Below are 138,763 nucleotides of genomic sequence, written 5' to 3'. Positions count from 1 at the left end.
TCATTTTCACTTTCTACAACCAAAGGCATTTTCTGAGGTCTGCTCACTACAAGAGGACCAAGACCGTAACAATAAACATTGCTAAAAAACCATTTTTGAAATAGTGGGGACCAAAACTGTGAGAAAATCTGTTTAAAACAACGTTCTCAAAACAAGACAAAGAGTCTACAGCCATGCTAATTTCCCTCAAGGCTGGACTTAGGCTCAATAGTGCGGCACAGCATTGTTGAAATATTTCACTACAATCCACGTCTATCAACTTCATGGTGGTGCAAGAAAAAAAGTCAGAGGATCAACAAATTCAGTAAGATTCATCCTCCGTGCACCATGGGAACCTGTACAAAACAAAAAATAAAAAGACGTGCCTTACTTTTGAAAATTTCACGCATATCTGGCCAGTAGCGCTTGTTATGGCCCAGTGTTGCTCAAGGCAGAATGGGCTGATGGTGGCTTTAGAGAAAACGTCACGGGGTCACCAAAATCATTTGGAGTCACCCTGTGGGAACCAGGAACATCCACGGAAAATTTGGTCGAAACCTTTTGATGTGGGACAAAAAGTCAAACTGATCCAGCTGAGTTTAGAAACAAAACAAGACAAAACTTCAAACCAAATGCTAAATAGCTCTAAGGCATTTTATAGGATTGTAAGAAGAGACCCGGTTCAGAGTGAGTAGACGTCGTCCCCTCCAGGAAAAACATCAGCTCAGCGTCGGTCTGTTGATTTTGAATCCAGTCAACCTTTCAGATCCTTATCCTACATTAACACGACCACTCAGTGAAGCTCCTAGAGGGCCGTAAAATGCAGACTTAGGTTGGTGGGCAAAGATGGCATCGGAAACAATAATATGACTGCTGGGGAAAACTGGCAACCCTGCAACAAAACACGCTGCCTGTGAAATTCACTGACATATGCGAGAGAAACCTCGAGACTGTACAAGAGGTTACTGGACTCCTGCAGATCGCTGGGCCATCACGTGTGTTTAAAACGTGATCGTAACTGCAGACAGTAGACTGAGCTTCAGTCTCTGGAGGCCAAAGGTCAGAGCCACAGCGGACTCTGTGATGAAAGAAGTTTAATTCATTTCCTCCTATGCGATGGTCTGATAAAAAACATCAGAGATACCAGAGAGAAGAGGTACGATGTTGTTGTTTTAGACAGGAAACGGTAATTCTGCTTTACTGTAAACTTAGTTACGTAACTCTTCATAGGAGATAACACTTCTTTTACTCTGTATGGGGGGAGCCTTCGCCCGCCTGAGTCCCACACTAACAGAAAAAGTCTACCACCAAGAATCTGTCAGTACAATCATGACAAGTCATCCAAATAAACAGTAGGTCCTCTTTAACTGCTCTCCAGAACAACAAATATCTGTTTTCGGATCTTATGCCCCTATCTTTCCTAACTTGTTAGAAACCTTTGTTACAAAAATGAAACTGTTTCTGGTCTGTCACCTCTATGGTTAAGTTTTGGTTAGGTTAGCCTTGGCCTGGATCGGATAGCTATATGATCTCAAGGCAGCTCAGTGTAAATGCATCCAAAAAGCATCCAGGACGGACTGAAATCCGACCGTTAAAACCACCTCCTGAGGATGTTCCAGGTGTTGAATGGCGTGAATGCATCCGTCTCTCCAAGACACGCGTGTAATCTTTACTCCAGCCGTAATGTATGTCTGTCAGTGATCAGGATGTGGAAGCGGCGACTCGCTGTCTGATTTTCATTTACGCATCAAAAGCAACGAGGAAAAATGGCTCCAGTGATCTCTACACACACGAGGTGCGCTGATTCCTGCTGCCCAAAAAAATGAACCAAACGCGAGTCTGGTACAAATCGAGTTTACGCTGGTACGTACTGTCTCCGGGAACTAGCCGTGTGACAGCGCTACAAGACCGACGCTGGCATAAGCTTTTACCTTCTCCCACCCACCTACCCGCCCTTGATATGTTACCAGACGAACTGTCAGCCGTATAAAATGAAAGCATGACAACCTTAAATAGCGTTACAGACTCACTTGAGTACCGTGTGACGAAGTTTAGCTTTAGGCAGTGCAGGTGGTGTCAGTGACAGACTGCGGCTGTCTGCCCTCGCTGCTCACACAGTTCGGTACTACACACCCCGTACGCGCCGCTCAACTCCACTTCGGCTGCTGATACCGGCTCAGCAGCCGATACCTCGCGCAGACTGGCTGCCCTCAACGCTGCCCGTACAAGCTGAACTGCAGCCCGCTGGAGGGGGGGTGCTTCGGGCGTGGCTAGATTTTCGTTCATGTACCAGAGTTGCTGTGGATTCAGCTTGTTAGCCTAGTAGCCTGAGGGGACATTGCTCCTGATTCCTGCTGCCTGTGACTTTGGAGAAACGCAGTGCTGCTCTTCGGTTAATTTTCACTTTTGGTGCCTGTCAGTGTTAATAAGTGTTTTGCATTTTGATTTAAATCCTTCTACTGTCTCCAGCTTATTTTTTCGCCTGTGCTGCACCTCTTGATTTCATAAATTGTCAGCTTAATATTCTGGGAGGTTAATGAAGCATTTTGTTTCACCTCCACTGGACACTGGCATACCCTGTTCATTTGTCAAGCAGTCGTGTCGCCTGAAAGGTGCGAAACACCAAATACTGGAAAACACAAAGTACTCGATAGATTTAGAGGTCGGCACCCGGTGGATCCCAAGGGAAAATAACACTCGATCGTCCCCGCACTAGCACCAAGCGGCTGAAGCAATCGTCCAATCCCCTGATCAGTTTAACCACTGAATGATCTGTACGGGTGAGGGAACGGCCTGAGTTAGAGCCTTCAGAAGACAGTAAAACGTTTGTGTCGCCTGTAGTTAATAACTCCTGTTCATCCAGGAGTCTTTGTTTTAAGTTATGTTTAGCTGTGAGCTAACGCTAGCGGAACCGTTACTGCAACTAATCTGCTAAAGTCCGGAAGTTCTTCCTCTTCTGGTGTTTTTGTCAGTTACCAAACGGCTTCAGGTGCATTTCCACCTACGTCTGGACGGGAATAGTGGACCCGGATTTTCACGTAGCCTGGTAAAACGAAGACAGATTGCAACCAGATTCATAATCTGACCAACAGAGATGCATACAAGGGGCTAAGTGTAAACTACGAAAAGTGTCTTAAATGCATAAATGGGCCAGAGTTTTTTCTGATCTTGAGATCAAGCAAATTAAACCCATACAGGACGATGATTTGGTTGGAGGCGCAATTTTAACCTAATTCAGATCGACTGTAGCTTCCACCAGTTACAAGGCTGGTAAAGCTTTCCACAAAGGTTTTTGGATCCTTTTAATTTTGCCAAAAAAGGAAAAAAGGTTGACAAAACACTGACAAATTTTAAGTCCCTGCAAGAAGATTTTCATTGAAATTCAAAGAAACCAATGGAAGGAAGGAACTTTAAAAACTTAAGGAGTGATTTGGAAAAATTTCCAGCAGGAGTTTAAAATATATCTAAACTGTTTTGGATGGGCTAAAACATGTGTGTTTGATTAAAACTAGAGGAAATGGGAGTGAGAGGGAACCAACAGCTAAAACAATTCAATATGGTGAAGGGATGATGACCTTATTCTGCAGCAGCAGGCACAGAAATCAGTTTTTGCCATGCACGGCTCATTTTCTCCTAAAAATCCTCCATATCATACGGTAGGTACTGAACGTAGACCGACCCTAAACCATCACTTCCTCGCTGGGCAACTCGATGCCTCATTACAGCTGAGGCCGTTAAAGCAGCGGGAGGGCCCGTCCTGTCTGAGCCCGGATATTTTCACAACACAGTCCATATGTTGGTGAGGTGGCTCCGACCACCACAGACGGGGACACTGAAGGGTTTTTGAGTGGTGGGTTAGGGGGGCGAGGGTGAGGAGGTGAGGTGGGTTGAATGGGTTCAGGGTTGGCCTTTCGTGCTCAGAGGTGGTGGAAACCAGCCCCCCAGAAAATGTGGTTTTGAGGAGTTGAGGTATTACGAAATCAGTCTGTGTGTTTTTCGGAATTTTTCATTCATTTGAACATTTCTGTGAGTTAGCACAAAGTGTGTGTGTGTGTGTATGTGTGTGCTTACAGTTCAGTTTTTGTCCTTCAGTGCTTGCGTGCGTACGTACCTTATTCATTGGAGCTGTCCGCCTTGAGAAAGAGGACACCTTTGGAAAGTGCAGACAGGTTTGGGAAGGTGAGGACATTTCTGGAAAAGTGAAGACATGCACACACCTCCCGCTTTTCTTTATATCATTGTAGATTAAAGGTCTCTGGGTCTTAAGACTGGCTGGGTGGTTATTTGAAGAAGTCACCTTTGGCTCTGGGAAATTACAGAGGCCATTTTTCAATATTATCTGACGTTTTATAAACTAAACAATTAATGCCAAAAAAAAAAAAAAAGACACATGAATCTACACTAAAAAAGTAGCCCCTATTCCATTTCTCTGTCTTGTGGCCTGCACCAAGGTTTTAGGTGCTTCTTGCCCCTGCCAAGTCAGGAGCCTCTGTCCTCTCACTGTCTTTTCCTTGACCACCCCTTCCTCCTCTCTGCTCTCTGCTCATCACACGCACCGTAAACAAAGACGTAGCAGTGAAGTCAGTCTGGTTTTTTGATGCGTTTAAGGTGCGTCAAGATGCTGCCAGTGTGCGGGTGTTCAACGCAACACGCCGCTTTGAGCAGGTTGCAGCTGCCGCTGCCGCCAGACAAAGCTAAAGTTGGCTCACTTTGGACAAGTTAATGCTACTGTAAACTCGGTCAGACAGCAAAAGCAACCGGAAGCAGTTGCCATTACAATCATCACGTTGAGGCACACATGTGATTTGACCAGGTGGAGTGTGGACATGTCAAAGAATCAGTCGTTCAAAACAGCCAATTTTTTCAGCTATGCGAAGACACTTTAAGGTAATAGCAAGGTAGTAAGGAAGCTTTTGGAAAGTGGGGACACGTCTGGAAATGTCAGAATATTTTGGATATTGTGGACATTTTTTGAAAAGTAGGGACGTTTAGGAAAGTCAGGACATTTTTCTTTAAAATCGGTAACACTTTAAAAACCTTCTCCAATATTAGGGGGCTTTTTATTGGGTCATCATTTGGTTCAATAATCATTTAGCCTGAAGATCAAAATGCTATTATGTTTTAAGACCACTACTCGATATATGTAATGCTTAAAGAAAATAAGTAAAGGAAAGGAAGAAGATAGCAGATCATCAGGAAACTGTCACCGTGCTGTTTGTTCCGTTATCACCACTGTCATCAGTCTTCAGTTAGTTTTCTGATTCGCAACATTGGCTTGGAAGTCAAACTAATCACAACGTGACGTTCATCAAAATCCCATTCACGTAACAAATGAAAGAAAATAATGAAAAACAAAGCCACAGCTCCAACTTTGGCTCCTCTGGCTGTTTTTATGGAAAACACCTTTCAGGGATTTAGGGAAAGTTAGCCAACAGCAAATTTTCCCTGGATGAAAAGTGTGTGTTTTCGCAATCTAAACTTCAGTAGTTGAGCTGTTGCTGCATAGCATCATAAAACGCAGATGACTTCACCAAACAGCCTCAACAAACTGCAGAGCAGAGCATGTAATTACAACCCACAGTCCGTCACAGCTGATGGAGACTCACACTGGCTTTCAAAACGTCCCAGTCTGCAGATTCGACCTTCGGACTGCACCGCCACTGAAACACACACTGTTTGTGTGTGTGCTTGTGTTTAAAGAAAGACTGAATCAGACGGTGTGCTCAGGGGGCCAGTTGGAGAAAACTGCACCTGATGAGTTGGAGGGGAAGATCCGAGGGACTCACTGATGACTGATTATCCGGGAGACAGGAAAAACAACCGAGGTTGGCTCACAGCAGCTGGTGATTTAGGGGAAACACACGTAAACACACACATGCATGCACTCGTTCTGATGCCTTATCTTAGAGCAACCAGAGCGCATTTAGGTAAACCGTCTTGTTCTCTGTCTTCTGCAGAACCACGTGAGAAGATTGAAATCAGTTTCACCTCTGTGTGTCCAGAGCAAAGGTAGGACGAGGATGCGTTTAGCCTAGCTTAGCACAAAGGCAGGGAGCAGGGGGAAACTGCTGGCCTAGCTTGCCACGGTGTCTCCAACATGATCTTCCTCTCCACCTTCTTCAGCCTTATGACCCCTTTAGGACAGAACAGAATAGTCCCATGAATTAGTCTGGATTGAGGATTAATAAAATTTGACCGATAACGGGTTAAAGAGGAGCGGCCTCGTTTCATAGCATTCTAATGCAGAGCTGTTTCAAGTCTCAAGTCTCAAGTCTCCGTTCGAATGTAAAATCAGCGATGGCAAGGGAAGTCCGAATTCACGAAGGAGCGCGCAAGAGTAAGTTTACATCCACATAGCAACCGGCGCTGTGTGTAGGTTCTGGTGTGTCACATAAAGACGACGAACCGATCCGTTCTTAAGGGGCACGTACAAGCGATTTAAGGGAACCTGTGGCACTCACAAATGATCTCCTGAAGGGAAATTCACCACAGATCCAGACCTGCCGTACCAGTCACTCACAGGTGGGCCGCCGTTCTTCACAGGGGAAGACACACTTGTTTGCCTTATTGAGGCTTAATATGAATGAATTCGGAGTTAAACTCTGATCCCAAAATGTATTTAATTCAAAAAATATCTCTGACAAGATTAATGTAAAATGAACGTCCCGGTGGCCATATCGTCATCGTCATCGTGGCTGCCAGCTTTGTCGATGTGGTTTTGGGTTTGAGTTTTTTATTGGCAGCTTCTACCATTCAGGAACTCGGTGCAGGTCTCTGTCCAGTATCTTCCTCTGTTATAACACCTGACAGCGCAACGTCACCTGCTCTCGGCTGTAATATTCTCCAGTCTAATACCTAAGTGACTGTCATCCCCTTGGCCTCCTCGCATAGTAGTCGTGGACCGCGTCACTTCAGAAAGACGTCTTTTAGCGTCCAACACGATGAAGCCTCAACCATCACTGACAGATGTACCATTACTAGCCTATTTTCTAATTGTTTTGGCCCGTTAACATGTTGATTTATGCTCATCAAATATTATATTACACCTGAAATGTGAGCCAGGCCACTGGCCACAGAAATATACCTGTCCCGGTAACATCGCGCTGTCCCGCCCCGATCTTGCTGCCTGTTTGCAGACTGACGACCGGTTTTTGACCCAAGCTCTAAATCTTTAACAGCCTCCTAAGACGACGTGACGAGTGCAGTCCAGTTAGCTCTGAACCCTACCAGGAACCAGATTAAAAGTCTGTAGAAAGACTGGAGTTTGTAAAGCTCATTACACAAAAAAGAAAACCCCCGAAGAGGCAAGTTTCCCGTTTCTAGATCCGCACGGCTGGAAGCGTCTTAGCATGAAAACATGCTCTCTGATGCTCAGAGCTCAGAGTGAACGAACACAGAGGATCTGAGACGTTAATATTTTAACCATAGGCAACGCGAGCTTTACTGGTGCAGTGAGCGAGTCGGGTTTCTACCATAATAATATGCTCTCTCACGAGCTGACACGGTCATGTACAATTAAAAACACAAACTACGGCGTGTTTCTTCCTGCAGATGGAAATCTCTGCGAATGCTGTTTAGCCGGGTGAACGTTTACTCGCTATGAAAAGGCACAGTTAAAATGCGCATATTAAACAGAGGGACTTGCAGGGATCGGGTTCACTGCGCCTTTTGTCTTCTGGTTGTAAATATGTGTGGTTGACCGCTGGAATCTCAGCTCGGGCTGGGTTAAAGTGCTGGGCCCACATGTAATGTCATTTAATCAGCTCAGTGGCAGACGGCTGCGCCGAGGAGCGAGAACACAAGTCAAGAAAGACGCGCAGATGAAGATACTAGTTAATTCTGCCGTCTATTTATTTTGGAAATAAAAATGAATAGAGGCATGTTGTCATGTGACACTTCTGAGACCCCCGGTGACTTCCTGTTCTTTCTGCCGCACAGACTGTCTGAGGGTTGTCGGGTTTATGTGTTTTGTCTTTTTAGGCTGGTTTGAAGGGGACAGAGCGGCACGAGCTCCCCCACCTTAGTGTTCAGCTAAATCAGAGAGGAAGCACTGGTACACAGAAGGGCACAGGATAATGCAGTATCCGCTGTACGTTTCAGGATGACTCCCTTTGCCGCCGCCTCCCGATGCTTTATTTGGTCAGTCGTAGCGGCTCCGAATCCAGAAACCCCCTCTGAAATCAGGTGATTTACCTTGAACCTTTTCTGACAAAAATATGGATTCCTGACCATAATTTGTGGATTTGTGCTGTTGCTCACCAAAATACAGAGTTTTCATCCTCGTGGCCTGATAAACATTTGGCAACAGCTGTGACATTTAGGTTTATAAACTTACCTTCTTCTTCTGGCCTGCCTTTTGCTGTTGCGTCAGTACGTCGTTCGGCATAACCGCCGACTGTAGAACGAGGGAATGGTGTGGAGCCGCCGGCGGGATTGTGCGTTGCATCATCTGTGCGAACCGGGGACGTCGCTCCGTGGCGTGGGTACCTTTAGAACCCAGGCTGAATGCTATTCTAACCTCCGTGCTAGTACCCCAGTAGCTATTATGTGAAAAAAGAAGGTAAAAAAATGAAATAAAATAAAAAAACCCACATATTTCTATTCAGGAGAAAAAGAAACACAAGGATTACAAATGGGCGAGATGATAAACTGGTAGCTATGATGAGCTGACTGCACGTGGGATACACCTTCCACCAACCCCACCCAAACAGACTGAGAGGACGAGCTTACGTCAACTTCACAGACCGATCATCTATCCAGACTCACCAAAACAGTCTCCGTCTCTTTGAACGGGAAAACCAGCGCCGTCCGCTCCCTCAGTCCGAACGTTAAAATGATACAGAGCGGTGTTTCTTTCTTGTTTCTGCAGTAAATTCATAAAGACCCGGACTAAGGGCGAACTTCAGCCCAATTGGAAACATTTTCAACTCGTGCTTCACCCCAGTTTGCACATCCTTGAGAAAAGTCAGATCCCTCGTGTCTTTGCTTTCTGTCTGAACACTTGTTGATACAGTGATGATCTTTACTGAGTTGCAGATCTAGAGATTTAAAAAGTGTTCCCGGTTACCTGCCCCTACTTTATGGTTGCCTAGAAATGAATGAAATAGAGAAATAAAATTGCTTTTCCCGGAAGAAATATGAAGTTTTATATTTAACATCCATTAGTACAACACACAGACACACACAGATACACACAGACACTCACACACACACACACACACACACACACACACACACACACACACACACACACACACATGTACATGGACAGTTATTGTTGACAACCATGTGTTTATGTCTGCCTCCCTGTCTGATGCTGATTGAAGTGGATGAGTTGAGACTTTTCCTCCAGAGAGGCTCAGACCTCAGAGGAGCTCAGAAACCTCGCAGGGATTTAACCCCCTCTCTCTCTCACTCTCTCACTTGCTTTACTGTGTGTCTCTACCCCCCCCAACCCCAACCCTCCCTCGCTGCTCTCTAATCGCTGTGTTGTGGTGGTGACGCTTTCTCCTCCCTCTCCTCTCCTCTCCGGGCTGTATATAAGTGTGGATGGCTGGCCTGTGTTTTCCGACTGACGGAATAAATGCGGGCCTGATGGACGTACGGCGCTGAGGGCAACCTTGACCCCTGCAGCGGCCCCCGAAGAAGAGACCCCCACCTTCCCCTGGACTTCCGATCATTGGTCGATAAGCAGCTACGGGTAAGCTGTTAAAATCAGGTACCAACTTTTCGCCAGCTATCTGTTAAAAAAAAAAAAAAAATCAGGTTTCTTTTCTGCAGCTTTTCTTTCGCCGCACAAAGAGGAAGACGAGGTGTATTTTGTTTTATTTCCTGAGGGAGGAAGCGACCGTGGGTGTTACAGCATGGCTCGAGCGTATGTTTTGGGTGATGCGGGGAGGGGAGGGAGGGGGGAGCGCCCTGTCATGCCAGGAATGTTGGCTCACCCTTAACAACCCTCTCGCAGTGGAGAAAAAAGTTTTTCTCATTTAGAAATCAGACGCACAGCAGCACATTTTTTAGATCTCTCAGTGGCTTTTTTTCACTCATCCGGCATTAAGGTTCTGCGAAGGAGCTGCACATTGTTCGTCTCGGGAACAACGCGGGTCCCTTTTAGGTAGAGCCTCAGTCATTAAGCAGATGCTCCGACTCGTGACAACTCGCAGCAAACAGCCCGAAAAGCCAGCGACACAGGAGGTCACGGTTTTCGAGGAATGTCGGTGAGAGCACGAGAATTGAAGCTCATCACGGCCGGCTATAAAAAAGTTTGTGGGTTTATGGGAGCACGTTGTTGTTCAGTCTTCCCTCCACAGAGTGTCTTGGGTTAAAGATCAAAAAGCTGAGTCTGGGAGTCTCGATTAGCTTACAGGATTTCGGGATTGCGCGTTAAGCTCTGCAGGGAAATGAGATGAGAAAAGAAGACTTGATCCGAAGGATGCTCTGCCCCCGGGAGGTTCATCGTTGAATTCTGGTGACTGATGATAACCAGAGAAACGTGTAATGATTGACATCTTATGAGATATATTGATGTCGGAAATTTTTTAGTCCGTCATCTTTTTAAATGATGAGGCAAAGTCAAACTGAAACGCCGCGGTTGTTGAGCTCCATGGAGGAACTTCACATTTTGCAGCAGAACAAAATGTATTTTATAAATTATTATTTTACACATAACATAAGAGCTCCTGAATTTAGCTTTTTCTCATGTGTGTTCTTATCATTGTAGTTGATAATTGTTTAAAAAAGTTTCTCAATCCATTCAATAAGACACGGATTCACAGTGGAGCCAGATCAATAAATCAGCAAGGCTGATTCCAGCGGCTCCCCAAGGTCCTGAAAGATTTTTTTTTTTTTTTAAATCTTTTGTGCACAAGGTAAAGCACACAAGTGCAACAAAAACATTTTTTTTTATGGTTTACACTGTGAAATGCTTCAGTCAGCACGTGTTTGTTTTAAGAATGAACTTGTCATAAATGTCTGTGTATGTTACAGCATGAGAAAACAAATATCGGACAACATGATGTTAATACATTTTCTAAGTCTCGTATATCGATGTTGGCATCTGCCTCAAAAATCCGGCGTCAGCCCAGCTCCAGTTCACTTTTATTTATGGACATTACCAGCGGTGGAAAATTTCGTAGGTGAAATTCTTTTTAACATTAGCTGTATCTTGAGGTGTGCCAGTCTCGTGTGAAGATCTTCAAATAACACCAAGAAAAGCTTGAACGTTCTCGCTAAAAAAGCTTCACATCTTCCATCGCCCCTGCCGGTAAAGCGTGTTTATCTCCCTCCTTGGTCGACAGTTTGCATTGACGTCACTTTGCCTCGACCCTCCCATCCTCGAAGCGGCCAAACGAGCCAACAGGAAGTTGCTATGGACGGGAAGAGCTCTGATTTCGATATCTTGGAAAAAGTACAGAATAAACAAAGGTCCGCTGGCAGTCAAGATGCTCATCGTGTAGCTCTTTTGAAAAATATCAGATTCTGAGTATAAACATTTTTTTTTGTTTGTTTCCATATCCGCTAGCTTTGTCTTCTCTCTTCCCCTGAGGTCGTCTGTGTGTGTGCGCCGGATGAGCTTTGGCTCAGCCGAGTGGAAAGAGTTCAGCCTTGGTGGCTCCTGTTCTCCAGCTTTTGTTGTCCGGCTCTTGTGTGAGGAACATGAATCATGACCACGTTGAGTCACCGGGAGCATTTGTTAAAATGCTTCTCTGCGCTCTGGTTAATATGGTTCAACCATCTTTGTGTGTGATTCATGGAAAGTCCTGATGCGGACTCAGGTTTGGAGCATTTTCATGGTTCCCTTTCAGCCGAAGCATCACATGAGCCCCTCCGTGTGTTGAGGCCACCCCCGGCCTGATGAAACACTTGAATGAATCTGTTGGATAAAGTTATCGGGCTCAACGTTTCACTCAGGCTACATTCCCATCACAAAGTCACATTTTTGTAAATGCTACCAGAGGATTCCGATGAGGATGAAGTCAGGATCGGTCAGGCGGTCCATCCGAGACTTGGGTCCAGAGCGAGGCATCGCCACCACGGCTGGCCAGGTTACTGTGCCACGGTTACAGCCTCTGTCTACACGGTGCGTACGTTGTATGCCACGCGCTTTAACTGACGTAAATCTTGTTTTTTGGAAATGAGCTCCGTGGAGCCGCAGTCGCAACGACATATCCGGGTCAGCCTCTGATTTCTAAAACTCACTGTTTCTCATCTAGCATTTCTTTCATCTGTCTGTCTGAAAAAAAAGAGAAGCTTGTTCCTGGGTTTTACTCTCAATACTCCAAGAGAAATCGCCTCCGCTACAGAGCCTGCTATTAGAAATGTCTGAAAACTTCTACACCATTCGGTCTCCTCTGTGCTGTCTGAACTCACCGTGACCTCTCGACCCACTCATGGACTTTTCTGCTGAGCCGTGACATTTAGCCCATGATGGTCTAGGACTTACGATCAATCCTGTTTGTTGAAGGCTGCTGAAAAAAAAAAAACAAATACTGAAGAAACCATAGGTTTATTTAAAAAAAAAAAAAAAAATTACCATTCTTATTTAAACAAAAGGAGCGAACAGCATAACGGACTGTTGAGTAATGTTATGTTCTAAGGCTTGATTCTTAGGTACTTACATTATTACATTTTTTGATTGAGGTGCTCTTGCTCCTGGAACAGAACCCGGAAGTGTGAGGGGAATGTAAGTCGGCGTCACTTTGGCTGAGAACGCTTTCACGCTCGCCAGAACTTTACTAGACAGCCATCTTAATAATCAGTTGCTTTGTTTATTTAGCATCAACACACCAACCATTTTCTGGTCACAGCCTCTCCAACGTGAGGATTTTCTGCCTTTTTCCATGTTATGTGTTTCTGTTGTAAAGGGATTGACTGTCGGTCGGACGAAACAAAACGTGAAGGCCTAACCTTGAACTCTGCATGACATTTTGTGGACTAAATTAATCAAATAATAATCTGTAGAGCAAACAAAAAACCACTGCTCCCATGAAAATTCACCAGTCCGTCTGCGTGTCGTCGTACCGTGGTTTCATCCACATCCGTAACACAAAGAACTGGTGTGTGTATGATTAGTTGCAGCCCTAGCTGTTTTGCCCGTCATGCGTACTACATGTCCCGTATGAAGTCTGAGTCTTGTCCATGCAGCTCGTATAACGTGCCCGTGTGGTTTAAAGTAGAAAAGATCTGATGCTCTGCTTTGTGCAGTGATGTAAAGCAATATTTGAACAAACAGCACCTTTGTCCTATGATGCTTTCTTTGAGCACCCACCTCTTTATGATCATTTAATTGGAGCCTGAGGTGAGTGGCTTTTTTTGACGAAGCGAGGAACTTCGACCAGCTTGATCCGGGAGTGCCACGGGGAATTCTCTGTTATTGACTGAGAAAATAAATAACAACCATACTTTACAACAAATATGGTAGGTTTCAATGCTGCTGAGCTTTTTTCCAAATCATACCACCAGTTTTCAGGTAGAGTTCCCTCCTTCCAGGACGACTTTCCAGTTCAACTTGCAGAACCTGAACATCACGCAGGTATCTATTTGTGATCCGTGTATACCGGCCTGTTAAACTATCGTACAGCAGTGTGAAATGTCCACTGCTTTCATGGCGTTTAAAGCGTCCACACAGTCAGAACTAGACGGTGTGAGTAGAAATGTGACTCGGTGACGTCCGGTCGGAGTTGGAACGTATTTACATGACAGATGGCGCATGTGAGAAAATCTGTTATTTTTGCTTCCGGCCTTCAGACCTTCCATCAGGGGTCCGGCTCAATTCCCAACCATCAAACCCAGGACGTGCTTCCTCCTCTCCTGGCATCTCTGAATGTACTCAGTGTTCTCGTCTTTCTATCCTCTTAGAAATGCCTCCATCAAACCGTCAGACTTCATTCACTCCTGAGTTCAAAATGCCCTCTTTGGGCAGAAATTCCCTCGTGTCCCAGGAGGAGCTGGTGTGAAACGAGCCCCTTAGAGGTCACTGAGGTTGTTGAGGTCGTACGGCAAAGCACTGAACCGTGCACCAGTAATAAAAACTGGCTTTCTTTCAGTCCTCGCATGAACACACAGATAGGAGATCTGAAGTTGATCTTTTATCAGCCGTGCAGAGGGACACAAAACTGCCAGGTGGTGTGCCAACATTCCTGTCTTGTATCTTCCTCTTGACCTTTGCCCTGCATCGTCGTCTGGTTCAGAGATGCTGCTGAGAGACCGAGGAACCGTCCAAACTTCAGACACTGTCAGCTGTGGCTCACACTCACCCCAATTTTCCAACAGACACACTGGAAACTAGATGTTCTCTCTCTTTCTTGTATTTGCTGAATGAGTGGAGCCATTCCACAAGAACCACATACATCAACAAACTCTTATCTTAATCGATGCCAGACCGGCCCGAGGCTCCAAGCTGCTCTGGATAAATAATTCACTTTGACACAAAGCCAAAGTTTAAATATGAGAAGAACCATCAACCGGCGCACGTGAAGACTCAGTCGAGTTCAGCCCTTCGAGGGGGACCCAGACTCTGGTTGCATGACAGTTTTTCTTTTGTTTCGTGCCTATGATTAGCAAATTAAAGTTGCACCACATTGGGACCATCTAAAGTTCTAGGCTCGTTTCTGAACGCCACTAAACCGTCCTTGCCCGAAACACGACAGCCGCGTGTTCAAGCGCTTTGGACGACATGTTTTTTTCCTCGCAAGCCACCTCTTGTGCTTCGAGGTGAAACACTTAGTCGTTTCCTCAGTTAGTCAACCGACAGAAGATGATTCTGCAACTACTTGAGGTTGGATTAATAAAGTCTCAGTCCTTCCTGGTTGTTGGTCTTTCAGCCAGATCAATCAGTCAGATCAATCTGTTTGATGTCTCTTTGAGCAGGAGGAAATTATCATGGGCATTTTCTTTTCAATATTTTCTGACATTCTATAGACAAAACGATGAATTGACTAACAGACAAAATGATTTGCAGATGAACAGATAATGAAAATAATCGTTAGTTGCAGCCCCACTCGTGGTTGTGAAAGTCCTCTTTGGAAACACAGATTAATTCAAACCTCTGTGTGCTGCACTTAACAGAACAGACAAGCTTCCATTTAATCCCTAAAGGTATCTGTGCTTTCTGCCCACGGGCTTATGCTTCATTCGCACTTTACACGAAGATTCGTGACCCAGCAGTCTTTACATACCACTCTGGACTTAAAACTAAAAATATGTATGTGTTGATCAAAAATCAAGTACATCTGTTCTGTGAACAGACGTCCGTGGGACGGACTTTATTACAAGACTGCAGCCGAAATGACATCTTACTGGGTGCGACACAGAACAGCCGAGTGAATTCACACAACATTTGCAAACACTACAAGATTTTAATGACGCCATACGGACAGAAGCAGTCAAAATACGAAAGCCAGGATGTGCTGATTCCGGGACCAAATTTGATTTGCTTTTCTAGAGATTAACGCACCGCGATTATTGGAAATCGATTTGAAATCGTTGATGTGCAACAAAACACGGGAGTTTTTGCATCTTGTCTTGGACCAACATGACCACAATCTTTCCTTAACCTTAAAAAAGTAGTTTTAGTTGATTAGACTTCACTAAACCAGAGAGGCGACTGCAGTAAACTTACGCCTTCATGAATTGTTTTTGTAAAGGTCCTGAGTTGCTTTGGAAGAACCTGACCAGCAAGTCCATTGAAAAGGCAGATAACAACATTAAAGCACATATAGTTCAGTATTATCGGAGCCTTGAAATCCTGCAGAGTGATGGGTACTTATCAGTAAACAGTGAGCCGTGATGGTATCCATAGAGCCAGCATAGTGTCACACATTGATAGTTGAGTTTACCGATTTCAAGCTCAAACAGAGAAAATCATCAGGAATCAAACTACAAAGAGGAATAAGAGGAGAAAACGGGAAAAGAGTTGTGTTAGAGATGTAAAGCAGGCAAAAATCAAGTAAAAACACATTGGTCGTAACTAGAAACATTCCTATCATCAAATCACGCCTGCTCCGCTCTCTGCCAGGCTTCGGAGGGAAGTGGTTTCAGCTCGAGACAGAGGGCCCTGCATCCATACATTTATTGCAGCACGGGCCGCTTTGAAAAATGATCCGTTCTCATGCAGCAGGCAAATTATTCCCAAACCTACAGGGAGAAACTGGCAGGAACATAAAGAAAGGAAAAGACTTTGACTCCAGACCTACATAACTTAGAGAGGAAAGAAAAACAAAAAAAAACAACAAGTCTCATAAAATTACAAGGACAAAATGAAAATGCTGTGGAGATGCTCCAAGAACGCCACCACAGAACGCCGTGTTTACGTGAACGTGACACAATGCCCTCGCTTCTGTCACGCCGAAATAAAAATCATACCCTACTGCGAGTTTCAGACTGAACTGATGAGGTCGTATCTTCAACATGGGAGGTGTTTAAATGGTTTAAGCTGTCACCAAACAAAACAGCCTGGTTACCTTTCAAAGACGGTTCGACTTCAGGCAATTTCCCGTCCTTCGTAGGAACAATAACTGTAACTTATATCGTATAATTACATGTCGTGTAAGGTGAACTTGAAATCTTGAACCCTTAGATGGGTGGTTGTCGGAACGGACTGTTCCTGTTAACACTGTCGACGCGTCGCCGCTTGAGGCTCATCAGGTGCGTTACGGTAGACACACTGCGATCCCTCAGTTTCAGCGTGACACACAATGCACACACGCAGTATGTTTATACAGGTTTAGAGGTTGGAAACATTTCGAAGTTGTCAAAGTCCAAATAATGTCCCGAGTAAGTGAGATGGTCACCTCTGTCAAGTCGAAACTCGGTGATCGGATAATAGCACACGGCTGGTGGGGTCATGAGTAGACTCCTGAATTTCACTCAGAAGGAAACGAGGCTGAAAAGATTCGGTGCAGAATTCAGACTTCTGATTGGTGTGTCTGTGTCTGCTCCTCTGGCTGGACGTTTGGTTCAACCAGCTGCATATAAGATGCAGAGACCAAGCAAACGCCGAACCTTACTGAGACATTGCGCGGGAAAGCCTGTTATTGTGGCCTGAGGCTTCGGGTCCTCAGACGAAGACTAGATGTGGACAGGAAAGCAAGAATCTGTACAGCTCAAGTCCTCGCTCCAGTCCCCGGGTGTCAACTGATTTCCTCTCTGCGACCTCTGACCCCCTGGGTGCCGTGGAAATGAGCAAAGAACTATTTGTGTCTCTGAGATCAGCAGTGGTCAGGGGATGAAATTCAGACGTTTAAGTTCATGCGAGATCCGATGAAAGTGATCCTGCGGAGGGAAACAGTTGAATTTGAATTAAAAAAGAACCGATGGAGGCTAAATAAACACTGAAATAATACAATTAATACAGAAACGAGTTGGGCAGAAATGTATGAACTAAAAACCAGATATGAATGAATCACGTTGTTTTAAACTCATTCAAAAAAACATCAGAAATTACCAAGTAAAATATCTACCAGCCTAAATTCTCGCTAGTAGAGGCCACAGTGCCATCTGTCTATCTGTCTGTCGTACTGTAGCATTGTGTATCTCTGGAGTCTCTCAATATTGGCGTCTCAAACTACCTTTGAATACAATTTCACCAGCTGGAAAACGAACAAGGTTTCAGTGTCTTACAATACGAGGTTGTGCAGAATGTCAGCGCGCTGAATACGTCCCGGATGTTTTCACGAACTTACAGATGGAAAAGCAGCTCGGCTCGTCACACGTAGGAGCTGGTGCTCAAGCCCTCGCGATCCGCTACTGTGCTGTAACGCTCACAGACCGGATAGAACAGTTCGTTTACATGGCAGATGTTGTGGATGACCAGTTTGAGGTACATTTCGGGGGGGGGGGGCCGTTGAGATCATCACGTTGCGCCTTCCATAAAGTCACGGAACGGGAACAATATCAAGACAGTCAGAGGGGTCGAATGAAGCGGAAGAGACTTCTGGAGATGGGCTCAGACATTTCACACTGATACCTCAGGTGTAAGGTTCTTATTTTCTACCGATGGCGGCGCTAAAAGAAACATCCAGCAGTCCGAAATGCTAAAAAAACGAAACACAGTTACGCTGAACTCGACCCTAATGCTAATCCTATACCGTACGCTACCCATAAATAAATAAATTCCAGACATGGAGAGAGAGAAGCCACAGGATAAAGACGGTAAAAAGTCAAGGTTTACATAAAACCTGCTCAACTGCAGTGGCCATGAGAATTTTAGGAGCTAAAAACAGTCACGTAGGAAAAAGCTGAAAAACCCGGTTATACCAATTAGATGTCAAAATATTTCATGTTTTTTTTTTTCCTTCTGCTGTCCTCCCTCTCCCGCTCTTCAGTATGACTGACTGCCGCTCGTCCTGAACCCCAGGATGCCTGCGGGGCCAGTGGGCGGGGCATCCTCCTCCCACCACCACCTCGTGCCCGTTGCCCTCACCTGCTCCTGGCTGCTTCTGCTCTTCCACGCCGCCTTCGGTCAGAAACCTGCCAGGCTGCCCCTGATCGGCCGGAAGCCCTTCATCGCAGCCTGGAACGCCCCGCTGGACATGTGCGTCATGAGGTACAACGTCACTACCAACCTCGACAAGCTCTTCCACATCCGCGGTAGCCCACGCGCCGATTGGACAGGCCAGAACGTCACCATCTTCTATGCCAACCGGCTGGGCTACTACCCTTACTACACCCCGCAGGGCGCTGCCGTGCATGGCGGCCTGCCGCAGAACTGCAGCCTGGACCTGCACCTGTTCAAGGCCTACCAGGACATCAACCACTTCATCCCGGCAGAGGACTTCCGCGGCCTGGCCGTCATTGACTGGGAGTTCTGGCGGCCGCAGTGGAGCCGCAACTGGCACAAGAAGGACATCTACCGGCAAAAGTCGAGGGAGCTGACCGCCAAGGCGTACGTGAACGTGACGGCGGCGCAGGTGGAGGAGCTGGCCCGGCGGCGGTTTGAGAAAAGCGCCAGGGCGTTCATGCAGAGGACTATTCAGCTGGGGACGCGCCTTCGCCCCAACGGCCTCTGGGGTTTCTACCTCTACCCCGACTGCCATAACTACAACCTGCACGATCAGAACTACACGGGCTTTTGCCCCCTGCTGGAGGGGCTGAGGAACGACGAGCTGCTGTGGCTGTGGAACAGCAGCACGGCGCTCTTTCCCTCTGTGGCCATCAGGAAAAGTCACACCAACAGCATCAGCAACCTGCACTTTGCCCAGCACAGGATCAGGGAGTCGCTCCGCGTTGCCTCACTGACCTCGAAGGAGTACGACCTCCCCACCTACGTGTACCTGAGGCTGGGATACCGAGACGAGGCCCTGGCCTTCCTCACCTCAGTAAGATACAAAGTGTAGAACAGCAATGTATTCGTTTTACTTTGTCTTCAGTATTAACCGCAAAAATTACTGAGCTCCGGTTGGACAGTTACTTTCTCCCACTGCCACTGGACTGGTGCACAACAAAGTAGATAATTTCCCGAGGGATGTGTTTCTCTGCATTGGGCCTGTAGCTCATTACAGTCAGATTATATTAAATGTGGAAGTTGTTCACAGCGACAATCTGCTCTTGATCTGGGGAAGGTCAACATGAAAAGTTGTTTTCGTGTCCAGTGCTGCACAAGTTGTGAGAGCAATGAGCGGATCCCACCAATGAAACCTGCCAGAGAACTGGTCTGGATTTTAAAAGGTGCAGGGAGATCTGGTCTGGATTTTAAAAGGTGCAGGGAGTAGTTTCAGTGCTAAATTCTGGGTTTCACTTGTCATCATTCAATCATTTGAACGCTTTCCTGTTTTTAAATAAACAAAGAACTGCTCATACCTATAAACGCAACTAATATTTAAAATAACATTTTAAATGTTTTGAGGAATACTTGTTTATCCAAAATGATTTACTTATCTATTTGTCTCCACAAATTAAATGTTAGAATGGGCTGAAACAATTAATCATAAACAACGATCTCTGGAACCAACCGTGATTTTGTTGGTTCTTGGCTGAGGTCCTAAGTCCTGAGGGGGAAGTCAAAACCTGTAATAAAGTCCGTTACACAGAAAAATGAATAAATCAAGTACCCAAACCTTCAGTCACTCCCTGCTCTGCAAGTTGAAATATTACGGGGTATTACAGGAATCTTACAGGAACTGTTGTGACCAACTCCAGAGATTTGAACCTATCTTTAGGTTTGGAGATGATTATACAGGGGAGAAGCTTCATAAGCCACAAGCAAACTAATGCTGTTTGTGCAGAGGTGCTTATGAAAGACACAGCAGCACTGGCTGGTGTCTGACATGAAGATGTGCTTCGTATCCTAACGGTGCCCGTTTGCACCGACAGAGCGCACCTCCTGAATTTATTGGCTACTGCCATCTCCTGGAGAGCCACAGAAAAGCAGCTCAGTCACAAAGACAAACTTTGGGTTTGCTATGGTTTCCTCTCTATACCTAAACTTCACCACTTTTTTTTTTTTTTTTTTTTACTTGAACGGTGGTCGGCGGATGGAGTGAGGGGTTTTAGAAATGCGCTTTGAGCTGTAACCGTGTGGATACATTTTAGTGGACCAGGTAGTCAAATGCGGGACAGAAAACCAAAAACGAAGGCTTATGTGAGAAATACTGAAGTTCTTTGTCACTTGGTTGTGAACAGAATGAGCAGCACCACCTTGGGGCCGTTTGCTCCACGTGATTATTATCACCGGTCGCATAAAATGCATCTATTTCTCTGTTTTTCTGTGCAGATTTTAGATGGTTACATCTTTATATAGTCATTACATTCAATAAAAAAAAAATCTGGAGTATGTGATGTGCTATATGTGATAGTAGAGATGCGTTTCTAACAGCACTATGTCATTTTTGTTTTGTTTCGTATGAAACTCCAGATCTTTTTGGTCCATTGAAATCCTTCCTTGTACTTGCACCGGTCACTTTCTAAAACCCCTGAACGAGTTCATTAAGCAAATATCTGCCTCTCTCAAAAGCTCTGAATGTTCGCTGTGCCTGTGTTGTTTGATATTTAATGTGTGTCAGCGTTTACGCGTGACGTCTGTACCCGTGTGCGTTTCCTGCAGAAGGACTTGATCCACACCATCGGGGAGAGCGCTGCTCTGGGAGCTGCGGGATTCGTCATCTGGGGCGACCTGAACTTGACCGCATCCAGGGTAGGTTTTCCTCTAATCAGGGAAAAAACAAACAAACAAAAAAAATAATGTTTAGCCTCTTTTACTTTCTGTAAACTCGATCTACAGGCTCACAGAGGGAGACCATCCTCCAAGTCTCTGTCTCAGCGGATGATTCACTGACACGCAGGGTATTTAAATACAGGTCGTGGGTGTTTTTTGGCCAATTATGTGCAGTCAAACTTTTCTTTTTTTGTGTTCTAATTTGTGCTGTTGAACCAGACCAAGTCTGACTGAATGCTTTCATTTGAAAAACCATTGTGTCGTCAAGCTCCTCGATTTGTTTTTGTTTTACTGCAGACGAACCAGCCCCGTAAATAGGCAGACAATAGAAAGCTGACGTCATGCGGTGGCCGTGGTGTGGAACCACTGTGAGAAGTATAATGCACGTGTTTTATCGCCTGCTGTGATCCTGCCCGACAGTCAGCATCTGACAGTCGGGCCCAGCAGCATCTCAGGGAGCGTTCGCACATGGAACTGCAGCTGCTTCTTCAAAAAAAAATGTGCACAGTTGTCATCCCTCCACCTTGACCACTCTTAAAACTGTATCAGTGTAGTTCTCTAGCAAACCTGATGTCAACCACCATAATCTCGGCGCTAACACTGGATCTTTTACGGTCAGTCAGTCACGGGGGCAGCAGGTGCGGGGATTTTGGCCACTAAGGGGGCAGACAAACGCCACAACAAGCTGACGGACACGCAGCAGTCACGTATCATCACCTTGTGGTGAACCGGTACTAAACAGCTGCCTGTCGTGACCGCCTGGTGTTGTTTTGTTTCCACAGTCTAACTGCACCAAGGTGAAATCCTTCCTGAGCCGCCGCCTAGGGCAGTACATCATCAACGTGACGCGAGCCGCCGAGGTCTGCAGCGACTTCCTGTGCCGGGGGAACGGCCGCTGCGTCCGCCGCGACCCCCGCGCCCGCCATTACCTCCACCTGAGCGCCGAGAGCTACAGCATCCGGCCCTCCGGCAGTGGCGACTTCGCCGTCAGCGGGTGGCACTCTCAGCACGAACTGCAGCTGCTGGCCGAGAGGTTCCGTTGCCACTGCTACGAAGGCCACGAGGGCCAAAGCTGCGACAGCATCAACGAGGTGAAGGAGGACGACGGGCCGCGGAGGCCGGCGGAGGAGGACGAGCAGGAGAGGAAGAGGACGGAGTGGGAGGACGAGCAGGGCGGAGGACAGGAGGAAGGGGAGAGCGCGGCGCCCCCAACAGGCTGCAGCCTTCACACGATGCTGCTGATGCTCCTCTTGAACTTCTCGTTAGTAAAGACAGTCGTATGATGCACTCTGACAGAAGGAGGAGTCATTTTTCAACACAGCTGTGCAGATGTTACTTTTCCACACACAGTCAGTATAATGTTTGTGATTTAAGATGGAGGCAGACTTCACCCCATGTACCACCAGCATCCCCCTCTTTAAAACACTAACCAAATGCAGTTCAGGGCAGCAACTAATTATTGTTTTATGATCAGTGACTCTGTTGATTCCAGATAATCCTTTTAGCCTGGTTCCGGGCCACTCCATCGCTGATTATGTCTCCAGACGCAGGTCTGGTGTTGCCCTCATTGACGTCTGTTTCCCCCGTCAGGTGAAATGTTTGCAGCCGCACCGGTTGTTGCGAGACGCCTCACAGAGATAGAAATTCAAAAGATGGGTACGTTACTTCAACCGATGCGACAGACGGCGAGTTAGCCGCTCCTAGTAACTGCCACCACAGTCGTCACAGTTAATTAATTGGCCCCAAAAGGGAACCCCTCTTATTTCTTCCTGGGGTCTGGTTGCCTGTCAACGGGTTTTTACACAGGACAGGGCCTGTCTAGCTGTTTCCCCCCCGTTTCCAGCCTTCGTGCTAAGCTAAGCCAACGGGATGCCAACCGTAGCTTCGTGTCGACCGTCAGGACAGTGACCGGGACTGTCTCAGTGAAAAAGAAATAAGTGTAGCTCCCGACACGTCAGAGGCAATCCCTTAATGCGCCGCTGGGGCTGCCGCTGAGTGGAGGAGAAACTTTCAAAATGAATGGTGGTCAGTGTGAACGGAAAACAAACAGCTGACAGCTGCTGTGTTGAAACTAACAACAACAAAGAAAAAAGAAACAAAAGACTTGACGCTTCCTTTTTAAGGAGAGTGATGGCACTTTACATGACACAGAGGTTGGGCATGTTGACAGATGTGGTTGATTGTGAGACAGGTGAGCTGTATTTGACTTCTGCAGCAATCTGCACCGCCTCTTTGACCAACAGCTTCATCAGTTCTTCCAGGAACGCTCATGAGTACATGTAGATACTGTTTGTTAAAGAGAACGTCCGATAGGACGATCGCCCGGCGTGTCTGCAGAGCCGAGGATTGGATTTTTGGTATGTTTTTTTTTCAACTTTTAAAAGCTTCACAGTGAACTCTGGCTAACCGCAGGACGATCCGCCAGTTTGTTTCGTGGAGACGCAACAGCTAAGACTTTCAGTGGAAACCAAAGGGTGCTAAAACTACCACAAAGCTGTACGTAGAAAAATAATCACTAAGATCTGATGCTTGGTTCGTGCTATTTTTGATGATATCCTTAAAGAATTACTGTTTATTTCTCCTGGTATGAAACCCATTGGTTTTCTCAACAATAAGCTCTTATTTCACTTGTTATTATATATAAATTGTGTATTTTCTGTACTGTTGCTTACATTATACTCTTGAAGTACAGCTTGTCAGGAAACGTCACATATTTGAGCCTGTTGGGACGCGGCTTGCACATGTTGTGGGTGCTATTGATTTCAAAATATTACATATCTGTATATTTTCTTTCATTTTTGTTGGGTTCATTACCCTAAAATCTCCTAAGTGTAGAGGATCGGGTCTGTTTTTCCATGGTCATGTAGAGGTTAATGTTACTATAGCTCAGTATGGAAGAATGAGATCAACAGACTGGGTCTAGTTTTTTGGATTTTATTTCATCTCAACGTGGCTGACAGACAGCTACTGTCTCTGAAGCTGATGTACAGTACTGTAGTTATGACGAAACACTGAACAGGATGTAAAATATGGCACATATTGTATCTGAACACGTGACTGAGTGGCTCTCTATGGTTTTATGGTTCTTGACCGTCTACTTCTTGGCGTAGAGAAGTAAATAAAGTGCCAAAGGTCTCATCTCATGTAAAAAGAAAAAAGAAAAAAGGGTCATGTTAAAATCTTTATGAGTTGGAAATTTTGTACCAGAGAAGCCATGGCGGCCTTTTTAACCCGTCAAGGACCAAACCCAAACGCGTCTGTGTCCAGGAAAAGTGCTCTTACAGGTTTGTTGGTCCCTCCAGTTAGTTTCAAGCTCTTGGTCTGTCTCCTTCTCCATCGCTGAAACAGCTTCTCTGATTAGCACCGGTCGAAACTTCCGCTGGCCGGTTTCGCTTCACTGTCACAGTTCTCCGAGGGGCTGCAGGGTGCGTTGCCCCGTGGCAACCAGCACACAAAGAAGCGCAGCAGCCTGCGGAAAACTGAAAGACCGCCCTCACCATGTGTTGTTTGTTCAAGTGCTGAAGGGACTGCTAAGTTTACATGATGAGGACCTTTGCGCGGACGTGTGAGTTATGACTCGTGTGCGTCGGGAACAAAAGGAGGAAGTAAAGCGGTGTGAAGGTACGGTGCCACAAAACCTCTAACACCAAACACTCAAGAGCGTCCAGTTTGAGTGAGGTGGAGAATAACACGGATCAGGACACAAAAAGTGTTGTTGTTCACATCTCTCTTTTGACCGTGGCTACAGTCCTTTATTAACCTTAACCAAGTAGTTTGAGGGACCTAAACCTTAAGCATAGCGGTTAAAACAGTCATAAGAATCACATGTGACGGTTTTGGAGACGATGTCCTGCTGATGGGAGGCTCAGAAGAGATCACATGGGTCGTTTTGAAAGGAAAAAACAAATGACGTGTTTTTGTCGTTTAGTGTGGAGGACTTGTTGAATTCAGGATCGACACAAATTTTCCTTAGCTCAAGTTGAGATATTTTCAAGTAGCGCAAATGTGTCCTCGACTCGGTTCGTGCCTCGTAAAGCAGTCTGTGTCCACTCGGGCCTTTCAATTAACCGTCTATGCAGTCCACTCATAGGATTCACTCTGGGCTCAGTCTGAATGGACCGTCATGTTTCTCTGAGTGAACAACACCATTGATTTTTCTTTGGCAGCAGGACACAACGAGCTACGTCGTCCGCAGAAAAAGGCCTGCAGTGAAACTACGTCAGAACCAAATCCAGAATGGAGGTTGGACCTGAAACCTGGTCTGGGTGGCGTCATCCCAAACATGTCCAATGAAGGTGTCTGTAACTTTCTGGTCTTTAAAGTTAAACATGTGGCATCTGTCATGAGTCTCTGCAACACTGATCCTGGTTTAAACTGAATCAGTACTTTCATCTCAAACCAGCCTTCAGGTGACGCTCGGGTCTGAAGGTTCTTCTTCACTTCTCTCATCATGATGCAGCAACTGTCTCCTGCACTTGTTGTGTTTTTTTCTTTTCTTTAGATTTTAAACCAAATATGCAACGAGGACTATGCAACACATGAAAGATGTTACCTGAATGTAAATGCACTGCAAATAAAGACTTTTCTTCAGTACACCTGAGTTTCTCTAAGTTTTTCATCTGTGCACATAAAGAGGGGATTTCAGGGGAGCTATTGCCGGCCCTGTTGGATCATCGGAGAAAAAACCTCCACTTTGTGCGACATGTGCAGGCCACGTGTTCGGCTGCAGACGTTTAGTCTTCTTTGTAAAACATGTCCTGAGGTGGAAACAGAGATGAACCTCAAATAAACCTCAAACACCCTCCGCTCCTTTTAAATCCAAAGCAACAAACCTGGAAACATGAATCGTGTACCGGCTGGTTTCTCTCCAGATACTGAAGACAGAAAAGAGGAAGAGGAAGATCATAGTCTCTGCTTACTCAACAGCGATGACACATGACAAAATACCACACATCCAAAAACCTGAGTGTTTCATCTGAAGAAAACTACAGGTGAAATGCAGATACTGCTCCGCACTATGGCCACTCCTCGCCATTATTTGTCCCTGAGCTGTGTTAAAGGTTCAGAAATCTCATGACCTGGTCAAATACTGAGGTCAGCCGTTAAAACCGAAACAAAAATGATTGTGTGGATCAAAGACTCTGATGACAAAATTTGACACCACTGGTGAACAGATATAGCAGTTGTGAAAATACAGCTATCTTCAGAAAAAAACCACAAAAGTGGACAAAACAATTACGAAAAAATGACGTTGGACCAAAAAAGGCTCTGAACACCACAGCACGTGCAATAGATAAATAAATACATGAATCAAATATGACGAAACCCTTTTTATACAGTCAACAGCAGAATAAAGTGGGATCGAGGTGGGAAGAGGGTCCAACCGAGTCCTGACAGGGTTTCAAGCGAAAGGTCTACGAGGAGCCAGAGACGTGAATCAAATCAGGATCATTTGTTAGTATTGGAATATCAAATATTTAAAATACAAGCGTATTCAACTAAATGAAGCCAAATAAAATATCCATTGAACTAATGAACAACTTAAAGGTGACGTCTGAATAAGTAAGGATAGCTAACAAAACTTGATGGCCTGCAGGCTGAAAGGCCTTCCACTCAACCCGCCCCACTGCAATGCGATGCGACAGGAGACGCACTGATGGTGATGGCGTGCAAAAGGCTGAAGGACCACTGCTCTGCGGTCCCGTCCACACACCGCAAGGGGACAAAAATGCCCTTACAAAAAGCAGCGGTCACCACTGTTATTCCATCAGTTCGCCCAAGGTTGCGTGGAACTCCGTAGCCCTGAACTCAATACAGATGAATGGCACAAAATCTAAGAGGTATCTTTAATTTAATAAATGACGGCTTTTGTGCATCAACATCCAAATGCATCTTTTTTTTTTCTGTAAACTACAAATGCAAATGAGAAAGCAAAAAAGACCAAACAAACAATGCATATATGATGCCAACTATTTAGCCAGGATCGAGCTCTAGCTGCGTAAATGCATAATGAAGCGGCTGCCATTTAACATGAATAACTCAAATATGAATTGAACTTTTCTGCATCTTTCTTCACTTTTCTGTACCTCAGCAACATTTTTAAATGTAGTTCTGGTCATTTGGTCTAAAGTTGTTTTCATCTGCCTCGTGTGTCTTTCCGCAATCTCATTATGGAAATTGACCCCGAATTGAAAACTGTCCTCCCAGCACACAGTTGTTCTTTTAAGGTTTGAGTTCAACTACGGTAACAGCATCATGTCTGCTGTGCTGTATGAATACTGACTGCATTGATGAGATGATGTTTCAAATTCTACGTGTAAATGAAACCACAGCAAAGACCCAATAAAATACTTGAATCCCAAAAATGGTTTCAACACCACAAGCTGTCAGTGTACACCTGAGCCAGGCGCCGAGCCCTGAATCCTGAACCACGGCCAGCTGCCGACTGAAAAATGGGTCCGGGTCAGACGTCAGGAAATCGACAAGATAACAATCTATCAGAGTGCACAAACAGTTTCCTCTGACACATGAGGCAGCAGAAAACGGAGACACACAGAAGTTTAGAAAAACAGCGAACAGTCCTTCACCGGTCCCTGAAGAGAGCAGCAGGTAGGAACTGACAGCTTGTTGCAAAAAATATGGAAAGTCTGCAAAACTATTTGAAATTGGGACATCACCTGCCCGTTAGGATAAAGGAGATTACTGGATACATGTACTGCAAATAATGTAGAATCAATCAGCTGAACAGTTTAAGAGTTTTTGCTAATTATGTAGCAACGGTCAACTGTTAGATTGATTTTGTATTTATCTTTGATTAGACTGATTTAAAATCTTTGAGCAAATTTATGATCTGGATTCTGATGATGAGGTGAGAATCCTGTTTCTACAAGATGTTAAGTCTTTGGAAACGAAGAAATAGCCTCCTCAGTTTATACTTACATTTTATACATTTGATGCATTTTTTTTTTCTTTATTCAGTGGAGTTTTGTTTTTGCGTCACACAGTTGTAAAATTATTCAAATCCATTACTTTATTTAATTTGCTCACTTATTTTGTTTGACTGTTTTAGTGGCCGGGAAGTCGCCCGAGATACATGAACTGATTTTACGAGACAGACCTGTCCAAAATGGCGGAGTAGCGTAGTTAACACACAGTCACATCACACCAAATGAATTACTCACGTACAGCACGATAACATGGCGGCAGGGGAAGTATGGAGAACAGTTACAATCCTCAAGAAACATGTTTTGAGGGTGGTGTTTGAATGCCCGTCGAGACGTCCGTGAATTATTCCAAACCCAGAGAATAAAAAGGCAGTTTTGCATGTAAAGCTCCGTATGTGGCCGTTATCATCCGCCAACAGACCTTCTCCGGGAAGCGCTCAAGGACCAATTGAAAAAAGAAAAAAAACGGTACATGAGGTAGCCGAGAGGGCTGGTTCTCATCTGTTGTCTCGGGTTGTTTTTTGAGAAAGGCACACTACACTAGAACAAAGCAATAGTCTTGTAATTTATTTTTAATATAATACAAACAATTTAACAGGGAAATTAATAAAAGACCAGGGCAGAACCTAAAGACTTGGTAATGCTTTGTTTTATAGGTCCTACATTTTATTAGACACCACACCAGTGTGTATCCGTGGTGAAAAACATTTTTCAGTGAAGTTAGATGGACGGTACCCGCACCGTGGCCATAGCTCGTTTTTTTTTTGCAGATGATGCAGGTTGATGATCTGTCTCTACCTGAATTTTGTTTTTGTTTTTTTTTCTCCTGTTTCCATTTTAGTAGTCGTAGTGTTTCCAGCACTACAACTCACTAGTAGGCCTTAAAACCAGCATGTAGCACAGTCTGGCACAGACTGAGATCAGGATTTTATTAGACCCGTCTCACAAAGTGTGACATGACGTGAACCTGTAAGGGCCATTTGGACAAATCAAATAAATTTATTGGGACACAGTCTTGGTTTCCAGCAAATTCTGTGACTTCCAATCCACCACGAAAAGGCTCCATCAGGAAGTTTATACGTTTCCTGCATTTGCTGTGTTTGCATGTGAGTTAACAGGAAGTGGGAAAGGACAAGTTTGCACCAGCGTAGACTTGCTCTCAGAGGATTTCAACGTTCACTTCTTCTCCTAACAGTTTTGAGATGGCTCTTAATATGGTGGACCCTCCATGTGAACATGGAGGCAGAGTGGATAGTGTGAGGGTATCATGGATTAAATTGGGACTGAGCCTTATTCGTCTGTCTTTCTTCTATTTGTCCAGACCCATCACGATGGCCTCACCCTTCCTGTCCTACGTCGCCGTCTGTATCATCAGGTCTATCACCACTGTTCTGGCCCTGCCAGCCACGGAGCCGCCGCTGGTCGGCGACCACCCCTTCGTGGCCATATGGAACGCCCCCACCGACCACTGTCAACGACTCCGCATCCCACTGGACACCGCAGCCTTCCAGGCGGTGACCACGCCCTCCGCCGTGACCGGTCAGTTCGTCACCATCTTCTACGAGGACCGCTTCGGCTTCTACCCTAAAGTCGATACCATCAAGCACAAGCTCTACAGAGGTGGAGTCCCCCAAAACGGCAACCTGACGGAGCATCTGGCCAAGGTCCAGAGTCAGATAGATCACAGCATCTCCCAGGATTCCTCTCCTGGGCTGGCTGTCATCGACTGGGAGTCCTGGCGCCCCCTGTGGGACCAGAACTGGGGATCAAAATGTATTTATCAGAAGCTGTCCATCACTCACGCCCTGCAGATGGCCCCATTTTTATCATCAAAGCAAGTTTCCGAACTGGCCAAGAGCCAGTTCCAGCATGCGGGCCGGCGCTTCATGGAGAGGACCATCAGCCTCGGTATTGGCAAGCGTCCGAGTCGCCGCTGGGGCTTCTACCTGTTCCCCGACTGCCACAACTACAGCTGGGAAAAGCCCGGCTACTCGGGGAAGTGCTCCGCGAAGACCCAGAAGCAGAATAACCAGCTGCTGTGGCTGTGGGAACGCAGCACCGCCCTCTTCCCCTCCATCTACCTCCACCTGAGTCTGAGGAACTCCTCCCGGGCTGCACTTTTTGTCCGCAACCGTGTACAGGAGGCACTGAGGGTGGCGGCGCTGCCCAAACGTCCGTATACAGTGCCAATATACGTCTACTCCAGGCCGCTGTACCGGCAACAGACCCAGAAGTTCCAGAGCCTGGTGAGACACTCTGATTACCTAACATTTGCTTAAGTTACTTGTAAACAAACCTTTGGTCCTTACTGCAGTGGGCAGCAGGAAACGTTTGGGTCTTCAGTTTTTATGTGTTCAGGTTCTTCTGAGATTTCGTGAGTGGGCTACATGGACGCCATTAGCCTGATATGAAAGCTTGTGTTGTTTCTCTTCATTCTTCCGTGTGACGTGGCGTTCATGTTAGCCGTTTTCTGTTTGGGGGAGTCATTTTCGCTCAGCAGTGACTGATGTGTCTGCCCCAACGTTTTATCAAATCGCTGAAGAAATATGCCAAGTGGTTATTCCTGTGGGCAAATCCGACCGGCTGCGAACATCGCACGCACGCTCAGTTTTGTGGCCTATGTAGGAAGATGACATTCCCGTTCTTTAACCCGCCCACAACACTGTGATTGGCTCACAAACTATTTTAATCACAGAGAGAAATCACGATGCAGGCACTGATAAAAGGTTCCTCGTTGGCACTGACTCTTAAATCTTGTATACGTTGTGTTTCAGCATAAAGAGAGGACCTATATGATGATTAACACCTGTATGGCTGCCATTATCTCATAAACGCCATGACCAGGCACGATCATTTTGTGTATGTCAACATATATTTATATGTGAAAATGACATAATGATTGTGCAGGTTGCCATATTTGCAAATGTGCGGAATGAGTATGCTATTCTAGAAATTCCTGTTTTCCGATGTAATGATGCTGAACGAGTTGCGATAAGAAAAGACTTAACAAAAAAAAAATAAACTAACAAAATGAGTCATTCAAGTTATATGAAGTGCTCACATGAGTTTTGTCTGTTATACTGAATAACCACGGAACTCATTTCATTGCTATGAGCATCAGTTTGACATGTGATTCTGCATTCATTTGCCACATTGATAGTCATATGTTGACATCAGAAAACGTCCTCGTTAGTAATGTGATGATAATTTCAACAATAGGGCACAGCCGAGTGGGTCAATGTGACATATATGCCCACAAACGTGTCAATGACATGTGAGACTTGTATCACATACTCAATATATGTTAAACACATACAAGTCCTTACACCGTATAAGTTGCATTATAGTCCATGTACAATATATCCGTCTATTGTTATATACATATAATATTCTGGGATTCCAGCTTCTAAGAACCAGCCTGGAAAGTTTTTCAAAACACCCCCTCTGCTCTTATCCTCATCACCACGCGGCGCAAAATGAGCGATGAAACGACGGATTCCCTATCAGCGGCAAGTGTGACGTCTGTATAAGCCGAATGACCTGTCACAGAAGATCGAAGAAGAAGCCTGAAGGAAGGAAATCCGTCTTTAGAAAAAAAATGCTGATCTGGCGTATTTGTGTTGGTGTGTTTCGTCTTCCTCCAGACGGACCTGGTGAGCACCGTCGGAGAGTCGGCAGCCCTCGGGGCTTCGGGGGTCGTGATGTGGGGGGGAGTCAAAGACTACAACAGTGAGGTAACCACAGCTTTCTGCAGTTTAATCACTGGTTGGACTGGTCTGCTCCCAGTCATCAAAGGACACTCTTTTCGAGTCTACTTTTCCACTTTCTCTGTTTTTTTCGCCGACACTTCCCTGCGGAAGCAGAGGGAAACTGGAAATCATCACACTGACTTGAAGACCTGTCACTTTTAAAGTTTCTGTATTGTGAGTTTGCAGCCACGGTAAAACTCGTCAGAGATCTGAAAACAGGAACGCAGATGACCAGGCGTTAATTAGCAAATAATTAAAGTGACCTTGTTTCCTCTTTTAGGTGGAACTGGCAGCTGTGACACTGAAGTGTTTGTTACCTCTGCCGAGAGACGTTCCAAAGAACTGTTTCAGTCCTGTAGGACTTTTCTTCACGCGTTATCTTAATTGACTGTTAGATGCTGTTAGCCTTAGCCCACTATTTGTGGTAAGAGCCATTTTCAGATCATTGAAAGGAAGAAAAACTACATCAGAAATATCCTTTATTTATTGAATTTTAACCTTAACTTTTCTGTGGTGTCAGGACTAAAAATAGTTCATATCATCACTTTTTTTCCGACAGCCATGGGGGGGTGTTAATGTTGTTGGCCGCTGCTTCGTCCATCCCCGATTTCAACACTCCCTATGGTACCTCGTATGTTGCTCCGTGCTCTTTATCCTATTTTATATTTAAATTTCTTCCCACACAGCGTAAGGAGGACTTAAATTTCAGTTGGATTATAATGTACGGAGAGAACAGGACATTTACAGAGCAGATATAAAGAGCAGGGTCGTCGTTTTTGCATCTTCTCTCCTTATGATTCATTTATCATTTTTAGACTAAACTATTACCGACCTTTTCTTTCTGTCCTAATATACCTGGGTCCGACTTCTAATCCCCACCTCCTCCCTGCAGGCTGCCTGTCAGTCCCTGTCCGATTACCTGAAGTCCACCTTCGGCCCCTACATCGCTAACGTGACGGCGGCCGCCATGCTCTGCAGCGAGGTCCTGTGCCAAAGGAGGGGCCGCTGTGTCAGGAAGAACTACGACTCCTCCCAGTACCTGCACCTGAACCCCAGCCACTTCAGGATCCTGCGGGCCAACAGGAAGTACGTGGCGATTGGTCAACCCTCCGCCGCCGACCTCGAAGCCTGGGCTGCAAGCTTCACCTGTCAGTGCTACTGGGGTTGGAGCTGTTCACCAAAACTGGTGCAGCCGACCAAAAACAAACTCATCTGGGTTTAATCTGTGAGGAGAGTAAAGTGTGTCCGGAACAGTGTCCCCAGCCGTCCCACAGATTTGATTAGGTTGTCATTATAATTCCATTTGTATCCTATCATTTGATTAAATTCTTTCTAAATTACATCAGCAATGTGTGTTTATTGGAAAAACAGAAGACTTTAGTGTGGACAAAAAAGAAAATCATGATATAATCATTTTGCAGGTTAAATCATCAAATGTGACGTCAGTCTTTCTAAAACCAGACAAAATAACGATTTATTGGAATTGAAAACAATAATTAATTAATAAATGCTCTGCAGAAAACACTTCTTTGCATTTTCTTTGGTTTAACCGACGAACTGCACTGAACAGAAGGATTAGGACTGAAGAACAGATCAATAAAATCTGATTAAAATAAATCTCTAATCAAACACCACTTCATCAAGTCGCAACACGTTCTAGTAGCTGAAAGATTTTTTTCAAGAGGGAGACCAAGACAACCCAAGATGCCTGAATGTTTATTTGCAAAGATTGTCATTTCAGCTCTAGGAAGAAAACTGAATCCTATAAGAGAGGAAGTCTGATATTATTCAAAACAGCCATTATCTGTACCCTAGAGCAGAACTGTGATGATATTAAATGGTTCTGCGTGATAAGTCAGAGTAAAAACGCCCTAGGGACAGGAACCAATTTCGAAATCAAAATGCCCCACGTGTCCTGGGCGCTGACGAGTCCGAAGCAAGTCCGAGTCAAACCCTCTGTGACGAGAGACAAGTCTGTGGTCGAAGAAGACGAGCATCTCTAGACCCGACTCAAATACTACAGCCCTGATTTCAGGTCAGTTAAACGTTACGTTCAGACGCTGGTCACGGTAAATCCTTCAACTGTTAACACTGTAATAAAAACGAAGGATTAAACTGAGGAATGATTTCTGGGGATTGTTGCGCAGATTGCATTTGCCTGATCGACATTAGCCTGTCACACTTTTGAATTCTCCAGTGAGAGCAACAGACCTTTCTCACTGCAGACATTTTGACTTGTGTCAACAAGAAAGGTTCAGGGATAATTATCAACGGATGTTAATAATTACACCTGATCCTTTCTTTTCTTGAACTAATTATTCCCATTTAGGTGTGTCAGTATTACCACATGTAAACTGTCAGGTTCACCTGAAAACCGTGCCGTCGTTACGATGCTATTTTTTCTGTCTCAATGTGGGAGGGAGAAAACACCTGTTCCCTAGGTTCCTTTGGAGCCCTTGGGCGGGGACGGGGTCTAGGATCGGTCAGGGTACTTCATGGAGAATAGTGAACAAGGGAACGTGTGAATGAGCGCGTAATCATTTCAAAGACGCTACGGCTTTCAGTTTATGAATGAGAGCCGGAATAGTGGGCCACAAGGCCGAGTGGGCTTTACCAAACAATACTACTGAGGCTGGACAGGCTTTATGAACGCCACAGCCTGAATGAACCCCTGGCAAGTTATTAAAGGTGAAATATGCACAAATAAAACATGCTGGCGGGACAATCTGCTCTCCGTTCCCTCCGTCAAACGTAACTATAGCGGCACTGTTAGCAATAAGTGTAAGATAGTGCAAAATGACCGGGCTTAAAGGAAGCCATGCAGTTAATGTGGCAAATTACGACATTATAGAGACCTGTGATATTTTTGGGTTCTGGAAAACCCTCCAGTTTTTACGCCTCCTAAATGTCGTTCTCTAATGGAAATATTTCTTTCCTGGCTATGACATATCAGCAAAAAACAAAAAACAAAACAGCATTCAAACACGTCTCGTGATTCTCAGTTCTAAGGTTCTGCCGCATTCATGTCGTTAGGGAATGGAATCGAGAACCGGTCCCAGATTGCCGCATGTCTCCGAGCTTATCATTTCCTTTTACTGATGCCGGCGTGTTTTTCTGAAAGTTGCGCTTTGCAAAACAATGACGTCCAACTCATGCATCTTCGCTGCTGGAAACTTGCAGCGAGAGAGAGCGTCGCGGCGGAGAGGAAGGAACGAAGCGTGCCTCCCTTTCACAAAGAATGATGGTGACAGCGCCAGTTGTAACGTCTGTAAAAAAAACACATCTTTCTACGTAACCTGGGCTTTAAATTCCAGGAATACCACGTATTAAACACTCTAAAACACTCTGTTTCTACGCTGCGCTCAGACCCAGAGATGATAAAACAGTTGCGCTGACGATGAAAACCAGTGTCGGCCTAACTTTTTTTCCCCACACAGAAAAAAAACGATCGGGGAATCGATAAAGAAATCGGACGGATAAGCAGAAACGATAATAGCAGTGGTATCAATAAAATCTCAGCGCCTCCGATCCCAAGTTTCCGACGTGGGGGTGTTTCAAGATGAAATTACGAGCAGCTGAGGGATAAAAACTGTTCAGGTTGTGGCCACACATTTGTGACTTTGAGTCGGAGATGTCAGGAATTTCGGAAAGCTACAACATGTGTCAACAGACCTGTAGCAAAATGGCCGACACTGTCCCTGGCAGTTACAGGTAAATAAAGTCCCGTATTAATATCTCCACAAGCGATCGGCTACTTCACAGCTAATTTAAAAGTAGCGTAAGACTTTTTTACTTGTGTCCGGTTCCACTGTTTTCAACCAGCTGCTCCTAACCCTCAACTCAGCCGATTTTTAATTTCACATGGTTGACGGGAGGCTTTCCGCTTCTCCCCGTTCCCGCCGGCATTGTGTGAGCGCCCCGACGACACGCAGCCCGAGGTGCTGACCTGGCTCTTCTGTAGCCGGTTCTGAGTCAGTGAGCAGTCTACCGCAAAGATGATAAAATCAATATAACCAGTGGCCGCGCCACACATATCCGTGCAGGACCGATGCCAGGGGGCGAAAAAAAAACACACACACACCCACACACCCACATTGACGGAGGAGACAGCATGACCACGGCTTGGGACAAGCTATTATCCACAATAGCAGGAAGTCTGCTACTTTATGACACATCACCTCTAATTTCCGATCACATGAACCTAAGTACACAAGCCAAGATTCAAGAGATTACACAATTTTGATCTGAATTTGATGTGTTTGCCACCCATTTAGACAATCTTAACAGAAAAGTAAAGTCCCTCCCTACAGTGACTTGTGTTTAGCAGAATCAGTGACTTTGTGTAAAACTGACTCAACCTCTTTTCCCTTTGTCAGACCCTTCTTTATCAAACCGGTCGAACTGAGTCTTTTCATCTTCAGCAGAGGTTGATGATCTGCGAGGGAACCGGCCGGGCTTCCTCTTCGGCGTGATTCATCGCTCTCACGATGTAACCAGGTGGATTTCCCTCAGCTCAGTACATTTCCAACCGACCGGCTGACCAAGTTCAAACTCTCACTGCATTCCTTGCGTGTCCGGACGCATGCCTCAATTATGAGTGGCGGTGAGTCCACACATTGTCCTCATCCCGCAGCTTCCTCGGATATCATCCTCCGGGCAGGAAGGAGGGAGCTCGTCCTCAGCATTAAAAACAACAGGACATCCCAGTAAAAAACCAGAACAGGTCGGGGCTGCAGATCTCTCAGCTCTGACAAGTTCCCACAAGTTACCTGCCTGTAATTTAAACTCTTGTAACAGCTCATTTAAAGAGGAGCTGCTTTGACTCCCAGAGGAGAGGGAGGGTAGCGTTTATGAGAAACAGGTAATAATTTCAGGAGTCACTGAGCGTGCAGTTTGGACGGCGGGAAGTTGGACCCCAAAGCAGGTTGGTGCTCCGTTAATGATGTCTCACCGAAATGTCCCACGTGGGTTCAGACGTCTATTGATGTTTTTCCGAGAGCTCAACGAGGACCCGCAGCCGCCACACAGCTGAACCTTGGATATAACCCGGCAAGAGCGTAATTTGACTTGTTAACTCTGAAATTCTGTGAACTCAGAAATCATAAAACTGTCAGACCGAGTGGCTGCTCGTAACCTGCCTGGAGACAAAGATACTGTGGTTACACATCAGAGCCCGTGACCTCATAAAGATACTCAAGTTAACAAAGAGTGTAAAGCTGTCTGTCGATCACTGTCTTTACACCGTCTTATACTGTGAGTCCATGCTGTTGGCTGGGCAGCAGAGCAGGTGGATGAAAATCTAGTAAATCGATCAATAGGCAAAGAAGGCTGAACAGCATTAATTGTAAAAATGCTCAAAGGTGCAGCTGCGACACTGTTTTCTAAAAGGCCAAAGATGTGACTGTGGGACACTGTGGACCGCGAACTATAATTAGAACCGATTGTATCTGTAGCATCTGTAAAGTGTCCGGTTTCAATTTGCTCTTTGTGTTTTCACTTGAACCTGCTCTCATGCACCGGACAGCTGATTTCATCTGTGTGTTCTGCCGGCCGTCCAGCAGCAGGGCGTACACACGGTCACTCGGTCGAGCAGGTCGGTCGATTTACAGACAACATTTAGCAACAAATGTGAAACTGTCACCTCTGAATCTATTTAGCGACGTCTGGAACCGTCTCTGATGCTGTGTGTCTGTGCCGTTGTCATGTCTGGCTACGTTTGCTCTTCTTTCTCTCGGCCGTGCTCGGGTTTTGTCTTGCAAAACAGATCTTGATCCCAATCAGATCGGCCTGATCAAGTAAAGCTTATATATGAATGCTGACCAATGTGCTCTCCAGAAAAAAACATTTATATGTATTTAAATAGATAACATGAAAAATAGATTTTTTTAGGTATGATTTGGATCTGACCCAAAATGTAGTGGGTTCCTCCCCGGCCCAAGCCCCGTCCCTCCACCGAGCTCGGTGCGAATCGGTTCAGTAGTTCTTGCGTGATCCTGCTGTCAAATAAACAGACACGGGCGAAAAATGTAACCTCCTTGTCGGAGGTAAAAAAAAATATTAAAATTAGCCACGTGGTCGTGTTAATATTAGAGGAGACAGAAGATGGGTCTGTTGCTCTAATTTGATATTTTCTTTTTTATTAACGAAGGGTACTGTAATTAAACGATAGCGCAGAGCTCACGTGGGTGGGGACAAGCTGGGGGAAGGATAACAGCTGCGCGCAAACAAAGGTTGCAAAGTGCATGGCGAACACAACTCCAATGGGACGGCTGTGAACATGGGCAGCTCACACCGTGCTAACATGTTAGCCACAACTACCTGATATGGTGCTGATGCGTTGCATGTTATGTTTTTGGCCAAGAGAATCAACAAAGACCTTATGTCTTCAGTGGGAACCATTGGACATGTTGGGCTCTCACTTTCTTGTTCAACAGGTCCGCTTCCTCACTCGACGAGGGAGGGAAAAGTGTTCCCATTCGCATTACACCCTTTGATTATCAGAGGAAATTTTTTAACTGCTCGTTTTGCTGCTGCCAAGACATGAGAACAGCCGAGCTACTAACTGAAGCTAATAACATGTCATATTTCATCTCTTTTATGCAACGGAGGAAAATCCAAACAATTACTGACTCAGCTTTGTCTTCAGGATATTAAAAACACATAAATCTTCCCTGAAGTCAGGACACTTGTTTCCGTATCACTGATGTCGTCTGAGAAAATCTTCCAACTCCATTTTGTAACTTGAACTGAAGGCCCTCTGATCTGCTGGGCTCAAAATAAGGAATAAAAAAACAAACAAACACTGGCAAAACTAAGAAATAACTGGTGGTTAAATAAATACGTTTTATGGTCCATACTGTTGGTACTGTGGGAAATTTAAAAATGAGAGAAAACACTTAATTTCAGTAAATATAATTAACTAAAAATTTTAGTAAAAGGTTAAAAAGTGAAAAATATAAAAATAAATACACAACAATAGATAATACAGGTCATTAAATAATTGAAATCGACTTACCTAAAAACTTGCATTGACACGCCAATCTCATTATCAACGTCATATCATCATCCTATAATATAAACACGGGGAAACTGGAAATGTGGTGAGGAAACGGAAATGTTGGGGAAAATAGAGCGAAGGGAAATGATTAAATGTGTGCCGAGAACAAAACAAACAAACAAACAAACAAAAAAAATGTTGTTATTAAAATAATATACGTAAAAAAGTGTTTTTTTCCTGCACGGTAATCGGCACTGATGAGGCTATTGTTAAAAGTAACAGTTCCGATAGAATCCTAATGGTACCCACCTTTAAAGACCATGAAATAACAAAAAAAACCCAAAAAATCTGCGGCAGCTTTAAGTCACCGTTTGATGGGCCACAGAATTTGGTGCAACGTCGGTTCAGCAGGTCGACATCTCCTGGCTTTGGCCGACCTGCTGCCGAAGACATTTTGACATGTGGCAGTGGGAAAAGCACAGGTGTAAACAACAAAATTAATGATTACTGAATCCCAGTCGGCTGCTTTGGCCTCAGCGTCAGATCAACCACTGCGTAGACATCTCCTACAGAATTTGAGGGTTTAGTTACGCTTCGAATGTCCCTTCATATTCCCCTTTTTCTGACATAAATCTGAAAGGAGTACGAGTTTTTAAAAAAAAGCAGAAAAACAAAAAAATTCTTGCTTTGACGACGTCAGAATGCGACATTAAATTCAAATTTGTGAGAGTAAATCTAACAGTGTCAGTCATTCGGAGGCCCGCTGCTTTCCTTCTCTGCCAGCACTCGGAACATCTGCTCTCTCGTGGAACCAGGTAAGCTGAAGAACGGGTGCTAGGCCATCGCCCTCTCCAAACTGTTAGCCTTACAACCAACGCTTCGATCCCGCACGTCTGAAAAGATCCCCAGAAGTAGCTTCAATCTGGGAACGAGACCGAGAGTCTACAACCGTGCTAGCGGCTCTGTGAGGCTGCACTTAGGCAAAGTCTGGGCTGGCCGTCAGCGTGGCAACACCCTCACAATGACCGATGTTTAGCCGGACCAAACCGACACTGCCATCCACACAGCTGCTAGATAGCATGGCTAAAACTAATGTCCCGCTGAGTTTGAACAAATCTCGGATATACAACATGAGACCGTATTGGCTGAGGCTTAGCTAAATTAAGCTTTATATCTGCAAAAGTTAAATGCTTAATGTATGTAGAGGGAAACGGTTCTTTAACTAAGTAACTTTGCTACTGTCTGTCAACTGATGAATTTGTCGGATTTCTTTGTGTGAACACCAACTGGTGAAAATTGGTTTGTTGTTTTATTTTTGTCACTTTTTCAGGCAGAACTTTGATGGAAAAACACAATAAAAGTAGAGTGCGAGCTACGAGGAACTCAATCTGACCTCCTAATTTTTTTCCGACTACTGTTTGCGTTTCCTTTTCCGCACAGATCAGATTCCTGATTCAGAATGAACCCAGTCAAACTGCTTCGTGACAAACAGCATTTCTCCGTCGTCATCGCCATGTTGGCCCTGCTGAGCTCCGGCCAGGCCTTACCGAGGACGGACCCTCCCATCCGTCCTGGTCACCCCTTCCTGTTCATGTGGAACGCCCCAACTGAGCTGTGCGACATCCGCTTTGGCATGCCCCTCGACCTCTCCCACTTCCACTTTGTCAGCAGCACGCTGAAGACGGCGACCAACCAGAGCATCTCCATATTCTACATCGACCGCTTCGGCATCTTCCCCTACGTGGACGAAGACACCGGTGAGATGTACGATGAGGGTCTGCCGCAGCTGATTGACCTGCAGGACCACCACAAGCAGGCCGAGGACGACATCGAGTACTACATTCCCACTGACCATCCGGGCCTTGCTGTGCTTGACTTTGAGGAGTGGAGGCCACAGTGGGTTAGAAACTGGGGCAGCAAAGACATCTACCGACAGATTTCCATCGAAATGGTGAAGAAGAAAGACGCGTCATTGTCTGACGATAAGGCGGAGGACTGGGCGAAGATCGTGTTCGAACGCGCAGCCAAGAAGTACTTCCTCCGCTCCATCCGCATTGGGAAGAGGCTGAGGCCCAACAGACTCTGGGGTTACTACCTGTACCCCGACTGCTACAACTACGACTACAACCAGGACATGGCAGGCTTCACCGGAGAGTGTCCCGCCATCGAGAAGGAGAGGAACGAGGAGCTGCTGTGGCTCTGGAGAGAGTCCACAGCGCTCTTTCCGTCCATCTATCTGGAGCTGGTGCTCAGAGACTCCCAGCAGGCCCGGCTGTTCGTCCGCCATCGAATCCAGGAGGCCATTAGGGTGTCAATGCTGCCCAACAGCTCCTACTCAGTCCCCGTCTACGCCTACATCCGCCCCGTGTACAAGGACAGCACCGCCGAATACATGTCAGAGGTCAGACACACCTGTGCTCGCTTAAAAAGACAGGTTTTTCTCACTTTTAGGCACAATGTATGTTAATGTGTCGTCGTAGCGCGGAAAATACTCATTTCTGATTGGCTGGCAAGTGTTTTGGATCGTTATTTAAAGCTTAAGGTACAATAAACAGCGGGTAACCATGGCAATACTCTTCCGGATTGGTTTAAACACAGTTGACCTTCGTTCCTTTTGTCCATGGTGTAAGCCTGATCATTCACTGTGGGGGGGGTTTCAGAGTCAACATAAGTGGACGGAGGAAACGCCGCTCTTCACATAGTGTCATTCTTCATCTCCCCACTGTCTATAATTGTTTTACATCAGGACACCCCATCGTGCATTTTCATGCACTTTAATCAGAACCATTTTTACAATAAGTAGTTTTAGTGGGTTTCTAATCGTTTGACATTTGCAAATTGAAATCCTGTTGGTGTATCAGGACTCAGGACACAGTTCGGGTATTTATTTGTATTTAATTAGTAAATTTATTGGTTTTTTAAGAGAAAACGATCTTCTAAAATTGCCATTGTCAGTGCGAACACTAGCCACCGGGGGGGGGGCCCCGTTTACCGCAAAACTGCGGTGACCGGCATCGCCCTACACGAGAGAAGCAAACAACGTTTTGAAAGTGTGGGGACACAGAATCTATGTGAAAACACGATAGTTAAATCCACCTTACCAACCTTATTTACTTCAAGAAGTGTTCCCCAGAAAGCACCATCATTGTGTTTAGAATGAGCTCCCACTGACGGGAGCACTGGCTGCATACTAAGCTGCACGTTCATACTGAACAGCTGCAAATGCACGAAGCATTTCTAATATGTCCTTTACAATGTTTATGCCGCGGGATTTATTGTATTTGTAAGCTATGGCATACCTCACAGACAGTCAGAAATGCTCATTTGTGTGCGAATTGCATTCAGCCGACACACCACCGACGTTAAGACGTTCATAATCCAGAGCGCGAGCTCTCGCCCTGAAGACGGGAAACGAATGTAAAAATCTTTATCGTTCGAAGGAAAAACTTTTTGATCCATTGTTAACAGGAAATGGTGCCATTACTGTTAAAAAAAAAAGTGGCTATTTTTTAGTTCCGTTTCGTCTTGAGATTTTACATTTTTCATACGTTGGTTACTTTTGATCTTTAGCTTATTTTAGAGTTGAACCTCAACGGTGAGTGTTGCTATTTATCAATCAACATGACTGTGTGGGAGGCCATTTCCTGCTCCTTTCTGATTGGCTGGCTGTCATTTTTTTTTTTTTTTTTTGCAGTTTGATCTGGTTAACACCATCGGAGAAGCTGCTGCTCTCGGCGCCGCCGGCATCGTTTCCTGGGGAGACATGAACGTCACAGATTCAGAGGTAGGACGTGGTAGAGGTAGTTTTCTGGGGCGGTTTCAAAATTATCCGACAGCTAACTGACTCAACATCCCACAATCCCTCCCACAATCATGCAGGACTCCTGCTTTGACGCTCGACGCCACCTGGAGCAGGTCATGAACCCCTACATCCTGAACGTCTCCAAAGCGACGCAGCTCTGCAGCGAGGCGCTCTGCCAGGGCCGAGGTCGCTGCGTGAGGAAGCGCTGGGACGACGACGTCTTCCTCCACCTTGACCCGCGCCGTTACCGGATCCAGCGGCAGCGACGCGGCGGCCCGCTCACTGTGAGCGGCGACCTCTCGCAGGACGACGTCAACTGGTTCGACCGCAGCTTCGACTGCATGTGCTACAGCGAGGAGCCGTGCAGATCGGTGTTGACGGTCAACGTCATCCACGAGGCCTTCATCGTTGGGTGGAGTCGAGGAGCTGACGGGCCCCGTCCCCTGCTGCTGGTGATGATACTGCTCTGTCTGAAGTACGTCGTGATGTGAATATAAATTATTAGCACCAACCTGATACATGTAATACGGGATGTGAGGCTGTGGACACTTAAAGGACAATTACACTGTTATTTGAGCTTGTCGTTTGTTTTTTCTTGTTACTTCCGACTGCTTTTACCTGCGTTTTTCATGTTTTTAATTAAGTTTAGTCTTGTCTCGCAGTTTCATTCGCTCAGTTACATTCATGGCTGGATTAACCTGTTAGAGGACCCTTGGGCAAAAATCTATAGCTAATGTGAATAAAGAGTAACTTAACACACCCTGAAATGTTGCCCAGTGGCTCAATGTCTCAACTTGCCGCAGCGATCCAGGTCCCTGCGACATGACTGTTGGATGCGGTCGCAGGTACATAGCAGACTTGGTTTATGCTTAAAAAGCTGCAAAACTAATGACGTTCCCATCAGCCATCAGCTGTAGTTTGTGTTTAGTGCTGATTAGCGAATGTTAGCATGCTAACACGCTAAACTAAGATGATTTAACATGGTAAACAACACACCTGTCTTGAGCGATGTGAGGGACAGAAGGCAGCAAAGCACGAGCCGTTTGAAACCTGAGCGTTTCCTATGGTTCAAGTGTCTGAAATAAATATGGTTTTTTTTTGGACAACAATAAAAGTAAATACAAGACTGCGGCCACCCGGTTGTCCGATACGATTAAACTGTTCAGGATACAAACACAATAAAGCTAAAAGCTCAAATTTTCCGTCGTGGTTGTCTCAAGGAGAATGGTGGGCAGATGTTCGAGTCAGGCAAAGAACATAACAGCCAAACGAGACTGAGTTACAGAGACGAGCGAAAGAAGTTTGCGAGGGCGGACAAAAAAACAGATTCAGCCAGTAGTCACCCACCCTTCCTGGAGCCCCGTTCCAGAGAACTGCAGCGGTGTATGAAATGTAGTTTTGCCCGTGGAAGTCTTGAAGCTAAAAGGAATGACGTTAATTAAACTACCTCTTGTTCCATAATGGTGTTAATCTCTGGTGAAACTGAAATGGTTAAGTAACCATTCGTTACAACTTTGTGAGTGAGACCTCACTTAATTAGAGTAACTCTTTCCTATACAAAGAAATTTGAGGTTTTAGAAAGTTCAGATTTGACCCGAACAAGATTATTTTGAGCAGTTTGCAGCTGGCACAGACACACACACACACACACACACACACACACACACACACACAGTATCATCAATCATGTTCAGTGGTGACATCGGCAGTGACAACCGTCATGAGTTAAGAAATATGGGTGTAGTTAGGGATCTGATCATCTTCCCTGGGGGTGCATGTGGTTACGCTAAAAAAAACTGCTTCTGGATGTTTTCTGCTCCACCGTCAAACGGATGAAAGATGGCCAAAAGCCAAAAAAAGTGCCATTTGGTTCCAGTTTATTTGAAGCAGGACTGTAACTTCCTTTCTTTGTCCAGAGTTTGTCCTGAGGGGAAGAAAAATGAAGTCTTTCCCACAATCCAAACGCATTAAGTGCAACAGGGTACGAAAGCCAAAATTCATGAAGGACAAATCTGAGTTGAATTTAAACTTGGAAAAACAAAAGTTAAATTGCTGTTGAGAGGCTGAATTTTTCTATTGCTGTCGACTCTTCTTGTAGACTGTGAGGGCTGTTGAATTTTTATCCTCAGCTCATCTCTTGTTCTTTAGCGGAGGACCAGACGGACTAGGGTCCTTGAGATCAAAAATCTGGTCCGAGGCGCACTGACGGAAGCCAGTGCGTTAAAGCGCAACTGAATGTATCCTGCATGTGTGTGTGTGTGTGTGTGTCAGTTTCCTCCTGCTGCAGTAGACACCCTCGGCATGGTGGAGGTGTAGTACAGACAGACAACCACCGGGTGGCAGAACAGCACGACCAGAGGCAGAGAAAGTGAGGGTGGACAGGGAGGAGGAGGAGCAGCTGGAGAGGAGACCAGAGGCCTTTGTAGGAGTCCAGTCTTTCTAGTATGAAATTTCCACTTTGTGTTACTATTCAGCAAGGAAGCACAGCAGAGGGACCGTGGTGTCCTGGAGGATCCCTGCCTACGGTTTGTGTAACCGCCGGCCAGCGTCCAGGGGGTTCCAGGTGCGTCCATTCCGGCCGGTCTGGTCGGGTCCATCGTCCTTGTGACTGGAGAGTCCGCCGTGTGGGTCTTTTCCTTGCTCAGCTTTCTCCGTGTGCAGGGAGACGTGCAGCTGGTGGCGTGACGTCCGCTTGCCAATGTACACAAACGCGTATATTTACTGGCGGTTGACTTTAAAATTAACAGTGAATGATGCATTTTGTTTGTTACGGAGAGGAAGCAGTGGTGGCAAGTAACTAGGGACATTTACTCGAGTACTGTACTTAAATAAGAGTTTGAGGTTCTTTAGTTGAGTAATTCCATTTTATGCATCGATTCTGATTCGGGGCCTTTCTGCACAATGTGTATTTTGAGTATATCTTGATACTGATACTTGAGGTATCGCTACTTTTACTTCGGTAAATGGTCTCAGGACTTCTCCTCGTAGCTTAACTACAGCAACTGTACGGTTTTTATCAGCTCTACTGACATTTAAGATGAACGATTACAGGAGGCGACAGGAGGCTGTAATGCCGCTCGCGGAGCAGGTCAAATGTTTTGCAAAAGCTCGGTCTTACGGGTGAGAAAAACTCTGGCCTAGTGAGGACAGAAGGCTGAAACTGAAAAATATGTGGCCCGTAGGCGTTAGGGACACTGAGATAAAGGACGGCGTGGGTGTAGCACAGCGATCAAACTAAGTTTAGCCGCAGAGCCTCCGTTTCCACATCCAAACGAGCGAGGACTCGCTGCCTCTGGAACGACGCCCGCGGACGCTGAGACCGCGACGGAGCTGCAGCTCAACCGGAAGGAGACACAGCTGGATCCAGTGGACGCGCGGCGTCCGACGGCCGCAGCCTCGTGCTACCTGCGGCTGGACCTCGCAGCCGGTACGGAGAGGAGGAATGGCTACACATGCCAGCAACTCTTCACATGTACATATGGACATGTGAACGGGCTACGGGATCCAGACAGCAGGAGACACTCCTTAGTTTACAATCAGATCAGCAGGTGAGTTCATGTTGTTAACCTCAGCTGTAATAAAATAACTGTCATAGTGAAAACACACACGGGCGGCGTCAGCGTCCTGACCTCTGACACTCGGCCAGCTCGTCGACGAGTTTGAAGAGAAACCCCGTCCCAACATCACTTCACATCACTTCCTGCAATCACAGGAAGTTGGGGGCAACTCCAGGATCACAAGCGGGAAAAACACACAGACCAGAGCCATACACAAACAGAGTTACTCCGTTCAGACCAGACCAAGACACGGACCGCAAGAGTCATACACAGAGAGGGTTACTTCAATGAGATCAGAGCCATTCAAAGACAGATTCAGAGAATTCAAATATGTATCGCTCGTAAGAGGTGGGGGTTTAGAGGAAGTGACAGGACGCCCCAACGCGTAGTCATTTCTTACTCCAGCACGACCGTGATGCGGTGCTGCAGCTGAGGTGACTCTGATGGTGTGTTCAGGCGCGACTGGAGGCCGGAGGACTGCGTCTGACACGCACCCGACAGAGACTGGAGGCCCGATCAAAGTGTCCCATCGTTCTGCGGCAGCAGCGACAGTCCCGGTCGTGATGCACCCCGTCGTCCACCAGGGGGAGCCAGAGCTCTTCCCCTGTACACGCTGCGGCCTCGCTGGTTTTGTGATCATGTGTCGACTGGCCCACAGACACTTAACACGCTAAAGGACCAGCCCGTCCACAGACTCACTTATTTACTCCTTTGTGGTCCTCAGGTCCCTAAATAGACCTTTGACCTTGTTCCATATTTAATCCCGATTCCAACGATCCACATGAACCACATCGACCGCGAACCATGCAACTGCATGCAACACACACACAATACAGCTGTCCTGGCTCCAGTAATACAAACTGTTCTTAGGCCAACGAGAGACACACACACACACTAATGCAGCTCATAACAAGTAAAGTCGGCGGGGGCCCGAGCGGTGTGTCTGTTAGCAGAGGACCGATCCGGGTCAGCCACTTGTGTTCTTCTCTCCTGCAGTGATGTGAAGTGCTGTGTGAACAAAAACCAGTGGAAGTGAAACCGGTTTCGGCTCGAGGGGTAAGAAAACCCACTTCAAAATGACCTGGGGTTCTCTCCAAAAAAAACAACAACCTGACATGTCTGTTGAGTCTGTATTTCTGGTTCTGGAAGCCTTTCACAAACACCACTTCCCATAAGCCCTAGACCTCCGTGGGTGAGATGGCAGCGGCTTGGTCAGACGTGCCTGTGGCGACCGCAGGGCAGTTTTACTGCTTTGTCCCCTCGTTGGGTTCACTCCCCTCCTTCACCCTCAGCAGCTACTGAGGCGTCGTTCACATCTGGAGCGACAACTACCAACACACGCACAGACCGGTCCACTGTAGTGGTCCAGTGTCACGTGGAATGAACGGACAATGCCCCCGAGGGTCTTTTTGCCCCGAGCTCGGTCTCGGAGGCACGGCTCGCTCTCAGGGCGTGTGCTAAACCCTCCTCCCGCCGCGAGACTGGCTGACATTGGCCCCGCTCGGCTCACCCTTAAAACTAAGAGAGATAAACTTTTGTGGTGGGCTGAGTCATTTCAAAACCCTCTACAGGGACCCGGACATTTTTGACAGTGCTGTGGTCCGGTCTGTGTTTTAACCCAGGTCATTTTTAAGACACTTGGGGAAAAAAAAAAAAGGGTCAACATCAAACTGAAGATGAACTCAGAGACTGAGGGATGGCCGGACGAGGTGAAACACCTCCAGCGAAAAGCGTCAGGATAAGATGCTGAGTGACTCTGAGTGTGTCGCTGACAGTCCTGACTGTGCTCCTGCTTGTGTCTTCACACTCCGGCTCTCCGTCTTCAATTCTGCGGTCAGAAACATTTTCCTCCTCCGGCGTCTCCTACTGCAGACAAGACATCTGAATTTGTTAAAAAAAAAAACAAAAACAGCAAAAGAGCCAAATGAAGCGTGGTGGCTCGGCAAAACAGGAGCCGACAGGGTAAAAGTATTTGAGGTCTACAGCAAGAGGTTGAGGCCGATGCTCATTACTCACCTGAAAACCAAATTAACTGAGTAACACTTTTTTTTTTCAGGTTTGTAATTAAAACAAAACAAAACAGAAGAATAGAGCAAGAAGTAATTTGATACTAAGAACAGGAAAAATAAAGCCAAACTTTTGAGAGAGTTATTTGAGTGTTGAGTTTTTAAAAGACGCTGATTTCAAGCTGAAGCTGAATTTCAACCTGCTGAAATCTCAAACGAATGCCAAGACATTTTGGGTGATACAGCGATAAAAGAGAAGGTTGACACAGCTCTGATTTTCGTTCGACAAACACAAAGCTGCGGTCGGGCTGCCGATTAGTTCAGCTCGGTTCCACTGGTACTGGGTCGCGGCATCCTAAGAGAGCAACATCCGGCAACACAGGAAAGACGGGACGAGACGGAGAGACGGGGCTCGCCTCGGCTGAAGTTATTGATTCACATACAGTAACTCGTGGCCCTTTATAAGATTTTCGGCATTCACTATTTCATTCACCGTCTCTCTAGACACATTTCCCATGTTCATTAAACAGGAACAAATAAAATATCAAACCCGAAACCAGGACATTTTGTCTCTGAGTCCAGTTTTTACGTCTCCACATTCCACTTTCCAAAGGTGTTTTGGCTACAGCTGCATCACAACTACTTTAACACACAGATGCTATCGCTTGGACTTGCACTCCAAAGAAATGAAGAGACAGGGAGATTGGAAACAGCCATCCTGGCTCTGTCCTCAGGGTAAAAAAAAAAAAAAGAAATGCGCCTGCCAACACTGAGTAAAATTTCATACGACTTCATTGTGCGTGTCTGGAATGTGCAGAGCTCAGTGCAGAAACACACACTCATTGTTTAGTCGTGTGAATGAGTGAATTCCAGGGCACAGTGAGATTTTATGTCGGGGCGCATGTTTGACTTCGCCTCGCGTCCCCTCATCCATATTCAGGACTCGTCAGCATCAGCTGGTCTCTCAGAAGAATCCGGTGTCCGCGTGATCCCATGAATCTTTCATGGGATCTGGGATCTGTTCCCGGTTTCTGCCGGTTTCCGATCCCTGCCACAGGCAGCGTGGGCTGCCCTGAGTGGGAGTCGCGGTGGCAGAGGTGTGGGCGGTGCGTACGCCCGTCCCCCGGGGGGCAGGGGCATTCACCGTATTGCTGCACATTATGCAGAAGGCCTCCTCCCAGGCAACGTATGTGCGTATAAGTATGTGCGGATTCATTCTCCACTCCATGAATGTTTTAACTCTGAAACTCACGTCTCTCCACGTATGTACAGTGTATTTAAATACGTAAAGTCCAACCTACCTTTACATCGGATTGGCAGTGAAGTTCGATTTATTGTTTGGCCTCTTAAGACTCTTATTCGTGGCGTTCGCGTTCCAGCTGGTGACGCTACGCCCACCGCTTTCAACCGGATGGTCCTACAGATGTTTCGTGGCAGGCAATTTCCACATCACTGAAGTCTTTACTGGCTACGACATTTCTCAGGTTTCATCGTTGCAACGCGATTAGTTTGAAACGGGCCGGAAGTTACCATGAACCTAGGAAGGACTTCACCTGCGAACTCCCACATGCATAGAACTCTTTGTGGACTCGCGACTAAAACTGTGTTCAGGCCCGAAGACAGAAATGTGCTTCCCCATTCTGTGCGTCAGATTTATAAAGCCGTGCATACGCGTTGTTCCGCTTTAGAAATCTCAGTCGCTCGCTTCCGACTCCCACGGTTTTTCCACACATGGACGGAGACACGCCCTTTAAACACCTGACGTTCGTCAACCATTAGACCAGCAAAAGGCCAAGAGGGAGTGCGGTTTTTACCGACCGCGTCCCATCGGGGACAGCGGCTGTCCCATAGCAGCTGTCCCGCAGGTGTATCACCTGTACCTGTAAACCGTCACTGGCGCTGATATCTCAGTCATCATTATTGAACATCGGCAGGATGATCACTGATTGATTAGTGGTGCTCATACTGACGAGGATTTTACAAAGTGCTTCACAATACAATGAAACGATCATTAACAAGGGGAAGTAACGGCTTGAACATCTGTGAAAAGAATGACAAAAATTCTTTCAAAATCCTAAATGTGATTTTGATTAAAATTTCTCTGCTGTGCGGACTGTGAAAGTAACGACACAAACAACCGGAGCAAACTTTTAGATTACATCCCTGTCGGGGGTATGTGTGAGGTGCATCCATTCTCACCGCACATTCTTGTCTTATAAATACCGGATTGTGTGTAGGAAATGGCGTATGTTTCTGTGCGTACGCGTCCTTTCATGCATCTGGCCCCAGGAGACTAGGAATGTAATTGAGCGTAAAGCTGACATTTGGGTGTAATGGTGGCATCGGAGGAAAGGTCAGGGTGTTAGCAGCAACGTTTTGATTCATTCTGAACGCCGACAGAAAGCGTCCGCTTAGCTTTCCAGTTAACCTCTTCGGCCAAAGTGGAGTTTACGGGCCGATGGTGACCCAACAGGAAAGGTCGGGGGGTCGACAAAATCGCCACAGCGGGACCGAGCTGCATTGCCACCCTGAGGATTCGCAGGAGGAAAATAAACTGTTGAGTAGGAACAACTCCCCAGCAGCTGATTGCTGACTGAACCACAGTCTCCTCCTGGTGGAGCCGTCGCCCTCTGTGCCCCGGCGGCCCGGTCCGACCCGGCCCAGCTTGGCTCGGCTCGGCCGTCGTCCTGCCTGTATAATCTGCTCTGTCAGATGGAAGCCGTTGTCCGGGGAAAGTGTGGGGGTGGGGGGTGGGATAAGAGCTTTATTGTCCCGATTCTTCTCCTTTGTTGGGCTTTGCAGCAACATTTCTAGGTCACCGGCTGTGACTGAACGCCCCGCTGCCCAAACCGATGCTTCACTGAGGGAATGCACCGCCTCCGTGTGTCCCCCCTCCCCTTCCCCGTATTTCACCCGGTACTGTCAGGGGGGAACACAATTAGAAATCTGCTCCCAGCAACAACAGCCGGGCCGCGATCTATCAAACGATTCCGGCCTCTGTTTTCCGTCAGAGAAGATACATTATGGATGCTGACTCAAACTGTTTGTGAGAAAGCTCTTTCATGGGGATAATTGGGCGGACGGGCTTTCAGATCCTTTCCCCATTCACATTTCTCCCCATAATTATCTTCAACCTTTCACCCCGATCTCTCTCAGAGGGGTCAAGCACACGTGAATGTTCTTGCCCGAGGTTTGGATGCTGCTATCAGAAGCTAATGTGTTTGTGTCAGCCGCCCTCATTGAGACTACAACAGGTTTGGATATTTACGACTGGGATCTGGACCTCCAACATCATGTAGCAGGAGAAACAATGAATAGAACCGTGCGCAAACAGTAATACGTCATGCTGAGAGTGAGATGTACCGTGTTAAACAATCCAATTTCAGGTCAGAGGTCGCTGTCCTTGTCTCTCCACCTACCCTCTGTTGTGGTTTTTTCTGAATTTTTATCCTTTCCATGCAAACTGCAGAATGTACATGCAGGACAAACGATGATTTGCGGCAGGAACGTGAAGGAATCTGTGTCCCCATGGGATTTCAGAAATGTCTGCATCATTCAAAACACGCTGCTCCTCCTAACAGGCCCATAGTCACTTTAACGGCTCCGAGACACAGCACTGCTTTGAGCTAAATGCTAATGCCATCATGCTAACATGCTCAGAACAACAATGCTAAAGTGATGACGATTAGTGGGTTTACCATGTTCACCATCCCGGGTAAGTGTATTAGCGAGCTAACGTTTACCAATTAGCACCAAACACAAAGTACAGCTGAGGCTGATGGGAATGTCAGTTCTGCAGGCATTTGGCCATAAACCAAACTACCGGACGAGTTAGAAGTTTGACGCCAACGTTGGGGCCTGACGGAGAGTCGGAGTATCACCAAGGTGATTACAATTCATCCCGAAGGGGACGTGAACGTGTCTACAAACTTTCATGGCAAAATCAACTTACACCACTCAAGGAATTTCGCCGTGAGCCACGTTCAGTTTTCAGTCGCTGCTGAAGCTTTTTAGCTTTTATCAAATTAACTTTGGCGGCGCTAAATCGCCACTAAAACCTCTGCAGCAGGAGTGGGTCACATTAGGTTTGATGCCACGCCGCAGTGTTTATCAACCCCTGTATGGACAGTATGTATTATCCCCTTGGTGGTTAGTTTTCCTTTCGTCACGATTCTCCAGAGTTAAAGCTGAGTGTTTCTGCAGCTTTGTAACAAAAACACAAACACAACGTCTCAGTTTGAGCAGACATCCGGAAACAACAGTCCTCCGGCAGCGCAGCAGGAACTTCACAGACCGCCTGAAGTTCCTTTTCTGAATGTGATGCTCAGCAGCAGACTGCGCGAGGAGGTAACACCTCGGTCTGCAGAGTTTCAGTTTGTTATGTGCGGAAACAGATTGGATGTGAAGAGTTTGTGGGGGGAGCTGCGGGAGACGTCTTGGGGGAATCTTTAGAGTGAATCAGATCACTGCAGCTCTCTGACAGCAGCTGCCGTGGCCGACCTTCGGTAAAAAAAACAAAAAACAAAAAAAACCCCTTCACCCGAGGGCACGAAGAGCTGCTGCAGAGTCACGGCCGGTTAGCGGCAGAAACACTGGCAACTGGAGAGAATAATGGGTCCGCAGTCAGAGATGAACACATCTTGAGGGATCAACCGAATGGCTCATAGAGTCGGTGGCTCCAGTTCTTCCCGGACTTCCATAAAGTGTGATGTAGATGAGTCTGTAAAGATTAGCTGAAACCCACGGACACTAGAGATCGTTCGCACCAGCTTGCACCGCTGTACCCAGCTTTTCCAGAAACCTCACAACTGAGTAAATACATTAAACAACACAATTAACCACTGCTCAATAACCAGTGGAGTTCTGGAGGCCGACGGCCCAGCAGGTCCTGCGAGGGACGCCAAAACAGACATGGATGGCAACCAGCAGCAGCCACTGTCTATATGCGGAGAGACATTTGTGCGGTTTGGCTGATGTCCTGGACGGAGCGGCGTGCAGGACCTTGTCGCTGATGTCAGTCGCTGATGTCAAACGTGTTTGAAAACAAGCCTTTATGAGAACGACTGGCAGCGACTGGAACGGAAGACTTCCGATTAGAGTCTGTACATATCACACACTCACACACATTTTACCCGTCGACTGTCAACGCCAGCCGACCCAGACTGGGACAGACCCGCTGCAACTTGTTCCCATCAGATCTGGCGCCCAAATCATGTTAATCATTGGCTCGACAGTCGTAACGCGTGTCCCGGCCAAGATGAAAAGGTGAAGTTACCGCCGGCATGTTTACCCCTTGCAGTGTTTTTGCAGCCCGTCTTTATTTTTTTGCCACAAACAGCTGGATAATTCATGGCGAGGACGTTCGTTCAGCTCCTCCGCTGCGGTGATTGGACCCTGGTCGGTCCAGATGTATCACTGGCAGATCTCTTGTCAAATGGGAACCAGTCGTAGTTTCGCTTAAATGTTAATCACCTTGTGTCTCGTGCCTCGTCACTGTGGACAATGTGTCCGTCACTGTGAGAGGATGTTGTGCTGCAACACTAGTTATTTTGGTGGGAAACATTTTGCTGATACATTCAGCATCAGCATTTCTGTGACTTTCCAGACACGTTAATTAACAACGTTTTCCTGGTGATGTTAATTGAAAACAACAATTATTCTTCAAAATGTATTTGTGGATGCACAGTATTAGTATATAAACGTAGTTTCCAGGAGACAGGGTTGCTAATCGAAATTCTTCCATAATTTGAATAATTTTAACTGAACTAAATGTTTCACCAGGCAAACCGACGCTCATTGCGTCCTTTATTTATTTTAGCCAAGTGATCACGGCACACTGTTGATTGTTGTTCACCAGCAGGGTAACTAAGAGTATTAGCGTGCGAGACTAGCGACTGGTTGTCGAGTTGACCCTTGGATGGATCAAAAGGTACCGGAGGAAACCAGCAGCATTCTCCTCAAACACAACGAATCCTAAAACAGTTTCAACAAAACCCGAACGTTAAAACACTCATGAAGTGAGAATTTATTGCAGGGCTGTTGTTCTAGACTGCATGAGTTGTAGTTAGTTGAACTGACTAAACGGGGGCCTGATTGAATGTATAATCATGAAAGGTACAATCATCTGGTTTGTCGTCTAAATTCTGTCTTTTAATGTGACCAATAACAGAAACAAGCAAAAACCCAGAAACAGCTGCTTGACAGCAGGTTTTGTTGCATGGATGCTCATAACTTTTTAAATCGAGGACTTTTTTTTATGGCTGTTTTGATGCAGAAGCGGGTTACCTGAATCTGCACCATCCGGGACGAGTGGTTTGGTTGCCCCGGAAACCTGGCTCCCGTCCACCAATCGGGGGCAGCAATTCTTTCCCTCCCGGGACGTCCATCTCATCCCAGAAAACAGCCCTGGGAGCAGTTGAGAGAAGGTCAGCGAGCAGCTTGTTCAGCAGCAGAGCCTCAGTGTACCCGCCGCCCCATTGTTTCTGAATGAATGGGGCTGTCTAATTACTGGAGCAGCGGCTGGGGCCGCCAGCCTTGTTTACAAAAGACTCGAGCGGGCAAGTTCGGTGCCAGAGAGCAAATCCAAGCCAAACGGCTGATTAGAGATGAATGTGGGTTTACATACAAAGAGTCCTCTCTGGGTGATTCTGTGATGAATACACTTAGACAAGAATGTTATGTCATCATCCAAAGGCACGGATGCTATAAATCCAAGTTCATTTTTTAATATTATTATCAAAAATGATGCAAAAGAACCACAAATTGTCTAACATCTCGTGCTAATCAAACTACAGGAGGACTCTATTTTTCAGCTGCATCTAATAAGGTCCAATTGAAATAAGATACTTGAGTTTATGTGAATTCAACCACAGCATGAGGCGTTTGGGTGAGACACAGTATTCGACTTTTCTTGCCGCAGCATGAAGGTTGAACGGCTGCTTGCACGGAAACAATCCTCCCTCTCGTCACGTCCGTGCGGATAAACATCAGATGTTAAAAGAGAGGTGCAGTTCCGGTGTTCAAGCTTCACACTCGTCCTGCTTTCAGAAATGTGAGGACATCGTCTCCGAGGTTCCCGCTGGGAGGCGCGCAAGACGTCCAAATATCTGTCCAGTTCGACGACGTTCGGGGACGAGGACCCCTCTGTAGCTGTCGGCTGACCGTGAGCCGAGCTAGCAGCAGAATTTATAGGGTCCAGAGGGAAATGTCTCGGGCGAGTGGACATTCCTGGACCCCCGACGATGAATCCTAATAACTCTGGTGATCTCTCCGACTTTTCGAGCAGGGGCCATCATCTGGTCAAAATTTTTTTTTACTCATCCTGTACAGTTCAGGTGGTGACAGTCTACCTCGAACACCCATGACTGTGTCTCTGTCAACCTCGGCTTCGCTTTGAGATTTAATGCGAAAACATTACAAGTGAAATGTTTGCATCCTATTCACGCTGTGTAAATGTTCTTAAAAATGGTGGAACTCACGCTAGAATTGAAATTTTTGCATGTGAAAGCCCCAACAGGCTTAGCATTACAAATAGAACTTTGGCATGTTCACGTGTTTGCATGTTTACGCTAAAACTGCCGCTGATCGGCTGTTTACAGGCCCAGACTGCACCGGTTCAGACCAGAAAACCATCGGTGACAATTTCTCCCTGAATAAATGAACCCCGGTGTGCTCTCTGTGGTACTGTCGCCCCGTTCACTGCGGCGGGCCAGCTGAGGGGCAGACTCCCTCTGTCGTCATGACAACGGGAGGGCGAGGACAATGGCGTGCTGTGTCCTCCCCGGCTGGGCGGCGACGGTGATGACGAAACGATGGCCAGAGGCAAAAAAAAAAAAAACAGCTGAGAGTTGTGCTGAGCCTGACGCAGCAAATAAACTGTCATCAGAGGGGGAGAAGTCATTTTTGGCTCTGAAGTTTAATTTGAACAAAGAAATCAAATAAAAAAAATAAAAAAAAAGATGTTCATAATAAAGGACGTTCTTGCATTGACTTGTCATTGCTGGCTGCTTTCCGTCGCTGCCTGGGGGAGGTTCAGTTGTTTGTTGGACTGACTGTAACATGTTGTGCTGAGTCTGAACTGTACACACAATGGCGGCTGTGTCCTCCGCACGGGCCTCGCGCCGCTTCCTTTCTTCTCTGGGGTTCACGTTTCCTCCTGCGCACCTCTCTCCATCTGTTTTTCTTCTCCCGGCGAGTACGATCTCACCAAAAGAAAAACTGCGCTGCAAAAATTCGAGGAGGAACTTTACATTTTTAGCTCCGCTCCCGGCGAGGCTCCGAGCGGTTAAGTAACTGCCCAACATTTCCACATTGTGGCTGTAAGCAACGCCGCGTCCTCTGGGACACACGGGCAGAACGTTAGACGATAACAGAAGGAGCTAGTCCGGGTTGTGGAGGTAAAGGTTGTGTTAACTTTTCCCATAGACAGTTTTACGTGACTCACTGCTATGGCTCGGGTCAGCGTGAAAATGTCCTGGTTGAATAGTAAGTACGAGCGGGTTGGAAAAAATTCTTCGATAAAAAGTCGAAGGCAGGAGCCTATGCACATAAAAACTTCGCCTGAGAAGTTAACTACAGCTCCCAAGGTGCACTTTGGCAAGGAACTGTCACATGTGGCGCCAACTGCGGGTAGAAAACTAAGTTTACAATCTGCAGCTTTTATCAGTTTACTTTCAGATTCTGGGTTCATTATGACTAGCTTCTTCTCCATGGCAATGGCAGCAAAGGCTCATGGGTATTGTAGTATTTTTTTTTCTTCTTTTTTCTCAAAAACAAAGTTGAAGCGATTGAAACTTTGGCCGTAACATAAACGTGTATGACTGTAACATTATCCAGGGGACTTCCATGTTCCCATGCTAGTTAACATTGAGGATGCTGTGTAAAGAACAACTTGAAACGGATTACACGGTATGAACGTGGCCTCAGTTCCACCGAAGCGGTTCGCTCTCGGTCGGTGGCGGGACTCTGTGTGTCAGAGATCAGCAAAGTCGAACTCCATGTGAAAAACTCACACGTGTTCCCTTGGCCCCTGTGAGCGAACCCGTAAATTCGGGTGATTCTACTGAAAACAAACCGATTCTGCTCCGAAAAACATGGAAATTGCCAAGACCTCAAATCCTACCACATAGTTGAGGATCAGGTGGAACAATGAGTTACATTCAAGTTGATGTTAACAAATTATGTGTCGGTTCCCGTTTCTCCAAAATGAGACAGCCCTGCTTGTTCTCTGACACCACACTGAAGCGACTGCAGGGAAGCAAATAACTCAACTCAACTCCCTAAATGCAGACCAAGCTCAAAAAAATGATCTATTTTAAAATATTTTTTAATTAAAGTGATACTTCTCATCTGGTCAAACAAACCCCGTCCCCCAAAAAACTGTCACATTACAGACTGAGTGAAGTGCATTTTTCTTAGTAAAGAACAAAATACTCACAGGCAGAACTGATTCACAAGAACATCAGCTAACACAACACAACTACAGCCATTTTCATTATATTACTGTGTGTTCCGTTTAACTCACTCACACAAAGAAAAATAAAAAAAATGGCCAAGAACGTCCCAAAAAAACCCCCAAAAAACCCAAAACAGAGCCACAGGTGCTGACAGCAGCTCTGGCTGATGATAACTTTTTATGCCCGTTTCCAGGTAACACTTTGTTGTATGAACTCTGCTATTTCCTAATAGTTTCCTGGAGAGAACTATGCAATTTGCATACAAGGTGTTTGAATGGTACATGCCCGCTCAATTAGTCCCAATGAACTGCCGGTGCAGCACGGGAAGTCTTTTAGTGAGCGCACAGCAGGACAGCTGAACATGCCAACGTGACATTTGGTCTAGAGGAAAGCTCGTGATTCAACATGTACGGAGAGAGCAATGCTTCCCTTCCAAAAAAATGAATAATAAATGAACTTTTACTCGGGTCTGTAAATGGACCAACAGCTGCTTATAAATTCAACACAACTAACTAAACTCTAACTAAAACAACTTCCATTTTCCAAGGAAGTTGTTGACAAATCACAGGACCCTTAAAAAAAAAAAAAAAAGATCAGCGTCCACAGAAACAGTGACAGTGAAGAAAACATGAAAACATGAAAACATGAAAACATGAAAACATGAGTGCAGATTCAGTAAAAATACTTGTGAGTTAATCAAAAACTAAACAAATAAATGCTACTGACTAATACTGTGTGTTCCTCCAGACATAGGTTCTGTAAACAGTGAGAGGACAGACAGTGACGTCTTCAGCCTGTCCGTCGGTAAAACGGTTTGGGTTGAATTCGTAGCCCGATGTGTCAACGCGTCCACCAATCGAGTTCCGGAGGAATGACCCCAGGCCGGACTCTCCTCGACGCTGCCGGTCTCTGACCTTCCACCTCAGCAGTGTGTCCCCACGGCAGCGTAGGCGGTGGAGGTGGACGCCTCCCTGCGGACGGTGCTGAACGGCGACAGCTCCAGCTCGGTGGTGGTGCACTCGTTGTCGGTGTCGCCGGCGGTGCTGGCGGCGGCGGCGGCGGCGGACGGGGGCGGGCCGCACTCCTCGCAGCAGCAGCAGCAGCAGTCCAGGAAGGCTTTGGTAAACGGCCGGCACATGCAGAACAGCAGCACCGGCGTCACCGCGGACTTACAGAAGAGCAGCAGCTGGCTGACCAGATGCAGGACGTCCAGGGTCCTCCTGGGAACGCCGGCCGCCATGTACACGCTGACGATGTTGCAGATGTTCTCCGGGATGATGCAGAAGCCGTAGAGGATGGCCAGCGCCACCACGGCGCAGTTCATCTGGCTTTCCAGCTGGATCTGCTTCTTGCTGCCGCGGACGCAGGCCCGCTCGGCGCGGCGGATCCTGCGAGCGGTGACCAGCGAGCTGCAGATGGTGAACAGCGTCGGCAGGCAGAAGTAGCAGCCGAAGTACCACCAGAGCCGCGCGCCGTCGTAGGTGAGCCCCAGGACGTACAGCGTGTCGGGGAGCTCGGTGGAGATCCGGACCACGCAGCGCTCGCACGGCGTCACTCCGGGCGGGTCGCCGTCCTCGGCGACCAGCTGTCGGATCAGCAGCTCGGGCAGCGCCAGCAGCAGAGCGCCCACCCATATGACGGCGAGCTTGGCCGTGGTGGACGCCCAGTTCTCGATCATCTCGTAGTACATCTGCACGTTGGTGGCGGCTCGGAAGCGATCGATGCACAGAGCGCACAGCGTGAAGGTCGTGACCCCGAGAGACGCCACCTGGGAACAGAAGAGAACTCTGGTCACAGGAAACTTTAGAAAGTCCCCCACACTTCATCGCTCTGAGCTGGTTGTTCTGGGAAAAATGACCCGGAGGAGAAAAGTGCAACCACTTTCTATGGTAAGAGAAACAATAAATCCGTTGACTGTTTACACCTAAAACCTAAAGTTTTATCACAACGATTTGACATAATTGTTGTAAAGTCAAAACACAGTCGGAGAGAAAGTTTTAATATTTGCAAATAAAACTAAGAGTACTTTTGCAAGAAAAATTGTAATATGCAAAGAATAGAGTCCTAATTTTATGAAAAACAGCCACAATATAATGAGTCAATGGTATTAGGAGAAAAAAAATGTATTTTGAGAACAAAAAGTCATAGAGTGGCTGGATCAGATCACACGTGCATGTTCCAGCACTTCCTGACTTTCCATACGCAGTTTCTGTTTTAGCTTCGTAAGCTCAGGTGGCTCTGACCCGTTTACTGGGATGTTCGGAGGAAAAAACTACGACTTCTCACTGTGGCTCTCAATGAGTCGGTGCAACAGAGAACCGAGCGGAACGCTTCTGGTCTGGTTATGGATCCCACGGATCTGGGCTCGGCGCAGGGCTGAGCTGTGTCCGTAGCGCGTGACCGAAAACCGTCGAGAACTGAAGGTCGGCAGCCAACGGTTGGTCCGGCCTACGCTTTGAACGGATGATTCCCGATTCCGGTGATCAGTCTGTTCATTCCATGCGGTTTTTGGAGGCAGCATTTTTGTGCAGAAAAAGAAAGGACCCGACCGTAGTAAGATCAAACTCCTGCAGAATCTTTCAGGTCTCCGCACGTAGATTTTCAGAAGGAATGATCTGAAACCAAAGTCTCCTCATCCGCAGATCCCAGCCAAGAACTTTGGGAGTGGAATATTATTGTAGCCTGATGACGGGTAAAACTAGGACCAAGCTCCGGGGGCGTCATTTCCCTCCTTTCAGTGACGACAAACTGTCGCGAGCAGCCAAAGTCCTGATGTCAACTGGCGTCTAGCTCCCGAAACTCAACATGCTGTCTCACGAGAACACGTTCCGGGGGATTGCTGTCAATAATCTGAGAGAACCAAGCATCTACTTCAGGCCTTCAAGTGAGAAAGAGACCCTCTTGATAAGAGAGAAGGTGCCTATGAGGTTTGATATCAGCCCAGATCATTCTCATAGCTCGCCACTTGACTGGTGGGTGGCGGAGATGGAGCGATTCCCGCCTGCGGGTGTCCTCGTCGCCTGATGAGTTAAGATGGCTGCATGAGGTTAAGTGTACGTCTAGACGCGCCGCAAATTCTCAAATACATCGAACAGCAGGAGTCGAGGTAAACGGCAGGTGGAGCCGGTCCTCCGGTCGCTGCCGTTAAACCGCCGCAGTAGAAGAGATACTCGGGGCGATGACGTAGTCAAAGAGCTCAAACGACGGGAAAGCACGTGGAGCGCGCGGTGGGAATCTGACATTTCTGCTGGTTTCACGCGTCAACGTGAGGGAGGCTCCGCACAGATCGGATGTCCTCGTCTCTCCACCGGCAGCTTCAGCGGATGTCCAAGTCGCACGCTCCACAGTTCATTCGCCAAGTCCCTTTCCACCGCACTTCGTTGCGTTTCCAAAACAGGTGGATGTAAACACGTCTAAGAGTCGGTTGTGTGAGGGTTAAAAACACGGTGCACTGACGATATAACACTATATTCATCAAATTTGGGTTTAACGATGGAATTTCAAACACTTCTGTATTATTTAGCTCTAATTCAGATATATGAAATCTTTCTTTTACGAGGTGGAAGCTGGTAATTACGTTATGTGTGATATGACATGAACTGGGCTACCGTCAGTCAAGCCGCTGACCTTTGACCTGCAGCAGTCTGTGGGCTTGTGGGAAATGGTGTCCATTAAAGGCAGGTAAAAACTGAAATATTCACCATTATTTTTTAAAGACAAAGGGAGAGCACAACATTGGTATTTTTACGCAGTAGCCGGGGTTCTATTTGTTTTATTTCTCTTTTTTGATGATATCGTGATCGTCTACCAGTATATACGTGTGTGTGTGTGTGTGTGTGTGTGTTGGCGGTCGTACCATCACAGCCGTTTGCGGATTCAATCCTCTCGCTGTCGCGTGTGATCACGCTCCACTGAGCGGTTAAAGGGAGGGGACAGCGCTGACCTCAGATCTGCGGCTCTGAACTCTGACTATTACTTTATATCAGTCTGTTCTTCAACAGACGAGTGAACGTCTGACCAAGAAATGACCTATCGCCGACGTATCCGATGTCAAATTCACACAGTGTTTTTATTCACCTCGTCTCACATCAATTACTTTATTAAAGTAAAGAAGAAATTTCACAGGTCTGTTATTTCCTAATAATGTTTCCTGTAAAGAACCATGTCATTTTTTTTTCACTAATTAGAGGAAAAATACAGAGTTTTTATTTTAGTGAGTTCAATTAGTTGTGTGGACGTTTTTGTTGACTTCCGGATGAGTTTCCACGAAAGACATTTGCTACATTTAAGCCCCGGTGAATATTCATGACTCATTCCTTCATTATCGGAAACTTTACTCTGCGTTGATGCTGAACTGTGCGTTTGTCAACGCATTTGGCTTTTTGCAATGTTGAGCCGTCGCCTGCTGCCCTCCGGACGAAAGTCTCAAGGTTGCGCTAGCTTAGCGTTCAGAAACAAGCCGACCGCTCCGCACGTTACCCGCCGCTGGTCCCAAATCACGCGGTTCTTTCCGGGAACCTTCTTCAGAGATTATTTTGGGATAAATTTAGACCTGTAAAATTAAGCCTTCCACAAAAAAACCTTCAGACATTTTATTTTACTTTTCTTATTTTCTTATATAAATGTTCAAATGTATGTATCTATATTGATACATATTATATTATACTATATTGGAATTGCATTAAAGGGCAGTCTGCCCTAAAATTCAAATAATTACATAAAAGTAAAAAACAAAAATAAAGGATAAAAGGTCGAGAATAAAAAGATGGCAGCTGATGACATGAGTAAATCTCTCTAAGGTCATGTAGGTCATGGCCTCAGACAAAGAGCCGCCGCCGTTAAGAGGCTTAAACCCTTTTGTTTTCAGACTTGACACCAGAAAGCTCCATCACCACCATCACCACCATCATCAACATCATCATCATCACCACCACCACCATCATCAACATCATCATCATCATCATCACCACCACCACCATCATCATCATCATCACCACCACCACCATCATCATCATCATCATCAACCAGCTGACTTAAAACACGTCACCTTCAGTTCAACAACAACCACAACGACGTCACAAGCTGCGACGGACACATACGCTACGTGGCCGAAAGTATGTGGACGCGCGAAGGCCGGCATCGCGTGCTAGTTACACACGCGCTTAACGTGCTGCTGTAAAAGTCACACATGCGTCTACAAATCACGAGATCCACTAACAAGTCTACATGTATCCAGATCTGATCTTGGACTAGTTTGCCCTGTTGCCTCTGATGAACTGATCTCAGCTCGGTCTGTTCAGCGGGCCTCCTGACGTGACACTGATCGGATTAAACAGCCTTCCCGCTGGGCGACGTCAGATCCGGGTCTGGAGCCGCTCCGCCGCGACTCGACCCACGCGCCTGCCTGCCAGGTGCATTTCGCACCTGTCGTCCCGCAACATCGACCGACCGCACCATGCAAGCTGCGACCGAGTCGGGTCACACACACACACACACACACACACACACACACACACACACACACACTGAAGTTTCTCCGCGACATGAAAACGATACCGAGACTGTGCAGTTTCCTTTTTAACCTACAGACTCGAGAGAAATGTCGTAACTTCTGCGGAGCGCATTTCCCAAAGTGTGGAACTGCTCCTTTACGGACGCAGTGGGAAGCACCGAACACTGCGGGGAAACATCTGTACAACACGTGGGTGATTTTTCAGGCAGCGATTCGCCGACTTTCCTCTGTGGCGGCACAAAGGTCCTAATGAAGCAACGGGACTAGAGAGACCCGCGGCCGGTGGCCGTGTTTCCCTCTCTGCCAATGAAATGGACCGGCGGAGCGGTACGAAGGTGGGACCCGTCTCTCTCTGTGAAGTGCGACCAGATCTAGGTTTTCTGTTCTAGGCTGCGGCTCTGGTCTGGTGTTCTTGACTCCTATAGAGTCCTGGTTCTCATGGTGAGAAAGAGTTAAAATGGGATTTTCTTCTTCTTCTCACCTCGGCCCCACCTGACCCACCTCAGCCCCACCTGACCCACCTGACCCACCTCAGCCCCACCTGACCCACCTGACCCACCTCAGCCCCACCTGACCCACCTGACCCCATTCAAGTGCGGCTTTTGTATCCAACTCTTATCGCAAGTCCTCGTCTCCTCGTCTAAACGGGGACGTTTGCGTCGATTTACTTTAAAGTCACCATTTACCGTTGTTTTCTCTCTTTACAATGCGGAAGACGATCACAATGTTTATGGCATCGAGTTGATTTTGTTTTTTTAAAGTGACTAAACTATGACTAGGAAGCATCGGTGCTTCCTGCTGTACCTGAGATCAGGTGAGTTTATCTGATCTCGTTTTTCCAACTTGGAGCAGAAACTCAGCGAATCTGCCTCGAGGAGACGGACGAGACGTCTCTCCTCGCCAGAACCAGGGCCCGACCCCCTCCCCCGCTCACCTCCAGGTACGGGATGATCTTGCACGAGAACTCTCCCAGCAGCCAGTTCTTGGTGAGCTCGTGAAACACCACGAGCGGCAGGCAGAAGAAGACGACCACGAAGTCCCAGAGCGCGAGGTTGGCCAGCAGCGAGTTGGAGATGCTCCTCATGTAGTAGTTGTGACACACGATGCACATGACCGACACGTTCCCGATGATCCCCACACTGAAGATGACCACGGCGGCGATCATGACCGCGTAGGCCCCGTAAGACTCGGCGGTCACCGGGTAGAAGGGGTTCTTCACCTGCCTGCGTCTGGCCCGCGTGTTCACCGCCACGAACGGCGTGGTGTCGGGAGGGTCCGGCAGAGAGTCCTCCTCCTCGTAGTCGCTGGCGTTGACTCCGAGGGGCGGACCGGCGTCCTGCTCCTGCGCCATGGCCGCGGGCATAGCCTCCCACGCGGCCGCGGCTCCGTCCTGCAGCGGCTCACTCCGCTTCTGTCGCCGGGTCCGCCCGGTCCCCGCAGGACGGCAGGTGGGGCCATGCCAGCTTTGTGTAAGAACTTCTCCCGGACTGCATCCACCTGTCCGCGCCTCCCCGGCCTCGTTTCCATACGTGCGTAAAGCCTCCTCTCCGGGTACAAGTCGGGCGCGCCGAGCTCCATTTTGCGCGTCACTTTTGCGCGTGGCGCGCCGGTGTACCCCCGTCCCCAGCAGCCCCGAGGACGACCGGCTTACAGTATCCAACCACGAGGCCTGCGCGCTCGCTCCACGCGTCCCCCCATTGTCCTCCGCGCTGACTGTGCGCCATCTCCGGCTCTGCGCATTCCTGTCAGCGGCGGTGGATTCATACTCCGGACTGAAAGTCGTCTTTGTTTTCTGCCAGTGGAGTTGACCGGCGACGGCCTCGCTGCACAGCCACAAACACAGCAACCTCAGGGGTGGATGCGGCATCGTGTGGGTCTGTCTAACGCCTGAGAGGAAACCGTCTGATCCAAAATGATCGATCCATCTCTGGAAAAAAAAAAAAAAAAAGCTCTGAACTTCAAAGAAAAATTCACTTCCCTTCATGTTCCCTCGCAAACAGCTTTCACAAAGGTCTTGGTCGTGTGAACCTGCCGGGTTCGGGTGCGTCCCGGAGCGGCTCCAGTCGGGAGGCATCACCAAAGACACCAAAACCCAGAGCGGAATCCTGTCCTAAAAGTGGGCTGGAAACAGTTAACCAACCGCTCTGATCCTCCGTCGTAGAAGGTGGAGACGGGGGTGGAGTGCCGGATGCCGGGCGAGGCAGGCCCCCCCCCTCCGTCAAGGAAAGTTTCTGCACGCCAAGCCGCCCCCCGAGCGCTCCGAGGCCGGGGTGGGGTGGTGTGGGGTGGCGAGAGATGCGGCCCGAGGACACGCCGAGCTCCGTCTGAGAGAGAGGAGAGGATCCGAGAGGAGGAGGAGGAGGGCGGGGAGAGGAAGGGGCCGGTCATCTGTCGAACCTGCTCTCATCCCACGATAAACTGTACAACTCACTGACCTCCAGTCCGCCCGAGATTATCCACGACACCGACACGCTGAGTTTTTCCAGGTTTTATGCGGGAAAACCGTTTGTCTTGGCGCAAGAAGCTTTTCTTGATTTAAAAAACGTTCACCAAGTTTTGGTCCTGATTTTTCCAGACAGAAACTTTCTGTACTTGGCAGAAAAAGTCGTGGAAAATGATCTGGCACAAAATGTGCTTAAGAAAAAAAAACAGATTTTCAGGAAAAACTGATTCTTCACCTACTCCCTTTAAAAATGAAGAAAAACTTTATTTATAAAGCTGCATTAAAGACTTCACAAAGGACTTTTGCAGAATATATCGCCTATGAATATTCACAGTTTGATTTCCTTCGGTAGCAAAATTCGTACACATGGATTTATTGTTACTATAGCAACATACACACTACAACACTGCAGCCTTTTTACACAGCCCTGTTAAACACACTATTTACTAACAGCTCTGTGACCGGACAGTGTTGCAGGTGCACGCATCTGTAAATATTCCCGCTCCCGTGTGCTCGTGGCATTTGCACAGTATCAGCGTGCAGATGAACCTCGAGGGAACGCGAGCCCCGGTGAAGACACGGTTCCCCTGTTGATCGTGTTAAAGGGAAGTCCGCTGCTTTATTTACGCGTCTCCTCTGCCACCTAGTGCAAAGTCTGGGTATTACACCAGCGCGCTCCTGCTCCACTAAACTGATCTGCAACATTTAAACTCCAGGAGAATATTACAGGTGTGGGGTTTGTCAGCGCCGGCCTTTGACTGAGATTTTGCATTTGTGTTTTTCACTCTTTAAACACGGATGGCATCGGTACAACGGGAAGTACTCGAATTGCCTTGTGGAGCTGGGCCTGTGCGTTTGCCTCTTTTGTTTCCAGATACTTGGAGCTATGGTCTCCGGCGGCGGGTGGGCATCGGTACCCCGGTCGGGCAGCTTAAGCCTGAAGTTTACTGACCGCCTCCCTCTCTCTGGCTTGGGACGGCAGAGGTTGCTCTTCTCCAGAGTCCAACGTCAGTCCTCTGGAGAACCGGGTGGTGGTGGTGGTGGTGGTGGTGGTTGGGGCAGGTAACGGTGACAACAGGAGGAGGCACCTGAAATGTCGGGTCAGACAAAAGTCACCAAGTCAGAGTCACAGTCACCTTGTCTTCCCCCCTCCCCCCTGGACAATAACCAGGGAGACCTCCTGCTTCGAGGGATGTATGAGAAGAAACAAGGGAATACCAGAACAATACACCCTTCGTTTTGCTCATTCCTATTTGTGTCCCCTTTGCTGCATCTCATTGTCACTGGACCCGTTTCAGAATAAACAGAGGTCCTTCGAAAAGAGCACCGTGCCGTCAGTTGACCAGCAGATGGCAGAGCGGCACCACGGATCGGATCCGACAGGTTCTCTCTGGAGATGGGGGGGTTTGTACTGAAAGAAAAGGCCCTTTGGCTTAAAACGAGTTCTGCACACGATTTAAAGTCTTCTTACCGCAGAAATCTTCCGATCCACCTTAACGTCTTCTATAAAATGCAACGAGGCCTGTTAGAAAGGTCACATCACTTCGACTATTTACCTGTCCCTCCATCCGGGGTGTAATGAATCACCACTAAACTTCAAGACATCCCTTACTGCTCCAACAGCTCTATTTCTCTTCTCTCTTTCGTAGCTGATGTTTCAGTTTTTCGGCGGTTTGACATTTTAATCCTGCAAAATATCAGAGTTTTGTTAGCGGCAGAATCTTCTCTCTCGTGCATTCACTCCGCTCTGTGCCCCGCGTGTCCTGCGTCCGCCAGGTTATTCTTGGAGAAGAGGCCAAAATTAAATAAGATTAATTTTCAGTGCAGCACTGCTCCGGTTTGAACGCCTGCTAATGGTGAAGGTGCAAATACCAAAAGAATAAATGAGCAAAAAAACCATTGTGGGCAAGACTCTTGTCTTTGTATGTCACTACGACGGAAGACCTGAGACCGTGTTTCACAGCCTTCTGTCCTTATTTCAGGTCCAGTCCAGACAATAACCGATCCTGATCACAGAAACCTGGATAAACTGAGCCTAGTTACTCCCTATCTCTGATCTCTATCTCAGCACAGTAGTAGTCCCTGGCTGTTTGTTTCCATGTACAAATCCAGCTGCAAAAATGTCGACAGCCTTGTTAAAAGTCATTACTTAGTCTTTTATTTTGAAAGAGTCATTAAAAGACTGTATGAGCCGAACAGCCCAAGTTTTAAAAAAACCCTCACGCAAGTCACGAGGTTTTACACATTCCTGCAGCAACACTTTATGTACATTTATTTTGTTTCACACAATAAATACAAATAAAAACCACAAAGGAGGTGAAAAGAAAAAAGTCTTTCTCCTGCAGGACTCTGGTTTACCGGAGACCTTCAACCTGCAGGCGTTTCAGGCGGGGTCAGGTTCGGACCGCGTGGAGGAGGGCTTGGCGACGGCGGTGTGGCAGATCTGGTAGCAGGTTTGGCTCCGTCCCCCGTCGTCCTCTGCCCGGTAAGCTGCCAGACACAGATCGAGCCACGGACACTCACCTGAGGACACAAAAACGCAAGACCAGCTTCACACACACACACAGTTACGCTCACCTACACAATTTCACGCTGAAACATCAAAGAAGAAAACTAATCTGTCGTCTTTCAGGCCGGCTGAGATCAAAAAACTCTCCAGCCGGGCTCTGTGTTGCAACGGTTAGAGATACAGATTCATTCTAACCTGAGTCCTGAGTCCCTGCAGAGAACAAAACCTGCTGCTGGTTGGGGTCCGTCTTATTTCTACGTATGATGCAGTTATAATACACAGCGTTTCTTCTATCTGATAACCTGAAATAACCTGACTTTACAGCTAAGTCTTCTTCACTACCGTCACGTCACTGTCAAGGACGCTGCTGCTGGACTGAAGTTTTACACTTTAAACTCTCTAATCCAGGTGTGTGAGAGTTTCACAGATGTACCCGTGCTGCCCCCTGGTGGACAGAGGGTGTCCATGATTTGATGGATGCCTCTCTGAGCCTCCTGATTGGCTGCCGCGTCCTCCGCCGACACGCTGAAGAACAACTCCTGATTAAAGAAAAAAAATAGTTAAGAGATAACAAACAAAGCGAATGTGAGTCGGATTCTACAAACCCGACGTAAAAATGATCACTTTTTAATGTTTACCATAAAAATGGCTTTAAGACGTCTGTTTTGTCAGTACTCTCACCGCACTCCTGTTCAAAAGCATCCTGATGGACTTTATTCATCAAAACTGCAGTTCTTCCTCTGATTTATTCACTGAATCTGAATGTTGTCTTACTCTGTCAGTAAGCACAGAAGTCTCTGAGCCCACACCGCGGTAACTCATCAGTGCTTTCTTCTTGTTTTTTTCCCTTTAGTCTCTTTTTCTTCGTTTCACCTGCTTTTCTGTGAACCTCTCTCTACGTTTAGGTAGCTTTGTGACGTCATTAATCCCCAGAGGGAAAACTAAACTGTGTCATTGATGCACAGTGATGAATAACAAGAGAAACACAATTCACACACAGCAGACAACATATATTATTAGAGTAGTGACACAAACACACAAACTGCATAAAAAACATTTATACTACATATTTTGGTGTGTTTTTGCAGGGCAGATTTTCTCCCTTCTCCTTGCGATGTAAGCCTGAGTGAGCGGGATGTTAAATGTGATCTGAAACTCACGGCGTCTCTCCACAGGAAGACGTCCAGCGTGTCGGTGGCGTCCTGCAGCTCGAGCTTCATCAGCAGGACGAACTGCAGCAGCTGGACGCCGAGAGCTGCGGGACGGACGACCAGAGACATTAACGCCGTGTGATTTGTTTCAGAGGAAAAGCTGCAGCTTGAACAGACCTGAGATCAGCCACAAGTTGTTCAGGAACTTTTACAACCAGCTGAATCAGGAAGAAGAAAAAAGGGGCGCAAGGGGCGAGTCTGGGTGAAAAAGTGTCAGAGTAACGTTGGCGTCGCAGATCCTGCGGATATGAGCAGTGGTTTTTTTCTAAAACTCTCTCAATTGAAAAACTATAATGTCGGAAAATTAGGGCTGCGCTTAGCGAGCGTTTTTATTATTGATTAATGCCAGAATGCCCAAAACGCAACCCAACCCAATTTCCCATGAGTCCAAGGAGACATCTTCGAATATCTAGTTAAACTCAAAGATATTCAGTTTACAGGGATATAAAACAGAGAAAAGATGCAAATCGTTCAATTAAAGGAACCAGAGAATGGCCGGGGGTTTTTAAAAAGCGATTTAATTTCTGTTGATCGAATTATGAAAAGTATCACCCAAACTTGATGCTTTCTTCTGTTAAAGTTGCAACGATTGATTTTTTCGGCCTTTCACAGAAGAGGGAATAGGCTGAAGACACAACACTGAAACATTAGTGTGAATGTGGGCTGTTTCCTGTGTGTGTGTTCTCCACCTCCACAGTCCAGAGATTCCAACCGAGCTCTCTCTCACCTTCTGCAATGATTTTCTCATCGATCACCTCGACTCCGTCGGCACTCGGCTCCCTCACCGCAGCCTCAGAGCACTGTTTACACCTAAAGCGCAGACAGGAAATCATAACGAGTGTGAGAGTGGTGAAGAATGTGCAGGCGTCCTTTAAGGGCTCAGCACAGTCTCCGCCGCCATCTGCACAGCACTTCTGGTTCTCCGCAGTGCCTTTATTTTGAAATCTGTCCAACTTTATCTCGACAACATTTCCCCAGGTGGAACGATGAGACTCCACAGCACAGTTAACTGCATCACATGCAGGATATCTTCCTGTATATGAAGCAGGGTGAGGAATGAACTTTCAGTCTCTACTTTTAAGCCAGCATGGGTGATAAGTCATGTGAGTGCGCAGAAAAAAATGGAAATCTAAATGTTTGAGGTGCCTTAGAAACAGTGTCTCCGTGACGCAGAGAGCGAGGCCAAGTTTATTTTTACACGGTAATGTCCCGCTCGCTACATGCACTGGTCACTCTTCTTTAACAACCTAATTTAAAGGGACTCTTATCAAAAAAAACAAACAAACAAAAAGAAAACCAAAAAAAACCAAAAAAACCACACGAGTAAAAGATTTTTCAATGAAGCTCATCTCTGACCCGTAGTATCTCTTCCTGCCCCTGAACAGGAAAGGTGCCGACAGATCGAGCAGAGCCAGGTGACCTCCTGACGACCTCACGGGGACGATATTCTGGTAGCTGGCCGCTAGTCGACACGTTTCCTCCAGAGTCGATCCTGCAAAACAGCACAACCTCTGTCACCAGGTGATTTCAGGATGGAAACCTCACTGTCTGTGCCTTTTTTTTGGGGGTCGATGGCAGCACAGACAATAAATCTTCTCCTTTCAGCTGATGGAGACTCTCGTACGATGTGCTCGATCAATTCCCTTCAAAGGTGTTCATATTTTCAGTTTCACAGTTGCTAACACAAAAAGACAAAATAAGACTTCTACAAAGTGTTGGAGAAGACTTTTACCCATGAGGAAGAGGAGCTCTTTGGTTTTGCCCTCAGACATGAGCTGCGTGGACAGGTGAACGCTCAGAGTTCGGTGCGGGGATCCCGGGGAGCCTCCGGGGATGTCAACCTGCCCGGAGAGCGACCACGGCGGGGGACTGCAGGGTCGAGACTCCCTGGATGCCTCAGAGAACAGGCCTGCCAGCAGTTCATCATCCGGAATGTCCAGCCTGAGGTAAGAGTTTAGAACCAGAGGGAAATCAGGTGATTTTACACATCTAACACAGAGACTTTGCTGCTGTTCCCTCTCCAGGCAAATATTTACAGATGAATCTGAAAGGTAGAAACGAGGAAAAGTAAATATACACAGCTTTAATAATTCAGTGGTCTCCTTTTGTGCACAGTCGAAACTGTTTGTCTACTTTGAAAGTTAAATGTGCTGTGCCACCACAATTTGGTGAACAAGTTTGTGGATTTCCATTTGATAAAACTGAACGTAATTTCAAAACCTTAAAAATTCATCAATCACATACAAAGTCAGTTGCATCATATTTAACTTCAGAGCTTTGCTGTTGTGAAATATCAACACCTACAGGCACAAATATCTGCATCTACATACATGAGATTAATTTAAGACCAATTTAAAAGCCAAACAACAAAGGAAAACTAGAAAACCCAGCACATCCCTCATCCGACTCAGCAGAGCTGCAGCAGTGGATCAGTAAAAAAATACTCTTTATAAGGTTTGCATTATAACAATAAAACATTCACCAAAAAGAGACACGTCAGGAACGAGTGCCTGCTTAGTCTTTTGATACTGTGACACTCGGTGACTCGGTGTGTGTGTGTGTGTGTGGACGTTGTGTGAGCCTACATAGATGTACACTTGCTGCAGTAGAGTTTCAGAGCCTGATGGAGTCTGCGGGGCTCGTAGGATCTCAGCTTGACTCTGACGTGGTGAGTTCGACCTGGATCGGACCGCTTCAGCTCGGACAGCGTCACTGGCTGCAGGTCGTGACTGCAGCGTCTCTCTGACCAGCCAAAAAAAACACAAAACAAAAAAACAACAGAGTGACTTTGATCAACTTTTGAAGTTTTTATTGCTGTGTAGAAGGGAACGAACGGAAAATGGACTGTTGAGCTATCAAAACACAGCCTGTAGTCACAGCTGCTTTTAGACGTCTAAAACACACACGTACTAGACACACTATGACCCGGAAGACTGAGAATCATTCAAATATAAGACATCCAGACATTTTAAAAACACTTCTAGTACTTGCAGACACCCTGCAATCTGGATTCCTGTTTTGTCTCCGATGTCAAATCCCACAGCTAAAACAACTAATTATCAGTCATCATCCTGCACAGCGTCTCGTATGCTGTCGACTGGATTTACAAAATGGTTTTTCACCAGAGAATCAAACAACCGGCAAACAGCACGTTTCAAGTCTCGTCATAAAAGTCGACCCGGGAAGCGGGAAGGAAAAACGTGGACAGATCCAAAAAATTTCGGAATGACCTGGATTCTGTTCTGCACGGATGTAAAAGGACACGATTTACAGTAAATGGCCTAAAATCATACAGAAATCCTGTACAATGTTGTCTTAGATGCTGGTGTCAGTTTGAATGAGTGAGGTGAATGTTTAAGTGTGAAAACAAGTTGGGAGACACGTGTAAAAAAATAATCCTGAAAAGTGACAAGTGTTTGTAACATTTTTAAAAACCTTATTTATAATCAAACTCTTACTTGAGAAATCCAAGTTGAAAACATTTGTTAACTATTGTAACATTGGTTGAGGTGCTACTGACCCATCCAACCTTAACAGGAGAGGTTTGTGACAATAATAGCTATTTGAACCAGCTATGACTGAATCTGCTCTGCTGTTTAGGAAGTTTAATTCATTAACTGTTCATAGCATTAATATGTTTAACGCATGTGTGTTTATATATGAGCATTTGTTTGTACTCAACGACCTTCCTGATCTTTTCCCATTTCATTCATATTCTACCAGGTCTTCAAAGGGTTTTCATTTCCCTTGCTGTTGTACTTTTTTTTGACTTTTCACTGATGAGTGACCGGCGGTGAGTTTAAATATATTCCAAACTGAGAGAAAAAGACATTAAGCCAGACTTAATCTGATAAAATGACTCCGCAACATTTAAACAAACCACTAATCTTCAAATACGTTCTCCTTTTGTTGATTGGGACCTGTTGAGCTGCTGCAGTGTTGGGTTTCATACCTGTGCTGCACTCCACTGTTTCACCATCTGAAAAACACAAACAGAGAAACCATCAAGGACCGAGCCGGATGCAGAAGTGGACAAAGTCTATACGCAATAAGTAGCACAGGCCGTTAAACAAACTGTGTACTTCTGAGCTGCTCCTGCTGACAGCTGCGGAAAAAACTAAATCATCTGATCTGGAAAAGCGTTTTATTAGAAGGCTTAAAACAAACAAACGGGCTTTTCTGCCTGCCCCCGGCTCACATATCCTTCAGCGTTTGTGTGCAGTCATCACAATCACTGTAAACATCTTCCTGTTATCGAGCGGCAGTTTCTAAAGAACGATCCGCCGAAGAAAAGCCGGTAAAAGGCTGCATTTTGAATTTTGATTTAACTGAAGTAAAATAGTTCTATTCCCTTGTTAGAAATGTCCTTTAAAATTCAGGAGGCAGCGCTATTCACAGCAGATAAAAGCAAAAAATATCTGAGCATTATGAAAACAAGAACCCTTCAAAGAGAGGATAAATAAGGAAATACATTATTTTAAGTGTTTAAACTACATCACTGTGAGTTCTCAGAGACGTGAGAAAGAATTCTTGGGGATGTGCAGTATGTTCTGTATAATAAGAGTGCTGCACATCAACTGATATACCGCCAAACTGTTTGCATGTTAATAAAGGAGTACATTTACAAAAAGGACTTTTTTGCTCCTCTTGCAAAGAACCTGCGTCCCAAATATTTTCTCCACTCAGAGTTACACAACAGACATCAGGCCTGCAGGTCTGAACACAGAGCTTTTTTAATGTGGGAGAGTTTTAGTGCTGCGGCTGTCTCTCTGTCTGCATGGAAACCTTCAGGTCAAAGTGGAAGTTTGGACTTATTTTCCCCCCAGTGAAGCACGGGCTTTTAGAAGGCCCTGCTAATGGAGGCAGCTCCCTGCAGATTCAATCCATCCATCCAGCCAGCCAGCCATCATTTCGTCAGTGAGGAGATTGGCGTGTCTGAGCAGTCAGGATGATCATATTTCCGCTGCTCATCATTCTTCTTTCTTTGCGAGTTAGTCACGCAATGAAAATGTTTTGATTTTCATTCTCAGTCATTCGTAAGCAGACACTATGAAGGAGGGTTATTGGAAAACCTAGACTTCGGATTCAACAGCCATGCTAGCAGCTCTGTGAGGTTGTGCTTTGGGCTAAATGCTAACGATGACATGCTCACAATGCTACTGACGCTGAGCAAGCGGCTAGCATGAACACCATGAATGAACAGAAAACATCAGACCATCAGGCTAAATATCCTTTTCCAGCTTTAGTACCTCATATAAAACAATAAATTATAACAAACCAGAGATTCTACAATCATGCTAGCAGCTCAAACATCTGCACAAAAACTCCAAGTTTAATCAAGTGATCAATGCTGGTGCAGGAGCAAGCGCCTAGTGGTCAAGAGAGGACCTGCAGCTGCTGATTGGTCAGGACACCAGAAAGTTTGACCTATAGGGCTGTTTCATACTCAGAGACTCTGGTGGAGTGCTCCAGACTTCCAACAACTCTGAGTCGTTCAGCTCTGGGAGCGGGTCATTGTCATCCTCTGGGAAGGCCTCAAGGACTCTGCAGACACATGAAGAAGAAGAAAATGACCTCTTGTTATGAGTCTTGTGATCCCCACCGCACACATACATAAATACAGTAAATAATGCCAGTGAGCTTAATCAAATACTGGGGTTCTTTTTCATTTAAATATCTACATTTAAAATACTGAGAAAGGGATGTAACAGCTGGGGTTGATCTTAAACTTCATCAAATCCTGGATTATTTCATACTACACAACAGATTTAAATCTGCTTCCAAACTTTTGTTTTCCTCTAAACATTCCTCTTTAAACCCACTGCTCTAAACTTTAAAAGTCTCAAAATAAAATTTTGAATATTAAAAATGGCTGCATTTTTTTTAAAGGTGGATGGAACAAAACTTAAACTTGGTAAGGTTTGTGTTTAAGGATAGAAAAAGATGTGTTTTGAAACTATGATTAAATAAATCTTTTCTTAAATAATCCTTGATGGTGCATCCTGTCTAGATTTGAATAAATGGCAGCTTCTGCAGAAGTCCAACTGCACACATCTTGTCTACACTAATACTGCTTTGGTCATTTTTGGTCCTATTACGAAGTAGAACCAGTACCGGAGCCCAGTGTGCAGTATGTAGTAGTTATCTACAATGACTTTTTTCATTTTTAAGCCTCAGTATATTTGTCCCCTTTCTCCTGCTGTACCTCTTCAACTCCTGCACGTCGGGGCTGTTTTCGGGTAGAACCCGGATCCCCCTGCCGTACGCCGTCCCACCATGCAAGTGAAAAGCCAGGTGATCCACCTCCTCTGATTGGCTGCTTGTGATGCCGGGTACCTTGCTGGATCCCGGTATCGCTCGCAGGTTGTAGATCCTCAGGAAGGCTCCGGGCTGACGGGACAAAGAGGACAATTAAAAAAACAAAAAACAAAAAAAGCATTCGTCAAAGATAAGAAATTACTATTTAAATATTAGAAACATTTTAATTTTATTTTTTTTATAAAACTGCGGTGACGTGGTATCAGCTGCAGCGCCCAATCATACACAGATATCTAAAGGGGTGTGTCGGATGCACAAAAGACTACCGCAAGGGATGATCTCATGTATCACCACTCAAGCCTCCTCACTCCTCCTTAACGGCAATGAGTGAACTGAGACGCCCCTCATGACGGTGCTAAGGAACGACTTAAGGGTCACCCGGGGAGTGAGGAGACGCGAAATAGGGCAATGAGAGGCACCCGTATTATCAGAAAACAGTCACCTGCTTCCACATCCAGCAGACACAGAGCTACGTGGTCATTCATTGAAGGGAAGTCCAATATTCACTCTCCTTTTAGCTCTTGTTTGGTCTCCTCCAACTCCTGAGAAAAATATCTGTCTCTTTAGCTGCTAGTTGTTTCTGCTTTCTTCACCAGCTAGTCCCTAACTTTGTCTGCCTGCTGTTTGTTGAGGGACAGGTAGTGCTCAGTGGGTTTATCACAGCTTGTTCAGAAAATTGGGACTGAATCCAACAGTAAATGTGCCAGAAAACCAAAAGTACGATGCAAAAAGAAATATCGGGGGATTCACAAACCATGTGACACCTTTTGAATTACAGTCATTTTATCCATTGTTAATATAAAAATGATGATTAAAGCAGTTTTAATGAATTTCTTGTACCTTGATTCTTGTAATGAATCAAACAATTAAAAAATAACTTTTCTCTAGTCCAGCACCTGTAGAATCAACTCCTCACTGACACAGAGACGGCAACTGAACATGCCGCAAAAGGATTTATCCATAGGTTCCATCAAACTGTTTAACCTGTGCAGGTGTTCCTATTTTTCTGGTCAGTCAGTGTAGACTTCATCAGGTTTTATCACTCAGCAGGTGGCGATGTTGCACCAAACTTGCAGGACTTGGTTTGGACGGGTTTGTCATTTTTGGTTTTTCGTTTCTCCGTCAGCTCTCCGTCATGACGAGCCTGCAGCCGACAGATATCTGTCCTCCATCTCAAAATTGACTGACGGTTCACTGATCGAGTGTCAGGAGGATTCACTCTGTTCAGAGATTTCACTGAATACTATATACTATTTTTACATGGCAGGGCTTAGTCAATATGAGACCCAGATATTCACGTCTATATAAACTTTAATTGCATTATGGCTGGAGAGCAGAAGACTGTCTCAGAAAGTGAATCATCCATAAGCAGTGGCTTTTTTAAAATCCATTTTCTCCGTTTACTGACTGAAGTTTGAGTCAGTGTCAGGGTGGATTAATAGCTGATCTCCTGAGGCTTCTCTTCCTCTGAAGGTCCACATGAAGAGCGGAGAGATGGACTGGGGGAAATTGAACAGCCCTAACCACTCTCATGGAGGCATTGAAATATCTGGAATTATCCTTTTATCTAGAATTATTTCCACACAACTGGATGCTACTTTGAAAATGACTAACAGGAGAAGCTCTGCCGTTTATGTGAGTTCAAAAACTGAAAAAAATGGATGTTCTCTTCCCCTCTGTGTCATGATCTGGGAACAGGATATGTAATGAGATTAAGAAAAGGTAAAAGACTAAAACAATGAAAAAACCTTAAGAGAAGGAAAATGACAGATTGCCAGATTATTTAGGCAAAGCATGAAAGTGTCTAAATTTAGTCGATGCTCTTTAACTCTTCAGCTCCAAATGAATGATAATGTTGCTCTATAACTGCTTGATGTGTAAATAAGTAACTGTTAGCTAAATAGTTTGCCACAACAACTTAAATGATATGTAAATGTTGTGTTTACAACTTGTTTCTGCTCTCCCCAAGTGGCCAGAAAAATTAGATGTTTTTTACGTTTGAGGCTCACAAGTTAATTTTCCAACACTTATTGTGGGTTATTTTTCGAGGGGTTTGACAAACAGCCATTGTCATTTAGAAGTTATTGTAAAAGCTTGTAAACTGTCACACTTGTGGTCTTAGTGAGTTTGGACTGAACACAAAAGCGAATTTTAAGGGGGGCTCTGAATTCATTTAAAATCAATGGAAAGCCGCAAGCGGATGCGGAGAGATAAATTCACACTTCATTCTTTTTAGGCGGCGCAAATCCGCATGAGTTGAACATTTCTGAATACAAGTGACAAATCCCACTAACCCCAAAGCATATTCCAAAAAAGGAGTGAAAATGAAGGAAAATCAAACTCCAGAGTGACATGAAATGAAGCCTTCTGGTACATTCAGCCTCCGTTTTCAGTCAGCCACTCCATCCCCTGGCCACCCATCTTCTAGCAGACATGAATCATCGATCATCATTTGGAAACATACCTGCCTTTATTGTTGCACACTGTTTAATCCCATCAAAAGGCTGGAGGATTTTCTAACACAGGATTTAAAACAGTCAGACCCTTCTAAAGGTAATCTGATTAGTAACCTCTTTATCTTCATTTGAATAAAAATTGGCTTCCATGAAGTTAAATTTAATGCACCAAGGCTAGAAGAAGCACACTCCTCTTTTTCTTTGGGTGTGTGTGTTCGTTTCAGTTCTATTCATCTTGAGCAGCACTTTCTAAGTACATAGGAAAACATGCTATTTGAATATGAATCGTAATTAAGATCATTTAAAAATCCCTGTGAGGCAGGAAGCAAACAATAAGACCAAACAAGACAGTATTTTTGTTTGCAGAATTCCAGACTCTGCCCAGGTTTTTATTTTGTCTCCGGAGACCTGGATGTTTAGCAGAATGAGACAGAGGAAAACAACTGTAAGTACGTGCGAGTCTGGTTGTGTTTTCTCAGAGCTAAATGAGAGTTTAGCTGAATTTACCAGAGTTTGTGTTTGGATACAGTTGTAGAGAGAACTGAGAGAGTGACTAATGCTGGAATACTGGGAGAAAAACACCAGAGGACAGACGGCAGGGCGAATAAAGGTGGCATCGGCTCCGATCCGGCCCGGACTAGCTTACTGTCTGTATTCACAAATGAAATCCTCTCTGGTAGCCCTGAGAGGCCAGGTGTGATTATAATGAGCAGACATTCAGCTGAGAGAAGCAACATTAAGTTTAGACCAGAACATGACTCGTCTGACCAGAGGACCGAGGTCAAAAAAAGTACGCCCAAAAGTACAGTAGCTTACTGTAGATGAAAAAGTTGGAGCTGAAGTTCTTCCAACATCTTCTGACGGTGACAAAACTTGCAGGCTTTAATTTTTATTAATCTTTTTTAAGTTGCTTTTTGAATTCGGATTTGCATTAGAACAGTTTGGAGGACGATTAAACACAGTCTCTCTTTAACCCTGATTGTGTTGGTGTCCCGGGAAAGCTGTTCTTTAGTGATGCTTGTCTTGACCTCTTCAGGCTGTTTTCCCTCCTCTATTCGCCTAGAAAGTTGGTGAAGTTGCGCCAGAAATCCCTACTCTGATTCTAGACAATAACAGACTCTCAGATGTCCACATAGAGACAATAGTGGACTCCTAGGAGTCCACATAGGGAGCCAGGTACATCAAGGAATGGTTTTCCCAGTGTGGCTTGGACAAACCTGACTGGTCTGAAGAGTGCCCTGACCTCAACGGATGAACTGGAACACCGACTGTGAACCAGGCCTTATCACGCAGCATCAGTGCTGAACCTCTCTTATGCTCTTGTGGCTGAATGGAAATAAATCCCTGCAGCCTAGGTCAACAGGCGGTTGACCCGGGCTGCAGAAAGACTGAAACCAGAAGTGTGGAGGCTGTTGTTGTTAGCCTGGTTCCAGATCTCTGAATCACCGCTAACATCTCAGATTTATTCGTTGATTCAGACAGGTCTACTGTTTGGCGTTGGGATCATTTTCTCTTCTGAGATCATTCTCAGAAGAGAAAAAACAAAAAATATCAAGAAAAACGATTTTGGTTATGTTCAAGCAAAACAATGATACAGTATAAACCAATTTTGAAATTTCTTTCCACACAGTAATTTGAGTGGGGCAATTTTATGCTTTATTTTAATTAGACACATTTCTTTCACCATAACTTTGGTTTCCTATGTTCAGTTTAAAAAGAATTTTGTAAAATAACGTCTATATTTCCTCAAACATATAGAAAAAGGGTTGTTTTGGTATTTCAGGTACTGTATCAGCTCAGAAAATGTTACATAATACCGAGCCTTACATTATGAGGTGTTAGCCAGGGCTGCTTGTTCTCAGTCTTACTATTTGTACCCTCCTCTGAACCCTTAATATCAGTTTCTGTATCAACACCGACCTCTGGTTATGACATTGGAAAAAAAAAAAAAAAAAACGATCTTAAAAAAACAACAACATTATTTGCAACTTTGGTCAGCTTTACTGGATTTATGTGAGTCTTTATGAATGTACCTGAAGTAGAGCTGGTGAATACTGATTCAGATTAAAGCCGCTGTCTCTTTTTTTTCTTTTTTGTGTGTGCATATTTTAGCCCATGAACTACACATTATGTATACTTTTCACTGCAGGTGACAATTTTTCCAAAGGTCACTCTTAAAATCTCAGACGTCAGCGTGTCCTTAAATGCATCAGCAGGAGGCTAGAACATTTTTTATATTCATTAATCTGTCAATCAGGCTTATCTTGTCTGCAGCTCGTTCAAAATGCAGCAGCCAGACTGCTCCCTGGTACCAAGAAGAGAACGCATCTACCCTGCACTGGCCTCTAGCCCTGGCCACTGCTTACCAGTGAAGTACAGAAGTGATTTTAAGATTCTTTTGTTTGTTTTTAAAGCAACGCATGGATTACTGTCAGGTTACCTCTCTGAACTGCTCATTCCCTATTCCACCTCCAGACCCCTCATGTCTGCTGACCATTCCATGCAGCCATTTAAAATCCAAAGGTGAGCAAGCATTTTCCCTTATTGGCCCTAGATTGTGGACTAGTTTGCCGGTCACTATTAGACCTTCCCCCTCCACTGATATCTTTAAAACTGGTCTAAAGATCCATCTCGTTTCTTCAGCATATTAATTGTCATCGTAAAGACACAGCTGACCACACTCTGGCTTTCATTTGTTTGTATTTTATTACTTCTCTTTGCAATGTTGTTGTCTTATGATTCTATCCAGATATTCTATGCTTTAATTTATTTATCCTCTTATTATGGTCTGTGTTTTTATTTGATCGTTTCCTGTGTTTTTAATTGGTTGTAATCATCAATCAGATAATCACATGATTTAATCTTTATGTAAAGCACTTTGTTCAACGTTAGTTGTTTTTAAATGTGCTCTATAAATAAATTGACTTGACTTCTCTTAAAAATAAGGTATCACAAGGAATATTTATTTGGCATCAATAAATAAACTCAGGTGTTTATACTGGCACCTGTTTGTAAATTGGGACTGCGGGTGATTGGACTCAGAGGCCTGGTAGCCTTTATTTAGACTTATTTCAAATAAATGCTACAGATGTAGACTTTCATCAAAACTTAAAAACACACAAACCGTACAGCATGGTACAGCAAGGGAGTAATTTTCTCTGCTTTCGGTGGGAGGTTACAAGAATTTTAAGTCTTCATTGGAAAAAAATTACCTGAGAATATTTCCTTTTTAAAGGAAGCAAAAGCTCAGGAGAAAAGAGAAAATCACCTCATGGCTCCATCACGGTAGGAGAATTAGTCATACTCTTAGAGCTCTGTGACCAGCTTTTTGAGCTCTTTGACCAATCCTATCATTCAGCTGAAACCATACTTATCATTATCAGCATGTGCACAGGGGGCCATCAGGGGCCATAGGACACGCTAGTCCACAAGTCAGAACAATCGGGCTGTATGACAAAAAAAAGGCTCCCTGTAGCGGCCCCTGCAAACAGGGTGAGGCTGCAGGGCTGCATTTTCTTTTTAAAGAAGTTGAGGGAGCAGAGTGGGGCAGCCTGTGGGGGCTTCTGTAAGTACTTGATCTGTATGAAAACTAAAGACTCCACAGTCCACCCACTGCCCGACAGCCAAGACACCACTGCCACTGTCTCATGGTATTAGTGATGCTCGGCTGCTCAGTAAAAAGAGATTCCTTAAATTTCAAAAGATTGCTTAGGGCTTCCATGGCTTCTTGTCGAGCCGTGGCTCAATAAAGCAGCCAAAAAAAAAAATTGTGCCCACACTGAGAAGAAGAAACATTCATTTCACACTAGTGTCTATATGGAGCAGCAGGAAATGTGCTTTAAAAACCAGACAGATACAGCCTGACTTGACAGCAGGGCTCTTTGTGCTGGAAAAAAAAAAAAAAAAAAAAAAATCAGCTCAATGGGAAAGAGGGGATCTGACTGACTGAAATACACGTAATTTCAGATTAAATACCGTGACTGCACTCTCAGACATTAAGTAAAACAATCAAAGACAGGAAATAGAGAATATTTTCATTATTGAATAAGCAGTCAATAATATTTTAATTCATGAATCACTTCTAGAGTCCAAGATATACTGCCATTGCTTAATTTAGGATATCGCCAATATATCAGTATCAGAATACTTTTCGGCCAATGAATAACAACAAATGTGAGTATGTAAAAGTCAACGACATGTTTGAGGTTGTTTAAAAAAAAAAAACAGTGTCTCCATTACAGTCTGGCAGGAAATTGGTTAGAAGATCTGAATCACACGGATCCCAAATCATCTCATTTCACTATCAGTGTAGTCACTACATGATCATTGAAACCATCACCTGACAAAATAAATGTGTGGCCTCTGCTAATAAGCCTAATAAGCCTGACGTTATATGAAATAAAACTAGAGATGCTTTTTATTTCAGGTGTGGTGGTGCGTCTCCGCTCTGAAACATTGCTATGGTAGTGGCCTCAAAAATCAAGTACCGGTCGAGCTCTAATCCCTAAATCTACATAACAACAAAATATTCAATTATAGGAGGTTTTAAAATTTTTGTTTCAGATCAGGAGCATAATGTTTTCTTTATTTGGGGGTGTAAAACTATTACTTTTGCCCTAAACGGGTGTTTTTTCTTATTGTAACACAAAATATACAACTCTTAAATTGACATATGACATACAACATGACAAAGGTTAAGTTAACTGCACCAGCAACCAAACAGCTAGCATAAACAAAACGATGAGCTGGATAATGAAGGGAAAAATTCAATCAGGCCGCTCCTGCACCAGTGTCAGGACAACATTTCCAACGGACACAAGAGATATTAAAATCCAGCAAGTTTCCTGATCACAATGCTGCTCCCCAGAAGATGAACCCCTTTGGATTGTAACTCCATAACCTTCCCTCTAGCACCACCTTCAGGAGAAACCTTGCATTTTTAGCTCCACTACTGGTAAGGCCCTGTGAATATCTATCCCCCCCAGTCAAAGTCTTTAAGACTGGAGAAGGGACAGGATGAAATCACTGGGAACTGAACCTCACTACACATGCTGACGCTGGCCACAGAAACTCAAAAGGTGTCGAGGAGCACTATGTGGGGGATCCATGTGTGAGTGATCAAAAGCATATGTGATATGATCAAAAGCTCCAGAACAGCTACTAAACTGACCTTGTGGTGAGATTGCTTTGTTGTCTGCTATGTCCAAGGTCAAGAATAGAGTTCAGTCACATCATCAGTATGTTGTTTGTTATGTCCCAAACTTCCATTTTGTGGCTGACCAGGACCATTTTCCAATGTTTTCTCAATCAGTTGATCAAATAATGGTACTAACCACTGTGAGTTTTATGAAAAAGTCATCACTGACCTCCGGTGTTTTTTCATTTAAGGCCTTGATATTTAAGTTGCCCAGATATTTAAACATCCTTGGCTGACTTCAAAGTGAACAGCAATAGCACCACATTACAGGATACGTTAGCTCTAAAAGTTCCTCATACAAACGCTAAACTGGGAAAGACTGGCTTCCAGTACTACGGACATTACTACTGGAATGGATCGCAAAAGCGAAAAGAAATTACAGAAACCCATTCCTCCCAGAGATTTTAAAGTTCCACTCACTGGCATTTTTTAAAATACTTGTGACAATTGTAATAGTAATAGTAAATGTGATTGTGATTAAACAGAACCAGAAGGAATCCTCTCAACACTGTCTGAGTAGATGGATTCGCTATGACGACAATAGTTCAATACTCAACATGACTAAACCACTAGTTTATGCACTGTAGTCTCCGGAAGAGTGAGGGAGGTTCTGGGATTGTGTAGTGTTCTGGCTCATTATCTCTCTTCATGAATAATAGGAGGAGACTGAGGTGGTCCTCAAGGCCACCATGGAGTTAGACGGCCGCCAGGGAAATCCAGGCCCTCAAAACATTCAAAAACCTTCAGCAGGATTTAAAATTCCAACTGGTAGACAGACATGCACCATTTTATGCTACATGAACATAACATTTGTTTTCCTGTTCAAAACGTTGATGAGGAGCCAAAAGAACAGACTGTCAGACTATCTGAAACAGGAAAATGCTTCAAAATAAAAGCTTTTTTTAAAAACTCTGCTCTTCAGATCAGACATTACACCCACTCACACAGATAAATTTGTCCAAAGCCGTATCATCTAAATAGATGATCTGTACATGAGATGAAGACAGATGAGAGCTGTGTAATGAAGCGTCACTGTGAATGTGGATCTGAACTCTTGGTTATATGAGTGATGCTCTGCTGCCTTCTCAAGCGCCAGGAGAAGCAGCGTTTATGTTGCGGTCTATGGTTTTCGGGCGAGATTTGAGCCTGCGGGCTGATATGAAGTCTCATTTTCCTCATAGCTGTGTTCACTAAACAGGAAACAGTGTGGGAGTAAAGAGCGCGCTACATTAAAGCGTGACCCCCCCAAAAACATTCAGTGACATGGAAATGTGCACTTGGTCGACTGTGAGAGCTGAAAATGAGATAATGAGCGGAAGCTGTCGGAGCTCAACACAGACTGAGGAGATCACAAGGACAATGTGAACATAACAATCAACGGCTCAAACCTTCTCCACAATGTTTCAGGACGTGGCCATTGAAGAAAACAAAAAATTCAGTATTGAATTATAACAACAGAGTCCAAACCTCGCCTCTGGACATGTTGAATAAGCATTCACACAATTCATTATATAAAATCAGAGTATTGACATTAGTGGGGGGCACGCAGGCATGCACACACACACACACACACACGCACACACACACATAAGCGTACACACACACACGCACACACACACACGCACGCACGCACACACACACACACACACACACACACACACACACACACACACACACACACACACACACACACACACACACACACACACACACACACACACACACACACACACACACACACACACACACACACACACACACACACACACACACACACACACACACACACACACAAGAGTATTGCAAAAGAGTAGCGTTCCCTTAGTAGGTAGAGCTCAGTGGGAATGCCGTGCATCAGTTTGTTTCTAGGCGAAGAAATGAAGCCCATAGGAAAGAACACCCTACCTACAGTAAAACATGGTGGAGGTTCTATCATGCTGTGGGGCTGCTTTGCTGCCTCTGGTACCGAAGGCATTGAGTGTATCAAAGGAATTGTGAAATTAGAAGATTACCATTTTAGAGCGAAATGTGTTACCCAGCGTCAGAAAACTAGGTTTGAGGCAATGGTCTTGAGTCTTTCAGTAGGACAACGAGCCAAAGCACCAGCCAGTAGCACGAAAGAATGGTTGAAAAGGAAAAGATGGACTGTTTTAAACTGGCCAGCAATGAGTCCTGAACTAAATCCCATTGAAAACCTTTGGAGGGAGCTGAAATCTGCCATTGAAAAAGGAGAGTTTGAACGCATAGCAATGGAAGAGTGGCAAAAACCACCAGCAGACAGGTGCCAGAAGCTTCTGGATGGCTACAAGAAACATTTAGAGGCTGCCATTGTTGCTAAAGGTTCTGTAACCAAATATTAGTGAAGGGCGCCAATAATTGTGTCTGGGGTACATTTTGTGTTTGTGTTATTTCACTATTATGCAAGTTTTTATTTTTTGTTTTCTTTTGTTCAGTAACCTTGGACATTTTATTAAATATTTTTGATTATACAAAATTGTATAATTTGCATTTATTTCTGAAGATATTCTAAATTCTGTACTTAAAATTCAGGGATGCCATTAATTGTGTGTGTACACACACACACACACACACACACACACACACACACACACACACACACACACACACACACACACACACACAGACACACAGACACACACGCACCACACACACAGACACACATGCACATAAATATAGTGTATAAATAAACCATTCAGCCACAACATTAAAACCAGCTACCAGTTTTAATGTTGTGGCTGATCGCAGTATGTATCATAACATCATTGTTTGTGATGTTTATTTAAAAGCACTGCAGCTGTTGCCTTGTTGAGGCGTAAATATTATACCATGTTGGTTGCAGAGGGTGTTAAGTTATTGATTCAAAAAAAAGATAGTTTAGGACCGTGACTCTTATTTGGTTTATTTAGGATTAAATCCTAAACTTGATGTACCCCTTGTGCTTAAAAAGTAAAAACGGTAAAAGGTGCCCTGTGGAGTTTTCTTGTTAAGAAACAAGTTGTGTTTACAATCAGTTGTACTCACTAAAACACACCGAGTGTATCCTAGAGGTTAAACAAGCATGCTGAATTGTTTCCTTCCACAGTAATGGTATTAAATATATATATTAATTACTGATATTGATCAATATGAAAAAAAAAATTCTAATATAGTTTTTGGCCACATCGTCAAGCCCCACTAGGGTTCAGACTAAAGGCAGGTGCAGGTCTGGCAGGAAGAGAAAATGAAGTGAGTGAAGAGGTAACCAGGTAAACATCTGCACCGGAGATTCTGCAGAGACAGAAAGAGAAAGAATGCAGGAAGGAGAGAAGGGAAGATAAATGGATAAAGGAAGAATGGTAGAGTCAGGAGAAACTGAAAATGAGAGATGGACAAATGGATGGGGAGAGAGAGGGAGAGTAAGAGAGACACAGCGTAGGGGAGAATAATAGTGAGAGACCCTAGAGCTGGAAACAGGCAAGAGGAGGAAATACCCGAAAAACTGAGTTCTTCAGAGTTTCGTTTAAGGGCCAGTGTGTCTGCATTCAGAATTCAGCTCTCTTGACCAGAAAGACAGTGAGGGAACATTCACTATTTCTCGATTCACCCGTCAGCAAAAGGTCTGGTTATATTCTGAAAACAACCAGAATCAAGCTCAAAGGCCTATTACATTAAAAGCTCAATTAGGTGATACTGTATTTGAGTGCCACGACCTGTAATGCTGAGCCCACAGAGTTTTCTGAACCCTCAGAGCCTTACCGATAGTGGAGCTAACAATGTAAAGTTGAGGATGGCGCTAGATAAGGATGTCAGTGATTAATTCATTATTGCTCAGTTTCCACTAATGATTTAATTGATTAAAAATATGATAACCGACAATGCAGGAGACAAGGTCTTTCGGTAGAAACTGTCAGCAAATGTACTCTAGTCTTCTTTCGTACCCAATTGTGCCACTTGGTGGTGCCTCTTACCGTTTAATTCGATGGGGTTACACACGCGTCTGCCGCCCGTCCATGAGGGTTGCACAGATTATAAAACAAACACACCTCCTTGACATCCAAAGGAGGAAATAAATCGCAGTGGCCGACTATCAATTAAGGAAATAGCGAAAGAATTTGCGTCCCTAGCACTCACCATGAACAGTACAGTTAATCTCCTGGGGACCCTGTAAAAGCACAGCAAATTTCCTGCTACAGTAGAAAAGGCAGCTGCTAACTCATTTGGTTGCATCTTGTCAAACACAGCAAATTTTACGTCAGACTAAATTGCAGGGAATATTTTTAACCATGCTAACAAGTGGCTGCAGGGACGGCAATGTTAGTCGATCCACCACTCGAGTCCAGACTAAAAATACCTCGAGAACTATTGGATGGATTTGCCGTTAAATCCAACCCATTAAAATGATCCCCAGAAGATGCATTGTAATGAATTTAGTCATGCGTTAACTTTTCATTTAGTGTCCTCACCAGGTACAAATCTCACCATACTTCGCTTTACAACCAAATACTCAGCAGAGCACATACCTCCACCAAAGCCAAATGTTGATGGAAATGTCAAAAAAAGCCCTGTCTCGCAATGTTAAAGAAAGTGATAAAAGAAAAATTCCTGGGTCCGCTGCTTTAACCGAATCCACACCAAAATTTAATGGATTTGTCCCTGGCCCAAGTCCCATCCCTCCCCCAAGTTTGGTGCAAATTGGTCCATTCTTTTCTTAAAAAAAACAGTAACCGGTGATCACAAAACCTTTCTGACAGAGGTAACTAATGAACTTCCCACCATCCTCAGCTATATTTTATGTCTATTGGTAATTAGCAAATGCTAGGATTCTCACGTTAAAATAATAATATAACTATAGTAAACATTATACTGCTAAACATCAGCATATTAGCATTTTTATTGCCTGCGCTCCATTTGGCTGTGCTGCCACGATGGGTGGAAAAACCTGCCTGAATGGGACACAGGAGGCAGGTATGATGTGAATCTTTATTAACTGATAATCAAACTGCATTAAGCGGTGGAGATGTTGTGGTGTAAAGTCATTACTTTGGTGGTACATGTTTTTGTAGCTTTTAAATGCTGCCAGAGACAATACAGTATCTGAGAGATATGTGTTTACTAGTGTGTTTTGTTTACCTGCCCCACAGAGCAGTTCATTCAGGTCATCATGGCGAATTGAGACCACGGTCAACTAGCGGTAGTTGGGTCATTGTGAGCATGTTAGCATGCTGACATTAGCATTTAGTTCATATATCCATTGTGAAATGTATTATATCAACAGAGTTACAACATTTACTTAGCATTTACTTATCCCTCAGAACCGCCAGAAGCTGTTGTCAGGTCACATAGAGTGCATGTGTCTCTGATTAAGCTACAGTAACTAAACTAAGTCAATAGGCAGACTTTTTCAAGTTGGTTGACATAGCTATCGGTTTTTTTCATGACTTAGCTGCAGGTCATAGAGAAGAGAGCAGACAGAGCTAAGTGACAACTGGAGCTGAAGGGCACTGTCAGATGTTGAAAGGTAATATCCTGCAGGGGGCAGAACTCAAGCACTTTATAAGGGTGTCAGCACAGGTGGAAGAGTTCACATGTGGGCAGCTGGTTTGCTTTTGTGGACGTACACTCTGCACAGTCATTAATACTGGGCTGCCTATACAGTCTGCACGGAACCTTGAGGCATTGGGCGGATGAAGAAATATGCGTCATTTGGACTCTCTAAGCTATGCAGACACAAAAAGTACATCTGCTCAGAATTTATAGAAGTTAAACCTACTCCATTAGGTTTCAGTAAATGAACAGCAGCTTGTTTCTGTGACTCAAATGAAACCATCGATGCCAAAGTGTCGTGTAAAAACGTTGAGGCACAAATTGGGTTCATGTACATAACAGCACACAGTACAGTATAATCGACATGCTCTTCATCTGGCTTCCAATAAAGTCCAATAAATGATTTATCATCTGTATGTGTGTTTGTTGAATGAATCAGTGATGGAGGTGGCAACACACACACCGACCGCAGACCTCCTCCTCCTCCTCCTCACGCTCTTCTTCTCAGCTTCTCTTTTCATCATAATGGGCTCTCCTTTCTCCTAATGGCCTCACAGAAATGCCTCGGTTAATTTCACACAATATCGCCGATGATTCACCAGAGGAGCCTGGTAATTGGGGGAAATATTCCTATTCAAACACTTCTTTAGTGGCAAGGCTCTCATTGTTTGTCACACTGTGAGCCTGAGGTTAAAGACTGACGCTTGTCAAAAAAAATAAAACTCCAATCAAAGTGACACTCTACCCATGATAGATCATTCTGAGATTTACTTAAGCTTTAGGTCTTTCGAATGGATTCTTCACCATTTAGAGTTCCGATTAGCGTTTTTGTGACCGTGTGGACCCTCCTGTCAGCCAAATGTGATCACATACAGTGGTATGAAAAAGTTTGGGCATCCCTGATAGAAGAAAATAACGGAAAAGGGCCAGAAATAAAGGTTTGGGCTAGCTGCATGGCCAGTACTTATTAACACCCCCTTTGGCAAGTATGAAAGCCTGTTCTTGTGCTTTCTGCAGCAGCTAAGAGTCTTTCAGTTCTTGTTTGGGGGATTTTCACCCATTCTTCCTTGCAAAAGGCTTCTAGTTCTGAGATTCTTGGGCCATCTTGCATGCACTGCTCTTTTGATCCAAAGATTTTCGATGATGTGTCGGTCAGGGGGGACTGTGTTTTTTTTTTTTTTAAATTATGATGTGATGCTTGCTCCCACAATTGGCCGGTATTTAATTGAATCCACTCATCCCTCTAAAATGAAATGTTCCCCGTGTCTCTGGCTGCCACACAAACCCAAAGACTGATCGATCCGCCCCTGTGCTTAACAGTGTGAGAGGTGTTCTATTCATGAAATTGTGCACGCTTTTTTTCCTCCAAACATACCTTTACTCATTGCGGCAAAAAAGATCTATTTTAAATTCATCAATTCACAGGACTTGTTTTAAAAAATGCATCACGCTTGGTTAGATAGTCCTTTGCAAACTTCTGACACAGAACTTTGTGGTAAGGACGCAGGAACAGTTTTCTTCTGATGACTCTTCTATGAAAGTCATTTGTGCAGGTGTCGCTGCATAGAAGAAGAGTGCATGACCACGACAGAGTCTGACGAATCTTCCTGAAGGTCTTTTGCAGTCAAATGGGGGTTTCGATTTGCTTCGCTAGCAATCCTGCCAGCAGTAGTCTCAGAGTGCTAGTAGTAGTCTAAGTAGTCTTTGTCTCCCAGACCTCATCTTCACCTCCACCCTTCCTGTTAAGTGCCATTTCTTAATTACATTACGAACTGAGGAAAGGGCTACCTGAAAACACTTTGCTATCTTCTTATAGTCTGCTCCTGCCTTGTGGGCATCCATTATTTTCATTTTCAGAGTGCTAGGCAACTGCTTAGAGGAGCCCGTGGCTGCTGATTGTTGGAAAAGGTTTGAGGAGCCAGACTGTTTATAAAGCTTTGAAATTTGCATCACTTGACCTTTCCAGACGATGACTGTGAACAAGCAACTGACAAGCTGATTAAGGTCTGAGGCCTTGGTAAAAGTACTGAGAGCTCAAATCTTTCAGGGTGTCCAAACTTTTGTATGGTGCTCCTTTCCATTTTTCACTATAAACTTGTTGAAAGGAAAAAATACACTAAAAACTTAAAATGTTGAAAGGAATGTTTCATCTCTAACTTTATGCCTTTTGGAGATACTCCCTTGACTATTCAGTGACAGAAATTTTGAGCAGGGGTGCCCAAACCTTTTCATGCCCCTGTTGCTCTGACAACAGATCAGAACCGTTGTGAGTTAAGAACTTTGAAGGTGTAATGGCTTAGAGTGAAATGAAGATTTTAAAAGCACAAGCATGAGCCATGATATTCTCAAGGGGCATTTTTGGCGGTTACCGGAGCCAAAAAATGTTTTGTGTCTTTTTAATTGAGTTGGGGGTGTTTCCATTCACTTGAACAGAGGGTATGCATTTGAATGTATGTGAAACCTTTTGAATGGCAAACATGTGTATGTTATACCCTTTTTATACACTACACGCATGTATGATGCAGGTCTACTGTGGTATCAGCATTACCATGGCTATAGTGACCATGATAATATGCTGGAATCTGGTGTGTAACCTTTAGCATGTTTGCATACTAATGCTTTTAATTGAATCTCAGATGACACTGCCTTGTACTTCAGGGGCATGAAATACGTGGCAAGGTCACAGATTTCACTTATATTTTGTGGTCTAAAGCAGTGGTTCCCAAACTTTTCTGTTTAGGCACATTTTGAGCTGTTTAGGCACCTCAAAATGCAAAATAATCCGGAACTGTATATCACAAGCAAAGAGAGGGGAAATCAGGGAAAGGTTTTTTGATGTGGCACTGTAGGTACCAAAACATAAACTCACAGCAGTTTACACAACATGAGCAAAAACATTTCTTGCCAGACTCTTCTCTATTAAAGAGCAGCAACAGAATCTAAATTTAACCTGATCTAAATTTGATTTTTACACCTCAGTTGAGAGTTTTCACACACTTGCCAGGCTCATCACACAGGAAAAAAACCTCTCACTTGTTCCTGAATCACATGGTGTCTATTTCTTTTTGTCTACATAGGTTTTGTCTATCTGATGTTATCAATGTTTTAGTTCAAACCAAGCTTATCAGGAAAAACACTGAGGTGTTATCGCAGGTCAAACACACTGGAGGTGGATGAATACACTACGCTCAATGTCGAGCAGTTCACCGATCACAATAAAGGACAGCGAACTCACTCAGATGCGTTTACCACAACAGACCTCTCATGCAGCTGATCAATCCAATGAGACCAGATTCTGAGTTCTGAAGAACAGCTGCCAGGATACTCCAAAAACCCGAACCGTATTAGGATACTCCAAAAAATCAGATCCATATAAGCACACTACAAAAAGCTGATGCTAAACAGGATACTCCAAAAATCAGATCCTTACTGTGACTTAAGACAGATCTTAAGTGGGATTTCCAAAAATCCTGTTCATATATGGGATATTGCTATAAGAGTGGAGACAAACACCTTGGGACATTCTGAATATTAAAGACTGTAACGCCAAAGATGGCGGTTGTATAACACTCCCCAAAAGCCAAATTGATGGCTCTCTCCCTTTTTCTGCTAACTTGTCAGATTTCCTTCTATGGAGTGCTCGTCTCACCCTCGTCAGAATTTTGATACCAAAACAACAGCATGGCTTATGTTCAGCTAACTTAAAGAACCCTGCTGTATCTTTTTGGGGTTAGTGGACTGTGCGACCCTACAGGACCATCATAATTTTGTTTAGAAATAACATAGATTCATTGATTCAATGAGTAATTGATAAGTTGATCAAAAGAGGTGACTTATCAAGCAACAATATCAACCATTCTCTGCTTCCAGTTTGTCCAATGTGAGGATTTGCTGCTTTTCTCTTTCATATCATCATAAACTGAGTATCTTTGGATATGAAGGGGCTTTTTTTTTTTTTTTCAATTTTCTGATATTTCAGAGACATAAAACACAATTAATTAATTAATTCAAGAAAAAAATAGATTAATAGATGATGAAAATAATCCCTCGTTGCATCCCTGAAATATAAACATTGTTTTGTATCGCTCAGCCCTTGACTGAAACAGACTCTGCTGCTGTGGCCTTAAGATCACAAAGTTATGTAGCTGAGAACATCTGGTAGTGCTGCATTGAAAAAGACGTTCAGACAAATAAAAACATCGATGCACATCAACTGAGAGCTTCTGCTGAGGGCTGGGAGCTGAGCGAAGGCCAAAAAAACCCACCAAACCGAACAGCTCGCAAACATCCAAGGCCTTGAGGCTTTAAAGATTTGAGACTGGTTTAAACTTACAGTGATGTTAAACTCAAGGTTACAACAAAAGTTCCTCTACAAGCAAAGACAGAAGAGAAATATGTCAGTAAAAGTTTGGCAGGAGTGTTGTGGCCCTCCAGTCAACACTGGTGTACCAGATGTCAATGTCTCAGAGCATGTGCTCTGAGCACAACAGAAAGGCACTGAAACCACTCAGGGGTCAGTACAAACTCCTTTGTCTTTCTTTCAGTCCTGTGTATAAACTCAAACAGCGGCTGAGGTCAAGGAATGTGGTCTCCATAGCTGTAATTTCCATAGCTGTAATTCAGTAATTTCTCCTGTTAGAGCAGAGTTATTGGTGATTACAGGGTGGACGTCCTTGTAGGGAAACACCCAGAAGGACAAACGAGCTCCCGGTTTTCTGCCAGCTGTCCTCGGCTGGTACGGCCCCACATGCCGCTTCATACTGATTATCAACACATAAAAAAGAAAAGGACAAAGATCCCGGGGTGCTGAGAAACCAAGAGTTCCATAAAAAGGAAAGAAGGCATTCATGGCTGAGAGTGCCACAATTTTTAGAAATAAGTCTGTTTCATTCGGCGACAGACAGCTTTTACACTGGACGGGACATTTATAAAGACGGTTGTATGATGAATTGATGCATCTCAGACAGTCATTCAATCTATCCACTCTCTTTTTCCAAGTTCTTTGAGAGAAGGAGTCAACATAGGAAAGCAAAGACAACACACAAAATAAACGATCAGTATTTGAAATTTCGAAATCATCTGAAAAAATTCACTAACACGTGGGATGAACTTGTTATTATTTTTTTAAGAGTAATGTCTAACAGTGTATTGCATTGCATTGCTCTCTCTCTCCCTCTCTCTCTCTCTCTGAACGCACCAGAGTGAACATGTAATAAATATTATCAGTGAACAAGTGCTGTTTCTTGCCATGGTGTTCAGGAGTGGGTTACTAACCATTTCTGATCTGAATGGCAGTGATTATCGTATCAAGAAGCACTGACCCATCTCTCGTACTGCTGTATTCTTGTATCATCTGACTGGTACTCTCTTGTGCTCTCAATTTACTTGACCTCTTTTCTGGGGCCGCCCAAAAAAACTGACAAATGTCACTGCCACCCTTCCTCTTGCTCAGGATGACACTCAAAGTGAACACTAACAACAACAAACTAATAATGCTATTTATAATAGGAAAGTACAGTTATACAGTATTCTATATGCCATGAAGGAAAGCTACTACTGTCTACGTGAATTACACATGCAGCGCACCACAAATGATTGACACTTTACTCAGACTTCACGTGGGCCTTCTGACAGGTTTATGCCCGCGAGCACCATTGCTGGTCGCCGAATATGTGGCTAATTAACTTTCAACGGTAACTTAGGTATGAAAGGTAACATTAATGATGCTTGATGAATTATTACTTGCGAATCGGCCCCTTTTCAACCCAAAAAGTATGTTTCCGCTCCGTGCAATTACCGACACCTTTTAGAAAAACATTATTTATTTCCACACTAACAGTTCCAGCGCAAAATGACATATTGACGTTAACATTTCCTTTTCAGGCATGTCCTGGCTAAAGTGGAGTGTTATTATTATCACCGAGTGGGGGGTTGAGCATATTGGAAGGGTCGACATTCATCTCTCCGAGTCAGTGTGGAGTTTAAATACATCTGTCTAATGTGACAGACAGGTCAAAAGCTTGAGAAATGCTTTACAAACTGATGTCAGTGTGAATCATCCTAAAACGATGCATTCAGGGTTTGATGTGCTCAACGGAGCTTTGTAATAAAACTGTCTGAGAAAAACAGGACTGACAGCAGAGAACCTGCAGTGACACAACATCAGTGTGTGTGTCGATGCATGTGTGTGGTAGGTCCTGTAATTCAATGTGACTTCTGTTCAATGTAGTGTAATTTATGTGTTAGATACCTGAATAAAGATGGATGTGCCTCCTCGTTAGTCTCTCTCTCACACTTTCACTCACACACTTATACTCACACACACACACACATTCTCACTCACACTCACACACACGCTCTCACTCACACACACACACACGCTCTCACTCACACACACACACACACACACACACTCACACTCACACACTTTCACTCACACACACTCAAACTCACACATTCACTCAAACTCACACATTCACTCAAACTCACACATTCACTCACTCACTCAAACTCACACATTCACTCACTCACTCAAACTCACACATTCACTCACACATTCACTCACTCACTCCCCAGCAGACTCAGAGAAATCATTTCAAAAAGACTTGGGTGGATTTGTCTGGTGCTACATCCAATCTAACAGAAGCTAAGTGAATGTGAATCACAGTGGATGCAGTAACTCCAGACCAACACACACCGTTGGTGGTTATTTAGCAAGTAGGTGTTCGAAATCACATCATAAAAACCGGCTTATTACTACTCTCGTCTTATTTTGGTTGTGCTGTCCATCACTTCTACCAGAAATAATAACATTGTGTTCCCCAGCATCTGTCTGACTCCTTGTGTTTCTTGATTCGTCAGACTAGTTTTTTGGGCGTTTTCCAAACCTGCTTTGTTCAGTCCGATTTAATTGAACTCTAGTTCGTTCCCCCGTCTGGTACGATTAATTTGGATGGATGTGAACGCAGCAATCGTACTCGGGTGCGAGTCAAGACAACCATACCGAGACCCTTTGGAGGAAGTGCTCTTAGCAGGGTCACAAATTAATGCTGGAGGGGCTCATTTGGGGTGGGTACGTGATGCCACTACAATAAAACCAAATTACAAGGCGCAATCTGCAAGTATAGGCTGAACAGCTGCCGCAGCCGGGTGCACTTTGCTTACTGGGATGAGGACGAAAGAAATAAACAATTGCTACTAGCTAGTGAGAGAACGAATCGACGTGAATCAATGTTACTTTCTTGACATTTGGGCAGATTTTGGTTCGCCAGAATTTTCTCCTCTAAAAAGAAACTGGACCAAAAACGAGTTACATAAAGTTACCAGCTGATCCACTCTTTCGGATCACAGCAAATAAACTACAGGTTTGACAACGCCGTTGGGGATGTTACAGTGCTCCCCGATCTCAGATGTTGTCATTTCTGATAAAATGATGGACAAACTCACAAAACGAAGACCCAAATTGGAGTAAATTGGAATTAGCGTCTGAGATTCTTCTTGTGAGCTTGGGGGAATTTTGACCCTCAAGGTCGGGAACCACTGCACTAAACCCACAACACGCTCTCTCTCTTAAATCACAAAAGTGTTTTACAGCAACATTAAAATATTAATGTAAAGTAAAACTTCTTGTGTAGTACCATGAAGTAAAGAAAAAAAAAAAACTGGTCTAATGAGCGGCGGAGCTCCACAGCTGTATGTTAACGAGTCCCTGTCTGCAGCACCTATTAGAACATCTGAGAATCAAAGAGGATCAGAGCTGCAGTTTCACTTCCTAAAGAACGAGGAGGAGAGAGCACGAGATGGAGATCCTTTTTAAAAATTCACAATGATTACTGCGCGGAGTGTGATCTGAGGTGAGCCCGAGGCGCTCCGAGCTGCAGAGAACAAACTGGTTTGTTTTGTAGAACAGACAGTGAAATAAATGTTTAACGTAAAGACAGAGGAACGAGATCAACGCCGCACTGCACGGTAGGGAGGCATAAGGTTGAGAAACGCTGGATGAAGTTGAAGCTTGTGTGCAGCTGTGGTTAGCTAAAGTTCTAACCCCAGAGCAGGGACCTCTTTTGGGCCAGGACAGTAGTTTCTCCAGTCAAAAGGCAGGTTAAGGTTCCTGAGTTCCTAAAAAGGTCCCTAGACTCCCGGAAAAGTTCCCGTCATGGATAATGACTAAAAAAGGGTGGATACTTCAAATAAGCAGTAGAAAAATAATTTAGTTTATCCGAATTTAGCCCTTGATGGCTCGGGCCAAGACAATGCGGAAGCCTGAATAATGTCATGGAAGTATTTAAAGGTGTATCCTTTACTTTTCTTTTGATATCAGCTGACATTCCTTAATTTATCACAGCCCACAGGTCAAAGTGCTTTAAAAAAATAGGCAGATAAAGACATAAAAGAGAATCACAAACAAATTCAAAGTATGTGAATGGTCTTAGACCCATCTGTCCCCTAAGGGATCTTTTTTTTGTATTTTCATCTCTGCAGACATCTCAACACAACTCTGAGCTTTTCAGTAAAAAGTGACTCTAACCAGGTACGCATTCATACTAAACTCAGCATAGGAACAATTCCCTGAATGTTTATGTGACTCCGACTACAAGAGCCACCATCCATCATTGCTGTAGGGTCAAACAAACATCCAGCAGAAACACCGACGGCGCTGTGTTCCTGACTGATTCCTATCAGATGATTCCGTGTGCAGGCAGCAGGTTTTACATCAGGAACAATCCCTTTGTCTTACTTTGAAATCTGAGAAAGCTCAGCAAACATGACCTGTTTCTATCCTTTATTTACTCAGGAAAGTTGACTGAGGCTGTGAGCTTTTTTTCTCCTATACTTACTTATTTTCATTTCTTTTGTTCGTTTTTTACAAACTTTATTTACAAGCTCATGGCACAGTCACTACATGCCTTATACACGTTGACATTCCATATTCAAAAGTAAAAGTATTTCTGTGGACTTTGTGTCCACAGAAATGTGGACACAAAGTCCACATTTCTGTGTTCGTTATTAACACGAAATCAAGCTACAGAAACCTAAGATATCATTAGGAAACAAAAACTTTATGAGAGTTGTTTCTTCTGAAATTACTCCATCACAAATGAGCATTTGACCGTGGAAATTTGTGTCTGTTTGATGATATTATGAGATCGAGGACGTGGCAGCAGAATAAGTTTGTCATCATTTCTCCAACTACCTCGTTCACGTCTTCTTTAGTGAATAAACTGAGTCATCAGCATAGGCTGAGGTCGCCTGAACAGCAAATGCTGCTAGATAAATGTGATTGTCCGGAGCAGGACAGAATCTTCCTGTCACTCATATTCGACACAGATTTAAAAACATAATGATCTGAACTCAAACACACCGCCAGTCGCTCAAACGCCGCCAAGTTTGGCTGAGCCCAAAACTCTCTCTCTTTTGTTAAGAGATATGAAAAGCTAAATATGATCATCACCGCTGGAGCTCGGACTATTGCTGAACAGTTGTGTAAAAAACGAAAAATAGAAGGGAAAGGTTTTTACCCTTTGTGAAATTTATGCTCTCACATTTTCACATTTGGACCTGGTGTGCAACTGTTCAACAGGCGTTAACCCACAGTAAATGTCAGTGTAAGAATGGATGGAGGAGAGTGTCAGTGTTCCCGGGACATAAGATCCATGTTGATGGGACATTCTGAGATTTAGTAACGTCAGTGATGTGTATAAATAGTGTAGGTGATTTTTCACAGGTGGTGTCATTCCTGTTGATTTCCCATGTCCATTGATGAAGAAGAGCTGGGTTTTGGTTTTACGTTCCCGCTGTGCTTTGGGTGATGTAAACATGACCATACTGTCTCAAAGTGCAAGATTAAGGTCAGCAGCAGTCTATGCAAAAAAAAATCAACAACAATGGAGGACAGTTTGGAAGAGAAACTGTTTCCACTGCTGTAATCTCAACACTAACAATCTCCTCGAATGTCTTCATGCTATGAAAAACCTGAATCGATTCGGCCTTCACCTGCCTTATAGTGGATGTACTTACTTATCTGTGCTACTCAGCCAGGTACACAAAAAGCACTCAAACAAGTATGTGGATAATACTGCTCAAGTAACAGCACTTGTCTGTGTGTTGGTAAAAAGCAAGTACATCAAGAGTCTGAGCTTTTTTGAATTAAATTAAATATATAGATCTGCATATGGACGAATCATACTGCATTAGTTGTTATCAATTCCTGTTTCTAGACAAAAATCATTAGATTACTTTCATACAAGAATAGAAAATGTCTAAAAATGGTGATTATAAGGGAAGATCTGAAGTCATAAGGAACATTTATTCATGATTTATAAACAAAGTTATTGATATTTATCCTGTGGACCACTGTGTCTGGAAGGAGTAAGTTCTGTTTAATCCAGCAGTATGTGTCTGATGTCTGCAGGTTCACATCCGCCTGATTTATCACTGAGAATTAGAGATGAAATTTTGATGCAGAAAGTGTCAATAATTCTAATTTATGCTTTAAGTTGTAGCATAGCGATATATCCTGTTCACGATTTCGTTTTTGTCAGTGAACTCTGACCTTCAACTGACTGGCGAACTCCATGTGGTTGTCGTAGACGAAGACGTTGGCAACGAGGTTCGCTCTCTCCTTGGAGGGGGAGGACCGTCCCTCTGTAACATTCGGCTCAAGTGTCACCCTCAGCAGAGTGCGAGGACACCTAGTCCCGTCCCACACCTGAAAAACCCAAAAGCACGACATAGATGATGAGAATCTGCCTGACCAGTACAGGAGACAGACGTTTTCAAACACTGATGGTGGTGATGGTCAGTTCATCGATTTGTCTGTCCAACTCTTCGGTCCAGGAATTTGGTCCAAGGCAAACTGCTGTGCAGCATCACAGAGGATGTGTTGCATCCTCATGCTGCCACAGCACTGCACTGAAACAGACTGAATCAGACTGCTGCTGTACCCATTATCATCATCAGACTGTTTGGCGATGCGACATTTTGCAGCCCCGACAAATCTAAACAACCTTTTGTGTCTTGTGTCGAATGTATTCCTAAATGTAAAACACACACAGTGACAAGTAAAACAGAAACATATTCACCTCCACTGTGTTGAGGCGGAGACAGAAAAAGACATATGTATGACGTCCTCAAAACCTGGACTAATACAGTAGAACCAAAGCTATCAGACTGGACAGATACCACAAGAAGGAAGTCAGAAAGTTAGTTCTGTATTGTAAAGGATTTATCAGTTCATTCATCAAAGAAAAAAAAAACAACAACCCAAAAACGAAGAAACAGTGCATCTTTTTAAAACAGGAAAAACCATCAAAAAACTCACTTTGGAGAAGCTGGAACAAGAGAATGTTTTGTGTTTTTGATTGAAATAAAACAACAATCAAACGACTAATTGATCTACTCTTGACTATCAAAATAGCTGATTATTTTTTGTCAGTTGACTAATACATTATTGTTTAAGCTCTAATACATCCAAGCTTCAATGTGAGCAGGCTGTAGCATTTTATCCACAGCGTCTGAAGACATTCATCCTGCCTAATCCTTCACTGTCAGATTTATTTGAGTTAAATTCGGCTGATGTACAATAAAGCGGTTGAGAGCAGGGAACGTTTAACGAGCTCTTGGTTGATGATGATCTCAGGTGCTTAAGGCGTAAAGATCTATTCTTCATCTGAAAACTTGTCATGATTCGGACAAAGATCCTCTCCTGGGTGTATGTGTCGTTGTGTAACAGCAGGCTGTTACAGCTCAGCGCAGCGTCAGAAATCAGCGAGAGCAGACTGGCAGCGGACCAGCACTCGCTGCCAAATCCTGTTCAAATTTATCTCCTCTTTCAGCCTCACTGGCAGGAAACCAGCCATCACTTACAGCCTGATTTCTGTTCTGAAAACTGAGGTGGCAGGTAAAACAGCTCAGGATCAAGATAAAATACATGAGACCTCCTCCCACTGAGGCCACTAGACAGTGAAGTAGATTTGCTACAAGACACAGGAAGAGTCAACGTAAACAGCTCCATTATTCCAAAGGGTAAAAATGACAAAACAAAACACAATATGAACTACATTAGTTTCCAAATCAAAGTAGAAGTAGTTGAAGGTTGTTTTAAAAGGAGGAACCAGACAACAACACAGCTTCCCAACAACACAACAAGTCACATTAACATCCACAACAAGAGAAAAATGTGAGCGTGGGTAATAAAAAGAAGACAGTAAGGACAAATGGATGTGCTCTGACAGTAAACAGCCTCCAGGGTAGCTTCCTGAAGGCTTGCTTCCCCTTTTCTAATCTTGTGTGTATGTGAGGCATGTTTCAGTATAGAGCAGTGATCACTAATCACTGATGATGTTGAGTTTGTTATAATGTGCTGCTGTCACATTTTGTGCATGCGACGCAACCTCAGAGATGCTGAACGCTGATTCAGGTCAAGGGTGGGCTGGGGGTTGGCCTTTTTCCTTGAATTGGGAACAAGTCCATGTAATAGCTTTTTCCTGAGCTTTTGACTCTCACGGTCTTAATCAGTGGATAGACAGCGCTCAGTTGTCATCATATGACCTACGTTTAAGAGATGCCCCAAGCCGCATTGAAATCGATCCGGGGTTGATCGGATCCTTCCTTTCTTTACTGTGTTCTACTGTGCTTTTTCCCCCCTCAGCCTGCTGGTGTTGCAGTGCGCCTCTCCTTCACCACAGCCGGGTGTTGTGTCAAAGTCTGTTTCTCCCTTCAGATAGTGTTTCCTGTAGCGCCCCCTCCATGGTTGTTGTTAGGGCTTAGTTTGGGTTATGGTTAGGCGTAGCAGAGATTACTGGTTGAGGTCAGGTTAATCATCTCGAAAGACGACGGGTTGGGGTTATGGAAAATTGACTCCGTCCTGACACCCAGAGTGTCAAAATACACACATTTCCAGACTTCTGACATCAATGATCATTAGCAAACACAGGCACAGAAAACATTCAGCTAGCAGATTCCTGTTCGGCCAGCGCTAAACATCGTTTTCTCCAATTAAAATGACAACTGTCGCTGTCGTTAACTCCGCGAGTTACTTGAAAACATGCCAACATGAAACGTGGCTGGCGTCAGGTTAAAGTGCCGTCTGCAGCAGGTGTCTGTACTGTAGGGAACAACCTCCACTCTGTGACACCACTGTACAACCCGAGGCTTTTGGTAGTTCCAGCAACGCCAACAAAGTGAGACGTCTCCTGTCTTAGCTGAAGGCGTCACTTTTCACTCATGTCATATCAATAATTTAAGCTTATAAACTTAATATTGTGAACTGGGACCTCCAGTATTTGGATCAAGTAGCTCGTGAAAAATAAAGAGTGACAGATTAAGTAGTCTACAGCCATTATTCCAAAGTGTCAGATAAGTTAATGTAAGTATCGGATCAGACAATATTAAAGGACTCTGCTTGGGATCTGGGCCAAAAAAAAAAAACTTGATCAGGATCTCCCTACTAAGTATGGAAGTTTAATCATGTGATAACGAGTGGTTGTGTAAACCAACTGCCCTTGAACTAGATTGAACTTCTACACTTGACTATCTGACTTGTTAGCCCCTAAAAAAGCCCCACATATCCCATTAGTTACTACTGCAGTATACCTGTAGCAGTCTACATCTGTACTTGTGAGAGCAGATTTTCTTTAGCTTTCTTACCCTCAGCAGGGTGCAGGTGGTGTCGACGGGGGCTTTGGCCAGCAGCTGGCAGGTCAGGTCGAAGTAAGCTTTGGGCTGAACGGCAGACAGAGTGACCGTGGGAACAGGGGGGAGGAGGGTCTGGCCGGCTGCCCAAGATCGCAGCTCCTCCACAGTCCGACAGTCGTCCTGGTCAAAGTGGAAGGAGCGGCTGGAGGTCCGCGCCTCCACGGCTCCACCCACCGCCCCGTCAAACGTCACCACAGAGAAACCGAAGGTGTTGACCAGCGTGATGGAGTTATTGAAGAACTGAGTCTGTGTGGAGAGACATGGTTTTCTTTCATTGCTGAGCTTTTCAGCTTTACTTCCTACGTTCCTGCTTTCAAAATGACAAAATAACATGTCGAATTTGAATTTGGCAACACAAGACATAGTTACTAAAAGAAGGAGTCTGTAATCCAGGCCGGACCTTGACTCTGTGCATGCGGACGATATCTCCGATTTGAAAGATTTTGGGGTGGTCCTCCAGCTTCTCACAGAAGATGGTGCAGCCGATCTTCTGGTTGGACTGATCGGTGATCTTCAGGCTGGAGCAGAAGTCTGTGGAAAGAAAAATGTTTCTTAGATCTCTGAGAGACAAATCCACGGTCCAAGAAAGAGACACAAGGACTGAACAAGAGTTCGGCTGCTCTGGATAACGTTATCACATATTCTGTTAATAGTGATGGAGTAAAACAAAACTGTGGTTATATGATGAAGAACAGGTTATGCATATTGATTATTGTTTTTTATGAAGCAAAATGTCACAAAATATTCACACTTTTAAGTCTTTCCTCTGACCTTCTCATCGTGCTTTGTGAAATAACCCAGCTTAGGTGATATTAAAGTTCCTTTACAAATAATTTTAATTTTCAAGGCAAGATCAGAATTTTCGGGTAGTAATTATCTCGTGTTAAACTGACCCTCACCGGAGACCTACCAATGATCAGCATAGGCAACTTTATCAGCCTGTATCATCTCATGCCAGATATATCAGTATCAGAGTAGACTTTGTTGAATAAAGTAACAGTAAAATCTAATTAGACAAATGTCAAAGATATGTTTGAGGTCATTTAGAAACAAAGTTTTTCCACCAGAGAACACGTACAATTACATTATTCCAGTATTAAAATATCTTGGACATATTTTTTAATTAAATGATCCTCATCAATGTTACGTGTCTAGGTTAAAAATTCATTCTGGCTCATTGATTCTTATACATAATTGAAACTTTTATATGCCCATATAAGAATCAAAAACCTAGCACTGATTAGCCCCTATCCATTATATGTGCATGTTCATCTGACATGATTTCATCTGCGTGAACGAGTGTGTTCATTTGTTTCTCTGTTGTCTGATCAGATGGATTCTTCTAACATCTCTGTTTGTTTTTAAAAGACGCCCAAAGGATCCACAGAGATGAGGAGGACAACGTTTGGACGGTTTGCAGCTGAGACTCCGCTTTCTCTTTACTACCTCTCCTGAACACACACACGCACACACACACTTCATCATCCTGTTCTGCGTGGCTGCTGGTTGACTCAGGCTGAAGGGTCCGGTGTTTATTGTGTTATCATCGCTTTCGTCTCTCTTCTTCTGTAATTCTAATCCTCTTTCCTCTGAGTGCTAACTGCTAACTGCCTCCTGCTCCTCAGGTCTAACGGCCTCCTCTGCGCTGTAGCTTCATGCTGACTTCAGCTGCAGAGTGTTAACGAGGAAATGAGGTACACGACTGAAGAATTCCTCTGGAAGTTCAGTGGATTAGATCAGTGCAGCCTCTTGTGTGATGTTAACAGGTACTGAAGATTTTAAGGCAGGACAAGCAGCCTGTTCAAACCCAGAAGTCCATTATTACACCATCGACACATAAACTAAAAATATGTTGTGCCATCCCGCTCCTCTCCGCTTCTTTCTACACCTTTCTGAGTGTGTTACAGAAGTAATCAAACATCTAAACCAAAGCTCTGCTGCAGCGTGCGCGTCTCCTCTGACTCAGCACTTGTCCAGCTTTTATCGCTTCGTGAAAGATTTTCTCTTCTTTTCTGTCCGTCGGCTTATTTCTGTCTCAGAGGAGGTGATGTGGTTTATGTTTCCAGGGACCCGTTTAACTATTAACTAATAACTATTAATTGTTATTACATTTTCAAACTCGTCTCCCAAAAAAAAAAAAAAAAATCTCAAACACAGCTGCTGAGCATCTTCACGCCTCTGTCCATGGTGCTGAAAAGGCTGAAACTTTCACATTTGTTTTGTTTGGAGGACAAACAAGTTTCATGGAAGAAGTATTAAAGCATTTCATTAATTTATAACTAATTACAATAGAGTAATACAAGTTCAATATAATTATGCATTAATAAATTTGTTTACAAATTGTTTATTAATTTATAATTAAAGACTAAATTACAAAGTAATTCATTTTGTGATATTTTTATGGGCAATAAAAAGAGGAATTATTAAAAGAATTTACAAATCAATAAACAGTTCAGATTAAAAAGGGATTTATGAAAACAATATAAAGTAGTCAATTCAAAAAAGTAAATCATCTAAAAATACATTAATGAATTCATAAATAAATAAATAAGGGAATATAAAAATGTATTTGATAATGCAGTTCAAAAAGAAAAATAAATGACTGGATTTTCAAATTGAATTTAGAATACAGATTTTAATCAGGCACATTAAATTTCCTTTCCTGTTTGCATTTCCATTTCCCCTGCTGCTTTTTCTTTTCCTATTAGCCATTTGATCATTTAGCTTCTCCTTTTTAGCCTTTCCGTGACACTTTGGGCCTTGCAGTGGTAAAAACGAGGTAAAACAATGCAAATTAGCCAAATTATTAAAATTATTTTCATTGTATTGGGATTTTTTTTAACGTGTATCTCTGACTTAATTTTAATGAAATTACTTTTTTGTCAAATGGCAACTTTATTCTAACAACACAGCACTGCATTTGCTTGACTTCATTCTCATAAAATTATGATATTTTGTAATAAATATTAGGGCTTTGTGGTGATATTGCTTTAGTTTTATAACGTTATGACTTTCACTCATGGCCTATTCTGACAACATTATCATGATATTTGGTAAAATTAAAACTTTTTTGACAAATAACTTCCTTCTCACATTATGACCTTATAAAATGATACTTTACTTTCATCATAATGACATAATAATTACAGCCTTAATAAGTTCAGTTTTTTGGTCAACTAAACGTCAGCTGCACTTGTACATGTTTAGTGCTAATTAGCAAATGTTAGCATGCTATCACACTTAACATGGTGAACATGATTAACATTATACCTGCTAAATATCAGCATTTTAGCATTGTTATTTTGAGCATTTTAGTTGTAGCACTAAGGTTCAAGTACAGCCTCCGAGAGCCTCTGGCGAGGCTGTACACTCTTACCCTAATTTAATGAGTATGAGTATGAGTATTTTCTGTCCATCATTTGGTCTAAACCTCAGACTGACCCGTTCCCCTGCTCCTGAATGGCTGTTTGAAGAAGACCACCACTCCGTACACATTGACTACCGATCCAGCCTTCAGGTCGCCCAGTCGGACATACGTATATTTGGGAACCTTGGTCCTGCAGGCAACCTGAAGAGAAACAAAACTGAGTTAAATCTTGCCCAAGATAAACTGCTGTTACGTTCAAATCAAAGATCTCTATATAGAGTTATAAAGGTATTTCTGAAGAGAAGCATTCATGTGTTTTTGGTGATCTTGGTTTTTCATTTTTTGTTCCATCGCCCCATGTTCACTGATGAAGAACGATGCGTTTGTTTCGGTGACCTGAAGGTCGCATGTTGAGTCGACTCTTTAACGAGGAGATTTTCATCCTGACAAGCCCGATGGAAAATGCAGACAGAGGAGGACACTGTATCCATCACAACAGGACATTTCTGTCATGGAAAGTGAATAAGTTGAAATGTTCTGAGTTTGAATTAGTGGAACTGTGCATTATGATTTGTCATGTGGCCGTCCGGGTTGTTGTCGCTGTCTCGGGTCACCACCATATGTTGAAGGACAGTCAAATAATCCAATCAGTCAATCGATCGATCAAAATACACGTATTTTCTGCCAAACCTGGAAAATTTGCAGTCCGAAAGCATTAGTTTGAAGGAATAATACCTTCCCGTCTTTAAAATACCTTATGAAAGAACCCTTCAGCGTTGCCGGCAGCGCATGATGTGAAGCCTCGCGTCACGTGTATCGTCAAAGCGTTATAGCCGTGTACACGACTGAGTTAGCAGCTGTCAAACATGCCTGCTAACATGCTAACTGTGCATAAACAGTGAGGTGAACAGGCAGCCTCTAGATCGAATCAGATCTGGAGGCAAACTGAGGACAGAACTACATTTTTTTCAAACAGTGGATCCCTGATAATCACGTTTTTCTGAGACTGACAGATTTTATTAAAACCTTGGCATTTACTGTAACTAAACAAATGTCATTTCTGATAAATGTTTAAAGCTTATGAAACAACTGATCACAGCGACCGATTTCCATCTCTTTCTCTGAACTTCCTCCATCTCAGCGCTTCCTCAGTCAGACGTGATTTTCAGAGGACAATGATGAGGATCTGAAAAATGAGCATATGCTCATAAAAGGGAAAACCAGAGAGAAAAAGCCGGTCCAACATTTGTTTTACCAGTATTTTCTCTACAGTACGGATCAGACTTAAATCGAGCCTTTAAACTTTGATCGCAGGCTTCTGAAAAGCTTCAATATCTCTTACACTATTTATTCTTATACAGTTTGTTATTCTGTCTGTTGTATCTGTTAATTTATGCTGTTTGAACATGTTTATCACAGCTCCACCTCAATGTTGCTCCGTTTTATGATCTCTCAATAACTTCATATTTTATTTCCTATGGTTGTAAAGCTGTTTGGGTCTGTGTTTTATTATATTATTGTATATCTAACAGTGGCTGTAGATTACCTCTGCAGTGTCTTCACCCACAGTTCAGAGCTGACTTCCATGTTTGTTCTCATGTGTTTCTGCAGCCTGACAGTCAGACGGGCTTTAGTCATGAAAGTCTGATGTTATTTTTGCTTTATAGTCACCGAGGAGCCGAACAATATCATTTATTTATATTTATACCTTAAAAGCTGTCTGCCCCTTTCCAACATTCAACATTTGGGAGGATCCATCAAGCTCAAAAAGTGGAGGCTAGTAGCTCGCTAAATTTAGCACATTCCCCCGTAACGTTTTTGGTTATTTCAAGTTGTTTCAACACCTGCTGAGTCATCAGCTGCTCTCAAACACTCAGTGCTGCGTTTGTCCTGCATTACAGGAGCTAGCTTTGGCTGCCTCCGTCATGGGTCTCGCTGCGGTGACAGCAAAATGACCAGACAGTCAAAATTGACAACAAGCGGAGGGCCTGAAAACCTCAGTCACGTGCATGTTACCCGTGACTGGGATCACAACAGGGAGCAGCGTTGGGAGCGATCAAATCACAGATGGCACAAAACAACAGCTAACAACCGTCAGCTCCCAGCTGGTCAACTGCCTGCATGGCCGTTGAAAGTGAAGTGATAAAATGATCCCGTGTATCAAAAATTCACATTAACGTAGGAGGTGCTGTCCATGCAGAAAAACAAACAAAATTTAAATGTCTTTTTTATTTTGGTAATGATGGAATTTATTTTCAGTTGTACTTTAAGGGTTTTTATAACTTACATTTAGGTGTATCTAAGCAACCGATCAGCAACACTGGCAAACGTTTGAGGCTCAAATCTCAGACTGACGGAGGCCTAAAGGTCGGGTTATGCTGCATCAGAACACGTTTGCCTGACGTGTTGTCCGGGCACACCGCAAATCAAGCGCTTATATTCGCCACACTCAGGTCACGCTCACGCCCCAATCTGACGTGTCTGAAAGGTGTGTGTGGTGTTGGTGGTGGTGGTAGTCGGGGGGTGGGATCCAAAGGGAACTCATATCAAAGACTTTCTATAAATTATGGAATGATTTTTCAAAATGCCTGCTAGTAATGATGTTTGATTTTTGTTATCACCTAAAAATACTGCTTTCACACTGTTTGGCATCACTTGTTTCCAGCACAAAAATCGGCTCTAGTTCTGTATCACAGTGTTATTTTAAGCTCTGCAGCTGTGCTGTTCAGGACTGAACGTTTAAAATCGAGTTTTTGTGTGACATGATGTTATGCTCAAAAAGTTACAGTTAAGATTACAAAGAGTTGTAATCTTATGATAAAACGTGTGACAGAAAGTTGTCATTTTATGACAAAGACGACTGTTATGAGACGAAGTTGTAAGTTCGGAGAAAAAAGTCAGAAAGACCAGATCAGATTTCTATACTGGTCAAAGGAAAATGACACTGCACTCAAAACATACTTGTCAAAGTCCTCTGCAGGTATAATGGTAACTGTGCAGTCAGCAAATGCTAATCTAATCGTATCATTGCATACGATATTTTGTTCTGGAAGCAACCTTTTTCTTGTAACACTATGACTTTATTCTCAGGTCCATTTTTTCCCCAATGGATCTAATGCCCAATTCGAAAAAGCTGCTTAGCTCCTACTTGACCTGCACTTGTGGCCGGTTTTATTCACAGATTTCTACACGTCGAAAGAAATGAATCATTCATAAAAATGGTGAAAACAAGAGGCCTGGTGACACCCTGATCTACCCGAGGTGACTCTGGGACAGCCGGCCGCTGACATAAAGCATCCTGACAGATACAAGACCTCCACAGCACACTCCAGCGGCCTTTTCAGCTAACCAGGCCTCTGACTCTGACCTCAGCGGAGAGCGTGGTGCTCCTCTTGCTGGCCGACGGGGATCTGCGGTCAGAAGGAGGCGGCGGGCGCAATACCTGAGGGATGAAGACAGAGACTAGACTTAATGTCTCAGCGATGTGTTTTTGGAGCACTGCCACCAGAGCAGACACACTGCAGACACCACTGCTGCTGGCGGAAAAGCAGGAAAATAAAATCCCAGTGGGGAGGAAGGAGAACGGAATCATATCTATAAAGTGTCAACTGTCTCCAATAAATACAGTAAAACTGAGTGAACTCTACCTGTGAATACAATAAGAAATGTGGCTGAAATATGTTAACACAAACAGTCAACCTGTACCGTATCTGGCACCCCCTATCCTTAGACTCTTCATTTGGATGAGGGAAACATACAAAATTCAGGCTTGATTTCTTATCCTTGGTATCCCGGATGTTCCGTCTGAATTTCACATCTTCAATTTTAGGATCTAAGTTTGACCGTGTTAAATTTACGCAACCAGATTTTTTGACTTGGCTTGAACGTTTAGGTCTGAATTGAGCTCATTGAGAGTAATCTGAATGTAGTTTTATCACAAAGTTTTGTTTTCTATCAGAATTTGTGAACTCTGAAGACATTCTGTATATACACTGGAAAAAAAGTTTTTGATTTCCAGGAATTAGCAGGTAAATCAGTCCCTGCTGTAGATCTGAGAATTCTTACTGTATTGCTAATGCAGTGAGACTGAGCCTGCCGGTAAAACACGTGGAGGATGTGAAATTTATCAGCAGGTAAGCATAGACGCATCAGCCTCCAGGTGCTGGTGACGTTGTTATTATGTCTGTCTGACAATGACGCAGAGTTAGACACAGCCGAAGATGAGTCATGTCCAATTTACAGCTCCACACAGAAGATCCCCTGCTCTCACAGACTTACCGACTGCAGACTGAATTTAAATACACACACAATGATAAGAACTAGGGCTGGGTGGGGATATGCTGAGATGTACAGTTTCCATGACCATAAAAATATTCCTCCCCAGGAAAAAAACAAACAAAAAAAAACAAAAAAACACACACACACACACACACACACACACACACACACGGAAAGCCAGGATGCATTAGTTCAGACAGACAGGATGAGCAGTAAACACGTACCTGAGGGTCACCACAACTGAAAGTATTCATTAGGCAGCAGAATGCTGCTTGTTAGTGTTACACTGCTTCATTACAAATCATATTAATCAGAGTATTTCTATTCATCTAATAATAGAGTCTCAGTCAAAAACTCAGGTCAGAAACGCACTGACCGCTCTCCAAAACAACATCACTAATAATATCCAAGCAGCATTTTTTGTGTAGTTTAATCCGTCAAAGTGCGTCATTTTATGAACTCATAACGGGTTAAATGTCTAAAGTGTGATACACACACACACACACACACACACACGCTCCACTGAACCGCACTAAATGGGCAGAGTTAGTTTAAACTGAACCAAACAGGTTAGATGTGAAAGCACCAAAGAAAATGAACTGGGCAAGACGTACACAATGGGAGAGCCGATTCATATACGCATATTTACATACAGTTCACACTTAGATGTAAAAACAGTCCTCACATAAAGACAGGCGTCGTCTCCTGACAGCAGCAGGTTACAGGGGTGGAGCTTGTCCTTATGAACAGTGGGAGATTTGCCCACAGTGAAGCCAGAGGCCACCACTACATCCTGCAGGAAAACACAAGATAAACAGAAACAAGCAGAGAAATCAGGGATTAAAACCGAGAGAGCAAAGAGATATAAATATACATCCTTCTTCCCAGAGGGAGGACAGATTGAAGCAGCAGATGTTGCATCCAATGGGGACATTAAGTAAGACGTCAAAACAAGCCGCCGATGATGAGCCGCTGTGAGAAGTCGAGATTGTCTTTTGTTTGGTGTGTCATCAGCCGCCAAGACAGCTTTAAAGCCTCCGCTCAGGGCCGACAAAGGGACAGCTGACAGTCTGAATAATCATGTTACAGAGACACACAATCTAACAAGACCTCAGTGATCTACGACTGAGCACGGCGGCTCAGACTGCGATGACTCCCTGCCTTCACCAAGCTTTGCGGGGCTTTGGGTTCCATCAAGACGCTGCTGTAGGGAAACCAGAAACGCCGCGAGGTGGTTGCTGACGGGAGGATTATCCCCGATGTGTTCACCGTCCCCGTACAGGTCACAGACAAACTCCCCGCTCCGTGAACACCAGTGCGGAGCGGCGGAGCTCAGATCACCTCTTCTTTAAAACTACAGTAACTGTGTTTTTTAGCCACCTGTGGACAATCGAAACCAGTTGTGAACACAACATTGACATAAAGTAAGATCACCTTCTAAGTTGATAAGGTGAGCTTGTTAGGCAACAGTTGCTTATTTAGATAAACGGCAGAAACGGAGCAACGGTATCATTAATCTGGCGCCGTGTTTGTGTCCACATGATGAAGGTAAATACGGTATTTTTTCATTTGATTCACATTTCATACACAGTCTAAAATATTGGTTATAGCTTATTTGAAATCAAACTTTACAGTTCAGTCCCGGTCGAGTTGATGACACCCGCAGTTACCATGGTAACAGTAAGTGCGGTTAGATACTACAGGTCCCACAATTCTAGAGGCGGCAAACGTTCCTTGAGCAGCTTCTCTGTCAGGAGAACATCGGAGAAGCTGAAGGCGACGAGCACGTTGCGGTTGTGTGGCTGCCTCACAACAAACGCCACCCTGTGTTTCGCCAGTTGAATGCAGCGCTAAGGTAACAGAGCCGTTACAGTCCACCACAGGTGAGGGTGCGACTGTTAAAATATGTGTTGCTCTTCCGGCTCTAGGTCCTCGTCCTCTCTCATGCTTGGGGCTATGAAAGGGGCTGAGGAGCTCCACTCAAGGACCTCTTGGTCACTTCTCCTTCCTGCTTACACCCAGATTATTCACGTGTTGTGAGCGATTTTGTCAGGACGTAGTTGGGACATAGTCCTCTTGTATGTTGTTACCAGTTTAACGTGAAAAGGTATCGATTTTGCTGTTAATTTGTCGAAATTTATCCCAAGTTGCTGTTTTCCACACTTTGTGTCTTAACTACTACCTTTAACTCACTGCCAGGAAGCTCTTTTTTCTGCATGCACTGAAAGGGAAATTAGGACTATAACTTTTCCTGCCTGGGTAGTTTATTTAGCATTGTGGTTTTATGTCTATTTAGGGCTGGTTGGTTGGTTATTTTGGAAAGGGCTTCTCCTGAAGTTAATTTAAGCTTCAATATCTGAAGATATAAGATTGTAAAACTGAGCAAACAGATTCCCAGATCTAGTTTCATGCCACTCCCGTCTCTCCTAAACCAACCTGGGGCCTCTAACACAACATCTGTTACATCTGTGAGCTCCTGTTCAAGACCTTTATTGTCATTTACCCCAGCATAACGAAATCACCATGTACATACTCAAGCGAGACACTAATGTGCATATATATATACACACACACACAAAAACATTGTCTAAAATGTCCAAATCAGTTTTAAGAAAGAAAAGTGCAGCACAGGGAGCTTGACTGTATAAACTGTATACGCAATAGAGTAGCGCTCAAGTAGCGGATTTAGTTCTGCATATCAGTAACTGGTATAAGAGAGTGGAATATATATGTAAAAGTCGAGCAGTGACCTTCAATCATGAGAGCGCTTTGTGAGAATCATGAGAGATAGCGAACAGTAAACAGCGAGGCTGATTTTCCTGAGACCACTTGCCATGAATACAAGTTATTGCTGCAGTTATGTCCAATACTGTCCTACTCCTACCTGCAAGTGAAGTGGTTTAGATAATCTGCATAAAGTGTCGCCATAGACTCTTCCCCGCTATTTTTTTTTTTTTTACAAAGCACAGGATATTCAATTGCTTCAACCCCTCAGAGGCCTAACGCAGCTCAGTGCACATTTCTTTCAGCACACCATAAGGAAATGAATTTGTTGTCCTACAGATTTATGTCATATTCCTCAACAAATCACATGAATCACTCGGCTTATTACCATATTCAAATCAGTTTTTCTGATCCACAAAATAAATAAATGAATAAACACACACACACACACACAGACACACACACACATATATAATAGAATACATCTTGTTAATATAATCATTTTGATAAATCATACATTGTACCAAGTTTTGGAGAAAAAGCAAAACCAGTAAACTCTGTTTGTGCCGAATGTGTAACTACAAGTACAAGCTAAACACTAACAAAAAAAAAGGCACATTATTAAACCAAAGACATCTGAGGTTTTTTACTCGAGGTGACAGGCTGCTAAAGTTTACCATGACAATGAGTCAAATTAGAGGAAAAAAACGTGAAAAGACGTTTGTTTGGTGCTTTCTGTCTGATAAAATGGACAAATACTGTTCGGAAATGTCATTATCACAATCATCATGATACGTCTGCATCATACTCTATTCTGTTTTTTCATTTTTCATTAGGTCGTACTGAATCCGTTTTTACATTATTTGATTAGATTTTAAATATTGTTTCAAAAGACACAGTGAGGAAACAAAAACAAAAGACAGCAGAGAACCAGAAAGTTATCCCTCAAACCGTCTTCTCCTGGGAAATATTTGGCAGAAATAAAAATGTTTTTCTTTCCTCTATAGATCAAAGATAAAGAACCATGGAGCAGCCTGTGCGGCAGGACACAGCAGATGCATGATAAAAGTTAAATTAGAGAACAAACACTTCGTTTTGGAGAGTTGGCTGTTGGTATATTTACTGTCAGTTAAGCCTCAACACTCCATTGAGGGTGGAATTCATTTTCCTGTAATGTCTAGCATGTTAAATTCTGTATAAGCTACATGTACATCAGCACAGCAACAGAGTCGTGTCATATTCATCACTCTGCTGAAAACTAATAACGATTTTTTTGGGTTATCATTCGCTGATTGACTCCAATACTTTCTTTTTGTTGTTGCTCAGTTAATGTCAATGAACTAAACACTTTCTGTGAAACCGTCCCAGGAACAGAAGGGACATCATTTCATTCACTATCTATTTTAAATTGCTTATACTTTGTCTTTTTGTCTAGTTGCAGTTAGGTTTATGTCATTGTACATCCACACTTCCTTCAAATTTTTCACATTAAAAGCATACAATGAAAGGTATGGGTTATGCACTTTGAGCGGCAGGAAGGCCCCGCACGTGAAACATCTGTACAGGAAGTTTACACGTCAATGACAGTAGCTTAACAACGAGAGAAAACACAGCCGAGAAGAACGCTACCCACGTTAGGGATGAGAAAGTGTTTTCAGAGTATGACGTGACACCATTGTTGTACTGTTGGAAGTTCCACTGTGGTAATTGTGTGTCAAGATAACAGGTAAACCTGTAGAGCTTGTATTAGACACAAACGGAGAGGCTTCTTTATCAAATAGGATCAAATACGCCGATCAGCCACATCATTAAAACCGGTGTTTTCATGTTGTGGCTGATTGGAACAACAATCAGCCACAGCCTATTATACAGACACAGACAGACAGGGAAATTAAAAGTCTCCCGTATAAGCCTGTTTCACATAAAGGATGGGGTCTGTGTGCAGTTCAGGTAAATAAAAGCAACTATTTGACAATTTACAATGCCAACAGTTACACACACACACACACACACACACACACACACACACACCCACAACCACACCCACAATCAAACAAACAATCAAACAAACAATCAAACAAACAAACAACTGATTTCCTGGTCTCTCTACAAAGTATTATGGGGCTCCCAAATGAATGTGTATTTGTCTGGGAAAGAGAAAAGTGTGTGAACTTTAGCAGGGAACACACACACACACCTCCACACACACACACACACACACACACCCCTCCACAGTTTGTTAACACCCGGGTGACACAGAGGGGAGCAAAGGAAACAGAAAATAACTCACACTGTAAATTAGATTCAGCAGCCACACACCATCAGTGTGCACTCAAACATCATAATCATCCTCATTTCCATTCACACTTTATCAGAACAGCACATCTACACAAACTAAATAAAGACTCATATGACACATGATTCATATATCTGTTCTGAATGTCTCCTACTGATGCAGTTCAGAAAAAAAACACTGCGGTTCTTTCGTTTTTCCAGGTCAGTGAAGACACCCAAGAGGTTGTCATTCGTGCTTGTACTGCGGCGTGTATTTATATTATGTCGTATATTCTATTTCTATCACTTTTATCTGATGTAAATAACACTGACACTTGCATCAAGAGGGAAAAAAAACAAAACAAAACACCAAAATAACTGCTGTAACTTCATACACACTTCTGTTATACAGTTTAACATGATATCTTTAATGACTGAGTGAACCTACCCCTTGATTGACAGCTTGACTGAAGTCCTTGGCCAGCGCTCCACACAGCACGACGTTGATGGACGGGTTGTGAGACGAGGCGTTCGGCTGTGCGTCTTCCTCTGGAAAACAGACGCAGAACAAGGAACAAGGAATGAGTCGGGATGGAGATTCGGATCCGGGTGATGAGGCGTTTAGGTGATGATCAGTACAAATGTGTAATGATATCTCCAGATGATATCTAGAGGTGAAATAATTTGTCTATCAATCGATCAGTCGCTATTTTGACAGTTGCCATTTTTTAAAGCAAATTGCAAAAAAAATGTATAGTTCTAGCTTCTCAGTTGTGAGAACTATCGTGGGCTATGGGGAAATAGAATTGGGAATTTTCTTTGCTATTTTCTGACATTTTATAGACCAAAAGGTTAATCGATTAACGGGAGTCAAACATGGAGACGAGCATCCTGAAAAAAACTGCTTTGTCTTCTTTAATCTGCCCTGAATCCCCAGTATAAACCCTTAAACTCCCCAGAATATAAATTGAAATTAGACATAACTGTTTATAACTGCTGCACTTTTGATGATGTTTAGGGCTGGTTCAAGAGAATTTTGCTTTTTTCTCATTAATCGCAATTTTTAGTGAACATGCAGATGAACAGTGAACATGTACATCTGCACTAAATGTTATGTGCCACTTGTTGAAAGTGGTTCAGTTACGGCTGCCAGATGTGTCGAACGCCGTCTGCGGAGGAACTGAGTTATGACAACGTGCAAAAAAGGTTATTTTAAGTCACAAAGTAATGCAGTCGATAGCTGACTATATGAGCCACCGTGAATCACGAAAGTCTCGAAAACTTTCACGTGAATATTAATAGTCTACGCAGACTCTCCTCAGTTTACGGGACAGTGATGACTCAGGATGGTTAGCTGACTCTGCCCATCTCGTCTCGGATCTAGAGATCACGAGAGGGATAGACTGAAAAAAAATGACTGCACGCTGGCCTGAACTCTTGAACTCGTAGCCGGAGATAAGGGATGTGAAGCCGGGGAAGTCTGTGTGTGTGTGTGTGTTTGTATTCTACTTTATTCAGTATGTCCCTGCCAGGAGGCTAACACTAGCCAAGAACTGTCTGCAGATATCAGGCTGATGTCCTGTCAACACAAACAGTGCAGATGAATTTGTGAGCAGACTTTCGGTTTCTCAAAGTGATCATTAACGTGGATGTCAGCATCAGCTACTGACAGTCCGTGTGTGTGTGTGTGTGTGTGTGTGTGTGTGTGTGTGTGTGTGTGTGTGTGTGTGTGTGTGTGTGTGTGTGTGTGTGTGTGTCTGTGCACACACACACACACACACACACACACACACACACACACACACACACACACACACACACACAGGTATCCTCCACAAGCTGAACTAAACTAGGAAAACACATCAGCACCAATCAGGTTAATGTAAACATAGCCTACATTTATCTTTACAGAACCTTTAAAAGCTACCACAAAAAAAGGGAACAGAAATAGCAGCAACATCAGCCAGACAGTCACATCCTTAACACAAAATCCCACAATGCACCAACAGGTCACACAACGTACAAAAATTGACAGAGTGTCTATAACCCAACAATACAGAAGAACAGGACCTGTTCATTCCACAGTTAGGGACACAGATGGGGTGTCAGAGTGTTTCAATGAATTAAAGGAAGGATGTCGACACCACAACAAGAGCTTTGGCTCTCTGTGGCTCCTTAATCAGGCAGCTCAGAGATAAGATGGCCGCAGACAAGACAACAATGAGACACACTGGCCTCCATCTGCTTCTACAATCCAGCCCAGCTAAACAGCTTAACTCACACACAGTCCTGACAGCTCCGCACACACACCGCACCGTCAACTCTGCAGTACTACGCAGCTTTTTAGCTTCCTAAGGCTCCTAGTTTTGGTTTTGCTGTACATTAACTCTCTGATTCGGTCTCCAGCGGCAGCAGCCAGCTGTTTTTAGCAAACAAGCGCTTTATAAACCCACAGAATACAATCAAACCACTGTGAACTTCCACAGAAATTCTCATCGTTGACCAACAACAAAACATCTTCACGGTGCTGATATTTGAGGGAGCAAAAGCACACAGTCTAAAACAGCATTTATCCTATTAGATGTATCTCGCCATCCAGCTTTATATGACCCCGCTCTAGTATAACTATAAACGGAGGTTGAACAGGGGTCTAAAAAAGTGTGTCTAAACTAAATCCTGCTGATTTACTTACCTATCAGCGACCAAGCCAGGTAGCTAGCTTGGATTTAGGGCTATTTTGTAATGTATACCAGGACCTGCTAATCTAGAACATCACCGAGATTCCAGTCATAAATGTCATTGGCATATATGTACAGAATATATATGTGCCAAAACATTAAAACTGGTAACCTTTTTTAATGCTGTGGCGGATCAGGTGTAAAGATTCAGGCTGTGCAAGATTCATTTGTGCATCCATGGGAAACCACGGAATCCATGGGACTGGAATCTCGGTGACGTACTGACTACTTGCGGACTATTTTATTATTTTATTTTAAATTAAAAAACAGCGTGACATTAAGAAAAAAAAAAAAAAAACTACATTGAAAGCTTAATGCAATACTAATCAAGGCATGTTTTTTTCTGGTCTTGAATGGTGGTTGTTCATTCCATGTGTCTTTTGTAATTCCAACTATACTGTAAATATTCTTGAGTTTGACCAAGATCTTATTCTTATTTTGATTGCTAATTTCATTCAACACATTATTAGTAGTTTCAATGCATTTGTATTGTAGTGGGACTCAATAAATTAGGTCCAATTACATGTGTCCAACCGTCCTTGATCAAAACAATGAACCCCAAATGACTCTTGATGAGCAGACCAGCGTTTGCATGGCATGTAGTGCGAGAACAATACTGCAATATTTTACACTGTCACACACAACAAAAACTTTTATCTGTCTCAGCCCTCTTACAAAGCTTTGCCTTGACTTAAAAATTGTGGTCATACAGATGACCAAATTATGTTGATTGAACTTCAAATATTTAGTCTGAATCATTGTTTAATTTTTTTGAAGTTGAGTCAAGGTTATATTGTTTCCAGTGGGTCACGGCAACGAAAATGTTAATTAACGATGTGCAATGATTCTAACACTGTCAATTCAGTTTGTTAAAGACTGAATTTACCCAAATTCCAACCAAAACACACTAAAAGATGATTTCCTACTGTGAGTGAAAGGTTGCTGGTTCAATTCCTGTTAGTAACACTGCCCGTAGAAGTACCATAGCACTGAACTCACTTTTATATGAGTACCAGCCTATTCTGAAACTTAATTTATAACACAAAGAACCCAGGAGGCAGCTGCGTGGACCATATTCAGCTAGAAACAGACATGTGGTACACACAAATGTTTGAGTATTACCTTGGATGACAGTCTTCATGATGAAATCGTCAGCTGCTAACGACACCAGCGGGCCTTTATGAACCACTTTCCCCTGGAAAAATAAAAAAAAAAACACTAAACTTAGAGACAAACTGAGAAGCTTTTAGCTCTGACTGAAGTTCTGCAGAAATTCACTGAGAGCCTGTCAACTGATCAAAGCCACGTTAAAAGACTGAGCAGCGTTGATGAGCGCCTCAGGGAAATGAGCTGTGAGACAGAAGTTGGATTATTCTGCTGCTTTGGTTTTCATAAGTATATTTCTGCAGCATACTAATCAAGAACAAGCAAATAACCTCATGTAAAGGAAAAATAAAAAAAAAGAAGAAGAAACTAGGTGGATATGAACAGATGGTGGAAGGTGACAGATGACTGGAACAGGGAATAAAGGGAAAAATACATGGTTATCAGTGCAGGAAAACACCAAGAAAACAGGAAAATACAGGAATTCTTGAATTCTACAGAGAAGATTTGGAATCCATGTAGGGTTTTACAAAAAATCTTTTGGCTAATTTTTCTTAGCAAAGGGATTCGTGTCCATAAGGTACAGACGGGTGAGAAGTTAAAGGAAAAACCTGAATAAATGAGTGGAGGAACATAACGAATGCAGATGCTTCCACACAGGTGGGCAGTTCCATAGACTTGTAGAATCAATGCCAAGACGCAATGAAGCCGTTCTGGCAGCTCGTGGTGTCCCAACACCTTGCTAAGGCCCTTGTCGCCGGTTTTTCGGTTAATTTGTCGACCGTCTGTAAATTATGCACATAATATCAGGTGTGTAGGAAAAAAGCCAAATTGAATATCAAGAGAAAGGAGGCTGCATGCTAAACTGTTGTTCCCACAGAGACAATTTAATGAATACAATAACAACATTTCGAAATGACATCTTAATCAGATAGTATACAACTTATGATCCAAAAGGTCCACATACAGAAATCATGTAATTAAACACAGGCGTGAATCCCAAGTCAAGCCTGTGCACAGTTTCAGTTTATCTTTGTATAAAAATGAAAAGTCTCTCTGACTACAGTCCTGCTGTAAACAAACCTTGACTGTTTTGTTGGAGTAGTCGGTGCTGGTGGTGATGAGTGGGATGGGAATCCGGCTCAGGTGTCCTGGTACCTGGGCGCCGGGCCCCGCCCCCTCTGACAGCACACAGATAGGCATGACGTCAAGGTGACCTGGGGACATGAATCAAAACATGAGATTAAATTCTGTGCCAGCGAAGGGGCTTGCTAATAGATTGCGTTAGAATTCAATGTTTGAATTAAAGGGACTGATTTTAGGTTTGTAAATAATTATGTCGCCACTAAAACATATGAAAATGTACAGTTCATGTTCATCTGGCTTGGACATAAGTGAATGTCAGTGGTTTCAGGCTTTAAACCAGAGATAACAGCGTGGATCAGTGTCAGAGAACAGATTAAAGTCCAGTTATAACTGTCCTCCACCAAAGACGACTCATTACCGGGATAAAACCTCTGACAGGAAACACCAGATCCATGTTGAGAGTGCGGCAGGAGGGTTCAAGTCTTTGAGGCGTTTCAGAGAGAAACGCATGAAAGTGTTGGCCATGTTCCCAGCAGGTAATACGTTGCTTCCTGTCAGAGCTCATTAGTGTTATTTCGGGCAGATTTGACTGGCGACTCCCTCGGTGGTACCTCGTTGACCGAGGACGACAGAGCGGGAACAGCCTGCGAGGCAGACGAGCTGTTCACTCGACCGTACAGTCAGCTGCTCATTTAGGCAGAAAACCCAGCCAGGAAAAAATATAACCAAATAAACCTCCTGATTTAGACCGGAGGGGAGGAGCCAGAGGCCTGAATTGGAGCAGGATGAGTAATTCATTCAGGAGCTCAGAGCTGCTCTTTGTGAAGGTACCACAGACAATTTCTGGGCCTGACCTACAGCCGCTACAAGTCACTCCGTCCGTCTGTCCGTCCCCAAAAAACTTCACAAACCTCACAGCGCTGCAGGTCTACAGACCCGCCTGCACCTGCAGTTCATCAGCCAGGACACCGGTGCTGCAGCTCACCTGGCAGCTCGGAAGGCTTTCAACAGTCTAAACACCAAAATTTGTTATTCTGGTGTCACACAAAGAAAAACAAAAACCAGCACATTCTTTTTAGTGGCTGTACACATGGGTTATACAAAACTGTCGAGTATCGAAAGGTGATATCAAAAGGTCAGATCACAAGTCAGACTTAATGTGTTTGTTCAGATAGTTCCTAATTCAAAATCCAAATTTTGTCCATTTAAGATGGAATTTTACAGTGTGGCAGAGTTAAACGCTCTGCAACTTAAGAAAACACAAGAAAATAGACAAAATGAAAGCAAAGAAAATATCCTCACCCTGCTACGACTCGAGTACATTCAGAAATACATTATCAATTCACATTTACGAACACATGATGCATAATGTGTTGGTAAATGTAAATTTTGTTGCAACACAAAACACATTTCCAAGGCCCAGTAAAAACTGATGACAACATCCTGATGTGGAATCTGGTTTTAAAAAAATACGACCTATCAATGTTGGACTGAATGATTCAAGGAAAATATCTTGTGATTTTTTTGCAGGTGTGGTCTGCATAAAATCACAAGATAAGTTTATACCAAGCGTTACGCAAACTTATTTCGTTTCTACATGAATAGAATCGGATAAAATAAAGCAGTCATTCAAAGAGAGTCAACCGCGTTGTAAAGTTGGCTCATTTTCCACTGTCACTGTGGCATTCTGTAAGTTTAACCTGTAACCTGTAGTAAAGAAAGTCCTCTTTCTTTGTCAAGTAGGCTTGAGGTTATCATTGCAAGAAATCTTTCAAATGCTGATTCGGATTTTTCTCCTACTCTGCATCTCTAGCGCCTGGCCGTGCCGCATCCCGCTGGCGCCGCGACAAAAACCCACCCGTGTGATCAATTCCTGACAGAACCTTATCTGCACATGCAGCCAGCTCACCTGTAGCCTGCTGTGGTTGGTTTGTTTGTCAACTTCAGTAAATGACTGGCTCAGAGTGAACTGTGAGTCAGAGCCCGCCACAAACCCCACAGAGCAGCAACATATCAGAGACCACCAGTCGGCTGTAAACAGTCTGCTGATCCCCGTGGTGGGACAGCAGCTGATCCCTGCCAAATGTCGGCCGGCCCACCCCTAGCACACAGCGGCCTCTAAGCGTCACTGAAAACCCGCTAATCAGCTGCTCGGGGACACTCATTAACTCCGAGGGTAACTCAAGTTCATCCAAACAACATCATTCAAGGAGAATGGAGAGGCTGAGGTGGACAGAGGATGGATCTCCAAACAGCAACTCACTGCTGAACCGGGCACTGAGCACAGTACAGCAGTTGGGACCGCAGACCGGACATGACCGTTGGGACGGGAGGAAAAACCCAGGGGTCGCACAAACTGAAACATTTCTGACCTGTTCACCTCAGAAGACACCGTGACCTGCTGAAGTATCACTGAGACAAACACAGTAGAACCCGACCAAAATATCAGTCAGCCGATTTTATCGGTATAAATTGGTATCAACGTATATGTTGTCCGATATTCGCTAATATATCATGCAGAACAAGATACTTGATGCTTTATTCTCTGGTTTCGGAGCCAAATGAAGGGAAAACAAAACAAGAAAAACAATCTGCAGAGATTTGCCAGATTTATTTACACCCAGATTTGCAAGGTGCCGTGTGACATTGTTTTGCAGACTGAATCCGGCACCTGCGCCGGTAGTGTGAGGCAGCAGAAGCAGAACAATGTTAATTCTACAAAGTAGTTGAGAGTTATGTTCTTAGCACGGTCCCTGCGCCAAACTAAACACCATCTCTTCCGCAGCTGTGTGCTCACTGTCCACAACAATCACGTGTGCACACTCCTCATTCTTTAAGGAGTTGCCATTGTGCTCCAGTGCTGTAGTGGGTACTGTGGGCAAATAGTACAACATACGTTCTGTTTTTCTTCGACTTGCTTTCTTGTTCTTCTCATCTTTAAAAATATGTTGGCCGTCTAGTTGCCGGTGTGTCACGAGCGAAGGTTCCGTCGAAAATACAGCACAAATCTTAACTAAGTTTCCATAAAATTGGCAAGAGAATTTATGTTTCCATCTGCTGCTGTTACGAGAATATAAGGAGTTACGCACATCAAGATAAACATGTGGAAAAGATGAAGGAAATATAGCATTCATGTTTGTTTCAGGTATTAACTGGTCTGCACATTCACAGGTAACCAAAGCTAATGTACGGACAAATTTAAACACATAAAGCACAACACCACAGTAACCATTTACACTCTCCACTTACATATTTAATTGCTATTTAATTACAATCTCCAATTTTCCAACAGAGCCGAACCCAAACAGCTCAGTGCTGGCTGCAACCTGAAAGTTTATTTTCTACAACATAAAACCTCCAGCTGCCACAGGCATAAAATCCAGAAGTTTCACCTACTGGGGAAAAAAAAAAAACAAAAAAAAACAACCCAGGGCTCAGCAGGTGATTTCTGGGTGATTTTTTTTTTTTTTTTTTTTATTTTTTAAATCAGGTCAGGACCAGCATGCGAGTGCCGAGCAGAGGGAGTGTGTCAAGGGAGAGCAGCTCTGCAGCACTCTGAGAACCCCATTTATTAAAAACCACCTAAACCCACTCTTCAGCACTGAGTCACAGACTCTCTGTGGACGAGAGCAGAAAGAACAGACAGACAGACTGAATTTGTCTCTTATCCGAACTACACAAAAAAAAATTTAAGTTTAAAGTTTTCTTTTAAAAAAAAGCCACCTGATTGTTTCTTCACACTCCAGCTCCTCACGCTACAACAGCCAGTAGTTCAACCATGTAGCCTGGTTCAACACCTCTGAATCACTAACTGCGGCTTAAACCTGCTCTAATCAATCAATATCTTTATATTAACAATAGATGAAATTGGTATGCCAAATGAAATGCCACCACCTTTGCAGATCCCCTCAGCTCTGTGCAGTCTCTTAGCATCTTTCGGCTCCCAGTTTTCGTTTTAAGGCACATTTACTGTATGCTTCAGTATCAGTGTTTTTCAAAACTGCAGCAGGCAGCTGTTTACAGCAAACACACTCTGATAAACCCACATTGCACTACCTGCCCAGCACCAAACAGCAGACAGACACAGTTAAGAGACCGGCTGGTGAAGAAAGCCAAACATCGGGCTGCTAAAGAGCCTGATATTTTTCTCACGAGTCCAAATGGGATTTTAATGTTGCATTACTTTTTACACTCTATTGCCCACGTAGCTGCTTGGGTGTCTTGACACAGAGCTTAGCTTGCTGCAGATATACTGAAACATCATTTGGCTGATCAGTAACAGGGAATTGAACCTCTAACCCTGACAGTGTGTCTTGTTGAAGGCTAGAATAAGTGTAGAACAGAATGAACAGTTAAGCTAGAGAATTTTTTTATTTTTTTATTTTGATGTTATTTCAGCTGATTCATCATCAGAACAGGCTTCAAATATTCAGTATTTCAGAAGAACTGGAGGAGGTACAATGATACACACTGTCTGTGCAGTGGTGATACGTTTCTATCCAAGCATCCCTGCAAATCATCTGTCTTATCTCCTGACCCACGGGTTGAAAACCCAGATCTAAAAGGTTTATTTCCGTGCATACTGGAGGAGTTTCCTCTGCAGTGGGTATCAGACAAATCCTCCTAGAGGGCAGAGAGAGATGAACCTCCTTTCACCAGAGGCGGCTGATAAGAATAAGCTGACACTGGTTCAATAATACAAACATCAGCGCTGTACACAGAGAAACAGGAGCGCATTCAGCTAGTCATTTCAGCTACGGTATGAACAACACACTGATGATTTAGCTACTCTCTGAGGCTTACTAAACATGAAGTTTGTCTAGAGGGTGGTGCTGGAAAAAAACTCATGGAGAGTCACCAAAGTAATCTGGATACAACATCGGGGGACTAAACTAGTATGTCCATAACATTAGTTTTTTTAATTTACCGTGTCATGGAGCAAAATTATAGTCAAATTGAAATTTTGACCTAAATCAAAAGGTCAAACATGGTGGAGGCAGTGTTACGGCACGGTCATGTACGGCTGCCAGCGGAACTGGATCACTGGTGTTTATGGATGAAGTGACTGCTTGATAGAAGTCGCAGAATTCTGAAGTGTACTGGGCCGTACTATCTGCTCGGATTCAGCCAAATGCTGCAAAAATGATAGGACGGTGCTTCACAGTACAGATGGATAATGACCCAAAACATACTGCGAATGTAACATAACAGCTTCTCAAGGCAAAGAAATAGAATATTCTTCAAAGGCCAAGTCAGTCGCCTGACCTTAACCCTATTGAGATTGTTTTTCTACTTACTGAAGACAAAACTGAGGCAGAAAGACCCACAGACAAGCAGCAACTGAAGGTGGCTGCAGTAAAGGCCTGGCAAAGAATCTCAAGGGAGGAAACTTGGTCCTTGACTGCAAAGGATTTTCATCCAAGTATTAAAAATGATACTTATATTTATAATTATGTTGGTTTGTCCAAATACTTTTGAGCCTCTGAAAATGAGGGGCTATGTATAAAAATGGCTGTAATTCATAAACGGTTAATGTGATGTTTTTGTTAAACCCATTGTGTTAGTGTACAGAGGCCAAATTATGAACATCGAGTCATTGTCCAATTACTTCTGTACCTAACTGTAAATGCAGACGTCACTTGAGTCACCGTTCCTACTGAACAACCGGCAAGTTGAGCAGTCCCTGTGAATGAAGCTCCTGCCATCTGTGCCCCAACAATGAACCCCTCTTTCAAAGTCACTTGGATCTTTTCCTCTTCCCATCACGATACAATCAGAATCAACTGGGCCTGCTCAGATTCTTCATACATGTCACAGAGCATGACTGGATGTTAACCGCTTGATCGTACCATGCCGTCCACCTGTGTGGGAGCTTCTGCATTCGTTATGTTCCTCCACTGATTTATTTAGGTTTTTTCCTTTCGTTTGCCACTTGTCCGTAGACAGAAACCGACACAACATGGAGGACCACGTCTTTGTATATGTTAGCTCACTGCTATTAGTCCATTTCTGTGCCATTCTGAAAATCTGACTTTTCAAACTTTTCAGCAGGACACAGAGCTAAAAAGTATAACCTTGATGTAACTTTCTGTGCTTGTAGAAGCAAATTTTCTTTTTGGATGAGCTTCTCAAAATTGAATCACTTGGAGGTTACTGACTGCAGGCCCCACAGTGACTGGTTTTATTGTTTTAATGGAGATGGTTAGAAGTTTTAATGAGCTCCTACGGAGGTATCACCCCACTGAAAAATTACATTTCTTCTAAAGCAAAATCTCCCTTTTTGGCTGAGAGCCGCTCGGAACAGAGGCTGTCAGATAAAATGACAGAATCAGCAGGCATTTAATTACATTGTTCAATACTTAATTACTGTAAATGAACAGTTTTTTGGAGAAAAACACACCATACAGCAATCTAGGGTACCAAGAAAGTACTGTTGTGGTATTAGAGACATTCCAATAACAGCCCATCATGGTCGTGAAGTAGAGAAAGGCTGACACGTATCAAGAGCAAATTGTAATACAGATCATAATTAATTCTCAAACTCCACCTGAATACATTCTGTAAAACGTCAAATAAAAGACAGTATTCAAATGAAGGCCAAGCTGCTAAAGACAGGTTCGGTAAAAATCATTGAGGAGGAGTTAATTATCTGCACTATAATGTCACACTTGATAAATTCAGTATAGTGCACAGGCAGTTGAAGCTAATAAAGCCGTCCTGAGAAGTCAGGGTAAAATGGCTGTTTTAAGGGACGACCGTGGCCTATGGGAACATTTTGAGATTACACCCAAATCCACTGCTTTCTTGGTATAATTAGAAATTATTTATCAATAATTGATAGTCAACTTCTCCGTCTAAATGCACAGTGAATCTTAATCGGCGTAAGCCGCCCTGTTTTGTTCTACGATGCCTCGGTGTCAAAATCGAGTGAGACAGAAGAAGATGTGGATCAATCCATCTTGCCAAGTGGCAGCCTTGATGGGACGCCGCTTCACCAGTTTGGGGTTTTTTTTGTGTGTCTGTTTGTTTTGGGTTTTTTGCGTGTTTGTTTCTCTTCTCTGAAAAACAGCGACTGTGTGTCGAAATCACAAACTGTCCTCTCGCTTTCAGCCAACGCCGGAGCGTCTGCCAAGACAGAAACCTTACTTTGCTGCACATTTCCAACATCTTTGTCTCTTTTTCTTCTTGTGGGGATGAGAGAGGCTCAACTCAACAGAAGCAGAACCAAATTTAAAAAAAAAAAAAAAAGAAAAGAAAAAGAAAACCAACTCAACAGAATACATCTGGAAAGAGGATTGTCCCAGTGAAGGTGTTTCTCTACTGGAACGACTTGTTGTGTTTCTGGATCAAGAATCAGCAGCTGTGAGACTGGATGCTACTGCTGTACTTAATCTCTGACCTCGCCGGGGGGACACTGGCACACCTGCAACACAGCCACTTTCTTTTATGCTCACCTGTCACCTGGCCCGTTACTATTATAGGGATCACTGCCCTATTTCGGCTACTGCCAGTTCATCTAGGGCCAAGCAATTTGAGGATAATATGTAATTGCAGTTAGAGCTATAACAATTAGACGATTAATGGATTAACTGATCGACAGGAAAATTGCTGTGCAAGTATTTTGATAATCACTATGGTTTTGTTTTTTTTTTAAGAAAAAGTTTTTAAATTCTCTTGTTAACGCTTCTCAAATGTGAATATTTTCTGGTTAGTTTCAGGGCTAGGCCGTATATTGACTTTTTAGGGTACACTGATATATTTTCAACTGAGATATAGGATCAGAAAATACCATTCATATCGATATTGATGTCACGTTACATAACCCGTTTCGTCTGAAAAGCCCTGCGAGTGTTTGCCTCTCTCCTCTATCACGCTCTCCACGCAACCACGGCTCCACTCTCCCTTTGCGTCTGTGAGCAAGTTCTCCTGCAACATGGAGGGAGACAGCACTGAAAAATTACACAATTCATCAATTATCAAATTAGTTCCTGATTAATAAGCGATTTATCATTGAAGCTCCAATCAAAATTTGATATAGTGGATTTTCTTCCTTAAGGAAACAGTAGAAATAGTGCAGACACCAGCATGCAGAGAGCTTAATATCCAGTTAACAGCAAAGACTTTCATCATGTATGGACTAACAACAGGCTGAAGCTGAGTAAATTTGCCATCAACACTCTCTAAAGCTGACGAAACCAGCAACAAATAAAATCGTGGCTCTTGCAATTTCAGATTGCTATTTCCATTTCAAAATGATTGCTCCTTCTCCGTACATGTATCTAGTGTTGCACGGTATACCAATACTAGAAAGGTATCGCAATACCCTGCCATAAAAAAAACGGTACTATACCCCATTTTATTTGTACCGGTACTTGACTCTGACAGTGTTTTAATAAGAACCATATTTCCTGAGTTGCGCTGATGTGCGACGGCGGGGCAGTGTTTGTGTGTGTGTGTGTGTGCAGCACTCTGCTTCCACTCACCACGAAAGTGACAAAACAAGAGGCATGGCAGCAAGTACGGGTGCTCTTGCCGACCGTTCACGGCTTGTCGACAAAGCGGACGCACAAAGTGAAATGCAGCATTATTTTGCTTACATGGCTGCCAGCCAGGGCAAGCCCACGGACACCGCCAAGCCCGTCTGTGAAAGATGTTTTAAGGCTACGCACACCGAGGGAGCCACCGTGTCCAACTTGGCAAAGCATCTCGCCGACAGACGTGCCGACCTGTTCGAAGAATTCAAAGAGCGCCAGGTTAGCGAATGTGGTAGATAACATAAATACATCGCGCCCATACCCTCAAATATAAGTAAAGCAAACTTTTTTTCACCATTGGAGTCTGAAGGGGCAGTTAAGGGCAGTGGTAACTGACTTTACCACAACCTGCAAGCTGCTAAAAATCAGGCGTTCACAGGTATGCAGTTCCACAACACGAGTTAAATATGATCAATTTATACTCAATCGGTACTGGTAATGGTAATCACAGCACGCACATTTTTGTCAATAATTCCTTTAACTAGAAAATGTGCTCAGTAGAGCGTAGCTCTCCGCCAAGGAGGCGTACTGAGTTTCATTAAATGCTGCTCAGTAAGTGATATCTAGTTGCAAGTATAAAGTTCATTATCAAAGAAATCAAACAAACTCAAGTATACGGGACATCAGATTTACTGCATACCATGTAAAAGCTTCAATAACACTGTGACCTTGTGGTTGTTATTTACAATATTCCAATTATTAATGTTACAAATGTTCCAATTCATTGTCAGAAACACACACACATGTATGAAAAATAATAAATAATAGAAAAATAAAAATATAGAAATAAAATATTAAACATAAATGACATTAACTCTAAGCCTGGCACTTCATGCAGATGAAGCTCAAAACCAGGGTTATTAGCCTGTACACTACAATGGTGCACTAAAGAGGACTGAACACAAATGACTCAAATCACCCCCCAGGCGGAAGCCTGCGCTCTACGGAGAGTTTTTTCTAGTTTCTATTTGGTCGAATTAGATTTAAAAAGGACGATTAATGAGAACAGGCCCGTGGTACTGTTTCAGTAGGAGATATTTAGGCAGGTGTCGTGGTGAAGTCATGATTACGGTATCATGACACTCATGCGGGCATTTTTGCCTCCCGCCGGACACTTTCAATCTGCTCTTTCAGCCTCTTCAGCAGGAACCCAGCCGGCGTCTGAAGTGTCTCTTTTTTTCACTCCGAGCGACAGTCTTTCAGATGCAATAGGCGAAAAAAGTGGCAGGTGATCTCTGCAATGCAGCAGCCACTGCATCAAAGTGGAGAAATACCAGGGTGCCACAGCCAGATGAAAGTCCGGTGCCCCCCTCCATGCAGACGTCCAGCAGGAGGTGGCCGGGTCAGGCATTGTGTAAGCTATCCAGCAGTGAGCGGCCACCACTTCAAAAGCTGTAGGGAGTGCTCGTCTTTTAACTTTAACAGGCAGGTGGAGACACGATGAGTAAAATACTCAGAGCTCAGGAGTATTCATCTGCAGCTCCACACAACATGCGCACAGCTCCTCTCCTCTAACACCTCGACACTTTAACGTGCCTAACTTGCACTTACTGTGCACTTCTTTACCTGATATCCTTGCACTTTGTCTTTTGAACGGATCTAGAACTTAGCGCTTACTTCAAGGTCTCCCATTGTACTGAAGATTTAGTGTTGTCCCTCACTTGTAAGTCACTTTGGATAAAAGCGTCTGCCAAATTAGTAAATATTAATATAAATGTAATGCTAGACACTTTTACTTTTTTTTTTTCTGACAAAGTGGGCAAGTGATTTTGCAAGAAACATTAGGCAGAGGTCAACACAGAGAAATCTCATCTGAGTAAAGTACAACATGTGGAATAATTACAGTTGAGTACAGGTCACCACTAAATTTACACTGTGTCTAGTGTTAGCCCGAGGATCCTTTAACAAGATCATCTCTTGAGAAATTTAATTTATTCAAATAACCCGAGTCTCATTTTGGTTTTTTTTTTTACAGTGATGATTAGAGATTGAAACATCAGCCGGGGAAAGATAACTAGATGATTTTTATACAGTTTGGGGGGAAAAAATAAATACATCAAAAAAAAAATTGATTTTTTTGAAAAAAGTAAGATTCTTAACTTTTAGAATTCCGATTTGATTCACATTTTAAAAAATGATTTTTGAGTCTGCCAACAAACAGAAGAGAGCACATATTTGGACCTGATACACATTCCTGCAAACGGCCATGTTTATCGAATGAAAGGTGAGCTACATGACGCCTTTACCTGGTACCAAATGCACCAAGAAATGTAGCAATACACCGACAAAAGGCAAGGAAAAAGAAGAGTGCAAGCAAATGGATGTAAGCATACAGGTTTAAAATTCTTTTTTCTTTTTCTTTTTTAAATCATCTTACTGAAATGAAATGAGGAAGACAATGCCTTCAAAACGTTTGATAGGTCTCAAGGGTACACACACTGAATGTAAACAGAGCTTTGATTGTTTAAAAAGACAACTCCGTCGGGTAGCTTTAAAGAGGACAACTCTGACAAGAGATAAAAGTAGAAATCCAGTGCTTTAATATTGTACTCGGATAAAGTTATTATACTTCTGAGAGACATATTACAAAAAGATTGGTTAAAATCAAAAACAGCAAAGGCTGAGATATCCTGACTCTAAATACGTGACCCTACATTTACCCCAGTGCAACGGCAATGAAATGTCTTTCATCAGATGCTCCCTGCCTGACACTGCCGACTGCGTCACACTGGATGGATGGCGGAGAGGGGCAATATTCCCAATATTAACGACTCATCCTCATCAAACGGCTGTATGATTACAAAGCTGGTTGTGTTAGGATTGAAATACCAGGCACTGACAATATAGTACCATATCCATTAGATCTGGGTTTATTTACAGCGAGCGACAGCCTTTGGCTGATGTGAGGTTTCCATATTTGTCTTGTTTCCATGTCGGTAAGTGCCAAGTCAGAAAAATCCAAGTTTCCCCAGTCGTAATTATGATTTGGATGTTGACTTGAATGCTATTCACAAGTTGGAAACTGGTAACTCTGATTTAACAGACAAACTCCAAACCTCAAGTTTGTAACACAGACTTTCTGTTATAAATTTGTAGTCTCCAAGCCAATGCTGCTATAACCCTGATGACACCACAGTGACAGCTTCACATCACAGGGTTATTTTCTCAGACTTGACAAAGCTCGAAATGAAGCCCCGTACAAAAGAATAACCAACACTAGTACATCATCTTACTGACATTTCTGCAGCAGTCACTTCTATTAAATACCTTCAGCCGCTTTGCTTTAAGAAAATTAAGTAGTCTGTGATGCAATTTTCAATAATTTGCTCTAAAAAAAAAAAAAACATTGTAAAATAGCAAATCCATTTCCTGAGTTGTTTGGCCCCACCCTGTCATCCACTCATCTATTTATCCACGTAGCACCTCAATAAAATATCAGCAGTAAAAACAGGCAGGGCGGTTTCCAAACCCAATCACAAGCTATTTGAACAAAGGAAGTGGAAGGAACAAAAGGAAAATAAGATTTAAAGGAAGTCCACTGTTGCATTTCACAGTGATGTCTTCTTCTAATCATGCTGCTCCAGACTCACCGTTCGCTTTTACTCTCACCGAGCACTTTATTTTACTAGGTGTTAGATATATTTGTTATGAGATGTGCTGTCTGAAAGGAAATTTCGGCCTAACTTAACGTCATCTTTAAAGATGGATAATTTGGATGAAACTAAGGAGTCTGTGATGTTATCTTCTTAAGGATATAAAAACAAGAGGAAAGACGAAGGGAGAAGTTCCCTCCATTGCTTGTAAACAAGTCAGAAAACGTTTTGTCAAGCGTCTGCAAGGTCTACCAAGGATTTGACCGAGATAAACCGAGTGCTTTAATCTACGATGGACAAAGTAAAAAACTCTTTTATGCCAGTTAAACGGTGAAAACCTAAAGTGGATGATCCAGCAAAACACAAAACAAGGAATCTGATCAAGTACTTTGTTCTGAATGAGACTGCAAAAATACCTGTTTGCAAAGCCTCACTTATGAGCATTTTTTGTGAGTATTGAATATTGCTAAATGTCTATGATTTTGTTGTGGATAATTATTTTTTAAATTTCATTTTGGATCATTTGCTTTTTATTGCTATACATTGTTTTGGGCTTTCAGTCTGTTAAATGCACATCACCATTCATTATATGTAGATCAACCAACACCTGGTTAGGCAGTCTGCTAATTTTGTTTATTTATTTATTCATTAAAATTTTCGGTTAACTTTCTAAGAAATACTGCTGGGAGCTCCCTGAAATTTTTGTTTTAAGATAATGCTGAAAAGGTTCTCTTTTAATTAAACGTATGCTTAAAGTCATTTCAACAAAGTTTTGTGTTGGAGTTTGTGTGATTCTAAATTTTGACACCAAGATTTTCATTTTTACTCCAAAAGTATGTTGGTGCCAAATATCGGTTATCAGTCTCCTTGACTACTAATAATCGGTCTTGGCCCTGAAAAAGAAATATTGGTTGACCCCTACCATTTGCATCCCTTTATGGCCACAGTTCACCATCTTCTAAGGGTTACTTCCAGCATGAATTTGCACCATGTCACAGAGCAAAAGTCGTCTAAAACTGGTTTCATGAAAAATGACAGTGAGTTCAGTGAACTTCAATGACCTCCACAGTCACCAGGTCTGGATCAAGTAGAGCATCTTTGTGATGTCGTAGAACGGGAGACTGGCAGCATGAATGTGCAGTTGACAAATCTGCAGAAATGATGTGATGCAATCATGTCAACAGGGAGCAGAATCTCAAAGGAACATTTCCAAAATCTTGTGGACGAAGAATTTAGGCTGTTTTGAGAGGAAAAGGAGGCCCTACCCAGTATTAGTATGCTGTTCCCTGTTGAGTGGTCAGTGATTGTATATTTTAAGAATTTAGATAAAAAACTGTCAGTCAAAGAGAGCCAATTCATCACAAGCAACCAATAACAGACTGGCCAAGGGTCAGAGGTCAAGGCATCAACAACATAATATTACTGCAAACACTGAATCCCTGCATGAGAACCAAGGTGAAGTACATAACCTTTGAACTACACTTGATCTGAAGCCCAAAAATGAAAAATGACATTAGCATTGTATCGCATCTGCTAATGTAATTCTACCATTTCCATGGGTATACCTATTGTATGGGGGAACAGGGTGACTCTCTCTGCTTCTCAGTACATAGATAGCTACAACACATTTTGAAAGTAGGTTTCGGGCTGAGATGCTGAAAAAACTCAAACATGCATCACACAAGAACAAGGATCCAAAATACAAACTTGTAACAACTGAGTAATATATATACCACAGGCAAGTGATGCCAAAATCTAAAAGTGGATGAAGGCGTATCGTGTTCGCAACATATACACACTCTATTGTACTGTATGTCACTGCTGTTTGACTGCCATTTGGCAGGGGAAAAAAAAAAAAAAAAAAAAAAAAAAGACACCTTTAGTGCTCCACTGGCAGATACAGTGCCACTCCTGCTGGCATATGACTGATACTGCTAACTGTTGGTACATGTTTGTAAGACTTACAAACAGCATGTCGTCCGTGTTCCACGGACAGATGACAATTTTCACTGTGTACCATATAAAGCTTATACCCTAACATCATAGTGGAAGAACCACTCATTGTAGGCAGCTGCTGCTCATATGATGAGCGCTATACAGAACTGTGCAGGGGTTTTAGGCACTACAAGTAAAGTGAGGATGCTTTCAAAAATAATGCCATGAAAAGTCTATCATTTTACTTCATACAAAGTGCTGTAATCAGAAAATACTAAATCAAATTAGTATTTGCTGTGAATTTTGCCCTTAAAAAAGCACCAGTTCTCCTCAGCACACTGGCACACGGTTTGTCAAGGTACTTGGCAGGTAGGTTGTTCCAAGCATCTTGGAGAAATTGCCACAGTTTCTCTGTGGATTTAGGGCTGTATCAGTGTCTTCTTTCACTTCATGTGACCCCAGACTGACTCCACGATGTTGAGATCAGGGCTCTGTGGGGGCCAGACCATCTGTTGCAGGACTCCTTGTTCTTCTTGTCTCTGAAGATGGTTTTTCATGACTCTGGCTGTGTGTTTGGGCTCCCTGTCCTGCTGCAGAATGATTCTGGGACCGATCAGACGCCTCCCTGGTGATACTGCGCGACGGATAAGAATCTAAACATCTAACGTGCCTAAAACTTTAGCACAGTATTGTACATCATTGGAAAAGTAGTGATATGGTACATAATAGACATTCCAGTACACCACAGCAGTGGCATGTGCCAGTAAGAATGATAATATATCAGTGGGAAGTGGTATGTGCTAGTGGGACACCAAAACCTGCTGTTTTTGTGCCGGCGACAAAGCACTACTCAAGTTAACTACATATGACACTAAAACAAATGGTACGCTGGTGGAGAGTGTGTTACAAGTGTCATGAGCCAGTGGAGGGACTCCCCTCATCAATAGTGACATACCACCCAGAATTGGCATATGCCACTAAAGAGTACCAGCATCAACTAACTCCTGTACACCCGGAGTTAGTAAACAATATCAGCTCTGCAGGCCCAGAAGTCACCGTCCCTGTCATGCAGTCTACGGGGGCGTAATCAACAACTAACGTGAACGCACCCCCAGGTATTTTCTTATGTACAGGTGCCTGTGAGTTCGTTTTACCGTTACTTCAGATGTCGAGGTTTGGCCACAGCAAGTCAACTGTTAGCTAGTTAGCCTAATAGCCTGCTTCAGCAAACACTGACGTACCAGGGACGGTAGCTTAGCTATCCTCGGGGGTTAAGACCCACAAAAGCAACTTGCGCTTTAAAATAATTTTACACAATGTTGAAGTAAGCTAGTGAACGAAGAAAACCGTAAGAACGCATAGCGAGCGAGATAATATTCTCTTCCGATGCGTAATAGAATGTTAAGCCAAACTCCATTCCAAAATCCTTGGCTTTAAAGTAGTATTTGCTCTCTGCGACCATACACAAAAAGCAGAAGACAACAAACTAGTTTTTATGAATATGTAGACACTCTTTGTAAATTCGGCAAGCATACAATACATACTGCCGTACGTTATTTAAATAATTTTCAAACTTTTCCCTCGGACGGCAAGCGTTGGAAATTAGCACGACTTCGAGGGCAAGGACGACTGCGAGGACCAAAAAACAAATAATTTAAGACATAATTCTGTCCAGTTAAGAGCCCCGTTTTGTACTTGGTGTAGGCTGAAATTCAGAATGGATTGTACGGATTTGTAAAATGTGCTTGATGTGGTCTATGGTTGTGCCAGTAACAATGAAACCCAAAACGTTACGATTTTTCAGATCGGGTCTGGCCACACATTCTCTTCCTCAAAGGCAACGGAGGTTTGAGTAGCGTCGAACTGCCACCAAACAAACTTCGACAAAGTAATGAACAATAGTAAAAAAAGAAGGACCATCGTGGGAATATGTCATTATGTCGAAGAAAACATCGCATTAAATGCTGGAAATAAAAGTGGAAAACTTACGGCTGCGGGAGCTGGGTTTGTTTCCCTCGCCTGATTTCGAATTGACAGGCTTGCTGTACCGCGCATGCGTGTGGGGAACCCCAGGATAGACCATTACGACCGCTATTGACTGTAAATGAACAATAAAAAATAACTGACTGAAATTCACCGTGAACAGGAAAAAAAAAAAAGGAAAAAATGTAGCAATAGAATATCGGATAAATAAATAAGTAAAAAAAAAAAAAAAAAATTAAAAATAATAAAATGACAATAAAACCCAAAAAAAAAATATACAAATACAATATTTTTTTTTTTTAAATTGTGTTTAATTAGGAAAACAAGAAAAGTTTCTATTTAGGAGCTGGAGTCTGTGGAGGAGAGGAGGTGTGATATTCAGGGAGGTTGACCTGCCAGCCTCCAGACTCTGACTGCAGCCGCTGGAGGACAACTGAGGACTGCTTCACTCAGTGACGACATGTTGAACTTAACAAACACATTGTTATAGATTAAACCACCCAATAGTAGCATATATAGAATAGTTACAATCAACTCCACCTCTGCCAACCATAACAGTAAAATATGTTTACACATTAACACATCAGTAATAATAAAAAAATATTAATATATATATATGATAGTAAAACACTCACAGGGATCATTTTTCAGCCTTATGAATACTTTTAAGTACAATTTGCTGATAATACTTTGGTACTTCTACTAAAGTAATATTTTCAATGCAGGACGTTTACTTGTAATGGAGTATTTTCACAGTTTGATATTGCTACTTTTGCTTAAGTAAAGGATCTGAATACTTCTTCCAACTGTGTGACATTTGTACAAGAACACGCCGTATGGCCCGAAGTGTTCTCGCTTCATTCATTTACCCACAATGCTTTGGGAGCCGACTCCTGACCTGTGTGTACCTGGGGTAGACAAGCGTCCTTGTATGCATTTCACATAAACCAGAAGCGATGGTGGGGCATATGAGCCTGATTCTCCACTGTTATAATTATCATTCTACTATTGTCACTGTGTCACCAGATATAGTTTTGATCAACTGTTCAGATTTCGATTATGTGGTTGCCTAATCAAAATAACACTACTTGAAAATCCGCACTTTCGGAGATGTGAGGATATGCTGACCAGCCAGATCATCGCCCATGGTCATCCCAGTGGCTCGGATGGCTTTGTAGAGTTTTAAACAGAAGATACAGATACTTTTACAAGATAAACTTTGGTGTCAGGGTTGAAATCCAATATTTGTTGCTGCCAGATTGGTTTGTTTAAAGTGAGGGTTCACTTTTTTATTGGACAGTTTAATGTTGTACAACATCAGTTCCTCTGTGGACTTTTGGGTCCCTAGATATCACAGATCTCACTGCAGTTTAATAAAAATTCATTAACGAAGGCAAACAAAAGATAGTGTTGTGTATCGTGTTGGATTTCATTCTGTTTTAAATAGAAATTATTGCAAGATAACAGATGTAAAGCTGCGTTGAAGTGTAACCGTCTGTGTAAGCGAGAATGCTGTCGTTCCAATTGTCACTTCAGTGTATTGCATCCTCCTGTTCCTCTGAGTTTGGCCTCTGAAGTTCATCTTCCAAAGTTTTAACTCCTGAAGATGTAAGTTTGAACTTGGTGTATTTGTATTGAGAAAGGCTTATTGTCTTTGCACCGGCACCCTGGCCGGTGGTGCGTACAGCTTGTACCACTGATCCTCTGAAGAGTCCCCTAGAGCCTCACGAGAGGTGGGGCTAAAAGTCTAAACCGCATCCAGTGTCACGAGAGGAAAGATCACCGGAGTCATTAGGAATCATCTTTTGATGAGCGGGAATATCAAGAGTGAATTTCATTTCAATATGTCAAGTAATTATTGTGATATCTTTCTGCAGATCAGTCCGGATCGATCAGCATCATTATGCTCGGGGCAGAAACAACAACTTATCTCTCATCACACAGCAGCTTTGCTCTGAGCTATCATCGGTGTCATATCCATGTTCCATTATCGATGGAAACCTCAGAAGCTCTTACAACCAGATTACTGACTGTTTAATTAAATTGAAAAATGCCAAACGCTCACAGAGCCTGCGATAGAGAGTATAATTCTGCTGCTGTATTAGCAGGAGGCTCATTACTCAGCACTAATGAGTTTGTCCTGCAGAGACACATCACAGCATCAGGCCCGAGCTTCTGTTCCCGCTTTATGGTTCTAATCAACTGTCCTCCTCTGTGAAGAATATCACCAATAAACCACATACATGAAGCTGTCTTCCAGATGGAAAACAACGACTTCCATATTGTTCGATTTGGCCCCCGTTGCTGCCTGGGGGAGGTGGGGGTCATTAGCTGCTCTTGATGGATACTATCCACACTGACCTCAGGCTCGTGCCGCTGCTGCTGCCTGTAGTTAGTTAAGAGATGTGAATCGGACCCCAACTGTCCACTGGAGAAAGGCTGTGTTGCATCTCCACTGGGGCATTCAGCATCCACTGACCCACTGATACTATTTTAATAGAGTTCGTCTTCTGAAACGACCTCAGCCTCCAGACTAGTCGAGAAACACTGGGGAGACTCCTTCATTCTTCCAGGGCTAAATTGTGGCTATTACCTTGGGTTTAGCCCCCCCCCTAACCCCCG

The 138,763-nt window shown here is 43.9% G+C and overlaps 5 protein-coding genes across 5 annotated transcripts; 3 read left to right on the top strand and 2 right to left on the bottom strand.

Annotated features, from left to right (window-relative positions):
• The first annotated feature begins 18,335 nt into the window (after positions 1–18,335).
• Positions 18,336–22,413, top strand: LOC120793452 (hyaluronidase-4). The gene is made up of 3 exons (XM_040133556.1): positions 18,336–19,295; positions 21,020–21,109; positions 21,913–22,413. The coding sequence occupies exons 1-3, from the start codon at positions 18,336–18,338 to the stop codon at positions 22,411–22,413; spliced, it is 1,551 nt and encodes a 516-aa protein (XP_039989490.1).
• Positions 22,414–27,716: 5,303 nt separating this feature from the next.
• Positions 27,717–33,268, top strand: LOC120793315 (hyaluronidase-1-like). The gene is made up of 4 exons (XM_040133278.1): positions 27,717–27,739; positions 29,396–30,320; positions 31,719–31,808; positions 32,716–33,268. Exons 2-4 carry the CDS (start codon positions 29,406–29,408, stop codon positions 33,043–33,045), a joined length of 1,335 nt encoding a protein of 444 aa, XP_039989212.1. The 5' UTR covers positions 27,717–27,739; positions 29,396–29,405; the 3' UTR covers positions 33,046–33,268.
• Positions 33,269–36,646: 3,378 nt separating this feature from the next.
• On the top strand, positions 36,647–43,253 carry LOC120793461 (hyaluronidase-5-like). Its single transcript, XM_040133565.1, has 4 exons — positions 36,647–36,747; positions 40,261–41,221; positions 42,515–42,604; positions 42,700–43,253. The coding sequence occupies exons 2-4, from the start codon at positions 40,280–40,282 to the stop codon at positions 43,111–43,113; spliced, it is 1,446 nt and encodes a 481-aa protein (XP_039989499.1). The 5' UTR covers positions 36,647–36,747; positions 40,261–40,279; the 3' UTR covers positions 43,114–43,253.
• Positions 43,254–57,533: 14,280 nt separating this feature from the next.
• gpr37a (G protein-coupled receptor 37a) lies at positions 57,534–65,374 on the bottom strand. The gene is made up of 2 exons (XM_040133243.1): positions 64,087–65,374; positions 57,534–59,408 (listed from the first exon to the last, which is right to left on the bottom strand). Exons 1-2 carry the CDS (start codon positions 65,224–65,226, stop codon positions 58,563–58,565), a joined length of 1,986 nt encoding a protein of 661 aa, XP_039989177.1. The 5' UTR covers positions 65,227–65,374; the 3' UTR covers positions 57,534–58,562.
• A 2,476-nt stretch (positions 65,375–67,850) lies between these two features.
• On the bottom strand, positions 67,851–136,251 carry pot1 (protection of telomeres 1 homolog). The gene is made up of 20 exons (XM_040133846.1): positions 136,148–136,251; positions 120,094–120,227; positions 119,029–119,101; positions 115,617–115,717; positions 110,856–110,963; positions 109,260–109,334; positions 105,967–106,093; positions 102,926–103,056; positions 102,478–102,771; positions 99,383–99,538; positions 75,521–75,705; positions 74,762–74,859; positions 73,268–73,294; positions 71,901–72,057; positions 71,048–71,256; positions 70,672–70,807; positions 70,043–70,125; positions 69,265–69,359; positions 68,538–68,643; positions 67,851–68,118 (listed from the first exon to the last, which is right to left on the bottom strand). The coding sequence occupies exons 1-20, from the start codon at positions 136,239–136,241 to the stop codon at positions 67,979–67,981; spliced, it is 2,529 nt and encodes an 842-aa protein (XP_039989780.1). The 5' UTR covers positions 136,242–136,251; the 3' UTR covers positions 67,851–67,978.
• Between the last annotated feature and the right edge of the window lie 2,512 nt (positions 136,252–138,763).

Source organism: Xiphias gladius, chromosome 8 (assembly GCF_016859285.1).
Source record: "Xiphias gladius isolate SHS-SW01 ecotype Sanya breed wild chromosome 8, ASM1685928v1, whole genome shotgun sequence".
NCBI lineage: Eukaryota > Metazoa > Chordata > Actinopteri > Istiophoriformes > Xiphiidae > Xiphias > Xiphias gladius.
Note: the sequence above shows the minus strand (reverse complement) of the source record. Positions and strands in the feature narration are given on the sequence as shown.

Excerpts from the sequence above, each read along its gene's own strand:
- LOC120793315 (XM_040133278.1), top strand. The coding sequence starts at position 29,406 with ATGGCCTCACCCTTCCTGTCCTACGTCGCCGTCTGTATCATCAGGTCT. Across the intron at positions 30,321-31,718 it reads CCCAGAAGTTCCAGAGCCTG|ACGGACCTGGTGAGCACCGT; the intron begins GTGAGACACTCT and ends GTCTTCCTCCAG. Across the intron at positions 31,809-32,715 it reads TCAAAGACTACAACAGTGAG|GCTGCCTGTCAGTCCCTGTC; the intron begins GTAACCACAGCT and ends TCCTCCCTGCAG.
- LOC120793461 (XM_040133565.1), top strand. The coding sequence starts at position 40,280 with ATGAACCCAGTCAAACTGCTTCGTGACAAACAGCATTTCTCCGTCGTC. Across the intron at positions 41,222-42,514 it reads CCGCCGAATACATGTCAGAG|TTTGATCTGGTTAACACCAT; the intron begins GTCAGACACACC and ends TTTTTTTTGCAG. Across the intron at positions 42,605-42,699 it reads TGAACGTCACAGATTCAGAG|GACTCCTGCTTTGACGCTCG; the intron begins GTAGGACGTGGT and ends ACAATCATGCAG.
- LOC120793452 (XM_040133556.1), top strand. The coding sequence starts at position 18,336 with ATGCCTGCGGGGCCAGTGGGCGGGGCATCCTCCTCCCACCACCACCTC. Across the intron at positions 19,296-21,019 it reads CCCTGGCCTTCCTCACCTCA|AAGGACTTGATCCACACCAT; the intron begins GTAAGATACAAA and ends CGTTTCCTGCAG. Across the intron at positions 21,110-21,912 it reads TGAACTTGACCGCATCCAGG|TCTAACTGCACCAAGGTGAA; the intron begins GTAGGTTTTCCT and ends TTGTTTCCACAG.
- pot1 (XM_040133846.1), bottom strand. The coding sequence starts at position 136,241 with ATGGTCTATCCTGGGGTTCCCCACACGCATGCGCGGTACAGCAAGCCT. Across the intron at positions 115,718-119,028 it reads CATGAAGACTGTCATCCAAG|AGGAAGACGCACAGCCGAAC; the intron begins GTAATACTCAAA and ends TCTGTTTTCCAG. Across the intron at positions 109,335-110,855 it reads GAGACGACGCCTGTCTTTAT|GTATTGCGCCCGCCGCCTCC; the intron begins GTGAGGACTGTT and ends TTCATCCCTCAG.
- gpr37a (XM_040133243.1), bottom strand. The coding sequence starts at position 65,226 with ATGCCTCCCGACTGGAGCCGCTCCGGGACGCACCCGAACCCGGCAGGT. Across the intron at positions 59,409-64,086 it reads AGATCATCCCGTACCTGGAG|GTGGCGTCTCTCGGGGTCAC; the intron begins GTGAGCGGGGGA and ends TTCTGTTCCCAG.